The following is a 116,880-nucleotide window of genomic DNA, read 5'->3' as shown; positions in this document are numbered from 1 at the left end:
TACTGTGATAGGTTTTGGTGCTATTTTGTTTTAATAATTTTTCATAATGTAGGGTCACAGTCATGATATATTTCTCTAACGTCAGTACCGCCATTAGACTGCTTTTCATTTGCAGTGTTACATTTACACGATCATGAATTCGGATTCAAAGTGCGATTATGAAGTGTTTTCATGTTATACAGTGGGTAATATGGCATACTGTTATATTTAAAATACACTCTTAGACACATTGACCCTTAGATAATGTGTCTAATAGTGTATTTTAAATACGACAGTATGCCATATTACCCACTGTATAACATTAAAACACTTGATAATGGCACTTTGAAGCCGAATTCGTGATCGTGTAAAGGTAACACTACAAATAAAACACAATCTAATGGCGGTACTGACATTAAAGAAACTATTTTGTTTTATTTACTATTAAAGGTAAGTTATAGGGGAGTCTAAGAAAATGAGTCAGGAAACATCCACAGTTTTCGTGCAACTTCACCACTGCAGCGCCGCCAGTCGGATGGCATGTATAAATATAGTGAGAGACAACAGTGTATTGTGGATATGGAGTGGAAAAACATGTTCAAAATGCAAATGAGGTTGTCTTTCGGTGTTTATTGTGGTTCTGTAATTTTTTTAGCTTGAGACTGATTTAGCATACGTGAATAACTGTTATTGTTTAGTAAGGTAAAAAAAAATAGCACAACACGATTGACTGATGATACAGCAGATGAAAAACAAAAGTGAAGAGGAATTGCGTGTTGTGCTAAATACAATCGGTCATGTTCTAGCTGCGGTTTAAGATATGCACATAAATAAGAAGAAAGCGTCACAGGCGGACATGCTGGACGACTAAACGTTACAGCCGGGAAAGAGGCATTAGAAGATATACAGGATATCCCAAGGAAACACCGACGAACTTCAGTAGGGATAGGTTCCTTGTACAGAAATAAGTAAAAAGTGTCTCGTAAAGATGAGCTCTAAAACGTATACATTAAGAGTTACTTGTTGACCCTCAATACAATGAAACAGATTTCTTGTACTGTAATGTCTTTGCTTTCCATATTTGGGGGGGGGGGGGGGGTGAAAGAAATATTGAGCAAAACAAGAAAAAATTGTGCAGTAAATATTGCGTTTAAAATGTATACTTTAAGGGCTATGATCACTTATTCATTGACATTAGTGTGAAACACATCCCTTCTCCTTAACAAATGCTCGTAGTTCTTCAGCTACGCATTCAAACGGCCATGTTTATTAGACTTTCTTCCATGTTTTGGTTCACACTGCCTCTTCCCAACATATGAAAAGCAAAGGGTTTGCAGTATAAAAGATCTGCTTCACAGCATCGAAGATGAATAAGTGCTAACCTCTTAAAAGTATGAGCCTCAGAGCCCTTGCTTACTACACATTTTTTTCTTGTTTTGGTGTAAGAAACCTGTCCCCAAAGTTTGTCGGCGTTTTGTGGGGCATTCTGTATAATGGGTGGTCAGAAAGCGTCTGAAAAGCTTGTAAGGGTGTTGTAGGGTAGGTTGTGCTGAGAAATAATTATAAACAAAAAAATTCGAAACATTGCGCCGTTTCCGATTTAATCAGCATTTCAGCTGCCGAGAATTCTTCCGGGTTGTATGACCGTGGTCGATGGAACTCTTCAGTCCCAGACGTTTCGTCGAAAGCTGCGTTGGACAGTTGCCGACTGTCGGCAAGACTCAGCATAACCAGGAGCACCTCCGAAGATGTCCAACGCAGCTTTGGACGAAACGTCAGGGATTGAAGAGTTCCATTGACCACGGCCATACAAACTGGAAGAATTCTCGGCAGATAAAACACCCGGTCGTGAAAGCCTTCATTGTATATTTAGCATTTCATTTAACCGATCAGGTCGTTGCAGACGTATATTCAAGGGGCCCGTCAGATACAATTAGTCTTAGTTGTTCCCACAGTGTAAATGATGGCGCACGAGACTGTTCAGCCTATGACTCGGATTCGATCCTTACTAACGTCCCATCTCCAATTTTTGAATCGCTCTCTTGTTCGGTTTTAAGAAACGAATAACATGTTTGTCGGCACCGTCTCAGGCGGGCCGCTTGAATTTGCGCCCGCAGCGGCCCAATTGGCTAACTTCAACGCTAATTAACTCGGAAGCGGCGGAGCGTACGGAATGCCCTTGGTAATTATTTTCCAGCACAGCCTATCCTGCAATATCCTTAAAAGCTTTTCGGACTGCTTCTTGACTACCCTGCGTACAGAAACAGGATCGGTCCCGAAACTGAATCGCGTGAAACATAGTAGTAATTTGTCCTTACTCGTCTTAAGGTTCTCGAAAAAAAAAAAAAAATAATGTGTGACCTAACTGGACATGACTTTCGATTTATTGAAGAGAATGTGATTCACTTTTTCTTTGGATTTTGAAAGACACCGATTTTAAATTTACTCCAAATAATGTTGCCATTGGCACAACCAAATGTATCATCGTATTTCGGTTGGTAGGGGTTAGTGGTTGTTCTGGATGCTGTTATCGATAACGATGTGACGTAGCCTATTATACCCCTTTACTAATCGCTGGTTCTCTGGAACACTCTCATCTGCCCACGAATGACTTGGTATTCTGCATTGCGCTCTTTAGCTAATCAGATAATCTTCAGATAATCGCCTTTTGCGCACTTGTATGTGTAACGACACAATTCTTTTTTTTTTGTAACTTTGGGGAAAATATATGTGTTTGGGGGACGTTTTGGAGAAACGAAAAGCCTGAAGGAATTTCTGGGGAAGAAAATTTCGGTACCGAGGGAACTGGGGAAGTAGTTTTGTCTGTCTAGTCTTACTACTAATGCCATCTTCGATATTTTATTTCGAACAACACATACTTAGTTTTCTTGTTATTCATTAGATTTCATTCTCTCTTTCGATCAATCGATAGACCTTTCCTTTTGTGGAGACGTTGGGCTCGCCGCGGTGATACCTCTCCTTAAAGTCACTATGACGTATAAACGTCCTGTTTCGAGCATTTGGGATGTCTATCGAGTTTCGTGGTCATACCGAGTCCTGAAGAGACAAAATGGTTCAAATGGCTCTGAGCACTATGGGACTTAACATCTGACCTCATTAGTCCCCTAGACTTCGAACTACTTAAGCCTAACCAACCTAAGGACATCACACACATCCATGCCCGAGGCAGGATTCGAACCTGCGACCGTAGTGTTCGCACGGTTACAGACTGTAGCGCCTAGAACCGCTCGGCCACTCCGGCCGGCCCTGAGTAGACACCATATTGGATTTTCTTGTGTTAGTTGAAGCTTGTGTTTGATGAGTTTTGTATCAAATCGGATGTCCTATGAATGTAGGCTGTTCCCAATACAGATGAGCTCTCGAAAACGAGACGGTGTTGGCATGTAAGGCAATGAGCGGCGCACTGTCTTTTTTATATCTAAAAATTTCTGCTTACTCCAATATACTTAAAATATTTTTTTCTTTTTTATGAAGTATTTTTAAATTTTCTGAACGGGTTGTGATGCCCTGTACGGTTATGTCTGGCTGCGTTGTTACTTCAGATCGGGGATTATTTAAGGTGTTCTTGAAATCTTTTTCGCAATGACCGATCAGTTTTCCCTGTATATTTCTTACGTCAGTCATTGCATGTAATGAAGTATACACTCGCTTCATTTTATTTATTTACCACAGTTCTGCCAACAGTAACTTTGTCTTGGAAGTCTTCCATTTGGATCGTGTTTGCATGGGAAGGGAGTGTCCGTCTTAATGCAATACTCTTTGTCGTTTGTTTACCTGTTTATTCCCAAAACTATATCGCCACCGTGAGTGGATTCTTTAATTATAAAACATGCAGAAAATAGCATAGTTGTACAAACTCTGTAACACATTACTACATTTTTACTGTTAGTTTTTTGAAATATAGTTTTCTGTGGATACTTTCATAGTACCTTATTTACTGTGCGTTATAGTATGTTATTAAGCATTGTTGTCTCTGTTTGCGGCATATTTTCTATGATTTTTCTGTTCCCGTTTTTCTCAGTGTATAACGCTGACATATGTAAGTTCACCTTGTAGTTATTTGTTTACTAACAGTGACACACACAGTTGTAGATGACATGATGTACGCTGAGAGAAACGGCATCAGAAAAAGCACAGAAAATATGCCGCAAATAGCGACAACGATTCTTAAAAACATGCCATAACGTACAATAAATAAGGTAGTATGAAAGTATCCACAGAAAACTATATTTCAAAAAACGAACAGCAATAATGTAATAATGTGTTATACTGTCTGTATAACTAAGCTATTTTCTTCATGTTCTAGATTTAAAGAACCCTCTCTGATAAAATACCTCGGGCTGCGATGTTAACCAGTTCCGCACGTACATCTGACGTGCTGTATTGTAGCTAAATGATAAAGGGTCTTTCTTTCTGTGTATTCGCAGCACATTACACTTGTATAAATTGAGATTCAATTGCCATTCCCTGCACCATGCGTCAATTCGTTGCAGATCCTCCTGCATTTCAGTACAATTTTCCATTGTTATAACCTCTCGATATACTACAGCATCATCCGCAAAAAATACCTCAGTGAACTTCCGATGTTATCCACAAGGTCATTTATATATATTGTGAATAGCAACAGTCCTACGACACTCCCCTGCGGCACACCTGAAATACCTCTTAGTTCGGAAGACTTCTCTCCATTGAGAATGACATGCTGCGTTTTTTTATCTAGGAACTCTTCAATCCAATCACAAAATTGGTCTGGTAGTCGACATACTCTTACTTCGTTCATTAAACGACTGTGGGGAACTGTATCAAATGCCTTGCGGAAGGCAAGAAACACGGCATCTATCTGGGAACCCGTGTCTATGGGCCTCTGCATAGAATTTTCAGTGCTAACAGACAAGAACATAGCAAAAAATAACTGCAGGAACCGTTTGCCCCTCAGAGCCTTTTCACGGGGGCCAAAAATGGTGTAATGATAGGGGGAGAGGTCTGGACTGTATGGAGGGAGGCTGAGAACCTCCCGTTTAAATTTCTGCAGGAGTGCCACGACTGTGTTGGCCGTATGAGGCTTTTCATTACCATGGAGCAGAATGGCCCCACGGGTGAGATTGCCTGGTCGTTTTCATTTGATTGCTTGGCGAACGGCGGTCAAGGTTTGCGAGTAATGCTGGGAATTCACTGTTCTCCCGTGCTACAGGAAGTGAACCAGAAGGGGGCCATCTTGGTCAAAGAAGGTCGTCAGCATAACCTTTCAGCCGGCCGATGTGGCCGAGCGGTTCTAGGCGCTTCAGTCTGGAACCGCACGACCGCTACGGTCGCAGGTTCGAATCCTGCCTCGGGTATGGATGTGTGTGATGTCCTTAGGTTAGTTATGTTTAAGTAGTTCTAAGTTCTAGGCGACTGATGACCTCAGATGTTAAGTCCCATAGTGCTCAGAGCCATAACCTTTCAGATTCACCTCGGACGACGACGTCTAGCTGTACGTGCGGAATTGGTTAACATCGCAGCCCCGGGAATTTTGAAAGACAGCCATTCTCCGCCTAGTGTGACAGTGGGACATGTGTCTCAACAGCTAGGGTCTATACTTCTAACACACAGGTACTGGTTTCTGTTGTTATGCCTCCGGCTCGTTTCTTTATGAACGACCCTTATATAAAATACTTCGTCATGCCGGAGACGTCTTTTTCTTTGCCGAGACGACTATTGAACGTCGTTCCTTCAACCCCCGGTGCACTGTAGGTGGCAGTGACGTCATACTCTCCTACGGAAGCGTCTGGTACTGTGGTTATCGCTTAGGGGACGCCCGCAGCATCATACGTATATAGCGACTTCCATGTTTCTTCTATCGCCGCTCGCCTATCAGTCGGCTGTGCGTGGACTGCCGGATTCGAGGCTGACGTCACTTTGGTACTCCCGAACCCCTCGTGTACCAGACGAGACGCCCAGGCCCTGCTGGCGAGATAGCGGCAGAGTGCAGCCAGTTCTCGTTGGCAGTACATCGGCATTCATCAACCAGAAATGAAGCAGAGCACAATCAATTTTAGAGGAGAGCAATTTAAAAAATGTACGACGTTGCGCTTCATGCAGCAGTATTATCAAAGGAGCGAAAATGGTTCAAATGGCTCTGAGCACGATGGGACTTAACATCTATGGTCATCAGTCCCCTAGAACTTAGAACTACTTAAACCTAACTAACCTAAGGACAGCACACAACACCCAGCCATCACGAGGCAGAGAAAATCCCTGACCCCGCCGGGAATCGAACCCGGGGAACCCGGGCGTGGGAAGCGAGAACGCTACCTCAAAGGAGCGCTTTCCGTCCAACAGGGACAGGTGCGTCACGTAAATAGTGTGCCACAAGTTGGGAATTTGGGTTGGACAGGAAGGGTATTTGGATAGCCGAAGAGGGAAATCCGGGTTCGAGTCCCGGTACGGCACAAATTTTCACTTCTCGCCATTGAATTCTTTTCGATGCCCGAGTGCAGACGATGTCGGGATTTCCATTTCAAAAAATGGTTCAAATGGCTCTGAGTACTATGGGACTTAACATCTATGGTCATCAGTCGCCTAGAACTTAGAACTACTTAAACCTAACTAACCTAAGGACATCACACACATCCATGCCCGAGGCAGGATTCGAACCTGCGACCGCAGCGGTCGCGCGGTTCCAGACTGAAGCGCCTAGAACCGTTCGGCCACAGCGGCCGGCACGCAGTGACAGACGGAGAATAAAAGCTGGGGAGAGACAGTAGGATGTAGCGCGACATTTGCCTCAGTAGGCAATATACTTACCCTTTGTTCTCCTGGAGACCAGTCTTTAACGTCCCGTCGACAACGAGATCATTAAAGACAGAGGAGAAGTTCGGATTAGGAAGGATGGAGAAGGTCACCGGCCATGCCTTTTCATACGAATCACCCCGGAACTTGCCTGAAGTGATTCAGGGAAACTTAAATCAGGGTGGCCGGACGTTGGTATGAAACGTGGTCCTCCCGAATGCGAGTCCAGTGTGCTAACCACGGCAATACCTCGGTCGGGTTTTGTTCTCCTGTCCATGTACACTTAGACTACACAGACACAGACATAGATATATACACAGCAAAAAGAGACGAAGAACAATGGGCACAATTAAACGCACTGACAAACAGTATTTCAGAAACAACACTTGAAGAGTACATGTGGACACGACTTTACAGACATGCCTATGTGCAACGTAACAACAATCTCCAGAGGATGGATAGCGATACCCACAGTGACAGCGAAAATAGTGACAATGAGGATGAACAGGAGGAGGAAGCTGAGATGTGATAGTAAATAAGCAAAAGTGCTGGCGATCTAGCCAAGAAAACACCAAACACTGTACATGGATGGGCACCTACAGTAGTTAGTACATAGGATTAGTAATAAATAGGATAAGCAACATTATTTCTCTATTAATAACCATTTGAATGTGTGTGTGTGTGTGTGTGTGTGTGTGTGTGTGTGTGTGTGTGTGTGTCTGGCGGTCAACGGCTCGAAGAAACCATTCCGAGGTATTCACCGTCAGTCACATTCGGTGATGGTACTAACAAATCTCTCCTCTATCCTATCTTCTTTTTATATTCTTCTTAAAAAACAATAAAATTTTATTTATATTTCAACCTTAAATTATTGTTATTTTGAAAAGTATCATTCTTTCTAAATGTTGTAGATAAAACAAAAGAAAAGAAAATTGTAAAAAGATGAAAAACGAAAATTGTAAGATGTACGACCTGTTTTAAATATCGGGTAACACGTCTATAATTTGGCAATAAATAAATAAAATAATGTCCATGTACACGTAAACGGTATGTCTACTCGACTGTCTTCTTTCCTGAAAGTTTCATGCAAACTCAGTGGTCTTCGAATTCCTCCAATTGCTTAATTCTCAGTGGAGAAAATCGTTAGTGAAATACACTAGCAAATACATTTTGTCAATAGTCGTATTTTTTTCCGCATGAAATTCTTATTCGACTCGGTCAGTCGGGAGTGTTCGTAATCATCGAATTCCTTGTTCTCAGATTGGTTCCGCGTGTGCAATAGATGGCGTTAGTAAATTGTACGGCAAACGAGCAACTATCTTGAGTACCGTACAACCGGCATTCGCTTGAAATCAATCCACCGACCGAGTGGGGTAACACAGTAGTCAGCGCTCTGGACCAGCATTCGGGAGGACGACGGTTAAAATCCTCGTCCGGCATTCTTTATTTAGGTTTCCCCTAATTCCCCCATCCTTAATCCGAGACTGTTTTTCGTCTCTGACGAATCCGTTGTCGGCGGGAGTTTGAGTATAAACCATCCTCCTTTTTTCTTTTAGGTCTGCCGATGAAATATGGCGCGTACGTAAACATTAGGCTACGCTACATGTCTGTCTTGTACAAAGTATTTCCTTTCAACCTAACCTAGACCTCGGACCACGCTATTGACCAGTCTGTCGCCACAATCAAATCGACTGATTTCCGCCGAGCGCAAGTTGTAGCGAACTCATTTTAGCGACGCGTGTATGGGGTCGACATTCCTGTCGATATGAATCGTAATTCACGCTACCTTCAAAGTGAGATACGGTATCGAAATGCTAACATTTTACATGTCGACACTGTAAGGCGCCACTTCATCATCATCATCATCATCATCATTTAAGACTGATCATGCCTTTCAGTGTTCAGTCTGGAGCATAGTCCCCCTTATAAAATTCCTCCATGATCACCTATTCAGTGCTAACATTGGTGCCTCTTCTGATGTTAAGCCTATTACTTCAAAATCATTCTTAACCGAATCCAGGTACCTCCTCTGGGACTACCCCGACTCCTCCTACCCTCTACTGCTGAACCCATGAGTCTCTTGGGTAACCTTGCTTCTCCCATGCGTATAACATGACCCCACCATCTAAGCCTGTTCGCCCTGACCGCTAGATCTATAGAGTTCATTCCCAGTTTTTCTTTGATTTCCTCATTGTGGACACGCTCCTGCCATTGTTCCCATCTACTAGTACCTGCAATCATCCTAGCTACTTTCATATCCGTAACCTCAACCTTATTGATAAGGTAACCTGAATCCACCCAGCTTTCGCTCCCATACAACAAAGTTGGTCGAAAGATTGAACGGTGCACAGATAACTTAGTCTTGGTACTGACTTCCTTCTTGCAGAAGAGAGTAGATCGTAGCTGAGCGCTCACTGCATTAGCTTTGCTTACCTCGCTTCCAGTTCTTTCACTATGTTGCCATCCTGTGAGAATATGCATCCCAAGTACTTGAAACCGTCCACCTGTTCTAACTTTGTTCCTCCTATTTGGCACTCAATCCGTTTATATCTCTTTCCCACAGACATTACTTTCATTTTGGAGATGCTAATCTTCATACCATAGTCCTTACATTTCTGATCTAGCTCTGAAATATTACTTTGCAAACTTTCAATCGAATCTGCCATCACAACTACGTCATCCGCATATGCAAGACTGCTTATTTTGTGTTCACATATCTTAATCTCACCCAGCCAATCTATTGTTTTCAATATATGATCCATAAATAATATGAACAACAGTGGAGACAGGTTGCAGCCTTGTCTTACCCCTGAAACTACTCTGAACCATGAACTCAATTTACCGCCAACTCTAACTGCTGCCTGACTATCTATGTAAAGACCTTTAATTGCTTGCAAAAGTTTGCCTCCTGTTCCATAATCTCTTAGAACAGACGATAACTTCCTCCTAGGAACCCGGTCATATGCCTTTTCTAGATCTATAAAGCATAGATACAATTCCCTGTTCCATTCGTAACACTTCTCCATTATTTGCCGTAAGCTAAAGATTTGGTCCTGACAACCTCTAAGAGGCCTAAACCCACACTGATTTACATCCAATTTGTCCTCAACTAATACTCTCACTTTCCTTTCAACAATACCTGAGAAGATTTTACCCACAACGCTGATTAAAGAGATACCTCTGTAGTTGTTAGAATCTTTTCTGTTTCCATGTTTAAAGATTGGTGTGATTACTGCTTTCGTCCAGTCAGATGGAACCTGTCCCGACTCCCAGGCCATTTCAATTATCCTGTGTAGCCGTTTAAGACCTGTCATTCCACTGTATTTGATGAGTTCCGACTTAATTTCATCCACTCCATATTATCTGTTAATTTATACTTGATTATAGCTTGCTATGGTGTGGCCTCGGACGTTCGTAAGTAGCCAGTTTTGGAAGGCGAACTTACTCGCAAGATACATGCGCCTATAACGAAAGTTCTGACCCGTGCCCACGACGCATGCCCTGTCTATTCTCCAGTACTGTTCTATAACTAAGTCCCTTCCAAAATGTTCTAACAATAATGAAGACGTTGCAATATGTGAACACTTTTGTACTACATAATTAATTGATTTCAATTTAATTTCAAGTCACACCTCCCCACTTCCTCTGATAATATTCACTCGAGTATCAAGAGCTCCGATGATTTTACAATTGCCGATTCCTTACAGTACGTGGCCTTTTAATTATGTAAGATCTCCGCCGTTACGAAATCGACCCTGTGCTTCCAAATTATTGCTTTAACCACGATCGCTTTTCTCACATACATACGCGTCCTAGTCGTGTGATGGTTCACTCACTCCTTCTCACCGAAAGATGTCCAGGCGCCAACCTGTCCCTCCCAGAACTACGGGGCATCCCCGTAAGCGATGCTGCTACACGGCGACAAAGAAGGGCAGGCGTGGATTCCATCCATCAAGTACATACATTACATCTACGCCTGCATGGATACTCTGCAAATCTCATTTTAGTGCTGGCACAGGCTTTATCGAACCATCTTCATAATAATTCTCTATTATTCCAATATCGAATAACGCGCATGAAACCTGTATCTTTCCGTGCGAGCTCTGATTTCCCTTATTTTATTATTATGATTGTTTCTACCTCGATAGGTTGGCGTCAACAAAATATTTACACATTAAGAGGAGCACGATGATGATTGAAATTTCGTGAGAAGATTCCGCCGCAAGAAAAACACCTTTGTTTCAATGATGACCACCCCAGATCATCATGTCAGTGACACTCTTTCCCCTATTTCCCGATGATACAAAACGTGCTGCTCTTATTTGAACTTATATGTACTCCGTTGATCTTATCTGGTAAGGATCCCAGACCGCCCAGCACTATTCTAAAAGAGGACGGACAAGCGTAGTGTAAGCAGTCTCTTTAGTAGATCTGTTGCATCTTCTAAGTGTTCTGCCAATAAAACGCAGTCGTTGGTTAGCCTTCCCCATAACATTTTCTAGGTGTTCTTTACAATTTAAATTGTGCGTAACTAATTCCTAGGTATTTAGTTGAATTTACGGCCCTTAGATCTGACTGATTTATCGTGGTTCAAATAGTTCAAAAGGCTCTGAGCACTATGGGACTTAATATCTTAGGTCATCAGTCCCCTAGAATTTAGAACTACTTAAACCTAACTAACCTAAGGACACCACACAACACCTAGCCATCACGAGGCAGAGAAAATCCCTGACCCCGCCGGGAATCGAACCCGGGAACCCGGGCGTGGGAAGCGAGAGCGCGACACCACGACCACGAGATGCGGGCGATTTATCGTGTAACCGAAGTTTAAAGAATTCCTCTTAGCACTCATGTTGATCACCTCACCCTTTTCGTTATTTAGACTCAATTGCCAATTATATTAGAACAAATAAGCCCTCGGCCACAAATATTAAGTCAAAATTGACCAGGTTTCGACGCTACTATGAGCGTCGTCTTCAGAAGTAAACTAACTGTTCTAAAACATATTAAGTATATAATACATTAATAAAATTAAAGTTTGTACTGACAGGAAAAGATGCAGTACTTACAAGTCACATATTAAAAAAGATCTAAGCCGGAGAGGTGACGTCATGAATAGTTGTGAGATGGCGAGCCACTAAGGGCTGCTCGTACTGTGAACAAGGGTTGCAAGATGCAGTACTTACAAGTCACATATTAAAAAAGATCTAAGCCAGAGAGGTGACGTCATAATAGTTGTGAGATGGCGAGCCACTAAGGACTGCTCGTACTGTGAACAAGGGTTGCAAGATGCAGTACTTACAAGTCACATATTAAAAAAGATCTAAACCGGAAAGGCGACGTCATGAATAGTTGTGAGATGGCGAGCCGCTAAGGGCTGCTCGTACTGTGAACAAGGGTTGCAACATCTCACAACTATTCATGACGTCGCCTCTCCGGCTTAGTTCTTTTTCAATATGTGACTTGTAAGTACTGCATCTTTTCCAGTCAGTACTAACTTTAATTTTATTAATGTATTATATACCTAATATGTTTTAGAACAGTTAGTCTAATTCTGAAGACGACGCTCATAGTAGCGTCGAAACCTGGTCAATTTTGACTTAATATTTGTGACCGAGGGCTTATTTGTTCTAATATAATTCTGACACGGTGACTGAACCTTAGCAGCTAAGTTCAAAGTTTTTAATTGCCAATTTTTGAACTACACAGATACCTTTTCCAAATCATTTTGCAATCTGTTTTGATCTTCCGATGACTTTACTAGTCGGTAAACGACAGCATCATCTGCAAACAACCTAAGACGGCTGCTCAGATTGTCTCTTAAATCGTTTATATAAATAATGAACAGCAAAGCACCTGTAACCAGAAATCGCTTCCATTTTACTCGATGACTTTCCGTCAGCTACTGCGAACTGTCACCTCTCCGACAGGAAATCGGGAATCCAGTCACATAACTGACACGATATTCCATAAGCATCCAATTTCACTACAAGCTGCTTGTGTGATACAGTGTCAAAAGCCTTCTGGAAATCTAGAAATACAGAATAAATTTAAAATGCCTCGTCAACAGCACTCAGCACTTCGTGTGAGTAAAGAGCTAGTTGTGTTTCAGAAGAACGATTTTTTCTAAATCCTTGTTGACTGTGTGTCAATACATCGTTCTCTTCGAGGTAATTCATAATGTTAGAAAACAATACTTGTTCCAAAATCCTGCTGCATGTTAGTGATACGGACCTGAAATTTTGTGGATTACTCCTACTAGTTCTCTTGAATATTGGTGTGAGCTGTCCAACTTTCCAGTCTTTGGGTACGGATCTTTCGTCGAGCGAACTGTTGTATATGATTGTTAAGTACTGAGCTATTGCATCGGCATACTCTGAAAGGAACGTAATTCGTATACAGTCAGAACCAGAAGACTTCCTTTTATTAAGTGATTTGGTTGCTTCACTACTCCGAGGATATCTGCTTCTATGTTACTCATGTTGGCAGCTGTTCTTCATTCGATTTCTAGAATATTTACTTCGTCTTCTTTGGTGGAGAAATTTCGGAAGGATGTGTTTATTAACTCTGCTCTGGCAGGGCTATCGTCGACTGTGTCTTGTCACTAGCATGCTTTACACGACCAGAATCTCTTTGGATTTTCTGCCACGTTTCGAGACAAAATTTCGTTTTGGAAACTATTATAAAAATCTCGCATTGAAGTCCGCGCTAAATTTCGAGCTTCTGCAAAACATCGCCTATCTTGGAGATTTTGCTTTCGTTTAAATTTGTAATGTTTTTATCGTTGTTTCTGCTGCATTGTTGTGACATATTTTGTGTACCAGGGGGAAACAGCTCCATCGTATGTTAATTTATGTGGTATAAATCTCTCAATTGCTGTCAATATTATTTCTTTGAATTCAGGCCACATGTCGTCTGCACTTACAAATACATTGTTAATCGTATCTGCTTTCTTGAATAGCTATAGTGGTCGATATGTGCGCCCTAACAGGATGCCATTTTCCGTGCTTGATCTTAACAAATCGTACAAAACGGTCCTATTTTTAATAACTTTATTCACGGTACCTGACGTCGCAAAATAACCGTTCGGCCTGCAATATCCCCACCCCACCCCTCCACCGGTCACCTGTAGCGCTATTCATTTGTCAACAAACACCAGGAAGCCCGTTGCTAAGTTTTAACGGCATGTCTTAGAGCAGTGGGCGTCAGACTTCTTTTTGCGTAAGAGCCAATATTGACGTAGTAGGGTATCACCTCGGGCCGCATAGCAAGTGGGCTGGGGGTAAAGTGACAACTCAAATAGATATTCAAGAAAACAATGTATTGGAACTAGATGCTTTTTGTCCGAAACTTTGCATAGTGGCCAATTTTCCGTCTGCAAGAGGGTATTGTTGCCAGTGCCAGCCCAACTGGATCCCGTGTTGGTTCTGGGCACGTTCTCTAGGCATCTTCCCGCCCCAATATCTGACAGAATACCAAGCGGCTGCAGCAGCCATTTTCTATCGGACTTCTGTGTTGTTGTTGTTGTTGTTGTTGTTGTGGTCTTCAGTCCTGAGACTGATTTGATGCAGCTCTCCATGCTACCCTATCATGTGCGAACTTCTGCATCTCCCAGTACTTATTGCAACATCCTTGTGAATCTGCCTACTGTATGCATCTCTTGGTCTCCCTCTACGATTTTTACCCTCCACGCTGCCCTCCAATACAAACTGGTGACCCCTTGATGCCTCAGAACATATCCTACCAACCGATCCCTTCTTCTAGTCAAGTTGTGCCACAAACTCTTCCCCAGTTCTATTCAATACCTCCTCATTAGTTATGTGATCTACCCATCTAATCTTCAGCATTCTTCTGTAGCGCCACATTTCAAAAGCTTCTATTCTCTTCTTGTCCAAACTATTTATCGTCCATATTTCACTTCCATCCATGGCTACACTCCATACAAATACTTTCAGAAACGACTTCCTGACACTTAAATCTATACTCGATGTTAACAAATTTCTCTTCTTCAGAAACGCTTTCCTTGCCATTGCCAGTCTACATTTTATATCCTCTCTACTTCGGCCATCATCAGTTATTTTGCTCCCCAAATAGCAAAACTCCTTTACTACTTTAAGTGTATCATTTCCTAATCTAATTCCCTCAGCATCATCTTTTTTTTCGACTACATTCCATTATCCTCGTTTCGCTTCTGTTGATGTTCATATTATGTCCTCCTTTCAAGACACTGCCCATTTCGTTCAACTGCTCTTTCAAGTCCTTTGCTGTCTCTGACAGAATTACAATGTCATCGGCGAACCTCAAAGTTTTTATTTCTTCTCCATGGATGTTAATACCTACTCCGAATATTTCTCTTGTTTCCTTTACTGCTTGCTCAATATACAGATTTAATAACATCGGGGAGAGGCTACAACCCTGTCTCACTCCCTTCCCAACCACTGGTTCCCTTTCATGCCCCTCAACTCTTATAATTGCCATTTGGTTTCTGTACGAATTGTAAATAGCCTTTCGTTACCTGTATTTTACATCTGCCACCTTCAGAATTTGATAGAGAGTATTCCAGTCAACATTGTCAAAAGCTTTCTCTAGGTCTACAAATGCTAGACACGTAGGTTTGCCTTTCCTTAATCTATTCTCTAAGATAAGTTGTAGGGTCAGTATTGCCTCACGTGTTCCAACATTTCTACGGAATCCAAACTGATCTTCTCCGAGGTCGGCTTCTACCAGTTTTTCCATTCGTCTTACTGCTACTGGGCAGGCAGTAGCACTGCTCAGAGCGAAGAACCTGCAATGGCCCCTTTTCCCGCCCTGGCCACTATACAGATCTTCCCCCCATTGATTTCACTGTTAGAAGGTAACCTATAAAAATTAGTATGTTATATTAATTAATAACAGTAACTGCAATATGAGACACTATCACAACTGTTTACTAAATGTTGTGAATGACATTTTTCTTTTACTCATTTGATGTCGTATTACTTGCTACAAACACGGACAGCGTTTGAAGATGACCGTCTCTGTAACGCGCGTTCAAGAATCATGTTACTACAATTTGACATTTATACTACAGTAACTGATTTGTGCTAGCTGCCGCACGCTACTAGCATTGGAAGACAAACGATGAAATATTCCCCCTCTCACTTCTACACTGAAGCGCCAAAGAAACTGGTACAGGCATGCGTATTCAAATGATATGTAAACAGCCAGAATACGGCGCTGCGGGCGGCAAAGGCTGTGTAAGAGAACAAGTGTCTGGCGCAGTTGTTAGATCGGTTACTGCTGCTACAATGGCAGCTTATCAAGGTTGTAGTGAGTCTGAACATGGTGTTGTAGTCGGCGCATGAGTGATGGGGCACAGCATCTCCGAGGTAGCGATGAAGTGGGGGTTTTCCCGTAAGACCATTTCACGAGTGTACCGTGAATATCAGGAATCCGGTAAAACATCGAATCTCCGACATCGCTGTGACCGAAAAAAGATCCTGCAACGGCGACTGAAAAGAATCATTCAACGTAACATAAATGCAACCCTTCCGCAAATTGCTGTAAATTTCAATGCTGGGCCATCAGCAAGTGTCAGCGTGCGAACCATTCAACGAAACATCATCGATATGGGCATTCGGAGCCGAAGGCCCTATCGTTTACCATTGATGACTGCATGACACAAAGCTTTAAGCCTCGCCTGGGTCCCTCAACAGAGACATTGAATTTTTGATGACTACAGATATGTTGCCTGGTCGGATAAGTCTCCTTCCAGACTGTATCAAGCGTATGGACGTGTACGGGTATGGAGACAACCTCATGAACCCATGGACCCTGCATGTCATCAGGAAGTTCTTCAAGCTGGTGAAGGCTCTGTAATGGTGTGGGGCTTGTGCAGTTGGAGTGATATGGGACAACTGATACGTGTAGATACGACCCGGACAGGTGACACATACGCAAGCATCCTGTCTGATCACCTGCATCCATTCTTGTCCATTGTGCATTCCGATGGGCTTGGGCTATTCCATCAGAGAATTCGACACCCCGCACGTCCAGAATTGCTACAGAGTGGCTCCAGGAACACTGAGTTTAAACACTTGCACTACTCACTAAACTCCGCAGACATGAACATTACTGAGCGTATCAAAGGATGCCTTGCAACGTGCTGTTCAGAAGAGATCTCCATCCCTTTCGAATTTATGGACAACCCTGCAGGATTCTTTGTTAGGCAGGTGTACCACTTTCTTTTGCTCCTCAGTGTAGTAACACTGTAGTGGCCGCTCTAGCCCTGACGCAAGTGGCGAACTCCTCTAAGCTGAATGAGATTTTCACTCTGCAGTGGAGCGTGCGCTGATATGAAACTTCCTGACAGCTTAAAACTGTGTGTCCGACCGAGACTCGAACTCGGGACCTTTGCCTTTCGCGGGCAAGTGCTCTACCCACTGAGCTACCCAAGCACGACTCACGCCCCGCCCTCACAGCTTTACTTCTGCCAGTATCTTAGCTCACGGCCGAACTCACCATACCCTATTAAAATTAAGGACAGCTTAAAACATTACTGTCTCCGTAAGCATCTGTGTTTGTTAGTGAGCAAGTTAAATACTCTCTTAACAAGCATTTAACGTTACTTGACCTTTTTATGGTTCGGTTGTTAGTTACTAGAAGTATATTATTGTAAAATACGGTTGAGAACCGCAGGCCGCACGAACACTTGTTTATTTCCACAGATTGACGACCATTGTCGAACCTGGGGCCTCTTCCTCTCGCGGGCAAGTGCTCTGCCGACTTACAAGGGAGTGGCTAGTTTGCGGTGTGGCTCTCGTATCGACTTTGATGGCGGTTAGTTTGCAGGACTCGTGGGGTGTATTCAAGAGCTTCAGCACCGTTAGTCCTCAGCGAAACTGGGTGTTGCTTTATTTGTTTGCAGCGGTAACGATTAATCACTTCATTGCTAATAGAGGATCAGTGTAACATTTTTTTTTCTTTTTTTCGCGTTAGAACCTGAATCCAGGTACAGAAGTAGTGACAAATTCTTGTACCGTATGTATTCGGTATTTTCGAGACGCGTACCCCTTACAATGTATTCGTTCATTACTTTTTAGTTCCGGTACTGATCGTCATTACTTATAAAGTCTCTAACAAGGGGAGGCCGCCAATTGTGAAATTCAGATTCGATTCATACTGCGCATAATAAAAGCTCATGGCCAGAGGTGTAATGTGGCAAAGCACCAAGATGCACTTCTCAGCCGTTGTCGAGAAAATCGACAGTTAAAAGAAACAGTTGCGCTGAAATACTCTCAACGATTAATAATTTTCCACAGCGTCGTGGCGCAGCGGTAAGCGCTCGGGTTTGTAATCCGAAGGTCACCGGATCGTATCTCGCACCATGCAACTTTTTTTTTTAGTATTTGTTTTTTGTAACTCAGATGTATATATATATATATATATATATATATATATATATATATATATATATATATATATTCCTGGCAATCAGTTGCAACAATTATGCATATAATAAGTTGTTGAAAGTCGTTTGTCGTGGAAAAACTGGCGACTTCGAACATCATTATGTTTTCCGCAAACAAAGTTGTATTTCACAAATGTTATTAATTGTATTCATAATGTTAACCACGTATAGTTAACGGAAGACGTAGAAACGATATTCCGAAACGAATACGTATAACGTAAGTCAAACGTTCGAATTAGAAATGAGACCCCACGAACACAAATTCGCTGTGGCAGGTATGAAATATAAACTCCGTTACTCGCTCGTTACACTTGAAGGACAGATGTTGAATGGGCCGAAACGAGCCGCCGCATAACAGCGTAGTTGCCTGCTAACTTCGAAAGAAGGTAGATGCGGTGCCTAGCGCAACTTATAACATCGTCGAAAATCAGTGCGGACGGGAGAGTTTTGGTACACCCTGTTAAAAAAACGGAAAAATGGAGGCGGTACAATTGGAGAGCGATCCGCCTTCGCCAACATGCATAAGCAATTCATTAATAGTTATATATATATTTGAATTACAAAAAACTAACAATAAAAAAATTGCATGGCGCGAGATTCGATCCGGCGACCTTCGGATTACGAACCCGAGCGCTTACCGCTGCGCCACGACGCTGTAGAAAACTATTAATCGTAGAGAGTATTTCAGCGCAACGGTTTCTTTTAACTGTCGATTTTCTCGACAACGGCTGAGAAGTGCATCTTGGTGCTTTGCCACATTACACCTCTGGCCATGAGCTTTTATTATGCGCAGTATGAATCGAATCTGAATTTCACAATTGGCGGCCTCCCCTTGTTAGAGACTTTATAAGTAATGACGATCAGTACCGGAACTAAAAAGTAATGAACGAATACATTGTAAGGGGTACGCGTCTCGAAAATACCGAATACATACGGTACAAGAATTTGTCACTACTTCTGTACCTGGATTCAGGTTCTAACGCGAAAAAAAGAAAAAAAAATGTTACACTGATCCTCTATTAGCAATGAAGTGATTAATCGTTACCGCTGCAAACAAATAAAGCAACACCCAGTTTCGCTGAGGACTAACGGTGCTGAAGCTCTTGAATACACCCCACGAGTCCTGCAAACTAACCGCCATCAAAGTCGATACGAGAGCCACACCGCAAACTAGCCACTCCCTTCCATTGCAGTTTCTGCGGATTTAGAGCTCTGCTTGCGACACAGCAGCTTCTACGGGCTGAACGCACTTCGTGGCCACAGCTGACCTAAAAGACTTGTGGCGGAAACCGCGCTTGCCAGTCCGCGGGGAAAAGAAGGCATTAATTCCTGCTTTATGACAACTTCCTCTTCGCTTAGCGCCCGACGAGGAAACGTTCAGCAAGATATTGTGGGCACTACTCGCTTGTAACATCTACTTCCGCCATGTAAAATATTTCCTCCGCTTCTTTCTCCAAAAATAATTGTAGCATCTCGTCAGAAAGTAGGCCTGAATTCCGCGAACGATTTCCCCCATTCTTCTGGTCAGTGTGTCTCTCCAACTGTCATCGCTTCGTATCTCACAGCCACGGTCTCCCTCGTTGATTGATTGGTTGGTTTGTAGATTAAAGGGACTAGACTGCAAGGTTATCAAGCCCTAATATCACCTTCGTCCTGTCCTACTACTACACTCTCCTTCGTTCTGTCCTACTACTACTGTTTCCTATCGCTGTTACTGTCTCCCTCGTGCAACCTATTACTTCTACTGTCTCATTCATTGTTCTCCACTGCTGCTCTCTTCTCATTGTCACTATGACTCTTTTCCTCGTCGTCAGTGTCAGAGACTGTCTCTCATTATCGCTCGCTCTCGCCCACTTCCGGTGTCTTCTTCTCTTTATTCCTGTCCCTCTGATACTGCCTCCTTCACTCTTTTGGAAGCTCTGTTCTCCTACAGTCCAGTACACTCATTTTCAGAACAAACGGGACACCTTGAACGACTAGAGATAGGACGTTCGTATTCAGAGGACATATACATTAGTACACTACTGGCCATTAAAATTGCTACACCAAGAAGAAATGCAGATGATAAACGGGTATTCATTGGACAAATATACTCTGCTAGAACTGACATTTTCACGCAATTTGGGTGCATAGATCGTAAGAAATCAGTACCCAGAACAACCACCTCTGGCCGTAATAACGACCTTGATACGCCTGGGCATTGAGTCAAACAGAGCTTGGATGGCGTGTACGGGTACAGCTGCCCATGCAGCTTCAACACGATACCACAGTTCATCGAGAGTGTTGACTGGCGTATTGTGATGAGCCAGTTGCTCGGCCACCATTCACCAGACGTTTTCAATTGGTGAAAGATCTAGAGTATTTGCTGGACAGGGCAGCTGTCGAACATTTTCTGTATCCAGAAAGGCCCGTACAGGACCTGCAACATGCGGTGGTGCATTATCATGCTGAAATGTAGGGTTTCGCAGGGATCGAATGTAGGGTAGAGTCACGGGTCGTAACACATCTGAAATGTAACGTCCTCTGTTCAAATTGTCGTCAATGCGAACAAGAGGTGACCGAGACGTGTAACTAATGGCACCCCATACCATCACGCTGGGTGATACGCCAGTATGACGATGACGAATACACGCTTCCAATGTGCGTCGTCAAACACGGATGCGACCATCATGATGCTGTAAATCATCCGAAAAAATAATGTTTTGCCATTCGTGCACCCAGGTTCGTCGTTGAGTACACCATCGCAGGCGCTCCTGTCTGTGATGCAGCGTCAAGGGTAACCTCGGCCACTGTCTCCGAGATGATAGTCCATGCTGCTGCAAACGTCATCAAACTGCAGATGGTTGTTCTCTTGCAAACGTCCCCATCTGTTGACTCATGGATCGAGACGTGGCTGCACGATCCGTTACAGCCATGCGGATAAGATGCCTGTCATCTCGACTGCTAGTGATACGAGGCCGTTGGGATCCAGCACGGCGTTCCGTATTACCCTCCTGAACCCACCGATTCCATATTCTGCTAACAGTCATTGGATCTCGACAAACGCGAGCAGCAATGTCGCGATACGATAAACCGCAATCGCGATAGGCTACAATCCGACCTTTATCAAAGTCGGAAACGTGATGGTACGCTTTTCTCCTCCTTACTCGAGGCAGCACAACAACGTTTCACCAGTCAACGCCGGTGATGAGAAATCGGTTGGAAACTTTCCTCATGTCAGCACGTTGTAGGTGCCGCCACCGGCGCCTACCGTGTGTGAATGCTCTGAAAAGCTAATCATTTTCATATCACAGCATCTTCTTCCTGTCGGTTAAATTTCGCGTCTGTAGCACCTCATCTTCACGGTGCAGCAATTTTAATGGCCAGTAGTGTATTTATATTGTACTTTGACTGTTTCTTCTTATAGCATTGTAGATGGCTGAGAAGAGTGACAAACGAAAAAAAAAAAATGTAAAAAATGTTCCCTAAATTTGTTGTGTTTTCGCACTGTTAGCCAGAGTGTTACACCGATGTGAGCTCGGGGTGATGTTCCCGCCCCCTCGCTTCAGACACGATAGTTTAGGATTACGCGTGATAAAAGCCACACGTGGTGTGCCGGCTGTCGGCTTGGTGGAAGCCGAAGCCGGCGCCTGCGCAGTGGCGGGACGAGAGATCCTTACCACGCCGCAGCTGCCGACGGAGCCGCACTATCAAGCGGGAAGTTGTGCGAGAGCGACGGCCGACGCGCCGCGCTTCCACGACACAGCCGTAAGTGCTCGCAAATCGCGGCGTTTGCTTTGGGAGCAGCAAGCCTTAACAAACGTTCGCGTTGGAAATTGGCTTTTCTTTCACGCTTTTCCGATTGTGCGCTGTGCTGAAGATATGCGTCAATTTAGAACTCCATGTCGTCCCGTGATATTGTGTGTTCCTCAGGGTTCCATACTAGGGCCACTTTTTTGCCTTGTACAAACAAAATTACACCAAATGCAGCAGTCAATGGTAATTAAGTTACAATTAAAATGTGTGGCGGCAAAAGTATTTACTCACTTGCGCACGACATGCAGTTCTATTGCTCTTTGCGAATTAAGGGTTGTGCTGACAATATGTGACTGTTAGGTTAAAACTGTGTGCCGGACCGAGACTCGAACTCGGGACCTTTGCCTTTCGCGGGCAAGTTCGCAGGAGTGCTTCTGTGAAGTTTGGAAGGTGGGAGACGAGGTACTGAAGGAATTAAAACCTGTGAGGACGGGGAGTGAGTCGTGCTTGGGTAGCTCAGTTGTAATGCACTTGCCCGTGAAAGGCAAAGATCCCGAGTTCAAGTCTCGGTCCGGCACACAGTTTTACTCTGCGTGGACGTTTCATATCAGCGCCCACTGCGCTGTAGAGTGAAAATTTCATTCTAGTAATATGTGACTCTTTAAAACTGTGTGCCAGACTGAGACGTTTGGTGTTCCTCAGGGCTCCATACTAGCGTCACTTAATTTTCTTACACAAATTAGTCAGTTCGGTAGGGGCGGAGATCATTAAATACATTCTTGCTGTAGCTGTTTTTGTTGTTGTTGTTCGCAGTCCAAATATTGCTTTGACGCAGCTCTCCACACAACCTAAACTCTTCAGGTCTCTTTGTCTCTGCATCTCCGTGTAACCCGCATCAACATGAACCTGCTACAATTTTCACCTACCACACGTTGATCCAATGCCGAATCAACTATTCCTTCATGCGTCACGATGTGCCCCAACACCCTATGTGCTCTTTAAGATTCTTCTCGTCAGTTCAGTTCAGTTCGGCATTAGTTACTTGGTCTACCACATAACAAAAGCTTCTATCTCGCGCTGTCCGTTCTGTTTATCGATCACGATCACCTGCACATAATATTATGCTCCACACAAACACTTTCAGAAAATAGATCATAATGCTTAATTAGTGTCGCATTTCCCCTTTACATGAAAGATTTTCTTCGTGTTAGTAACATACGTTTTATCTGCTAATTACTTCTGCCATAGTCACATCTACACCAGCACCTACATGCATCAGAAGCCACTGTACGGTGAGTGGCTTAGGGTAGCCTGTATCACTACTAGTAATTTCTTTTCTTGTTCCATTTGCAGATAAATCGAAACAAAACGACATTCTATATGTCTTAATTTTATCCATTGTTTTTCAGTGTTTCGTCCGCGACTGTTTTACTTTCGTAAAATGAAGGACAAACCGTCTTCAGTCACAAGTTGCGTTTATTTACTGCACCATGCATTTCGAGCCCTGGAGGGTCATCTTCAGGTGCTTTAACCCCCTGTAGATGAGCCTCCAGGGCTCGAAATGCATGGTGCAGTAAATAAACGCAACTTGTGACTGAAGGCGGTTTGTTCTTCATTTTACGATTCTATGTCTCCGAATGAGCCCCAATTTCTCGTATTTTATCCTTGTGGTCCTTGCGCGAAATGTATGTTGGCGACAGCAGAATAGTCCTGCAATCAGCTTCAAAAGCTGGTCTCTAATTTTTCCTCGAGAAGAAGATCGTCTTCCCTCCAGGGATTCCGAGCTCACCAAGCATCTCTGTAATACTTGCATGTTGCTCTAATCTACCCGTAACAAAACTAGCAGTCCGCCTCTGAATTGCTTCGATGGCTTACTTTAACCCGTCCTGGTGCGGATCCCGAACACTCGAGCAGTACTTGAGAATAGGTCACACTAGGGTGCTACAAGCCGTCTCCTTTAGGGGTGAACCAGGACTCTCCAAAATTCTCCTAATAAACCGAAGTCGTCCAGTCGCCTGCCCTATGCTCGTTCAGTTTCATACCACTTTGCAACGTTAAAATACCTCTCATGCAGGACACTACTAATGGTGTATTCGAAGATTACGCGCTTGTTCATTTTACTCACCCGGATTAACTTACATTTTTCCACATTTAGAGGTGCACGTCATTGTAACAGAGATACTCGGGGAAGTGAAACGGTAACAAAGGAGCTGTCGCTTTCACCGTATTGTCAGCGGTTTTGTCGCCCTGAAGAGAACCGCTGCAAGGACGGTCAATATTACGGCGTTATACGGGGTGTGCAAAAAGTCTCTCCGCAGTGTAGAATGACTGTTAGCCGCGCGTGCCGTATTATGTTCGCCTGCCTGGGTTACTTCCCTTCAAGTAGACTCTCCCAACATTCCACTGTTTCGTTTATCTCAGCCAGCGTCAGTAGTATCGTTGGTGTGTGTCGTTACGTGTTGACGTGAGCGTTTAAGTTTAGTTCCTTTGTTCGTTTGTTTCGTATTTGTCACTGTTCAAATGCTAACCATTGAAGAACGTGTGTTTTTATTCGAACAAGTGTTCAAAGCTGGAGGTAAATACACTGCTTCAGTTCGTCAAACATTTAATTCAGTTTTCCCGGAGACAACACACCCACATCGCGATACTGTGCGGGATTTGACTAACAAATTTCGAAGTACAGATTCAGTGACAGATGCAAGGAGAAGTGGTCGTCCTAGCGTTTTGTCTGAGGCTGAACTACTCGATATTTCCGATAAAATGTCCATGAGTCCGAACAAGTCAGTAAGAAATCTCGCGCAGGAAATCCATGTTAGTGTCGGAACGGCCCACACAGCTGTAAGGAAAAAATTAGAACTTTTCCCATACAAAGCGACAGTCATGCAAGAACTGAAAAATACTGATCATGGCAAGAAACTGCATTATTGTCAATGGCTCAAAAATTTCTTTCAACAAAGTGGAAGGGATATTCTTAATGAAACGTTTTTCACTGATGAGGCGTGGTTTCATATATCCGGGTACATGAACTCGCAAAATTCTCGTATGTGGAGTACTGCAAATCCATTGTGTATTCATGAGGAACCACTTCATTCTGTGAAAATAGGAGTTTGGATTACAATTTATAGACGTCGGATTGTGGGTCCCGTATTTTTCAACGAAACAATAAACGCACAACGATACTGCAGTGATTTTCTGTACCCATTCATAGAAAAACTTGTGTTAAGTGAAATATTGAACGGTTATTTTCAACAAGAAGGTGCAACCGGGCATACAGCTCGCGTTTCAATGCCACTGCTTGCTGATGTTTTTGGTGATCGCATAATTTCGCAGGGACTCTGGCCTCCACGATCGCTTGACCTAACAGCACCTGACGTTTCGTTCTGGGGTGCAGCGAAAGCAACTGTCTATAAAAACCGTCCAAAATCCATCGATGAAGTGAAAATTACAATATCAACTTTCACTGCTTCTCTTACAGAAGCAATGTTACAGCTTGTGTTGGAAACATGATTAGACGAATTGAATTGTGTATTCAAAAACAGGGGGACGCTTTCAACATTTCATGGTAAAATTTGTAAGTAAAAATGAATATTCAATAAATTAATGACTTGTATTTCACTGAGTTTCATTTTGGTGTATTCACTGCGGCATACGGCCCGCGCGGCCAGCAATGATACGGCACTGCGGAGAGACTTTACGAACACACTGTAGGAGTTTCAGTGCTTCAAAATGACACGATTCTGTATCCAAGAAGATTCCATTCGAATTGGCAACGGTACTCGTTGGAAGATAGGCGATGTTAGCCTCACCAAATCCTTTTGGATAAACTTAAAAATGGTTCAAATGGCTCTTAGCACAATGGGACTTAATATCCGAGGTCATTAGCCACCTAGAACTTAGAATTACTTAAACCTAACTAAGCTAAGGACATCACACACATCCATGCCCGAGGCAGGATTCGAACCTGCGACCGTAGCGGTCGCGCGGTTCCACACTGAAGCGCCTAGAACTGGTCGGCCACACCGGCCGGCATGGATAAACTTAGATAACCCGTATTCTAGGAAGTTTGTGTGGTGGTTCTGCTGGCATCGTCGTATAAACTGTAGCGCATAGGATTTATGAGGATCGGATGAGAGATTAATGTGCGTGCAGACCTAAACAGACAGCCAGTCACCCCTCAAGCAGCCGCGCGGAGCGACCGCGCGGTTTGAGGCGCCATGTCAGGGATCGCGCGGCCTCTTCCGTCGGAGGTTCGAGTGTTCCCTCGGGTATGGGTGTTTGTGTTGTTCTTAGTTTAAGAAATGCATAAGTCTAGGGACCGATGAAAAAAAAATGGCTCTGAGCACTATGGGACTCAACTGCTGAGGTCATTAGTCCCCTAGAACTTAGAACTAGTTAAACATAACTAAGCTAAGGACATCACAAACATCCATGCCCGAGGCAGGATTCGAACCTGCGACCGTAGCGGTCTTGCGGTTCCAGACTGCAGCGCCTTTAACCGCACGGCCACTTCGGCCGGCTAGGGACCGATGACCTCAGCAGTTTCTTCCCTTACGAATTCACACACATTTGAACATTTCCCCCCTCTAGCCAATACGCGATTGGAATAGGAAAGAAAATCGCTAATCTGTTTCCGGAGCTTATACAGCCACCAGTCAAATCGTTATGAGCAGCTCCTTAGTAGTGTGGTGGTGATTTGGAATGCACTGGTTTGAGTGCGGAGAGCTGGTGTGCGATAGCTTCCCAGGTATGCTACAACACGTTCATATCAGGTAAGTTCGGTGGCTTCGCGACAGTGGTAGTTATTCTGTTGGAAGATGCCATAGCATCGTGAAGACATCAAGCATGACGGGATACAGCTAGTCCGTAATAATGTTCGTGTGCACAAAGGCTGTAAAGGTACCTGCGATTACTACTACAGGTCGCATGAAAGTCCAAGCGAATGTCCTCCGAGGCATAATATTGCCCCCACGGGCCTTATGTCCATGACGCGTTGTATGTTTTGAGCTCTTGTTCGTCTGGATGATTGCGTATCTACACACGTACACGACCGGCTGTAACACAAAATGTGGTTCATTCGACCATGCGACATGTTTCCGATGACCCACTGTTCAATATCTATGCTCCCGTGCCACTGAAAAAGCAATAGACGATGTTGCTGGGTCAACATGGAAACACATAGCACACGTCTGCTGCGGAATCCCGTATTTAACAAAGTGCGCTGAATGCTGCGTGCCAAAGCACTTCTACCCGCACTAGCATTGTTCTCTGTTCTGACACATCACCGTCTACCCTGGTTTACAGAGCGGGGCTCTGTGACGTGAAATACTTCACCCAGGAGAATCGTACAAATATACCGTCGTTTAACCCATCGCACTGATTCCTGTATGATGATGTTCGGTTTGTGGGGTGCTGAACTGCGCGTTCGTCACCTCCCGTACAAAGCCCCAATTTTTACAAAGTCGAATTTGCTTACACAATCCAATGTAGCCACTGTCACGAATGATGAGGACAACACAATCACCCAGTCCCCGGGCAGAGAAAATGCCCAACCCGGCCGCGAATCGAACCCGGGACCCCGGGACACAGAGACAGCAACGCTAGCAACTAGAACTCGAGCTGCGGACGATTCCTGCATGGATGACATACTAACATTCATTATGTGAATAGAGTAACGACTGAAAGAGCTGAAAACAATGAAATCGCGAGGTCCGGACGGAATGCCAATTTGGTTTTACAGTGATGCTGATGATGCTGTGGTGTACGGTTAAGGCGTCAAAGCTGACTGAGGGAGGATACAAGATGACTCAAACAAAATTTGTAGTTGGTGAATGACAGTTGGCTCTAATTGTAGAAAAATTAAAGTTAATGCGGATGAGTAGAAGAAAGAAACCTGTAATGCTAGAATACACCATTAGTATTGCGCTGTTTGACACAGTTACGTCGGTAAAATGTCTGGGCGTAACGCTGCAAAGCGATATAAAATGGAACGAGTGCATGAGGATTGTGGTACGGGAGGCGAATGGTCAACTTCTGTTTAGCCGGCCGCTGTGCCCGAGCTGTTCTAGGTACTTCAGTCCGGAACCGCGCGACCGCCACGGTCGTAGGTTCGAATCCTGCCTCGGGTATGGATGTGTTTGTTGTCCTTAGGTTGGTTAGGTTTAAGTAGTTCTAAGTTACAAGGGACTGATGACCTCAGCAGTTAAGTCCCATAGTGCTCAGAGCCATTTGAACCATTTTGAACTTCGGTTTATTGGCAGAATTTAGGATAAGTGTGGCTCAACTGTAAAGGAGACCGCATACAGGATGCTAGTGCGACCTATTCTTAAGTACTGCTCGAGTGTTTGGGATCCGCTCGAGGTCGAATTAAAGGACGTCGAAGAAATTCAATGGTGGGCTGCTAGATTTCTTACCGGCAGGTTCGAACAACCCGCCAGTATTACGGAGATGCTTCAGGAACACAAATACCTATGACTGGAGGGAAGGTGACATTCTTGAGAAAATTTAGGGAACCAGCCTCTGATGCTGACTGCAGAACGATTCTACTGCCGACATCGTACATTTCGCGTACGGTCCGCGAAGATAAGACAGCAGAAATTAGGGCTCCTACGGAAGCAAGATGTACGAGACAGGCGAAATACCCTCAGACTTCAAGAAGAACATAATAATTCCAATCCCAAAGAAAGCAGGTGTTGACAGATGTGAAAATTGCCGAACTATCAGTTTAATAAGTCACAGCTGCAAAATACTAACATGAATTATTACAGACGAATGGAAAAACTGGTAGAAGCCGACCTCGGGGAAGATTAGTTTGGATTCCGTAGAAATGTTGGAACACGTGAGGCAATACTGATCTTACGAATTATTTTGGAAGAAAGATTAAGGAAAGCCAAACCTACGTTTCTAGCATTTGTAGACTTAGAGAAAGCTTTTGAGAATGTTGACTGGAATACTCTCTTTCAAATTCTAAAGGTGGCAGGGGTAAAATACAGGGAGCGAAAGGCTATTTATAATTTGTACAGAAACCAGATGGCAATTATAAGAGACGAGGGGCATGAAAGGGAAGAGGGAAGCAGGGGTTGGGAAGGGAGTGAGACAGGTTTGTAGCCTCTCCCCGATGTTATTCAATCTGTATATTGAGCAAGCAGTAAAGGAAACAAAAGAAAAATTTGGAGTAGGTATTAAAATCCAGGAAGAAGAAATAAAAACTTTGAGGTTCGCCGATGACATTGTAATTCTGTCAGAGACAGCAAAGGACTTGGAAGAGCAGTTGAACGGAATGGACAGTGTCTTGAAAGGAGGGTATAAGATGAACATCAACAAAAGCAAAACGAGGATAATGGAATGTAGTCGAATTAAGTCGGGTAATCCTGTGGGGATTAGATTAGGAAATGAGACGCTTAAAGTAGTAAAGGCGTTTTGCTATTTGGGGAGCAAAATAACTGATGATGGTCGAAGTAGAGAGGATATAAAATGTAGACTGGCAATGGCAAAGAAAGCGTTTCTGAAGAAGAGATATTTGTTAACATCGAGTATAGATTTAAATGTCTGGAAGTCGTTCCTGAAAGTATTTGTATGGAGTGTACCCATGTATGGAAGTGAAACATGGACAATAAATAGTTTGGACAAGAAGAGAATAGAAGCTTTCGAAATGTGGTGCTACAGAAGAATGTTGAAGATTAGGTGGGTAGATCACGTAACTAATGAGGAGGTATTGAATAGGATTGGGGAGAAGAGAAGTTTGTGGCACAAGTTGACTAGAAGAAGGGATCGGTTGGTAGGACATGTCCTGAGGCATCAAGGGATCACAAATTTAGCATTGGAGGGCAGTGTGGAAGGCAAAAATCGTAGTGGGAGACCAAGAGATGAATACACTAAGCAGATTCAGAAGGATGTAGGTTGCAGTAGGTACTGGGAGACGAAGGAGCTTGAACAGGATAGATTAGCATGGAGAGCTGCATCAAACAAGTCTCAGGACTGAAGACCACAACAACAAACAACAACAACAACGGAAGCATGTCAACAGCCGTTTTCTATGAGTAGAACAGCACAGGAAATGGCTAGTACTGGTACAAGGTACTCTCCGCCAAGCACTATACAGTGGATTATGTAGATGTAGACGTGAACGTACAACACCTTGTCTACCAGCCGTTTCCCCGCCCTTCAGTCACTTTCCATAAACGCTCACAACGCCAACTGCCGAACAGTCGACCAGATACGACGTTTCAGAGGGACCGGGCCATAACAATCGCTTATGCCAATGCACTTCCCCATCTGCGGCCCGTACCGTCGCTATTATGATTCACCATTGATCTCTGCTCCGCCTGTATGTCTTCCTCACTAGAGGTCATTGAGCCTCGCTGTGGGGGAGTGGTCAGGAAGTTCTGGCTCATCAGTGAATATAGACGTAGACGGAGCATTTGCTGGGATTGGCCAATGACTAGCATGGAGTCGGCAGTGAGCTTCTGTTAGACAGTCGTCCGCAGCTCGTGGTCGTGCGGTAGCGTTCTCGCTTCCCGCGCCCGGGTTCCCGGGTTCGATTCCCGGCGGGGTCAGGGATTTTCTCTGCCTCGTGATGACTGGGTGTTGTGTGATGTCCTTAGGTTAGTTAGGTTTAAGTAGTTCTAAGTTCTAGGGGACTGATGACCATAGATGTTAAGTCCCATAGTGCTCAGAGCCACTTGAACCATTTAGACAGTCGGCCGAAGTGGTTTAGAAAAAGTAAATCTTGACAGCCAGACCTTTGGAGGCGAGTCCAGTGTCTCAACCTCGTTTCGTCGACCAGACGGGAAGCACAGAATTTGTTTCGAAAGCAGCAGCGGAAAAGGAACACCGGCGCCGGAGTTTCGACACGAGCGCTTCATTCACTAACGCAGTACGAGAACAGGAAACAGAAGCGATGTGCAAATGGCCTGCGGCTGCGAACGGAGTGCCCGGGTCGAGTTGCTCACGGCCCTGACTGGAGATGACGTAAGGCGGATCCCGCAATGAGCTTCCATGCTGCCTGTCTGGCAAACGAGTGCGCAGACGCCGACCGAGTTCAAAATGGTCAAAGTCTGCTTTGACGTGCCAGGTTATCTACGGCACAGGATGCGTTTGGCAGGATCACCTAAGTGTAGTGTATAACTGTCTTGCTTATCCATTACGTTCCATGCCAGTGCAGTACATGAGTAGACTCTACACGCTCTCAATGACCGCATCATCAGTTCGACAGCCAGTCGCCTGCGCAACGTTTTGTAACATGAGAAGTTCCCGACAGATTAAAATTATGTGCTGGACAGGAACTCTAACATCTGTTGCAGAGTAAAATAACTGCTCCGAGAACTTGCTTCACGCTATTGAGATAGCCGGCCGGTTTTTCTGTTGGCATTACACACGTTGGCAGATGACGTTCACAGGGCATTCGCCATAGCCACACCCTGGAATCGGATCGCCACATTGTATACCGTGATTTGTCACTCCACACAGCGATTTTCCACTGTTCAATCGTCCAATGTTTACGCTCCTTACACCAAGCGACGCGTCGTTCGGCATTTACCGGTGTGATGTGTGGTTTATGAGCAGCCACTCGACTATGAAATCCAAGTTTCCTCACCTCCCGCCTAACTGTCATAGTACTTGCAGTGGATCCTGATGCATTCTGGAATTCGTGTGATGGTCTGGATAGATGTCTGCCTCTTTCACGTTACGACCTTCTTCAACTGTCGGCGGTCTCTGTCGGTCAACAGACGAGATCAGCCAGTACGCGTTTGTGCTGTACGTGTCCCTTCACGTTTCAACTTCACTATCACATCGGCAACAGTGCAACTAGAGATATTTAGGATTGTGGAAATCTCGCGTACAGACGTATGACGCAAGTGGCATCCAATCACCTGACCACGTTCGAAGTCTGTGAGTTCTGCGTAGTGCCCCATTCTGCTCTCTCACGATGTCTAATGACTACTGAGGTCGCTGATACGGAGTACCTGCTAGCAGGTGGCAGCACAATGCACCTCCTATGAAAAACTTATGTTATTGGGGGTGTCCGGGTACTTCTGATCACATACTGTATCAAGAGTTTCTTACAAACATCGTATACTAAAATTCAATTTCTGAATCAGAAACCTGTTCCGACATCTTTCCTTGTACACAGAATATAGATGGCATTTCTCATACTTATCTCGTGTGGTTTCGCTGAAATGCTAATTATATTTTTAAAAAAGGTTCAAATGCCTCTAAGCACTATGGGACTTAACATCTGAGGTCATCAGTACCCTAGACGTAGAACTACTTAAACCTAACTAACCTACTGACATCACATACATCCATGCCCGTGCCAGAATTCAAACCTGCAACCGTAGCGGTCGCGGGGTCGCAGACTGAAGCGCCTAGAACCGCTCGGCCACACAGGCCAGCAATTATTTCAATATCAGTGCACATTTTATACCAGTTTCACGACCTCTACATGCCTCCTTCATGCTGTTGCAGTTTCGTAGCTAGCAGCGTATCTGCGAAGCGACAGTACACTTAAAACAAAGACCGCATATTCTGGGAAAGGAGATAGGTGCAGCACAAATTCTCTGTTTAAGGACGATGTAAATAACACGTCTTTGTTGAAGCAGGATAGACGCTAACAAAACAGGCCTGCGCGCCAACTGTGTACAGTTCTCGGGTCGCGATCTCCCGCTAGCAACTTGATTAGCTGCGTATCAGCTTTAATTCGCGGAATCCGGACGGGTCACACAGCTGCGCACACCAAACACACACACACACACACACACACACACACACACACTGTCCATGTGTCCTTACGAGGATGGTACAGGCAGTCAACAAAGGGCTTCCGAGTTTGTAACAGAGCTGGTCAGGACGCTAAACACAGCGGTTTGAGATAGGAAACTACTGCTCGGAAATGTATATTTAATTCCTTTTTGTAATAAATACGCTACACCAGCATGGCCGAGGTAGCTAACCGCATGCTTGTGCAGTATCGCTCGACCCACAAGGCGATTGCGCCTATTCGTCATCCCTTATTGCATCCAAACTTATTCTATAAGCAATACTTGGCCGGAAATAAATGTGACAGAAGTGTGAGCTACAGTTGACCAAAGGTTTAGGAAATATAACATTTGTGGCGCATGTCGGGAGAGGTAGAAGCCATTTACACTGATCAGCCAGAACATTATGACTATCGACTTACTATCGATATAAACCCGTCCAGGCCACTGCAGCGTCATCCGGTGGGGAATGACATACACGGTGCATGCAGTACCAGCGAGCGTGCTGTACCTCTGTAGAATGGGGAAGGCGCACTATCTATCTGAGTATCTCTGAGGGTAGATTGTGATGGCCTGGAGGTTCGGGACCAGCATTTCGGAAACTGCGCGCTTGTCGAGTGCTCGAGGAGTGTTGTGGTGAGCGTCTTCAAAAATGGTTCAAATGGCTCTGAGCACTATGGGACTTAACATCTGAGGTCATCAATCCCCTAGATCGTAGAACTACTTAAACCTAACTAACGTAAGGACATCACACACATCTATGCCAGAGCCAGGATTCGAACCTGCGACCGCAGCAGTCGGTGCCAATGTTAACACCACGACATCGGCAACTACGGCTGAAATTGGCAGGTGATGATCGGCACTGGACGTTGGCGCAGTGGCAGAGCGTTGCACGGTCTGACGAATTCCGATACCTTCTTCTTCAAGCCAATGGGAGGACGCGAATCGGTTGTCTTCCAGGGGAACAGCTCCTTGACAACAGTAGTATGGGACAGAGACAAGCTGATGGTGGCTCCATTATGGTCTGCGGAACGTTCACATGGACATCTAATGGTCCAGTGGAGCTCGTGTAATGCCCCGTGACGGTCAAGGAGTAGCGTACATTAATGCCAGACCAAGTACACCTCTTCATGACGATCATGTTTCCCGACGGCAGAGACATTTTTCAACAGGATAATGCGCCATGTCGCAAGGCCTGAAGTGTGATACAGTGGTTCGAGGAACACAGTGGCGAGATCCAATCGACGTGCTGGCCTCTCAAATCGCTAGATCTGAATCCGATCGAAAATATCTGGGATGTATTAGGACGTGGCTTCAGAGCTCACCGCCCAGCACCCAAGAACTCACGGGAATGACGTGTTTTGTGTGTGCACATGTGGAGCAACTCTCTCCAGCGACCTACCAAGGCCCCTTTGCCTCTATGCCACGACGCGTTGGCGCCGTTATCTGCGCCGAAGGTCGACATACCGGCTATCAGGCAAGTGGTCACCATGTTCTAGCTGCTCAGTGTTTGTTAGCAGAGTTTCAAGGCAGCGGTTGGAGCAGCATAAACAGTACCAAACGGTAACCGAGGAGTCAAAGGGACGGTCCCTAAGCGGAACCCTCTTTTTTAAATTTTTACTTTATTTGTTGGTGTTGTGGTCTTTAGTCCAGAGACTGGTTTGATGCAGCTCTCCATGCTACTCTATCCTGTGCAAGCTTCTTCATCTCCCAGTACCTACAGCAACCTACATCCTTCTGAATCTGCTTAGTGTATTCATCTATTGGTCTCCCTCTACGATTTTTACCCTCCACGCTGCCCTACAGTACTAAATTGGTGATCCCTTGATGCCTCAGAACATGTCCTACCAACCGATCCCTTCTTCTAGTCAAGTTGTGCCACAAATTTCTCTTCTCCCCAATTCTGTTCAATACCTTCTCATTAGTTATGTGATCTACCCATCTAATCTTCAGCATTCTTCTGTAGCACCACATTTCGAAAGCTTCTATTCTCTTCTTGTCCAAACTATTTATCGTCCATGTTTCACTTCCATACATGGCTACACTCCATTCAAATACTTTCAGAAACGACTTCCTGACGTTTAAATCTATACTCGATGTTAACAAATTTCTCTTCTTCGGAAACACTTTCCTTGCCATTGCCTTTTTATGTCCTCTCTACTGCGACCATCATCAGTTATTTTGCTCCCCAAATAGCAAAAGTCATCTAATACTTTAAGCGTCTTATTTCCTAATCTAATTCCATCAGCGTCAACTGATTTAAATCGACTACATTCCATTATCCTCGTTTTGCTTTTGTTGTCATTCATCTTATATCCTCCCTCCAAACACTGTCCATCGGCGAACCTCAGGGGTTTCATTTCTTGTCCTTGAATTTGAATTCCTACTCCGAATTTCTCTTTTGTTTCCTTTTCTGCTTGCTCTATATACAGACTGAATAACATTGGCGATAGGCTACAACCCATTCTCAGTCCCTTCCCAACCACAGTTTTCCTTTCATGCTCCCTGTATTTTACCCCTGCCACCTTCAGAATTTGAAAGAGAGTGTTCCAGTCAACATAGTCAAAAGCTTGCTCTAAGTCTACAAATGCTAGAAACGTTTCCTTAATTTATTTTGAAAGATAAGTCGTAGGGTCAGTATTGCCTCACGTGTTCCAACATTTCTGCGGAATCCAAACTGATCTTCCCCGAGGTCGGCTTCTACCAGTTTTTCGATTCGTCTGTAAAGAATTCGTGTTAGAATTTTGCAGCGTTGACTTATTAAACAGGTAGTTCGGTAATTTTCACACCTGTCTTCACCTGGTTCCTTTGGGATTGGAATTATTATATTCTTCTTGAAGTCTGAGAGTGTTTCGCCTGTCCCATACATCTTGCTCACCAGATGGTAGGGTTTGTCAGGGCTGGCTTACACTTAAATGAATCTAAATGAAGCTCGGTATATCGTATTTATTAATCCATGCATATTAAAAAGGGAATGTGTGTGTGTGTGTGTGTTTGTGTGTGTGTGTGTGTGAGAGAGAGAGAGAGAGAGAGAGAGAGAGAGAGAGAGAGAGAGAGATAGAGAGAGAGAGAGAGGGAGAAAGAGAGAGAGAGGGGGAGAGAGAGAAGTAAGTTTCGACACTTCCTCCTGAACCAGTGGACCAATTTTAACCAAACGTGGTTCAAATATACCTTACTATCTGGTGACCTTCAGTGTGGGGGTACGAAACACCCACGTTTCGAAAGGGCGGAGAGGGCTGAAATGTAAGCGCAGCCCGTTACACGTGAATTCCCATCACTTAGCGACTTGCAACAAACTTTACACATAATTTCAAATCTTTGCAAACGTGGACCACTGCCTGCGATTACTACTACAGGTCGTATGGCAGTCCTAGTGGATGTCTTCCGAGGCATAAAATCGCCCGCTCCGGCGTCTCGGCCAAGAAACCCTACACAGAAACCAACAGGCAGTTTGTCAACAAGTGGCCACGAAAGCCTCAACTAATTTGAACTTTGTCCGCCCCCCGGTAGCTGAGTGGTCAGCGCGACGGACTGTCAATCCTAAGGGCCCGGGTTCGATTCCCGGCTGGGTCGGAGATTTTCTCCGCTCAGGGACTGGGTGCTGTGTTGTCCTAAACATCATCATTTCATCCCCATCGGCGCGCAAGTCGCCGAAGTGGCGTCAAATCGGAAGACTTGCACCAGGCGAGCGGTCTACCCGACGGGAGGCCCTCGTCACACGACATTGTTATTATTTGAACTTTCAGCTTGTTTCCAAATACATGTCTACAGCCCTGGTCCACAATCATATTAATTACATAACTTTAACTTTTAGAGGTGGTGATGAAACTTCATGACTGCACATCGTACGTGCAACCTATGGCGGCGTGATGCGCCACTGCGGTTGGAGGAAGGTCTGGCAAACGCTGCGCATTCAGCACCTCAAGGCGACCAATGCGTTTATTTATAAACAGCCTGGCCGCATCCGATCGTCTTCCTCGTTTCCGTTAAGTCGCGGTTAGAGGCACTGCATTGGGTAGTTAACCACAGGTTCCTTTCCTTAAAATTATTATTTAATGCATCTAGGCGCCAACTATGACAGACAGGGACATTTTCTTTAACAGTTTACAAATACTGCTAAATTACACGCTATTTATTTACTACCGCTGTTGTTATTACTATTCTTTTTTGCAGTTATATCTGTAGGCAAATTTTCTGTGATTTGGAGTTCATTTAACACTTTCTCCTTAAGGCAAATAGGTTAGGTCTTTTTGCTGCGGAAAGAAAGAAAAATTTTTTCTGTTAGTTCATTCTGAGGACAGGTGTATAAAAAGCCGTTCTTCTTTCCCTCACTGTGTTTCGGAGGTTTTTGGTTGTTCGGTGAAGGGTTTCATTCCGTCTGATCCATTCTCCAAGATATTTTAAATCTTTGACAATTTCTGTTCTTTGTTCTCCAACTTTAAAATGTCTCGGTGATTGTTTTATGTTTTTTATTATCTTAGTCTTTTCGAAAAGCTGTCTGTCCGACTGTTGAACCCTTTTTTCTCAGGAACAGGAAAGCATATCACATTGAAGTTTATATCACATACTAAAGTCTACGGTCCCTTTGCTGTGTAAAACACTTACGCTTCTAGGTCAATACCGTCAATTTATGTCACATATTTTGATCCTCGAAAACTCACTTATCAAAACCTATGTGGCACTTCCCGTTGACTTAGAATCATGAAATTTGGGAAGAAGCAAGGTTTCATAGTGCAAGTAAGTTTAAAAACTTGAAAATCGTTAAACTGTGATTACATAAAAAATACCTTTTTGTCATTACAACATACACTGCATTCATCATCAATCAAAAGCATAATAGACGTAGATTACTGTATGCAAAGATGAAATGTAAGTAGTAGCCATTTTTTAGTAAGTAAATAAAAATATTTTATTAATTCTTCTCTATCTACATATTTAAACTGAAATCTCCTTTTCTATTTTTGTGCTAGTCTAGCCCGGAAATAGAAAAAGAAGCAAGAAGGAGATTTCAGTTTATATATGTAGATAGAGAAGAATTAATAAAATATTTTTATTTACTATAATATATATATATATATATATATATATATATATATATATATATATATATATATATAATCATCAAAATCTCCGCAAGAGTTCCTCAGACTAGCCCGGAAAATTGCACGCAACACTCAATGTGTGAATCCTACTCGTGTATGGTCAATTTTTTATGCGTGTTTTTGCAGTTCGAGGACCTATTCTTTGCCTTCTTCCCAGATCTCGGCTAGTAGGGCCGTATCATCTGCAAAAATTCGGTAACTGACTTTGATGGCTTTGTTTTTTGTTCCTAGTCGGATTCCACTATGTTTCTACGTGTTCCACTTTTTCTAGGGCTCTGTTAAAGCAACAGTGTAGAGAATCCGTCTCTTAAAACAAAAAAACAAACAAACACACACACACACACACACACACACACACACACACACACACACACGTTCTCTGCGAATAATATTCACAGCCCACTCGCTGTGTCTCTTTCTCTCTCTCTCTCTCTCTCTCTCATTATAAAAGTTATGACTCGTGGAATAACAACTCCCCAAAAATGGATCACTGCTCATTGAAAATAAACTCAATGAAGGCGACAGCCAACAAGCGTCAAATTTCCGGGAAGAGTACTGAATGCTTGCACATCCACAATGATAACATTTCTAACTGTGTAGGTGTAACGCATCTACATTCTGTGTACAATCTAAGACAAAAAAACACAAATCGCAAGGGAATTATCAAAATGGGGTTGAAATAGATAGATTTTGTTATAGACGACCACATCATCTGAGAACAGTATTAAAGAGGATCAGACGCTTTCTACTAGATAATTTATAAACACTGTAAGCAATAATTGTCCTGAAACTTCCTGACAGCTTAAAACTGTGTACCGGACCGAGACTCGAACTCGGGAACTTTGCCTTTCGCGGGCAAGTGCTCTACCAACTCAGCTACCCAAGCACGACTCACACCCCGTCCTCATAATTTCAATTCTGCCAGTACTTGGTCTCCTACTTTCCAAACTTCACAGAAGCTCTCCTGCGAAACTTGCAGAACTAGCACTCCTGGAAGAAAGGATATTTCGGAGACATGGCTTAGCCACAGCCTGGGGGATGTTTCCAGAATGAGATTTTCACTCTACAGCGGAGTGTGCGCCGATATGAAACTTCCTGGCAGATTAAAACTGTGTGCCGGACCGAGACTCGAACTCGGGACCTTTGCCTTTGGAGGCCAAGTGCACTTACCCGCAAAAGGCAAAGGTCCCGAGTTCGGGTCTCGGTCCGGCACATAGTTTTAATCTGCCAGGAAGTTTCAATAGTGTAGCTGTACAGTAGCGGATTTCTTTTCCTACGTATGCGCAATATGTTAGATTTATTTACGTTGAGAGTCAAATGCCAGAGTCTGCACCATACATCAATTCTCTGTAAGTCGTTCTGCAAATTCTTACTTTCTTCTGACGTTGCTACTTTCGTATAAACAAATGCATCATCTGCGAATAGCCTTAAAGAGCATCTAACGCTTTCTACTAGATCATTTATGTATATTGTAAACATCAACGGTCCTATCACACTTCTCTGTGGTACTATGGATATTAGATTTACATCTGTCGATTTAGTTCCGCTAAGAGCGACGTGTTGTGTTCTGTCTGCAAGAAAGTCTTGAATACAATCGCAGGTCTGCTCCGATACTATGGTATCAGGTTATAGCTCCTCTGCATACTGCCCTCTAAGGCTAGGAGATGATACACTACAAGTTTCATAGTACGAGGTGCATTCAAGTTCTAAGGCCTCCGATTTTTTTTCTCCGGACTGGAAAGAGATAGAAACATGCGCATTGTTTTAAAATGAGGCCGCGTTCATTGTCAATACGTCCCAGAGATAGCAGCACCATATGGCAGATGGAATTTTACCGCCAGCGGCGAGAATGAGAACTGTTTTAAATACTTAAAATGGCGACGTTTTCCTTACTTGAAGAGCGTGCAATCATTCGTTTTCTGAATTTGCGTGGTGTGAAACCAATTGAAATTCATCAACACTTGAAAGAGACATGTGGTGATGGAGTTATGGATGTGTTGAAAGTGCGTTCGTGGGTGCGACAGTTTAATGAAGGCAGAGCATCGTGTGACAACAAACCGAAACAACCTCGGGCTCGCACAAGCCGGTCTGACGACACGATCGAGAAAGTGGAGGGAATTGTTTTGGGGGATCGCCGAATGACTGTTGAACAGATCGCCTCCAGAGTTGGCATTTCTGTGGGTTCTGTGCACAAAATCCTGCATGACGACCTGAAAATGCGAAAAGTGTCATCCAGGTGGGTGCCACGAATGCTGACGGACGACCACATGGCTGCCCATGTGGCATGTTGCCAAGCAATGTTGACGCGCAATGACAGCATGAATGGGACTTTCTTTTCGTCGGTTGTGACAATGGATGAGACGTGGATGCCATTTTTCAATCCAGAAACAAAGCGCCAGTCAGCTCAATGGAAGCACACAGGTTCACCGCCACCAAAAAAATTTCGGGTATCCGCCAGTGCTGAAAAAATGATGGTGTACATGTTCTGGGACAGCGAGGGCGTAATCCTTACCCATTGCGTTCCAAAGGGCACTACGGTAACAGGTGCATCCTAGGAAAATGTTTTGAAGAACACATTCCTTCCTGCACTGCAAAAAAAAAAAAACGTCCGGGAAGGGCTGCGCGTGTGCTGTTTCACCAAGACAAAGCACCCGCACATCGAGCTAACGTTACGCAACAGTTTCTTCGTGATAACAACTTTGAAGTGATTCCTCATGCTCCCTACTCACCTGACCTGGCTCCTAGTGACTTTTGGCTTTTTCCAACAATGAAAGACCCTCTCCGTGGCCGCACATTCACCAGCCGTGCTGCTATTGCCTCAGCGATTTTCCAGTGGTCAAAACAGACTCCTAAAGAAGCTTTCGCCGCTGCCATGGAATCATGGCGTCAGCGTTGTGAAAAATGTGTACGTCTGCAGGGCGATTACGTCGAGAAGTAACGCCAGTTTCATCGATTTCGGGTGAGTAGTTAATTAGAATAAAAAAATAGGAGGCCTTAGAACTTGAATGCACCTCGTAACTACCGACGACCTTAACTGCACCTCTTGTGTCGAGAGAAGTCTGTATCAGATAATTTTGTATTTAAAACATTCTCGGTTTTCTTGCCGCGTCAACATCGTCATCGTCAGTTGCTCCTGACGATGAAAGCTATCGTCGAAAGCTCGAGATTTTATTCCGTATTGAGGTGGCAACAAAACCGAGACCGTTTTACATGTCAGTGCCGTCGCGAAAGACATTGTCCTCATAAGAAAATTCTGTCGAACGACAGGGTGCCTCAGTGCCTCCCAAACCCTGCCATCTCCTTCCACATCCAAACACGCAACCCGTGGTCTAGCAGGGTGGCAACATTGTGACATGGTCAATGTCCAGGCTACACTAGACAAATCCCCGCGTTGCAAAGCAGGACGTCCGCATCCGCCATTCTCGGAAATTAGTTCGAGGTCAAACCTTGATGCAATGGCAGCAGTTACGTGAAACAGGATACACAAAAAGAGGCAGGCGTAAGATAACGTAAACAGTGTACTTAGTTCAAGAACATTTATTATTCAATTAGTGTAGTGCAAGGGTTCCCAAACTTTTCCTCTGACGAAAATTATGATGAGGTTGGTACTTTGATGAAACACCTTGTTAATTTTGAAGGTCGATAAACTTATTTTTTTAAATGAGAACAACTAGACGAGGTACTGGCAGAAATAAAGCTGTGAGGACGGGGCGTGAGTCGCGCTTTGGTAGCTCAGTCGGTTCGCCGGCACGGTAGCTCAGCGTGTTCGGTCAGAGAGCCAGCTGCCCTCCGTAATTAAAAAAAACTGAGTTAATTGATCAACAACGAACTAAAACGGGTGTAAAAAACGTCGTTAGAGGGTAGAGCACTTGCCCGCGAGAGGCAAAGGTCCGAGTTCGAGTCTCGGTCCGGCACACAGTTTTGATCTGCCAGGAAGTTTCATATCAGCGCACACTCCGCTGTAGAGTGAAAATTTCATTCTAGCTTATTTCACTCATTGACTACATAAATTTTAATCACAATTAATAACACAGAAATTATAATAAAAATCATTCTTATTGTGAAGATGTCGAAAAAAACCGCCGTGGTATAAACAATTTTTCGTCGAGCACTTATTCCCTTCCCACAGAACACTAGTGTTCTGCGGAACACAGTTTGGGAAACTCCGGTCTGTAGTATCGTAGGTTTTCATGTAATCGTATTTTATCCAAAATGTTTTTTTATGAGAGGAAGACACAGTACCTGGGCCGTAGAGGTTAAATTATTACCGACGCGTCTCCAGCTTGCGTGGTCGAGTGGAGACCTTTTGAAATTGCTGCTGTGCTGGCGGTTTGGGAGGGCATCTGTGCTAGTAAACTACAAACCTGGGGCAGGATCCCGGTTACAGGTAGCTTGTGGAGGAGGAGGAGGAGGAGGAGGAGGAGGAGATAAGTGTTCTACGGCCCGTCGACGTCTAGGTCATTAGAGACGGAACACAATCTCGGATTAGGAAAGGGTGTGGCCGGCCGAAGTGGCCGCGCGGTTCCGGCGCTTCAGTCTGGAACCGCGAGACCGCTACGGTCGCGGGTTCGAATCCTGCCTCGGGCATGGATGTGTGTGATGTCCTTAGGTTAGTTAGGTTCAACTAGTTCTAAGTTCTAGGGGACTAATGACCTCAGCAGTTGAGTCCCATAGTGCTCAGAGCCATTTAGGAAAGGGTGGAGGAGGAAAGGGGCCTGGCCCTTTCTATGGAACCATCCCGGCATTTCCCTTAAGCGATTTAGGGAAATCACAGAAAGTCTGAATCTCTATGACCGGAAGCGGGTTTGAACAGTAGTCCTTCCGAGTGAGTGCAGTGGACTACTCACTGCGCCACTTCGCTCGGACCATGTAGCCTGTTTAAGGGCTTCAGAACGCAACAAAATTTTGATCTCAGTATTCCATACAGTTACTTTCCAAATCTGAAAATTTAAAACGCTGTCACAATTTACTCATTATGAGGTACAATGCTACGGTAAATGTTTAAGACAATAAGTCAAGTATTAAACTGTGTTGAGGCATCATATCTCACAGTGTGCAAATTACAAGACTTGAGAATAATAGCACTTAGCGACTGCCAGTACCATTACATGTACACTACTAGCCATTAAAATTGCTACACCAAGAAGAAATGCAGATGATAAACTGGTATTCATTGGACAAATCAATTATACTAGAACTGACATGTGATTACATTTTCACGCTATTTGGGTGCATAGATCCTGAGAAATCAGTACCCAGAACAACCACCTCTGGCCGTAATAAAGACCTTGTTACGACTGGGCATTGAGTCAAACAGATCTTGGATGGCGTGTACAGGTACAGCTGCCCAGGCAGTTTCAACACGATACCACAGTTCATCAAGAGTAGTGACTGGTGTATTGTGATGAGCCAGTTGTCCGGCCACCATTGACCAGACGTTTTCAGTTGGTGAGAGATCTGGAGAATGTGCTGGCCAGGGCAGCAGCCGAACATTTTGTGTATCCAGAAAGGCCCGTACAGGGCCTGCCAACATGCGGTCGTGCATTATCCTGCTGAAATGTAGGGTTTCGCAGGGATCGAATGAAGGGTAGAGCCACGGGTCGTAACACATCTGAAATGTAACGTCCACTGTTCAAAGCGCCGTCAATGTGGATGAGAGGTGACCGAGACGTGTAACCAATGGCACCCCATACCCTCACGCCGGGTGATACACCAGTATGGCGATGACGAATACACGCTTCCAATGTGCGCGTTCACCGCGATGTCGCCAAACACGGATGCGACCATGATGATGCTGTACACAGAACCTGGATTCATCCGAAAAATGACGTTTTGCCATTCTTGCACCCAGGTTCGTCGTTGAGTACACCATCGCAGGCGCTCCTGTCTGTGATGCAGCGTCAATGGTAACCGTAGCCACGGTCGCCGAGCTGATAGTCCATGCTGCTGCAAGCTTCGTCGAACTGTTCGTGCAGATGGTAATTGTTTTGCAAACGTCCCAATCTGTTGACTCAGGGATCGAGACGTGGCTGCACGATGCGTTACAGCCCTGCGGATAAGATGCCTGTCATCTCGACTGCTAGTGATACGAGGCCGTTGGGATCAAGTACGGCGTTCTGTATTACCCTCCTGAACCCACCGATTCCATATTCTGCTAACAGTCATTGGATCTCGACCAACGCGAGCAGCAATGTCGCGATACGATAAAGCGCAATCGCGATCACATCCGACCTTTATTAAAGTCGGAAACGTGACGGTACGCATTTCTCCTCCTTACACGATGCATCACGACGGCGTTTCACCAGGCAACGCCGGTCAACTGCCGTTTGTGTATGAGAAATCGGTTGGAAAGTTTCCTCAAGTCAGTACGGTGCAGGTGTCGCCACCGGCGCTAACCTTGTGTGAATGCTATGAAAAGCTAACCATTTGCATATCACAGCATCTTCTTCCTATCTGTTAAATTTCCCGTCTGTAGCACGTCATATTCGTGGTGTAGCAGTTTTAATGGCCAGTAGTGTAATTATCTTCCCTCTGTCAGTGTCGCTTTTCTCGATGGATTCCCCTATTTACAGCCCATATCTGCGCTCGGGTTGCCCCCGTCCGTGTATACTCCACTTACATACTTCTGTTACCGCGTCACGTCTCCGCAACGCCACTACCAGGCGAGTTCCAAAGTTGCGGTGGGGAGTGGTCAGAACGTTTTGGCTCACAGTAGATACGTCCTTTTCTTTTCCAGTCACGATAAACAAGGTTTAAGAACCTACGGATTATCAGACCAGCTGTGTGGCTGGATTGAAGAGTTTTTAGCAAACAGAACACAGCATGTTGTTATCAATGGAGAGACGTCTACAGACAAAGTAACCTCTGGCGTGCCACAGGGGAGTGTTATGGGACCGTTGCTTTTCATATAAATGACCTAGTAGATAGTGTCCGAAGTTCCATGCGGCTTTTCGGGGATGATGCTGTAGTATACAGAGAAGTTGCAGCATTAGAAAATTGTAGCGAAATGCAGGAAGATCTGCAGCGGATAGGCACTTGGTGCAGGGAGTGGCAACTGACCCTTAACATAGACAAATGTAACGTATTGCGATTACATAGAAAGAAGGATCCTTTATTGTATGATTATATGATAGCGGAACAAACACTGGTAGCAGTACTTCTGCAAAATATCTGGGAGTATGCATACGGAACGATTTGAAGCGGAATGATCATATGAAATTAATTGTTGGTAAGGCGGGTACGAGGTTGAGATTCGTTGGGAGATTCGTTAGAAAATGTAGTCCATCAACAAAGGAGGTGGCTTACGAAACACTGGTTCGACCTATACTTGAGTATTTCTCATCAGTGTGGGATCCGTACCAGATGAGGTTGACAGAGGAGATAGAGAAGATCCAAAGAAGTGCGGCGCGTTTCGTCACAGGGTTATTTGGTAACCGTGATAGCGTTACGGAGATGTTTAGCAAACTCAAGTGGCAGACTCTGCAAGAGAGGCGCTCTGCATCGCGGTGTAGCTTGCTGTCCAGGTTTCGAGAGGGTGCGTTTCTGGATGAGGTATCGAATATATTGCTTCCCCCTACTTATACCTCCCGAGGAGATCACGAGTGTAAAATTAGAGAGACTCGAGCGCGCACGGAGGCTTTCCGGCAGTCGTTCTTCCCGCGAACCATACGCGACTGGAACAGGAAAGGGATGTAATGACAGTGGCATGTAAAGTGCCCTCCGCCACACACCGTTGGGTGGCTTGCGGAGTATAAATGTAGGTGTAGATGTAGATGGTACAGGGGAAGGACGGCTGTCAGCGAGTCACCGTACATCCCTCTGACTATCCCGCTGTGGTGTTTGCAGGCGCACGAGGCCAGGCGGTGCCCTGCCTGACGCTTTGGCTACGGCACTTAGGCCCACGATGGCGCTCTGCTGCTGGCATCGGAATGGCGTCGTCACCTTCGCAGCTTTCTTTACGGTGAGTCACAAATGCGATTCCTACATGTACCATATTCTGTAACTGCACTCGAAGAATCCGTAACATGCTGTCCACTGTCCGAAACTAAACTGCATGTCCAATCTTGTGACTGCTCGACTGTCACCCCCAGAAGATAAGACGTTAATGTCGTCTTGTAGCGGGACTTTGAATTTCACCGCGCTACACTCGTTCCCTCAGATATGAATTATACCGTCGCAGCTGTATGAGCGCTCGACGGCAAAGAAAATATATAAGAAAATGAAGGTACAAAAATTGTAACTCATTTTGTTTTCTACCCGCTCTTGTCTCTTGAGAGCGGAAGCTTAACTTCACTTATTCGCTGGTCTTAGTATGATTCAGACGTAAAAACTTATTAGCTAGTCTTGGTCGGATTAAGAAGAAAAAACTTATTGATGTGCAGACGTATTGTGGAAGTTTATATGAAATTTGGATGATGGAAGCAGCAACGTAAAATACATTGCATTCAATATCAAGACGGTTTTAATTTGTGTAATTCCTGGACAATGAAATTTATTGCAAGATTTCGGAGCAGCTACGACTTTTCACGCAGAAATGAGCCTGGAGATTTTTGGAGAACAAGACCTGGACGTCGCACAAGAGAATACATGTTAACATGGTAAAGAATGAACTTTTATATACGCCATTTCCCCATGTCAATCAAATTTTGTTATTCATTGCTCTCTTTCAAATAATTCTTGTAGTGGAAATTGGTTTGACTTTTCCTCAGAAACGCCACAAGGACCACCCCAACAACAGCTTTTCCGAAACAAAAAGTCCGATAACTTTACTGTAATACGAAGTCCGATTTGCATTTTATTCTTTCCCTTTTTCACGGTCATTAACGATTTTAAAAGCCCCTTTTTATTCACCATTTCTTCTCACATTTTCAACCTTTTCTTTTCTTCTCTTTTTTCTTTTTTAGTAAGCACTACAGTCTAACACAGACTGTGGCATCGATAACTAACTCAGTTTGACGAGGAAACTCATCCAGAAATTTCTTTAGGTACGACAGATCCAGCTGAAGGAGGGTACTGTAGTGGGACGACCTTTTGAGGATGTTGATTGCTATGTTCTCCCCCTATTCTCAATTGTCCCAGTCACTTTGCATGGGCCGGCCTCTGTGGCTGAGCGGTTCTAGGCACTTCAGTCTGGAACGGCGCTGCTGCTGCTACGGTCGCAGGGTCAAAACCTGCCTCGGGCATGGATGTGTGTGATGTCCTTAGGTGAGTTAGGTTTAAGTAGTTTTAAGCCTAGGGGACTGATGACCTCAGATGTTAAGTTCCATAGCCCTTAGAGCCATTTGAACCACAATTTTGCATGGAATTAACATTGGATGATACGTGAAAGAGTGCCTATATGTTTGTGAAACCAGGAATGTGCGTATGTCATGATGAAGATATAGAACAAGTATCGGCGACTGGGTGGTAGAAATTGAAATGTAGCTACTCAGGGAGGTCCAGTGTGGGCTGTAATTATCGTATGGTAGTTGAAACGTCAATTAGGGCGATTCACAAACAACAACTTAAGTACACATGTTGTTCCAAAAATGTTATCGTGGAAGTAGGGGCCAGGAGGTGCTTGTGAAAAAACACACATTGATAAGGTTATCTTTTATTTTAAAAGGCTTTCTGAGTAATAAATTTTAAGTCTGGCATTTCTTTAAATAAATAATTTCAAAACAATTTCAAATAGCTTGACAATTTTCATTATGAAAAGGAGATTATCAGGTATGACATTAAAAACTTGCCAATAATGAGATTTTAATTGCAAGGTGTGACGTTAACAATAAGCAGGTTTTAAACTTATTATATCAAGAAGTGAACAATTTCCAAAAAACTTTAGGTAACTATCTTGTACTAAGCAAACATAGTTGTCTCTCGCCAGTTACGTAACTCATATTTGTTACAAGGTAAATGTAATTAACCAGCACACAAACCTTCACATTAAAGACAGTTCCCCAAAAAAGTTTCCCTTAGCTCGGTGAGGGAGTGACACGTCTAAAGGGGCCGAGATCACAATAGTCGGAATAGTTATTGGTGGTCTACAGGGCCACAGCAGATCAGCCCCAAAACTTGCATTACGAGCCGCCATCTCCCCGAGTTACCCAAAACCAGAAGATGTAGCAAAGGCTGTCCCTGCACAGACTCCGAACGACAGAAACCCGCGACACCGACCCTAAATCACCCAATCGAGGTGTGAATGGAAACGGCCCGACCAAGAACCAATTACCACATTCCCGCGGTCATACAAACGAAAACTGTGGTGGGACGACCCCGACAAAACCACTGGTGAAGAAACCCATACACTTCCCTGGAACTTGAAAACCTCATATATACACTCCTGGAAATTGAAATAAGAACACCGTGAATTCATTGTCCCAGGAAGGGGAAACTTTATTGACACATTCCTGGGGTCAGATACATCACATGATCACACTGACAGAACCACAGGCACATAGACACAGGCAACAGAGCATGCACAATGTCGGCACTAGTACAGTGTATATCCACCTTTCGCAGCAATGCAGGCTGCTATTCTCCCATGGAGACGATCGTAGAAATGCTAGATGTAGTCCTGTGGAACGGCTTGCCATGCCATTTCCACCTGGCGCCTCAGTTGGACCAGCGTTCGTGCTGGACGTGCAGACCGCGTGAGACGACGCTTCATCCAGTCCCAAACATGCTCAATGGGGGACAGATCCGGAGATCTTGCTGGCCAGGGTAGTTGACTTACACCTTCTAGAGCACGTTGGGTGGCACGGGATACATGCGGACGTGCATTGTCCTGTCGGAACAGCAAGTTCCCTTGCCGGTCTAGGAATGGTAGAACGATGGGTTCGATGACGGTTTGGATGTACCGTGCACTATTCAGTGTCCCCTCGACGATCACCAGTGGTGTACGGCCAGTGTAGGAGATCGCTCCCCACACCATGATGCCGGGTGTTGGCCCTGTGTGCCTCGGTCGTATGCAGTCCTGATTGTGGCGCTCACCTGCACGGCGCCAAACACGCTTACGACCATCATTGGCACCAAGGCAGAAGCGACCCTCATCGCTGAAGACGACACGTCTCCATTCGTCCCTCCATTCACGCCTGTCACGACACCACTGGAGGCGGGCTGCACGATGTTGGGGCGTGAGCGGAAGACGGCCTAACGGTGTGCGGGACCGTAGCCCAGCTTCATGGAGACGGTTGCGAATGGTCCTCGCCGATACCCCAGGAGCAACAGTGTCCCTAATTTGCTGGGAAGTGGCGGTGCGGTCCCCTACGGCACTGCGTAGGATCCTACGGTCTTGGCGTGCATCCGTGCGTCGCTGCGGTCCGGTCCCAGGTCGACGGGCACGTGCACCTTCCGCCGACCACTGGCAACAACATCGATGTACTGTGGAGACCTCACGCCCCACGTGTTGAGCAATTCGGCGGTACGTCCACCCGGCCTCCCGCATGCCCACTATAGGCCCTCGCTCAAAGTCCGTCAACTGCACATACGGTTCACGTCCACGCTGTCGCGGCATGCTACCAGTGTTAAAGACTGCGATGGAGCTCCGTATGCCACGGCAAACCGGCTGACACTGACGGCGGCGGTGCACAAATGCTGCGCAGCTAGCGCCATTCGACGGCCAACACCGCGGTTCCTGATGTGTCCGCTGTGCCGTGCGTGTGATCATTGCTTGTACAGCCCTCTCGCGGCGTCCGGAGCAAGGATGGTGGGTCTGACACACCGGTGTCAATGTGTTCTTTTTTCCATTTCCAGGAGTGTATAAACTCTGTTACATAAAAACAGTACTCAACTCCTCAGCTCCACCCCAGCGCCGGGAACACGTCGCACTTCCAAATGCTCGTCAGAGCCAAACGCTGCCAGTGGTTTCAAGGGCCGATAAGAAGACATACGGTCCCACGCGCTGATCTCCTGCACCACGGCTTCTAAGCTTCATAAGCCACGTACATGCGGGTAAGGCAGACTCAGCCCCTGACAGCCAAGAGGTCGGCCAAAGCACGTGGCGAGCAGTTGACGCCCCCCAACAGAGGGCCCCGCTCGCGCCACTGCCTCTCCCGGTCACCGCCCAGTACCTACTCCTCGATCATCACGCGGCCGTACACTTGCTCCACCTCCCGCCAGAGGGCGGTAGCGATCCAAACAGCGCGCCAAACCGAAAGCGCCACCGCAAACACTAGACGCGTAGGGAAGGCACTCCGCCTGGCGCGCTTTTCGAAGAGCCGGACACAACTACGGCACAGTAGTGAAACTTCGCAGATATTCTAATGCGCTAAAGCGGAACCGATTTACGCTGGAAAAAAAGTTTCCAGAATGCGATTTTCACTCTGCAGCGCAGTGTGCGCTGATATGAAACTTCCTGGCGTATTAAAACTGTGTGCCGGATCGAGACTCCAACTCGGGACCTTTGCCTTTCGCGGGCAAGTGCTCTACCAACTGCCAGGAAGTTTCACATCAGCGCAACACGCCGCTGCAGAGTGAAAATCTCATTCTGGAAACATCCCCCAAGCTGTGGCTAAGCCATGTCTCCGCAGTATCCTTTCTTTCAGGAGTGCTAGTTCTGCAGGGTTCGCAGGTGAGCTTCTGTTAAATTTGGAAGGTAGGAGACGAGGTACTAACAGAAGTAAAGCTCTGAGGACGGGGCGTGTGTCGTGCTTGGGTAGCTCAGTTGGTAGAGCACTTGCCCGCGAAAGGCAAAGGTCCCGAGTTCGAGTCCCGGTCCGGCACACAGTTTTAATCTACCAGGAAGTTTCAAAAAAAAGTTTGTTGCAATTCTGGTCACCAGGTGCAAATCTGGCGCTATGAAAGCAAGAAAAATGTGTAGAAATTTTACCATATGTAATAGATTAGGAACAGTCCGTGGGCAGCAGAGGTCAAGCAAGTGAGAAGGCATAATATCCATTTTGTTATTAAATTCTTCTTACACATTTTGCTCAATATGAACATCGGAGACGTCGCCGAGATGCTGTATAGCGGCAGATTTGCACCTGGTGACCAAAATTGGAACTAACTTTTTTCCAGCGCAAATCGGTTCGGCGTTAACCATTAGCGTATCTACCTAGGTTGGCTGCCACAGAACTACAGCCCTTACTGGACCTCCGTAAGTAGCTGCACTTTAATTGCAAGCTGTACATGAAATGTATTTGCAATTTCAAGAACAAACATCAACTGTGTAAGCGAATGACGACAACGAAAATTTTTTCAGGGCCGGGACTCGAACCCGGATATCACACTTTACGCGAGCGGTCGCCTTAACCGTTTTGGATATCCGTGCATCGATTAACGCTAGACCCAAACTTCCATATAGAGTCGTTTCTGCTTACTTGAAACATGGCGGATAAATACGATTTTGCAAAAAAATAATAAGTGTTGCTTTTATGATTTTGTTCACTTGTTATAGAAATATGATAAGAAAATTGTTTTGTAAAGTAAAATAATTATTCTGAAACGTTCTTATTGTATATTGTAACTAGGCAAGGCAATGAATTTGCTGACAGATGCCTTTATGGACTGACAGGGTCATTAATGCATTCATACTCCAAAAGAAACTCTGTAATAATTTGCCAGAACTTTTCAAACAAAACTGACAAATCGAACTGATCGCTACCGTGATGTAAAATGAAGAGATGGTTACCGATTGAAATCAACTCCAGTACCTTAAACTCATTACAAGGATCACATCATCACCTTTTACAAGTTGCATAGACGTCCAAAGTGTCCAGTGAGCTGTTTGAGGCAAGGTGGGGGGAGGGGGAGGGGATGAGATGACTAATTTTGTCCAGTGGGCTTAGAACCTGCCTGTTGCCATGCATCCATGGTTCACAGCATATTGTGCGCGAAAAGGGTGAGGTGGCTTTTACACGAGCGTTGCTTTTTAAATCCATGCTGATTCACCTCTGATAGAAATTGCTCTCTTTTTAGGGTAGGGACTATATTGAAGCTTGGAATATGATCAAGGATCCTGCATTAGACCGGCACTGGTCTGTTATTTAAAACATCCGTACATTTACTCTTGTGCGGTTACCTCCAGTCGCTTTGAGACTCGTAGCCTGTATCTAAAAGGGCCGCTTAGTAAGTAATGCAACACATTTTCTTCTTGGCCACTTTCGGATGAAAAAAATGGGGAATTTGCTGTGGGACGTCGTGGAATACTCCCGCTTCAGCCCCGCCCCCACTTTTTATTCTATTTTTTTGTCATCAGTCTTCTGCCTAGTTTTATACGGTCAGACACGAATTCCTCTCCTGTGCCAACCTGTTCATCTCAGAGTAGCACTTGCAACCCACGTTCTCAATTATTTGCTGGATGTATTCCAAACTCTGTCTTCCTCTACAGTTTTTCCACTCTACAGCTCCCCGTAGTACCACGGAAGTCATTCACTTATATCTTAACCGATGTCCTGTCATCCTGTTCCTTCTCTCTGTCACTGTTTTCCACATATTCCTTTATTCTCCAATTCTGCACAGAACCATCTCATTCCTTACCTTACCAGTACTCCTAATTTTCAACGTTCCTCTATAGAACCACACCTTAAATGCTTCGATTCTCTTCTACTCAGGTTTTCCCATAGTCCGTGTTTCACTACCATACAATGCTGTGCTCCAAACGTACATTTTCAGAAATTTCTTCCTCACATTAAGGCCTGTGTTTGATACAAGTAGACTTCTCTTGGCCAGGAATGCCCCCTGTGCTAGTCTGCTTTTGATGTCCTCCTTGGACTGTGTTTGTCATTGGCTATTTTGCTGCCTTCTGCTATTTTCTTTTAGTGTTCAACCCTAAGGTTGGTTTGCAGCAGAGCGCCATTCCTCTCTTCTGTCTGTCTTCCTCTTCATTTCCACGTTAGTGTTACATCTAACGTCATTCATGATCTGTTGCATGTATGATATCTTTGGTTGCCCCGCCGATTCCTTCCATCAATAGCTCCTTCTGCTATTGTTCTAATGATGTTGTTGCGTCGTAGAATGTGTCCTACAAGTTTCTCTCTTCTTGTTTGGATGTGCCTCCACAGAGGTCTGTTTTCCTGTACTCTTCTAAGCACCTCTTCATTTGTTACTTTGTCTCTCCAGCTGATCTACATCATCCTTCTATAGCACCACATCTCCAGCGCCTCTAGCCGTCTTCTCTCTTCTCTTCCAGTTTCACATCCTTATAGGGCCACACTCCAAACGAAACCTTTCATGATACGTTTCCTTACCAGCGTAGGTAGTAGAATTCCTTAACTTCATCTACTTCGTGACCATCATTCGTCCCTTATAGTTTCATAAAGTTCCGATATGTGGCGGCGCCATATCTAGGCTTCAAAATGTCGTCTGTAACGGTGGTGCTTCCAAGCTCAGAGCTGTCACTGAGTTTCTTTCGACGCAAAACCAGAGCATCACAGATATTCTTAGGCGCTTGCAGAATGTCCACTGAGATCTGGCATTGAACAAAAACACGGTCAGTCCTTGGCTAGGCATCTGTCATCACTGTAACGAAGTCGCGTGTCGGCCAACCATACATAGCTGAGGCTCTTGTAGTGTTGGAGCGTGCGGACACTCTCTCTGACTTTTGCAGTGTTGGATTGTGCGGGCAATCTTAATCGAGGTGTTCGACGGATCACAATGAAACACCTCGCTGCCCAATTGGACGTCTGTTGGTAGTCCCACCAATCTCGTCCTCCTGTTGGGGTACTCAGAGGTGTGTGACAACTTGGTTCCTCGCTGCTTCACAGAAGACCATGAAGATCTTTCATCTCCTTGACCCAATGAAGTGTGCATTCCATAAGAAGCACTACATGCATGATGGGGAGGTTACTGATGCAGCAAGACATTGACTGTGAAGTCGACCATTGGACTCGTACCATGTGAGCATATTTGCCCTGCCATTAAGGTCCCATAATATAATTGCACTGAACGGTGATTATGCCGAAAAATAGGGTTTTGTAGTCGAAAGAGTCGGACATGGTGTATTAAAATCTTGAGGAAAAAAATCCTGCGAACCGAAAACACTATGTTTGTAAAAATACAGTTTTCATTCTGCATGTGTGAAAGTTTTATAGTGTGTAGATACATCCTTCCCGCTTGTTTTCAAATTAGTTCGAACTGTTCCCGTGAGTGGCGCCGTCACACCATGTCTTCAAAATGGCCACTACACTTGACGTTCGTCAGAAGCAACGTGCTGTCATAGAATTCCTGTGCTGTGAAAACGAGACGGTGGGAAACATCCACATGAGGTTGTAAAAGGTGCACGGAGATGCTGCTGTCGATCGCAGTACAGTTAGTCGGTGGGCAAGCAGGCTACGTGATGAAAGCGGGCACGGCAATATTGAGGATTGTCCTCGCAGCGGCAGGCCTCGTACTGCACACACTCCAGACAATGTGCAGAGAGTTAACGAATTGGTGACTGCTGACAGACGCATCACAGTGAACGAATTGTCACGCTATGTTGGGATAGGGGAAGGAAGTGTTTGCAGAATACTGAAAGCGTTAAAAAAGGTTTGTGCCAGGTGGGTTCCCAGGATGTTGACAGTGGCTCACATCGAAGCAAGAAAAACGGTATGTAGCGAACTTTTGGAACAGTACGAGAATGGTGGAGATGAATTTCTTGGAAAAATTGTGACAGGTAATGAAACATGGCTCCATCATTTTTCACCAGAGACGAAGAGGCAATCAATGGAGTGGCATCATGCAAATTCACCAAAGAAAAAAAATTCAAAACCACATCTTCTGCTGGAAAAGTTATAGCTACGGTTTTTTCGATTCCGGAGGACTCTTTCATGTTGACATCATGCCAAGTGGAACCACCGTAAGTTCCGATGCGTATGTGACGACACTGAAGAAACTTCAAGCTCAACTGAGTCGTGTTCGACCACATCGGCAAAAGCAGGATGTTTTGCTGTTGCACGACAATGCACGGCCACATGTCAGTCAAAAAACCATGGAAGCGAACTCGAATTGACAACACTGAAACACCCGCATTACAATCCTGACCTGGCTCCATGTGACTATCATCTGAAAGACTCTCTTCGTGGATCAAGGTTAGAAGATGATGATTCCCATGTGCACGCTGCCAAACAGTTGGTCGGTCGGTTGGTTGGTTGGGGTTGAAGGGACCAAACAGCAAGGTCATCAGTCCCTTGTTTCAAATGTGGTCGATTCCGATAGCGTGACATCTCAGAAAAGTCAGAACGATAAAAGGGGAAAAGGCTAAAAAATGTAAAAAGGCAGTCATGTTGTCAATGGTAAAAACAAAATGAGGTAAGTCAGCAAGAGAACGAGCCCAACGCTATGCTAGAGGCAGGAAATATCCCACCTCTAAAGCAGCAGAGGCAAGACCACCTGCGACTTAAAAAAAGGTGCAACCGCTAAAATGTGGAACTGCATATGGGAAAAGGAGACTAACCAATCCTAAAAAATGATAGAGTAAAAGGGGAAGAAAAGAGGATCTCGGCCAGGGAGGGGAGTCGGGAATCTCTAAACACGGCTTTCAGTGGGAGATAACCCAACACTCACCGCCCTGCCCCAACACCAGAGAGATATTAAAAACCTTAAAACTGAGAGTAAAAACCACTTTCCCGGAGGAAACCGAGAACCAGGTCGACCATCCGGGAATCGTCAGCCAACATCAAAGGTAAAATGCTGGTGAGTCTGTACTGTTTAATAAAGGTAAGGGCCTGGGAAATTGCCATCAATTGCGCAGTAAACACCCCACATGTAGGTGACAGCAGATGATTTTCCGTTCCAACAGAGGACGTGAAGGCATATCCCACATGATCAGCAGATTTAGAGCCATCAGTGTAAAGAACAACAGCCTACCGAAACTCCTATAAAATTCGGCGGAAAAAGGAACGGAACACCATCGGTGGGATGGAATCTTTCGGACCTCGGCGGAGATCCATCCGAATTCGTGGCCGAGGAACTAACCAGGGGTGGGGGGGGGGGGGGGGGGAGAGAGAGGGAGCGAGGAGGACAGGGCAAAGACTGCCAAACAGTGGCTCCAACAGGTTGGTCCAGAATTTTACCGTGAGGGTATATAGGCGCTGGTTCCGAGATGGCGTAAGGCACTTGAGAGGGATGGAAATTATGTGGAGAAATGAAAAATATTGTTCCTAAAGGATGTATCTACACACTGTAAAACTTTCAAACATGTAGAATAAAAGATGAATTTTTAAAAAATAGTGTGCGTTTCTTTTGGAGTGACCCTCGTGTTTAGCCACACAGCTGAGAATGGGTGCGTCGCGTCCGCAGGTGGTGGGGGTGCTGGTGATCGCAGCGGGCCGCCTGTGGCTGTCTTGGGCGGCGGTGGCGCAGACCGCGGTCCAGCCTGGAGAGACCGGGCTGCAGTACCGAGCCAGCCCCATCGACTTCAAGATCTTCCGGCTGCTGAGCAGGCGCCTGGAGCGACTGTCCGCGTCCGAGAGGGAGGCCATCGCAGCTTCTCGGGATCTGTACGGTCCGTTACCTACTTTTCGTGTGGCTACATACACTGATCAACCAGAACATTATGACCACCGTTCTACTATCGCTGTAGTCTCCATCCAGGCGACAGCAGCTTCACCTGGCGAGGAATGGCAGTAAGTCAGACACACGCACGGCCCGTGAGGCATCAGTGCTGTCTGTGTGCAGAGAGTGGAAAGAGCGTGACCTATCTGAGTTTGACCGAGGGCAGATTGTGATGACCTGGAGGCTCGGTTCAGTCTGGAACCGCGCGACCGCTACAGTCGCAAGTTCGAATCCTGCCTCGGGCATGGATGTGTGTGATGTCCTTAGGTTAGTTAGGTTTAAGTAGTTCTAAGTTCTAGGGGATTTATGACCTCAGATGTTAAGTCCCATAGTGCTCAGAGCCATTTGAACCATTTTTGGAGGCTAGGCACGACCATTTTGGAAACCGCACGACTTATCGGGTATTCGAGGAGTGCCATGGTGAGTGTCTTCAACACGAGGCAACACCAAGTGGAACCACGTCCACACATCGTTGGATTGGACGGGCACCCTTCATTACAGATGTCGGATGTCGTAGGCTGGGAACACTGGTAAATCAGAACAGGCAGCGAAAACAGGCCGATCTACTATCGATGTAATCCCCATCCAGGCGATAGCAGCTTCACCTGGCGAGGAATGACAGCTAGTCAGACACACGCACAGTCCATGTGGTATCAGTAAATGTGCTGTCTGTGTGTAGAAAGTGGGAAGCGTGCGACGGCCTGGAGGCTAGGCATGACCATTTCAGAGACCGCACGACTTATCGGGTGTTCGAGGAGTGCTGTGGTGAGTGCCTTCAACACGAGGCAACACCAAGTGGAACCACGTCCACACATCGTTGGGTTGGGCGTGCACCCTTCATTACAGATGTCGGATGTCGTAGGTTGGGAAGACTGGTAAGACATGACAGGCAGCGAACAGTGGCGGTACTAACATCAGACTTCAATGCTGGGCAGAGCACAAATGTGTCTTAACTCACAGTGCGCCCAACACTCCTGTCGATGGGCCTCCACAGCTGCGATCTGTGCATGTTCCAATGTTAACACCACGACATCGCCAACTACGACTGAAATGGGCACATGACCATCGGCAATGAACGTTGGCGCAGTGGCAGAGCATTGCAATGTCTGATCAATCCCGATACCTTCTTCATCATGACGATAGGATGGCGCGTATCCGTCGTCTTCTGGGGGAACAGCTCGTTGACACTTGTACAACGGGATGGAGACAAGCTGGTGGCGGCTCCATTATGTTCTGGGGAACATTCATGTAGGCACCCATAGCTCCAGTGGAGCTCGTGCATAGATGACATCATGACGTACGAGGAGTATCGTACAGTACTTGCAGACCACGTACACTCCTTCATGACGATCATGTTTCCGGATGGCTGTGGCATTTTTCGTCAGCCGCGGTTCTAGGCGCTTCGGAACCACGCGGCTGCTACGGTCGCAGATCCGAATCCTGCCTCGGGCATAGATGTGTGTGATGTCCCTAGGTTAGTTAGGTGTACGTAGTTCTAAGTGTAGGGGACTGATGACTTCACATGTGAAGTCCCACTCTGCTTAGAGCCATTTGAACCATTTTTTGTGGCATTTTTCAACAAGATAATGCGCCTTGTCACAAGGCCGAGAGTGTGGTTCGAGGAATACTGTGGCGAGTTGCAATTTATTTGGAGGCCCTCCAACTTTGCAGATGTGAACCCGATTGAACACATCTGGGATGCGATTGGATGTGGCATCAGAGCTCATCGCCCCATCCCCGGAATTTGTGGGAATCAGGTAACTTCTGTGTGTGCAGATATGGTGCCAATTCTCTCCCGCAGTGGCTTGCACACTGGACTCGCATTCGGGAGGACGACGGTTCAATCCCGCGTCCGACCATCCTGATTTAGGTTTTCCGTGATTTCCCTAAATCACTCCAGGCAAATGCCGGAATGGTTCCCTTGAAAGGGCACGGTCTTCCTTAATCCGATGAGACCGATGACCTCGCTGTCTGGTCTCCTCCCCCAAACAATCCAATCCAATTCTCTCCAGCGACCAACCAAGGCCTCACTGCTTCCATGCCACGACACATCTCCGCTTTCACCCGTGCCAAAGGTTGACATACAGCCCATTACGTAGGTGCTCATAATGTTCTGGCCAATCAGTGTACGATGAAATTTTTCCCGTATGATTAACGTTGCTGGTATGAATGATGTAGCCTAAAGACTTTGCTGTAGGCTACGTCTTACCCTCAACCAGCAATTATTTATGGTTGCTTAATAAAAAGGAGGATACGATGTATGAAGACATACAGCCATTTCAACTAACGAGCTTTCCGTTTCTTTCTTTCAACAGAAGCTAAGATGATCGCGATTTCGTTCGTGGCGCTGGGAGTTGTCAAGACCAGCCTGTCCGTGGTGCTGCTAGTGGCCGCCTTGATGGTGAGTGGTGACAGCCACAGGACATTTGCATATGTGAAACCATTGGCAAAATACCACAGACACCTATACGTAGTACAATTAAGGGACACGTTCCATACACACTCAATATGACCGTTCTTGAGAAGGAAAATCTCTACAGAAATAAGCATGGACTAAATATAGAAGAATTTAAGTTAATGCAGATGAGTAAGAAAAATCAACATCTACATCCATACTCCGCAAACCACCTGACGTTGTGTGGCGGAGGGTACCCTGAGTACCTCTACCGGTTCCCTCTTCTATTCCAGTCTCGTATTGTTCGTGGAAAGAAGGATTGTCGATATGCTTCTGTGTGGGCTCTAATCTCTCTGATTTTATCTTCATGGTCTCTTCGTTAGATATGCGTAGGAGGGAGCAATATACTGCTTGAATCCTCGGTGAAGGTATGTTCTCGAAACTTTAATAAAAGCCCGTACCGAGCTACTGAGCGTCTCTCCTGCAGAGTCTTCCACTGGAGTTTATCATCTCCGTAACGCTTTCGCAATTACTAAATGATCCTGTAACGAAGCGCGCTGCTCTCTGTTGGATCTTCTCTATGTCTTCTGTCAACCCTATCTGGTACGGATCCCACACTGCTGAGCAGTATTCAAGCAATGGGCGAAGAAGCGTACTGTAACCTACTTCCTTTGTTTTCGGATTGCATTTGCTTAGGATTCTTCCAATGAATCTCAGTCTGCCATATGCTTTACCGACGATCAACTTTATATGATCATTCCATTTTAAATCACTCCTAATGCGTACTCCCAGATAATTTATGGAATTAACTGCTTCCAGTTGCTGACCTGCTATTTTGTAGCTAAATGATAAGGGCTCTATCTTTCTATGTATTCGCAGCACATTACACTTGTCTACATTGAGATTGAATTGCCATTCCTGCACCATGCGTCAATTCGCTGCAGATTCTCCTGCATTTCAGTACAATTTTCCATTGTTACAACCTCTCGATACACCACAGCATCATCTGCAAAAAGCCTCAGTGAACTTTCGATGCCATCCACCAGGTCATTTATGTATATTGTGAATAGCAACGGTCCTATGACACTCCCCTGCGGCACACCTGAAACTACTCTTAGTTCGGAAGACTTCTCTCCATTGAGAATGACATGCTGCGTTCTGTTATCTAGGAACTCCTCAATCCAATCACACAATTGGAATGATAGTCCATATGCTCTTACTTTGTTCATTAAACGACTGCAGGAAACTGTATCGAACGCCTTGCGGAAGTCAAGAAACACGGCATCTACCTGTAAACCCGTGTCTATGGCCCTCTGAGTCTCGTGGACGAATAGTGCGAGCTGGGTTTCACACGACCGTCTTTTTCGAAACCCATGCTGATTCCTACAGAATAGATTTCTAGTCTCCAGAAAAGTCATTATACTCGAACATAATACGTGTTCCAAAATTCTACAACTGATCGACGTTAGAGATATAGGTCTATAGTTCTGCACATCTGTTCGACGTCCCTTCTTGAAAGCGGGGATGACCTGTGCCGTTTTCCAATCCTTTCGAACGCTACGCTCTTCTAGAGACCTACGGTACACCGCTTCAAGAAGGGGGGCAAGTTCCTGTCGTGTTCGAATACAGCAGTAGTAGTATGCTGCTTGGCGTAGTCACGTCGTTTATGAAATTGAACGACCACGTAAAAATTGCAGTAGGGAAGGCGAATGGCCAACTTCGGTTAATTGGAAGAATTTTAGGAAAGCGTGGTTCATCTGTAAAGGAGACTAGGTATAAGACGCTGGTGCAACCTATTCTTGAGTTCTGTTTGGGATCCATACGTGGTCGGGTTAGAGGAAGACATTGAAGCAATTCCGACGCGTACTGCTAGATTTGTAACGGGACTGGAACCGATGCACTGATATCAAGAAAGGAAATTCACTGGACGTTTGCACGAAACAAATTTTTGGCCAGTACATGTGAAACGTCCCCTTTGAACAATTATACATGACTGTGCTTAACCTGACACACAATATTTTGTTAGCGCAACGCAATCTGACTTTCAAAACTCCCTAAAAAAGAATGGCCCTGACTAACATTAAACTATACCTTTCACAAATCACTTACCTCACAAAAATCTTCGCTGCTCAAGCTACTGCAATACAGCGAGCGCCACTACTGCCAGCTAAATAAAAGATTCAAACTATGGAAGGCACTAACTACTGATAGGGATAGTTAGCAAACGAAAGATATTAGTAGAGAACAAACAATGTATTTACCTTGATATCATCATATATAAATATAGCAGTTCATGACAAATTACAAATCTCCGCCATCTCTCTCCCCACATCCACCACTGCTGGCGGCTCACCTCCAACTGCGCAACGCTACGTGCTGTTCACACCCAGCTGCCGCTGCCCAACACTACAATGGCAGACAACAATGCAAACTAGCCACAGACTGCACACAGCACAGCCAGTGATTTTCATTTTCCTACAGAGAGCGCTACGTGGCGGCGGCGTTACCAATATAAGAACCTAAACAGCGTACTTACATAAAGAAAACATAAACAGCCTACTTACACATGATAGTTTTTCCCGAGGGGATGCAGCTTTAGTGTATGATTAAATGAAGATGGCGTCCTCTTGGATAAAATATTCCGGAGGTAAAATAGTCCACCATTAGGATCTCTGGGCGGGGACTACTCAAGAGGATGTCGTTATCAGGAGAAAGAAAACTGGCGTTCTACGGGTTGGAGTGTGGAATGTCAGATCCCTTAATCGGGCACGTAGGTTAGAAAATTTAAAAAGGGAAATGGATAGGTTAAAGTTCGATATAGTGTGAATTAGTGAAGTTCGGTGGAAGGAGGAACAAGACTTTTGGTCAGGTGAATACAGAGTTATAAATACAAAATCAAATAGGGGTAACGCAGGAGTCGGTTTAATAATGAATAAAAAAATAGAAGTGCGGGTAAGCTACTACAAACAGCATAGTGAACGCCTTAAATTGAGCAAGCAGTAAAGGAAACAAAAGAAAAGTTCGGAGTAGGTATTAAAATCCATGGAGAAGAAATAAAAACTTTGAGGTTCGCCGATGACATTGTGATTTTGTCAGAGATAGCAAAGGACTTGAAAGAGCAGTTGAACGGAATGGACAGTGTCTTGAAAGGAGGGTATAAGATGAACATCAACAAAAGCAAAACGAGGATAATGGAGTGTAGTCGAATTAAGTCGGGTGATGCTGAGGGAATTAGATTAGGAAATGAGACACTTAAAGTAGTAAAGGAGTTTTGCTATTTGGGGAGCAAAATAACTGATGATGGTCGAAGTAGAGAGGATATAAAATATAGACTGGCAATGGCAAGGAAAGCGTTTCTGATGAAGAGATATTTGTTAACATCGAGTATTGATTTAAGTGTCAGGAAGCCGTTTCTGAAAGTACTTGTATGGAGTGTTGCCATGTATGGAAGTGAAACATGGACGATAAATAGTTTAGACAAGAAGAGAAGCTTTCGAAATGAGGTGCTACAGAAGAATGCTGAAAATTAGATGTGTAGATCACATAACTAATGAGGAGGTATTGAATAGAACTGGGGAGAAGATGAGTTTGTGGCACAACTTGACTAGAAGGAATCGGTTGGTAGGACATATTCTGTTGCATCAAGGGGTCACCAATTTAGTACTGGAGGACAGCATGGAGGGTAAAAATCGTAGAGGGCGACCAAGAGATGAATACACTAAGCAGATTCAGAAGGATGTAGGCTGCAGTAGGTACTGGGAGATGAAGAATCTTGCACAGGATAGAGTAGCATGGAGAATTGCATCAAACCAGTCTCAGGACTGAAGCCAACAAAAATGATGACTACCTGAAATGTTATTAATTGGAATCAGCTGGGCTAATGCATGGTGCCCGCCATGTTACGATATGCTTCTGTAACACTCACATCATTCGTCCTCTGTCTGTACTGTTTTCCAAACTATAACCTTGTGGCTGTTTTGTGGGCACTCATTCATTTCAGTGTCCGTTAAGCATTATCAGAGCGCAGCAACTCTGATGGCCTTGTATTTGCCTCAAACAAGTCCTGTGATATGCAAGGTGGTTCCAATGGAGGTCATACGAACAAGTGGCACAGAGCTTGTATTGTTCTGTAGAAACGTCTCTGTCAGCTGGAAGGACGCCCCATTTCCGAATGTTGGCTTTGCAGCGGGGGACGTCTACCTTGAGATGATTGAGTTATCTCCGAACAGGGTAGGGCAGATCTTTTTCTGGGGCTAGAGCTTCCTTTGCATGCACAGGTATATCAGGCTGCAGTTTATTCCTCTATCTGGTTCAAATGGCTCTGAGAATATGGGACTTAACTTCTGAGGTCATCAGTCCTCTAGAACTTAGAACTACTTAAACCTAACTAACCTAAGGACATCACACACACCCATTCCTGAGGCAGGATTCGAACCTGCGACGTTAGCGGTCGCGCGGTTCCAGGCTGTAGCGCCTAGAACCGCTCAGCCACCCCGGCCGGCCCTCCATTGGTGATGCGATTAGACCGCGTGGTTCCTTCTGATGTTTGAGTCTAGCGGAGAGGCTCGTTTATAGTGACCTAATGAAGCTCCTTTTTACAGGGAGTGTACCTCATATTCTCAACGCCTGATGAACACTATGTACCAGGTCTTGTGTTATTCTGCACTTGTGGGACACGTCTCTCTCAGCTGGAAGGATACCCCATTTTTGCATCAGGGGACATTTACCCTAAGACGATTGAGTCATCTCCAAACTTTCAGAGCAGATAATTTCCTGAGTCTAGCTGTTCCCTTGCAGGCATAGGAATATCCAGCACCATCTGGTGATGTGGTTAGATCCCAAGATTACCTTCATCAGCTGAGTCTAGAGATGAAGCTATTTTATGGTGACTTTACTGAATTCAGGTTTATGGCGAGTGTATCTTATGTTATGAACGCCTAACGAATACTATGTACCAGATCTCTTGTCGTTTTGCCCTTGCAGGGCATGTCTCCATCAATTGGAAGGATGCCTCATTTTTATATGTTGGTCGTGCAACGGGGACGCCTCCTCTAAGGCGGCTGAGTGATTTCCAGACAGGGTAGGGCAGATCGTTTCCTGGGCTAGGTCTTCATTTGCAGGCATAGGAATACCCTCGGCAACTTACTCGATTCCATCTGGTGACAGGGTTAGATCCCAAGGTTCCATCTGCTGAGTCTAGCGATGAAGCTGTTTTATAGTGACGTCATGGAACTCAAGTTTAGGGGGAGAGTATTTGGTATTTCGAACTTCTGACGAACACCATTTACCTGATCTTGTTTAATCCCATACTCGCACAACAGATGGAAGGATGCCAGATACCTGTACATTGGTCTTGCTGTGGGAGGACTGAATGATCTCTAAACAGGGTAGGGCAGATCGTTTCCTGGGGCTACCTCAACCTTTGCAGGCATCGCGATATCTAGCAGCAACTTAGTTTTCTGTCTGGTGACGTGGTTAGACTCTCTGATTCCCTTCACTGGTTGACTCCTAGCGATGAAGCTATTTTATGGTAACCTTATGGAAGGATTAGGGAAGTACAGATTATATTTCGAACGTCTGACGAACACTACGTACGGTTTATTAGGACAACATGCTTTACTGTTCAATAAGGCGCTAGGAACATGTGATTTACTGACGCTGGGAAGTGTGATTGGTAAAAATAGAGGCAGACCAAGATTTATACGGGTTCCAACGTATTTGGAGTGCAGTAGTCATACGTCAATGACAAAGACTTTCTCGAGTCCGGCAAGCGTGGACAGTTGCATCTACGTCCACATACACTGTGAGGTGCATGGCAAAGGGTACATAGCATTGCACCACTTACTCTCCGTTCCAGTCGCGAATAGAGCACATGAAGAATTAATTGGTTATGTACTGCCGTGCCCACTGTAATTAATGTTTCCTTCACGGCCCTATGGGAACGTTATAAAGGGGCTGAATAAAATCTCTATTTCTTCACTTAATACCAGTTCTTAAAACTCGAAGTTTTCGCAGGTGTATCTTCAACCATCTTCCAATTCAGGTTTTTTTCAGCATTTCCATGATGATCTCCTGTGAGAGAAACGAAGTTGTGACCATTTTTAGAGCCCTTCTTTGTAATATCCCCTATTCAACCTATTTTGTATGAATCCCCAAAATGAGAGCAGTATTTTAAAATAGGTCGCACGAGTGTTTTGTAAGTAACTTCCATTGTAGAGTGACTGCATTTTCCTTGTGTCTTACCAAGGTACCAAAGTCTGCCATCTGCTCTACCCATGACTGAGCGTATGGATCGTTCCATTTATATACCTACAAACTGCTACACCTATTGAAACTTCCTGGCAGATTAAAACTGTGTGCCCGACCGAGACTCGAACTCGGGACCTTTGCCTTTCGCGAGCAAGTGCTCTACCATCTGAGCTACCGAAGCACGACTCACGCCCGGTAAAGCTGTGAGTACCGGGCGTGAGTCGTGCTTCGGTAGCTCAGATGGTAGAGCACTTGCCCGCTAAAGGCAAAGGTCCCGAGTTCGAGTCTCGGTCGGGCACACAGTTTTAATCTGCCAGGAAGTTTCATATCAGCGCACACTCCGCTGCAGAGTGAAAATCTCATTCTGCTACACCTATTGGTATTGCATTCACAAGATACTATGTTAATTTTACCTTTCTGAACATTTGAAGAAAATTATAAAAGTTTGCCTAAGTTTGAAATCTTATCAAAATCTCACTGAATATTTGTGCCGATTTTTTTCAGGCAGTACTTCATTACAGACAACTACATCATCTGCGAGGTTACTACTAATACTGTCTGTAACGTTATTAATACACAACATGAACAGCAAGGGTTCCAACAGACTTCCATGCGGAAACCTCAAGTAGCTTGTAGCAGTTCTGGGCACCCACGACACAAATATATGCATCTACATCTACATCTACATTGATACTCCGCAAGCCACCTAACGGTGTGTGGCGGAGGGCACTTTACGTGCCACTGTCATTACCTCCCTTTCCTGTTCCAGTCGCGTATGGTTCGCGGGAAGAACGACTGTCTGAAAGCCTCCGTGCGCGCTCTAATCTCTCTAATTTTACATTCGTGATCTCCTCGGGAAGTATAAGTAGGGGGAAGCAATATATTCGATACCTCATCCAGAAACGCACCCTCTCGAAACCTGGCGAGCAAGCTACACCGCGATGCAGAGCGCCTCTCTTGCAGAGTCTGCCACTTGAGTTTATTAAACATCTCCGTAACGCTATCAAGGTTACCAAATAACCCAGTCACGAAACGCGCCGCTCTTCTTTGGATCTTCTCTATCTCCTCCGTCAACCCGACCTGGTACGGATCCCACACTGATGAGCAATACTCAAGTATAGGTCGAACGAGTGTTTTGTAAGCCACCTCCTTTGTTGATGGACTACATTTTCTAAGCACTCTCCCAATGAATCTCAACCTGGTACCCGCCTTACCAACAATTAGTTTTATATGATCATTCCACTTCAAATCGTTCCGTACGCATACTCCCAGATATTTTACAGAAGTAACTGCTACCAGTGTTTGTTCCGCTATCATATAATCATACAATAAAGGATCCTTCTTTCTATGTATTCGCAATACATTACATTTGTCTATGTTAAGGGTCAGTTGCCACTCACTGCACCAAGTGCCTATCCGCTGCAGATCTTCCTGTATTTCGCTACAATTTTCTAATGCAGCAACTTCTCTGTATACTACAGCATCATCCGCAAAAAGCCGCATGGAACTTCCGACACTATCTACTAAGTCATTTATATATATTGTGAAAAGCAATGGTCCCATAACACTCCCCTGTGGCACGCCAGAGGTTACTTTAACGTCTGTAGACGTCTCTCCATTGATAACAACATGCTGTGTTCTGTTTGCTAAAAACTCTTCAATCCAGCCACACAGCTGGTCTGATATTCCGTAGGCTCTTACTTTGCTTATCAGGCGACAGTGCGGAACTGTATCGAACGCCTTCCGGAAGTCAAGAAAAATAGCATCCACCTGGGAGCCTGTATCTAATATTTTCTGGGTCTCATGAACAAATAAGGCGAGTTGGGTCTCACACGATCGCTGTTTCCGGAATCCATGTTGATTCCTACATAGTAGATTCTGGGTTTCCAGAAATGACATGATACGCGAGCAAAAAACATGTTCTAAAATTCTACAAGAGATCGACGTAAGAGATATAGGTCTATAGTTTTGCGCATCTGCTCGACGACCCTTCTTGAAGACTGGGACTATCTGTGCTCTTTTCCAATCATTTGGAACCCTCCGTTCCTCTAGAGACTTGCGGTACACGGCTGTTAGAAGGGGGGCAAGTTCTTTCGCGTACTCTGTGTAGAATCGAATTGGTATCCCGTCAGGTCCAGTGGACTTCCTCTATTGAGTGATTCCAGTTGCTTTTCTATTCCTTGGACACTTATTTCGATGTCAGCCATTTTTTCGTTTGTGCGAGGATTTAGAGAAGGAACTGCAGTGCGGTCTTCCTCTGTGAAACAGCTTTGGAAAAAGGTGTTTAGTATTTCAGCTTTACGCGTGTCATCCTCTGTTTCAATGCCATCATCATCCCGTAGTGTCTGGATATGCTGTTTCGAGCCACTTACTGATTTAACGTAAGACCAGAACTTCCTAGGATTTTCTGTCAAGTCGGTACATAGAATTTTACTTTCGAATTCAATGAACGCTTCACGCATAGCCCTCCTTACGCTAACTTTGACATCGTTTAGCTTCTGTTTGTCTGAGAGGTTTTGGCTGCGTTTAAACTTGGAGTGGAGCTCTCTTTGCTTTCGCAGTAGTTTCCTAACTTTGTTGTTGTACCACGGTGGGTTTTTCCCGTCCCTCACAGTTTTACTCGGCACGTAGCTGTCTAAAACGCATTTTACGATTGCCCTGAACTTTTTCCATAAACACTCAACATTGTCAGTGTCGGAACAGAAATTTTCGTTTTGATCTGTTAGGTAGTCTGAAATCTGCCTTCTATTACTCTTGCTAAACAGATAAACCTTCCTCCCTTTTTTTATATTCCTATTAACTTCCATATTCAGGGATGCTGCAACGGCCTTATGATCACTGATTCCCTGTTCTGTACATACAGATTCGAAAAGTTCGGGTCTGTTTGTTATCAGTAGGTCCAATATGTTATCTCCACGAGTCGGTTCTCTGTTTAATTGCTCGAGGTAATTTTCGGATAGTGCACTCAGTATTATGTCACTCGATGCTCTGTCCCTACCACCCGTCATAAACATCTGAGTGTCCCAGTCTATATCTGGTAAATTGAAATCTCCACCTAAGACTATAACATGCTGAGAAAATTTATGTGAAATGTATTCCAAATTTTCTCTCAGTTGTTCTGCCACTAATGCTGCTGAGTCGGGAGGTCGGTAAAAGGAGCCAATTATTAACCTAGTTCGGTTGTTTAGTGTAACCTCCACCCATAATAATTCACAGGAACTATCCACTTCTACTTCACTACAGGATAAACTACTACTAACAGCGATGAACACTCCACCACCGGTTGCATGCAATCTATCCTTTCTAAACACCGTCTGTACCTTTGTAAAAATTTCGGCAGAATTTATCTCTGGCTTAAGCCAGCTTTCTGTACCTATAACGATTTCAGCTTCGGTGCTTTCTATCAGCGCTTGAAGTTCCGGTACTTTACCAACGCAGCTTCGACAGTTGACAATTACAATACCGATTGCTGCTTGGTCCCCGCATGTCCTGACTTTGCCCCGCACCCGTTGAGGCTGTTGCCCTTTCTGTACTTGCCCAAGGCCATCTAACCTAAAAAACCGCCCAGCCCACGCCACACAACCCCTGCTACCCGTGTAGCCGCTTGCTGCGTGTAGTGGACTCCTGACCTATCCAGCGGAACCCGAAACCCCACCACCCTATGGCGCAAGTCGAGGAATCTGCAGCCCACACGGTCGCAGAACCGTCTCAGCCTCTGATTCAGACCCTCCACTCGGCTCTGTACCAAAGGTCCGCAGTCAGTCCTGTCGACGATGCTGCAGATGGTGAGCTCTGCTTTCATCCCGCTAGCGAGACTGGCAGTCTTCACCAAATCACATAGCCGCCGGAAGCCAGAGAGGATTTCCTCCGATCCATAGCGACACACATCATTGGTGCCGACATGAGCGACCACCTGCAGATGGGTGCACCCTGTACCCTTCATGGCATCCGGAAGGACCCTTTCCACATCTGGAATGACTCCCCCCGGTATGCACACGGAGTGCACATTGGTTTTCTTCCCCTCTCTTGCTGCCATTTCCCTAAGGGGCCCCATTACGCGCCATATGATGGCAAATGCAGGAGTGAAGTGATTTAATATGCGAGCGATTCTGTTTATGTGTGACCTGAGTCCGGTGACTGGTGGCAGAAATGTATACGATTCAGTTCCACAGTCACAGTTCGTGCTAAAGGAACACATGGCGTTAAGTAAGAGTACTTCCAGATAACTTGCCATTGGATGTTAAACACTGGTGGCTTGACAGACCTCAGATAGTATTTCGTGACAGATAAACTCATTAAACCGGCTTTTGGGCTGATGTCTACTACTACAACAAGATTATTTTAGGAGAGTGCTAGACTTATGTGCCCAACTGAACACAGGTTTTCTTTGTCTGTGTGGTACCTGTTCTTTTGGAAATGTCCAAAAGAAGAAGCATTATACATAGAAAAAAATGTATGTGCCTTGACGGCAACTGAGCATTCAGCGCAGATCCAACCTTTATCCAATCTCTCGCAGGAATCAGCATGAAGCTGCGAGCAGTTAGGATGATGGACGGGGGGGGGGGGGGGGGGGGGGGGCACTACAGAATTTGTGTGTGGCAAACTGGGAATTTTGTTTGAACAAGAAGCACGCTCGGGTAGCCAAAGTTGTTAAGGCGATCACTCGAGTAAAACGGGAAACCAGAATTCGACTCCCGGTCGGCCAAAGTTGTCACTTGTCTCCACAGAATTTATTTCAGTGCTCGATTGCAGCTGATGCCACAATTTCAATTTTCTCAGGAACACAGGATTATTCGTAAGTACTTCCTGTGTTTCAAAGGCTGAGTACAAAAAAACTACAAGACACATCGAAAATAGATAGCAATGGATAGTGAATCTCTCCAAGTTTTTAATGCACATTACAGGTGCCCAACATGGGCATTGTTTATCACGTGGCATGCATCAATATGTGCGTGCATTTCATTAAAGTTGCTGACATGAATTGTCTGGGAAGGCGTCACATCATTTCCACTTTGGAAATCTGTTCAATGGGTAACCTATCTACAGGCATAAACTAATTCAGTGTGACAATATGGAGTGAATGATTTGCTCTCTTGTTCTGATATGCATGCACCTGGTGTTAACTACACCAAGGAGTACATATCGAAACAAAAGTAGGAGAGAGTCTCGAACCACTGATGTTTGTGTATTTTCGGCATGTATTGTAATTTCGACACAGTCCAATTCTGTAACCATGGAGAACTATAGACCTATATCTCTAACGTCGATCAATTGTAGAATTTTGGAACACGTATTATGTTCGAGTATAATGACTTTTCTGGAGACTAGACATCTACTCTGTAGGAATCAGCATGGGTTTCGAAAAACACGATCGTGTGAAACCCAACACGCGCTATACGTCCACGAGACTCAGAGGGCCATAGACACGGGATCACAGGTAGATGCCGTGTTTCTTGACTTCCGCAAGGCGTTAGATACAGTTCCCCACAGTCGTTTAATGAACAAAGTAAGAGCATATGGACTATCAGAACAACTGTGTGATTGGATTGAGGAGTTCCTAGATAACAGAACGCAGCATGTCATTCTCAATGGAGAGAAGTCTTCCGAAGTAACAGTGATTTCAGGTGTGCCGCAGGGGAGTGTCATAGGACCGTTGCTATTCACAATATACATAAATGACCTTGTGGATGACATCGAAAGTTCACTGAGGCTTTTTGCGGATGATGCTGTGGTATATCGAGAGGTTGTAACAATGGAAAATTGTACAGAAATGCGGGAGGATCTGCAGCGAATTGACGCATCGTGCAGGGAATGGCAATTTAATCTCAATGTAGACAAGTGTAATGTGCTGCGAATACATAGAAAGATAGATCCCTTATCATTTAGCTACAAAATAGCAGGTCAGCAACTGGAAGCAGTTAATTCCATAAATCATCTGGGAGTACGCATTAGGAGTGATTTAAAATGGAATGATCATACAAAATTAATCGTCAGTAAAGCATATGGCAGACTGAGATTCATTGGAAGAATCCTAAGCAAATGCAATCCGAAAACAAAGGAAGTAGGTTACAGTACGCTTGTTCGCCCACTGCTTGAATACTGCTCAGCAGTGTGGGATCCGTACCAGATAGGGTTGATAGAAGAGATAGAGAAGATCCAACGGAGAGCAGCGCGTTTCGTTACAGGGTCATTTAGTAATCGCGAAAGCGTTACGGAGATGATAGATAAACTCCAGTGGAAGACTCTGCAGGAGAGACGCTCAGTAGCTCGGTACGGGCTTTTGTTGAAGTTTCGAGAACCTACCTTCACCGAAGGGTCAAGCAGTGTATTGCTCCCTCCTACGTATATATCGCGAAGAGACCATGGGGATAAAATCAGAGAGATTAGAGCCCACACAAAGGCATACTGACAATCCTTCTTTCCACGAACAATACGAGACTGGAAAAGAAGGGAGAACCGATAGAGGTACTCAAGGTACCCTCCGCCACACACCGTCAGGTGGCTTGCGAAGTTTGGATGTAGATGTAGATGTAGATGTAGATGTAGAGTCCAATTCTGTAACCATGGAGGTATTTATGAGTAACCGTATACGCGGCATGTGTTGTACAGCTTTGAGACTGAGTGCGATGGTTTCAGTGAGCTACGTGGTGTTGCCAGGAGCTGGAGCGAGTGCTGCAGGTGTTCCTGTTTGGGGGTGCGCTGGTGGTGGGCGTGGCAGCGATGCAGGCGGTGGCTGTGGAGGTGGTGCTCCTCCAAGACCGGCCGGCCATAGAGTTCGCCATGCCTGCCACACTCACCATGTGCGGCGCTGCCATCGCGCTGCCTGTATCCGCCATCTTGTATCTCGGTGAGTGCTACATACACTGTGTCTATACGGGGTTCCCAAAACCAGAATCGACAAACCAATGTATCTATACTGTCCCAAGTTGTTCCTGTAATTCCAGCTTCCAAATATAGACTTCCGTAATGAATTTCCGATGCCATGTAAACGCACAAAAGATTTCCAAACATTCTTGGATTGTGAGGTTATGTCCTGTTTTTAAAAATTTTCAGATAATATGCATGGAGTGACTTTTTATGCAGTCAAGGAGCAGTAGAAATACTGGACGGAGCATGAAGTTGTCTACCTCGAATATTTAACTGAAAAGAAACAGCCTTGGTGCTTACTAAGTGAAGAAATGGATGGAGTAGCAAAATTGTTTCAGGACTTAATGTGTGAAAACAACAGCGACCAATGGTCTCCAAAATTCGATCTCCTTCTGCTGGAAGTTGTGTTGCCTGCTAAAAGTAGTGATACCTCGTTCCACACTGGCTGAGACTACTATGACGTAACTTGTCAAAACTACTTTGGTCGTTATTACACCACTGGCCATTAAAACACCATGCAAAAAAAATTCCAACTAGCACGAAATGTACCACACACTTGGATATGAGTATGAACAGCGTTTTAGTGCAATCATGCAAAGTGAATCAGTGTAATTCCAACTGCATTTTGTACGTTATATAAAATTATGCACCGGGTTTCTCTTCAGATGGCATTTAATTGTTATTTGTTTCTGATCATGTTACGCTTCATGTAAGAAGAAGAAAATTTGTCTATCTGAATGTGTCAGAATTCGATGACACTGCAGTTAATACTTCCACTACACAGCTGTTCGTCTTGATCAGGATTCCACGACTGCCATATGCATACAGAATCAATGAGCTTTGGAAGGCCATACTCAACGCCATACAGGGTTTCAACGGCCCTGTGCGACTAGCGCATGAGAGGATAGTCATATTGTTCGCTCAACCGTGCAGTGTCGTACAGCCACAACAGATGCCTCGACTCAGTAAATGAGTTCGTTTGCAGCAAGACAAGTGTCCACGGGTACTGTGCGACGTCGTTGGAGCACCAGCAGCAGAATGAAAACGCTGGACACAGAAATGTCTTTTCAGATGAGTCGCAGTTTTGTGGTACAGCATCACAATGTATGAATCCAGGAGTGAAATAGAACGACTGTTTCCACACTGCATCTGTCACTTTCATACCTGGGCAGTACTTGGTGTTTTGGTATAGGGTGCGAATGAGTAAACACCATGAAGGTGGCATTCATAAAAATTCCAACTGGCATGAAATGTAACACAAGCTTGGATATGAGTACGAACAGCGTTTTAGTGCAATCATGCAAAGTGAATCGGTGTAATTTCAACTGCATTTTGTAAGTAATATAAAATTATGCAGCAGGTTCCTCTTCAGATGGCATTTAATTGTTATTTGTTTCTGATCACGTTACCATTCGTCTAAGAAGAAGAAAATTTGTCTATCAGAATGCGTCAGAATTCTATGACACTGCATTACTAGTTCCACTACACAGGCACTTGTCTTGATCAGGATATCAAGACTGCCATGAGCATACAGAATCAATGAGATTTGGAGGGACATACTCAACGCCATGCAGGGTTTCAACCACCCTGCCCGACTAGCGCACGAGAGGACAGTCATATTGTTCACTAGACCGAGCAGGGTCGTACAGCCACAATAGATACCTCGACTCAGTAAATAGTTTGCAGCAAGACAAGTGTCCATGGGTACCGTGCGACGATGTTGGAGCACCAGCAGCAGAACGGAAACCCTGGACACAGGAATGTCTTTTCAGATGAGTCGCAGTTCTGTGGTATAGCATCATAATGTACGAATCCATGAGTGAAGTAGAACGATCGTTTCCAGACTGCATCTTTCACTGCCATACCAGGCCAGAGTTTTGGTATAGGGTGCGAATGAGTAAACATGCATCCTATCTGATTCCACAGCATGTGATCTGGACAGCACCCATTACATTTTTGACTGTTGACGCTAGTGTCTGTGCAATATCTTCAAAGTCTTTGTCACATTACGTTTTAACAGGGTGAAACGAACCCAGCAAGAGGCCACAATGGTTTGTGCAACTGACTCTCATTCGACAGGACGACGGTTCAGAGCTGCGTCCGCCCTTGTAGATTTGGGTGCTGCGTGATTTGGCTAAATCACTCCTGGTTAATGCCAGGATGGTTCCCCATCTTGGAATAATCCGAGCTTGTGCTCCATCTCTAATTACCTCCTTCTTTTCTATGTACTGTCCTAATGTAAGCAGTTATTAGACTGTTGCCCTGCCCAGTACATTCTTCAGGTGTCTCATTTAATGACAATATCTGACAATGGGTTGCTGAGAGACTGGCATGCCGCCTCCCACTAGCTACAATGGTTGAAGGGCTCTGATATGGCGCTGAAGCAGCATGGAGTTATGTACCTGTGCCTGTCATCCAATCTCAGCTAGACTCACTGACTAGTCAGGTTAGAAGCACTGTTGCTGTGAGAGATGGCACCTCTAAATATCACGTTCTGTATATCCCAAAATTCACATACAGATCTATGATAAAGAATACAGACCGAAGCAATGAATTAAAATTTGTACCAAGGCTGAGAGGGAGATGTGCTAGTTCAATCAAGGGAGTTGTGTTAGTCATTGTTCCGACCTGTGTTCAGTATCACAGATAAAGTGGAGGCGTGATATGTCTCTGGAACATATAATTTGCCTGATTTACACACAAATTGGACCATGGGCTCCCTCTACTGTACTGTGTAACTTCTATGAAATTTTTTCGCAATTGCGTAATCTTTATGACATTAACATCATTAGATATGCAGATATTACTTATTTGTGACACTGAAAATTTGTGCCATACCAAGAATCGAACTCAAATTTGCTGCATGTAGCGAGCTGTTGCTTTAACCACATTGGCTGTCCGAGCACGATTTTAGGAAGTGGTTAAAGCGACAATTCGCGACTCGGGACAAGTAAGAAATACGGATTCGAGTCCCGACACAAATTTTCAAGTATCACCAACAGGTAATATCTTCATACGTAATTTAGCTAGTTAGAAATATTCCGCAGTTGCGAATAAATTTCATAAAATTTACTACAGCTGCAAAATCGTCACCAGTGTATGTTTCCTCAAGAATTGTTGAAAATAAATACTGCATAAGTTTACCTACAATAAAATTTCGTTATTTCCAATTCTTACTGTAGTAATTTCGATGGACAGTGGTGTAGTAGCGTCTTGCATTCAACAGTATACACCACTAAACCGAGAAATCTTTCAAGAATCGAACTCCCACGTATGAAATAGATAACTTTGTAACGTGTTAACGTGTTAAACACCGACGTTAAACGTGCAAGTGAGGAAAAAAAAAATGGTTCAAATGGCTCTGAGCACTATGGGACTTAACATCTGAGGTCATCAGTCCCCTAGTACTTAGAACTACTTAAACCTAACTAACCTAAGGACATCACACACAGCTATGCCCGAGGCAGGATTCGAACCTGCGACCGTAGCAGTCGCGCAGTTCCACACTGAAGCGCATAGAACCGCTCGGCCACCCCGGCTGGCAGCGAAAAAAACTTTTGAAATTATGTTTCGAGGTTTTTGGAAGTCGCTATGTGCCCTTATTATAAAATACTGCATGAGTATATTCTGGGTAAAAGCGTGTCGGGGAAATCGTTGAAAGAAACAGCATTTACTCGCTCGCAGGGCATAATCTGCAGAACTGTGTTCAAAATCGTGGCGAAAAGTGAAATACCCGTAGTGGAGATAGCAGGCATCGATTTTATAACTTGCTTAATTATGGCGTTTGTGGCTAGTAACACGTTGTGTCTACACATGAGCATTACTGCCATGCCAATGTCCACGCGCGCATTCACGAATCGTCCCAATACTGCAGCGCTGCGCTCTGGCAGTTCAAGGTGCGAGTCTGGCTGCTAAGGCCAAAAACCTCCGACTTATTTAAGGAGCACCCAGCGTGCACCGATATCCCGTATTTCTTTCGTCGACACGCGACATTACTTTCAGAAGCTCTTTGCGGATCAGCAGGAGTGCTGAAAACAGACCCGCTCCAGCGCGGTCTATTTTCGCGCAGCCAAACCACGGAGCGGAGGCCGAATGGCTGTCTAAACAAAATCGAATCATGGAAGGTAGTTCGCAAATCGCGGAAATCTTAGCGAAGCTCGAAATATTACGTTCACAGATAGTCGTTTCCAAGCTAGTCAAACAGCGCAATATTTCAAGCGCTACCTCGGCAAACTTATTGGAAGTCCAGAAAGAATCTTTACCCTCTGCAGCTGGAACTTCCTTGCGTATTACTAACATGTGACGCGAGTGCGACTCGAACCTGGGGCCTCTTCCTCTCGCGGGCAAGTGCTCTGCCGACTTACAAGGGGAGGGCGCCAATTGTGAAATTCAGATTCGATTCATACTGTGCATAATAAAAGCTCATGCCCAGAGGTGTAATGTGGCAAAGCACCAAGATGCACTTCTCAGCCGTTGTTGAGAAAATCGACAGTTAAAAGAAACCGTTGCGGTGAAATACTCTCGACGATGAATAATTTTCTACAGCGTCGTGGCGCAGCGGTAATTCGAAGGTCGCCGGATCGAATCTCGCGCCATGCAATTTTTTTTATTATTAGTTTTTTGTAATTCAAATATATATATATATATATATATATATATATATATATATATAAAGTATTAATGAATTGCTTATGCATGTTGGTGAAGGCGGATCGCTCTCCAATTGTACCGCCTCCATTTTTCCGTTTTTTTTTTAACAGGGTGTACCAAAGCTCTCCCGTCCGCACTGATTTTCGACGATGTTATAAGTTGCGCTAGGGACCGCATCTACCTTCTTTCGAAGTTAGCAGGCAACTACGCTGTTATGCGGCGGCTCGTTTCGGCCCATTCAACATCTGTCATTCAAGTGTAACGAGCGAGTAACGGAGTTTATATTTCATACCTGCCACAGCAAGTTTGTGTTCGTGGGGTCTCTATTCTAATTCGAACGTTTGACTTACGCTATACGTATTCGTTTCGGAATATCGTTTCTACGTCTTCCGTTAACTGTACGTGGTTAACATTATGAAGACAATTAATAACATTTGTGAAATACAACTTTGTTTGCGGAAAACATAATGATGTTCGAAGTCGCCAGTTTTTCCACGACAAACGTCTTTCAACAACTTATTATATGCATAATTGTTGCAACTGATTGCCGGGAATTATATATATATATATATGTGTGTTTGAATTATAAAAAGCAAATACTAAAAAAAAAAGGTTGCATAGCGCGAGATTCGATCCGGCGACTTTCGGATTACGAACCCGAGCGCTTACCGCTGCGCGACGACCCTGTAGAGAATTATTAATCGTAGAGAGTATTTCACCGCAACGGTTTCTTTTAATTGTCGATTTTCTCGACAACGGCTGAGAAGTGCATCTTGGTGCTTTGCCACATTACACCTCTTGCCATGAGCTTTTATTATGCGCAGTATGAATCGAATCTGAATTTCACAATTGGCGGCCTCCCCTTGTTAGCTATCCAAGCGCCACTGACGACCTGCTCTCCAGTTTTGTTTCCGCCTGTACTTCATGTCCTACTTTCTAAACTTCATGGAAGTTCTTAATGGTATAGCCACAGCTTGGTGGATTGCTTCCAGAAGGGATCTTTCTTTTCTTTCCCTCCCTCTCGCCTCCTACCCAGCCCTTCTAACATTCTGTCATGTTTACTCTGACCAGCGAGAACATTATGACCACCTACACACTATCTATATAAACCAGTGAAGACGATAGTTTCGTCACCTGGCAAGGAATAACTGCCAGTCAGGCGCATGCACGGTGCATGTAGTACCAGAGAGCGTGTTGTCCGTATGCATAATGGGTAAGGCGCGCGATCTATCTGAGTCTGACAGAGGGCAGATTGTGATGGCCCAGAGCCTCGGCAAGGTCGTTTCGGAAACTGCACGACATGTCGGGTGTTCCGAGAATGCTGTGCTGAGTGTCTTCAACACGTGCCGAAACCGAGGTGAATCCAAGTCCAGACGTCGTGGGGTTGGGTGGCCGCCCCTCATTAGAAATGTCGAACGTCGTAGGTTGGTCAGACTGGCAAAACAGAACAGGCAGCGAACTCTGCCGGAACTGACGTCAGACTTTGGTTCAAATAGTTCAAGTGGCTCTGAGCACTATGGGACTTAACTGCTGAGGTCATCAGTCCCCTAGAACTACTTAAACCTAACTAACTTAAGGGCATCACACACATCCATGTCCAAGGCAGGATTAGAACCTGCGAGCGTAGCAGCAGCGCGGTTCCGGAATGAAGCGCCTAGAACAGCTCGGCCGCAAAGAAATGCTTCCACCCTTGCCCTTTTGGAAATCAGATGAATAGCTAGGTTACCTCATTACGAGACTGCACTGTTTTCCACGTTCCCCGACACGCTTCAAATACCCTCCACTGCTAGTGCTGCCATCTACCTCTGCGAGTGGTTTTACACATTACAGTGACGGCTCCGTGTATTAGGCTTTCAGTTTTCTGTGGCCTGTTAAGTCGGGTCTAAAGTTCGGCAATAGCGGCAAATTAATCGTTAGACGTTGGCGGATTGTAGGCAAACTGCGTGTCCCCCATTTTTTGTTCTCTGCCACTCAGTCTCCCATTTGTTTCTAAAAGTTTTTTTCATTATTACAGATACACTACTGGTCATTAAAATTGCTAAGCTGCGAAGATGACGTGCTACAGACGCAAAATTTAACCAACAGGAAGAAGATGCTGTGATATACAAATGATTAGCTTTTCAGTGCATTCACACTAGGTTGGCGCCGGTGGCGACACCTAATACGTGATGACATGAAAAAAGTTTCCAACCGATTTCTCATGCACAAACTTCAGTTGACCGGCGTTACCAGGTGAAACGTTGTTGTGATGCCTCGTGTAAGGAGGAGAAATGCGTACCATCGCGTTTCCGACTTTGATAAAGTTCGGATTGTAGCCTATCGCGAATGCGGTTTATCGTATCGCAACATTGCTGCTCGCGTTGGTCGAGATCCAATGACTGTTAGCAGAATATGGAATCGGTGGGTTCAGGAGGGTAATACGGAATGCCGTCCTGGATCCCAACGGCCTCGCATCACTAGCAGTCGAGATGACAGGCATCTTATCCGCATGGCTGTAACGGATCATGCAGCGACATCTCGATTCCTGAGTCAACAGATGGGGACGTTTGAAAGACAACAACCATCTGCACGAACAGTTCGATGACGTTTGCAGTACCATGGACTATCAGCTCGGAGACCACGGCTGCGGTTATCCTTGACGCTGCATCACAGACAGGAGCGCCTGCGATGGTGTGCTCGACGACGAACCTGGGTGCACGAATGGCAAAAAGTCATTTTTTCGGCTGAATCCAGGTTCTGTTTACAGCATGACGATGGTCGCACCAGTGTTTGGCGACATCGCGGTGAACGCACATTGGAAGCGTGTATTCGTCATCGCCATACTGGCGTATCACCCGGCGTGATGGTATGGGGCGCCATTGGTTACACGTCTCGGTCATCTCTTGTTCGCATTGACGGCACTTTGAACAGTGGACGTTACGTTTCAGATGTGTTACGACTCGTGGCCCTAGCCTTCATTCGATCCCTGCGAAACCCTACATTTCAGCAGGATAATGCACGACCGCATGTTAAAGGTCCTGTACGGGCCTTTCTGGATACAGAAGATGTTCGACTTCTGCCCTGGCCAGCACATTCTCTAGATCTCTCTCCCAATGAAAACGTCTGGTCAATGGTGGCCGAGCAACTGGCTCGTCACAATACGCCAGTCAACACTCTTGATGAACTGTGGTATCGTGTTGAAGCTGCATGGGCCACTGTACCTGTACACGCCATCCAAGCTCTGTTTGACTCAATGCCCAGGCGTATCAAGGACGTTATTACGGCCAGAGGTGGTTGTTCCGGGTACTGATTTCTCAGGATCTATGCACCCAAATAGCGTGAAAATGTAATCCCATGTCAGTTCTAGTATAATGTATTTGTCCAATGAATACCCGTTTATCATCTGCAATTCTTCTTGGTGTAGCAATTTTAATGGCCAGTAGTGTATTATGCTGTAGCGTAGTGTTGACTTTGGTGGGGCCAGTGTATTTTCTGCAGGGCGTTCTTCACACAGTAGTGACGGTTTCCTTTGTGCAGGTGTGGACGTGTTGTCGCTGGTGTGCGTCCGCAAGTTCTACTGCGAGCTGAGGACGCAGCGGCTTCGGCCCTGCGCGCTGCCGCCGGCTGCACCCATCTGAAGAGGTCTGCCACACGGCGGATCCCGCTCAGAGGAAGTTCCAGTCGCCACATCCGGCCACACTGCCGAACGCGGTTTGCAGCCAAAGAAAAGAGGGCTCCAACCTGCCGGTAGCCCTGCGGGGTCCAACGGCTGCCACGCGCCAGTTTCGTCAGCAGTGAATGGCGCTAGAGACTGCTCTTTTCGTGTTCTTTGTCATTTTCCTTCCTAGTCAATAAATAACGTAGACTCAATTTTCTACGGACGTAACTAAATAAATGTTCGAGATGTCTTATGCTCGTGTTTCACTGTGTCGCGAGAGATGTCACTCAACTGTTTCACAAAACACGCGTTTAATTTGGACAATATCTGTACAGAATTCGAATCAAATAACCGCAGCAGTATGAAAATACCCCCTAATGAAAACAAGTTCTATAGGTTAGACGCTTCCCCTCAAAAATTTTTTTAGTTCGTACCTCTATGTTGGTTGGTGATTATTCTCCGACAAATGTCTCAAGAAATACGTGTGGCGTAACTCCACAAACATGTCCCATTGAAAGTAAAGTTTCCCGATTCTTGTACAACACTCCTTTTTCTGAGAATGCTCCTACTAAGAAGTTATTCTCTTATGTCCCATTGAAAGCAAAGTTTCCCGAGTCTTGTACAACACTCCTATTTTTTTGAGAATGCTCGCACGAAGAAATCCTCATCACCAGTTTCCTGCTATGTTACCAACTTCTTTGTGTCTCCTGTTATGGCGGTCCAATTCTTCCTTCTTAAAACTACTGCGTGCGCTGCCTTCCACCGCATGGTCCTGTATCTCAAATATCTTCCTTCCTCGCCTCCTCTGCGCTGCACATACGCTTCTAAACCTGTCTTTATAAGACCCCCTATTAGTTTTCCTTCTTTTTCTCATACTAAACAACTCTGGTCTCCTACGCTTCTCAGTGCCCCTCCATATTCTACCCTTTACATACAGCTTATTTTTTTGCATTATCCGCCTCGCCAAAAAGACGGCAGTCTTGCTCTATCTTTCTTCCTCACGTTCCAATTTCCAGTAGCACACAAGAGGAAAACCCAATAAAGTACGTCATCAATGTTTCCCTCAAATCTTTGTTCATACTGCAGCTGAAAACTCTCCTCTGCTTACAAAGTACCTCTTTTGCCGTTGGTATCATCGTCATCATGATCTTGAATAGTTTTCAGTCCCAACCTGGGTCTGTTTGGAACATAAGCCTCCAGATTTAGTCCTGTTTTCCCATTCTCTTCTTTGTTCACCCTGCTCCTGTCTTGCCTTTTATTTTTAACATACTCCTCCACACCTTTCAGCCCTCTATTCCTTGGTCTTCCTCTTGGTAGTTTCCTTTACACATGCATTTCATGTGCCTTCTTGGGAATCCTATTGTTTCCTATTCTCTTTAAATGCTCATACCATCTTAGCCGTCATGTTGCTATCCTGCTCTGCAAAAGTCACTATTCCCCTTATCTTTCATTCCTCGTCCTCTTCCTCCTTGTCACTCCTGTCCTATTTCTGAGGAACTTCATTTTACCTACCTCTAATCTGCTTACATCTCCTTTCTTCATTACCCCACGTTTCAGATGCATAGGTCAGCAACGGAATGTAGTAAATGCTATATATTACTTCTTTGCTTTTTGTGGGACGCCTTTATTCCAAACTGCGCTCCTAACATGTCGGAGGGATGCTACTGTCTCTCTGCCACTTCCACTGATTTCTTTCTCATTTCTTCCACTCTCTTCTATCACGCTTCTCAAGAACATAACACATTCTATCTTCAATTGTTCACTTCCAATCCTTATACTGCTACTTGGTCTATCTTTCTTTCTAGCTGCAACCAGGATCTCACACTTGTTTACTTTGAATTTCATTCTATACCATCTCACATTTTCTTCCCAGACACCCTGCTTTTTCTGCTCTCCTCCTCCGTGTTACCGCAAATCATTAAATCATCGGCGAACACCACTGCCTTCATCTTGTCTCCTTCAGCCTTGGTATCCTGGCTCAAATTTCTGAGCTTCAAGTCCTACCCGGTTTCTATTCTGCTTCCTAGTTATTTGAAGTGTTGCACGCGTTCAGCATTATCTTTTCCATTTTATTTCCACCCAATGCCGTTACTTTTGTTTTCCTTGCATTAATTTTCTTTCCATAGCTCTCTCATTTACATTCAATGACATCTACCATCTCCTGTACTTCACGGTGCTGATGTCCAGCGTTTAGGATGGTCAGAAACGCACGCATATGTTAAGTGCGACGTAACAGTTCTTGTGTGCCTAATGTCATCGGGAAAAGAAACCGTATCACCAATACTATATGGCACGGAACTATTGAATAAATACGAAGAAGATACGTACTATATAGGCTACAGAGCATGGCATATTTTTCCAATTGTCGCAACATACTAACTGCAAGTGACATGTACTGAAGGTAAACACTTCTGGAGAACCAAGCAGCGTCAGAATGCTCTTCAGTTTCATCTCCAAATTCCACGTTTAGGCTTGTACGCTGTAGGCTTCCTGGGGGGGCTTCTGCAATCCACGGATGGTTGCACACTCCTCAAAGCCATGTCGCGTTCACTCATAAAGTAATGATTCGCCGCTCTTTTCTTCTGAAGGAGTGCAGCTGTTGAGTAAAATTTCTTCCACTCACACTTAATAGGCCGGAGTCACTGGATAGGCGCTGTCTGTTTATTGTATTAGTTCCATAGCTAATTTTATATCATCATTTACTCCGCGGCATTGAATCGCATCAGACCGTCTCACTTATATTAGAATTTGTACAGACAATATATGTCCACAAGAAGACTGATTTTCTTAGAAATAGACTTAATCAAAACGGGTAACAGATAAACCCATATATTTATTTATTTATTGTTTATAGCTATTCTAAGTGCATTTGTATAATAAAGACTGTTGTTTCGCAAAATTAAAAATAAAATAAAGATTACGATATATGTTTTCAACATTTTCTTATTGTTTATTCTCCGGTGAAACCAGACAGACACCTGCGGTTTATTTTGCTATGTCATGAATATGCTTTCTCGAATCCGTAAGTAGTTGCCGCTATAGACCAGAAATTTATTCATTATGCACTTCGCAACTATAAACGAACTAAGTCGCAGCACAACACAACATGAACTGCTGTAGGGCTTACAAACAAACAAACACCGCCCGAATAAGCCTTGAAGGCCCAAAAGTACCGACCGGCCGCCGTGTCATCCTCAGACCTTAGGCGTCACCGGAGGGGCAACTGATCAGCACACCGCTCTCCCGGCAGTTTTCAGTTTTCGTGACCGGAGCAGCTAGCCCCTCAGTTTGCCTCACAAGGGCTGAGTGCAACCCGCTTGCCAACAGCGCTCGGCAGACTGGACGGTCACCCATCTACGCACTAGCCCATCGCGACAGCGCTTAACTTCGGTGATCTGACGGGAACCGGTGTTACCAAGGCAGTAAGGCCATTTGCATCTACAGGGCCTACAATAAATTTTAATAATAATAATTACCACTACTACTACTACTGTTGGTATTAGTAGTAGTAGTAGTAGTAGAAGACAATATACTAGTAGTAGCGGTAGTAGTACGAGGCACATTCAATAAGTAATGTAACACTGTTTTCGGTCAGCAGATTGGTTTTATTCGGGATTTCCATACATTAAATTATTCCCCACTCTTTGGGCTACAAACACCATTTTTCACTATAATCTTCATTCTTACGCCACTTTACTAGGAGGGCCAGTATGCCCGCATGGTACCACTTTAGTGGTGGTCATCAGAGTCAACTTCTTGCTGTATCAATAACCTCCTCTTTATCTACGTACTGCTTCCACACAGATAGCCCTTAATTGCTGTTTATGGTCTTCTGTTAGGCGGCGAGGAGCCAAGTGGCCACACATCTTTGAGTACCCCAGCTGGTGGACCAGTGCGTCAGCACTACCAGCAGAGACGTCCAGTTGGGCAGCGAGGTGTTTGATTGTGATCCGTCTATCACTTCTAATGAGAGTGTCCGCACGTTCCAGCATTGCAGGAGTCACAGCTGTGTGCGGCCAGCTGGCACGCCTGAGATCGGACAGGTTTGCGCGACGATGACACGACGCCACGCCCAACGACTCACCGTGCTTTTGTTCACTGTCAGGTCTCCGTAGAGATTCTGAATGTGCTCCGAACACACAGCGACGCTCTGATTTTACGCCAAAAGAAACTCTCTGCTTGGAACGCACCTCCCTTCTAGACGCCATTTAGGCGGCTACAGCCGGCCGTTGTGGCCGAGCGGTTCTAGGCGCTTCAGTCCGTAACCGCGCTGCTGCTGCGGTCGCAGGTTCGAATCCTGCCTCGGGCATGGATGTGTGTGATGTCCTTAGGTTAGTTAGGTTTAAGTAGTTCTAAGTCTAAGGGACTGATGACCTCCGATATTCAGTCCCATAGTGCTCATAGTCATTTGAACCATTTTGAGACGTACAAATAGTGTCGCCATTTATCAGAACTTCTTGAAGCTGAAGCGGAAATATTCCACATTGTCCCACTACAAATTCTGTATTTTTTCCACCGAATTTGGCCGAGAAAAATGTGTTGGATTACCGATTGTACGCCCCTCGTAATAATAATAATAATAATAATAATAATAATAATAATAATAATAATAATAATAATAACTACTTCTAGTTGGAAGGCTTTTCAATATATTCCATCTCTCCTTCATCGCAAATGTTGAGACTCCCCAGAATCCTAGGTCCCATTCCATTACATGAATGTTAACCAGCAAACCAATAATAGTGTCATTTGTTGATTTCAAGAAAGCATTTGATTGTATAGACAAAGAAACAATAGATAAGGTCATTAGAGAATTTGGTGTTAAATCAAAATTAGCAAATATAATTCGTGAAAGAGTGACAGGTACAATATGTAAAGTCAAATTTATGGGAGAAGTATCTCAGCCGTTTGAAATACAAACTGGTGCTAGACAAGGTGATGGTTTATCACCTTCACTGTTTAAGTGTGTTCTAGAAAAAATTGTAAGAATGTGGAATTCGGAGCGAAAAAATCACAAAATTGAACCAATAACTCTGGAGAGGAAAACAAGTGGAATTAAGGTAAACTGCTTGCCTTATGCGGATGATTTTGCAATACTTTCAGAACACCTCACAGAAGCAGTTATTCAGATAAACCTTTTGGGAAAAACTGCAAACAGAACTGGTCTCAAAATTTCAGCTGAAAAAACAAAATTCATGACAAATATAAAAAATTGCGCCAAAATTCATAGAAAAACAAATAGGTAAAATAGAGCGAGTAAATAAATTTAAATATCTTGGAGAGACTCTACAACAGAATGGATTAGAAAAATCTGCAATAGACGTAAGAATTAACAAAATGTAAAGAGCATATGGTTTGACCAAAAATATTTACAACAAGAAATGTATATCTAGATAAACAAAACTAAAACACTACACCTCAGTGGTACGACCAGAATGTTTATATGGATCTGAATGCCTAGCGATGAACTATAAAATGGACAGACTAGATGTACTGGAAAGAAGGATTATTACAAAAACAATGGGTGCAATAAAATTGCAGATGGTTTGAAAATAAGAAGTAATGAGCAGATCTACAAAAATATAGAGAAAATATCTGAACCAATGGGCAAACGAAGATTAACCTTTTTCGGACACCCCTGCCGAATGGATGGAAATAGACTAACAAAACAAATACTCCTGTATTTCTGGAAGAAGAAATTGATAATAGCATGGATTACAGAATTAAGGAAAGATCTAGAAAGAAACAACATAAAAGAATCAGAAATAGCAGAAAGAAACCGTTTTAAAAATAAAATACTGAATTTGGAAGGCTTTCAAAGCAGAAGAAATAAAATAATCGGGAACAACATGAACAGAAGAAATGAAGAGACTTCATGGAGAGAAAATTAGGGAACTGGAAAAATAGGAAGCAACAAAAAAGGAAGAAGAGGAACTGAAGTTGTTAACATGATCCTAGTTGGTCAATACGATTGGGGAAAAAAAACTACTCGTTGTAGGAGTAGCGGCAGTAGACAAAGCAATGAAGTCTTGCCGATTTTGTCAGTTCAGATGTTTGGAGTCGGCAATCACACGATTTACAAACAGTACGCTTAAGTATTATGCGCACTTTATAATCTGGTTGATTTTTACATCGGGCTGCGGGTTGTGGGCGAACTAAGTGTCGTTAGTAAGACGAGTGTTGTAGAGGAAACATGTCATGTAGCAGCGTCTGCCCTTCTCGTGGATAGAGTTATTTAATGAACAGGAGCTGAACGTAGCAATCGCAATGCACTGAGAATTAATTCCTCATTCCATAAAAAATGGTTGTTAGAACTAAGCAGTATGAATTGTCTCACTCGCTCTTTAGTTCGTAGTTTAATCAAACACTTACTAAAACTATGTGTCACTTGTATCTCCTTTTAAAAGTGAAACTGTTCAAAGAGAACCATTTTTCATTCTATAGTTTAGCCAGGGGGTAATGTTGATGATGGCGGGGGTTGTGAGGGGCTGGGGGTGTTAGCTCGCTAATATCTGATTGCACTCACAGAAAAATCGTCTCAGAAAGTTTGGGAACCACTGGCTTAATGAAAAAAAAAAAAGACATATGCTCGTTTAGGAAAAGACGTCTGTCATCTGCTCAGATAATGGTTTTTGGGACAGCATGGTCAAGGTCACAATCGAAATACAAGTGTCAACGAATCATATTAATCGAGGAGAATGCTCAACTTGAACTTGACGTAAGACAAGGTGACGTACGATGTGCTCGTGCCTGTAACTTGTTAGGGCGAACTAACTCATCCATTAAAAGTCAGGCTGGCTGTAGTTTTTTCTTCAGCGAAATTAACGATAACAGACGCGATATTCTGGGACAATAAAATAACGGATTGAATCTTTTTCTCTGCTCCTGTGCGGTGTATCTCACCAGAATGAAAACCGATTGAGTAAACAGTGAAATTTCATACTTACGGGGCTCGAAAAGGCGCAGTGCTCAAAATGTTTGTCGGGCGAAGGCGCTTTAGAAACTCACCTGCAACATAAAAACAAAGTCCTGTCACAGTCGAACTGGGACAATAGTGTCAGCATGATTATAGACACTACAGATATTACGAAGAACAAATTAAATTTCACTGTTTATTATATCAAAATTAATCGTCTTTGCCAAATTTACACTCAGTCCAAATACTTGTTTATTCCGTCTGGAAACAGTTCACACTACAGATGAACACGTTACGAATTTCTGCACACAACTTTTCATTCCGATTTTTCTGCTTTCTGTTGTTTACCTGCCGGTTCTCAGCTCATAGGCATGACGGTGACAAACAGCTTTGTAGCTCTCTCACAAAGAACTTAATCCTGACATTTCATTCAAAATTTTACGGGCGTGTGATCTGCTGGGCGGTGGTACACGCTGGCGTCTGAATAAAATCCATAACAAAATATTGCACGAACCAGTATATTACAATCCAGTATCCAAAAACAATGAAAGTCTCACATTCGTAGAAAGTATAAAATAGAAAATGTTACTGATTTGTGAGTACAAAAAAGCCGCTAGAGTTTTCCCTATATGCTATCTTTGGCGTAATATTTGACACACACATACACGCTCGCACGCACGCAGTTACACAATAGCTAAAAATCAGCAACTTACAAAAGCATCATTGATAGTTTATGAGATTGTGATGTGGGCGCATAATTAAATGTATTTCTATGAGCAGATTTTGTTCAGCAAATTGACGGTCACAAGATGTATTGTAGCTACATATTACATAATCGCTTCCTTAAAGCCAATAAATAAATAAAATATTGCGTCACCTGGCTACCGAAGGTAGCATTCATTTGTTAGTTCATACTTCTACTTCAGCTTCCTTTCCCAAAATTTCTTCGGTTCTGCACACTCTCTCTTGTAGTTCCACGATATTTATGAGGCGTAATACTCATATCGCTTTTCCCTGAAACGCGTCAAAAGACGCTTCTACGGACTCGTAACAGATGTTGGCATTTTATCAACGATTCGGGCTAAAATAGTCCAGACGGCATTTGAAGAGATAATATTCACAGAAGCGCGGAGGGCGACCACTTGATACGGCAGAACGTTTGGAAACAGTCCCAAACAACACTGACGTCATCCCATTAATCTCCCACTAAGATCGAAGAATTTCGCAGTATCCTTAACTTTTCCTGCATGTTTAAAAAACCTGTTGGTTAACAGCAGTGCAGCATTTTTTTTGTCATTTCCGAAAGATATCTCATATAATAAGTCACTGCTGCAAAATACTAACACGAACTCCTACAGACGAATTGAATAACTGGTAGAAGCCGACCTCGGGGAAGGTCAGTTTGGATTCCGTAGAAGTGTTGGAACACGTGAAGTAATACTGACGCTACGAAAAGATAGATTAAAGAAAGCCAAATCTACGGTTCTAGCGTTGGTAGACTCAGAGAAAGCTTTTTGCAATGTCGATTGGAATACTCTCTTTCGAATTCTGAAAGTGACAGGGGTCAAATACAGGGAGTGAAAGACTATTTACAATTTGTACAGAGACCAGATGGCAATTATAAGAGCCGAGGAGCACAAAAAGGAAGCAGTGGTTGAGAAGGGAATGAGACAGTGGCGTAGCTCATCTACGATGTTACTCAATCTGTATATTGTGCAAGCAGTAAAGGAAACAAAAGCAAAATTTGGGGTAGGAATTAAAATCCATTGAGAAGAAATAAAAGCTTTTAGGTTTGCCAACGACAGCAAAGGACCTGGAAGAGCAGTTGAACGGAATGGACAGTGTCTTGAAAGGATGATATAAGATGAACATCAACAAAACCAAAACGAGGACAATGGAACGTAGTCGAATTAAATCAGGTGAGGGTGAGAGAATTGTATTAGGAAATGAGACACTTAAAGTAGTAGAAAATGCTTGGAATTTCGCATCAATTTTATATTATGTTTATGGAATTGTATTTAAAAATTATTAAAATTCTGCTATTTGATGTATTAAAAAAAACTTCATGATAGAAGCTTACTATATGCAAAGAGATTAAACAGAGAAAATCTTGTAGAAATCTCTAACAGTTTCTGAGAAAAGGCGTCATACATAATTTAATGAAATAAAAAATTTTTAAATTCCATATAAAAGTTAAATATACATAACGCAGGGAATTTCGTAGTAAATGTTTTAATTTCATGAAAGTATGGTACAAAATTTCATTGCCGTATCTTCGAAATTGTCGATTTGATGGTGCATCTTTTGAGGAGTGGGTGTTTTTCAGGAACAGTACACTGATTCTTTTTTGTCAGTGACAAATATCAAATAAAATGGGTCAAATGGCTCTGAGCACTATGGGACTTAACTTCTGAGGTCATCAGTCCCCTAGAACTTAGAACTACTTGAACCTAACTAACCTAAGGACATCACACACATCCATGCCCGAGGCAGAATTCGAACCTGCGGCCGTAGCGCCTAGAACTGCTCGGCCACTCCTGCCGGCAAATATCAAGTAAGATACTAGATAAAAAATCTGAGATGGAATGGTGCTGCGTAAGTATTAATGTCGCACTGATGTTTCGATGAATAGAGGCGGGTAACGAACTCTGAAACAGTTACTAGAAAGGAAAGAAATTTGTTTCTATGATGATTCGTCAAGAGAAATGACAAAACAAATTGAATTGTCACATAGGACCACAAGTTTAACGGAAACCAACACTAGAAAAATTAGATGAATCTTACGTTAAGGCCCTTTTTCCTTTTCTTATTGTAACATGGCGCTTTGCGTTTCAAAAATGGTTGATGTCATGAGTGAAGGTAGCTCTCATAATGACAAAACTAACAGAATTAGGCAGCCAGTGTGGCCGAGCGGTTCTAGGCGCTTCAGTCTGGAACCATGCGACCGCCACGGTCGCAGGTTCGAATCCTGCATCGGCCATGGATGTGTGCAATGTCCTTAGGTTAGTTAGGTTTAAGTAGTTCTAAGTTCCAGGGGACTGATGACCTCAGATGTTAAGTCCCATAGTGCTCAGAGCCATTCGAACCATTAACAGAATTATCAGGGAAAAACGAATGCTCGTCCGATAAATATTAATTGCATAGAGCAGTTTTCTTTCTGAGACACACGAAACAACTTTATCTCTATTTTCACTCGAATTCGATGTTCAAACTATTTTAATCGATGCCTGCATTCTACTTCTGGCATATTTACTGATGCTTCTAAAACACCCCACGTCTACACATGCATGAGAGATAAGTGTGTTCACATCTTGATTCCGCAGTTCCGACAGCATGCCTTGGGCGTACCATATGTGCAACCCATCACAGCACTGTGGTAGGAACAGTGCTGCGACGTTGGACAGATTTGAATGTCAGATTGACAAACAAGACAAGTGTTTAATTAATTCGTTCTCGACTAACTTGTTTATACATTCAGTATTGGTGTCAGCGCACATGATATTTTATTGATTTACTACCTGATAAACCTGGCATTGCCCGAGTTATCTTTTTGCGTTTTCTATTACAAATAAAAATAAGAAGCAAGTCTGTTTTTAGTGAAGTACCGAAAACATTTCATTTCCGTGTATTCGCGAAAATACGTTTGAAATTGTGAAACACCAGTATAAAGAAATATGCATAATGTACAAATGTAACCGTACAATATTCAACTTAAGAAACATGATTTTCTGTACATTGGGTGCAGCTGCTTCGTCTGTCTACAACGGGATTTTATGAACGTCTGCATGGAAATGTTTCATTGTAGCTCTATAGATAGTTATCGTTTTCTCCTAGAATCGTCTGCGCTTGCTAGTTGAAAGCTGTCAAAAGCGCTGTTAGGTATCGGGAATTTCCTTAAAGTCAACTGTAGGAGTGCCTTAGTAGTAAAAAATAAATAAGTTAAAACGTCATGCAAAATGTGGATTTTTTTCGTATATCTTATTGTTTATGACTAGAGTCGTGCAATGACACATTTGTGTAGGCACATTCAGTGGCATATTTGGATACTGTCTGCGAAATGTATTGCGAATAGTGGCAACGAATCAATAAATTTAGAAGTTATATACAATGCGGCAATTTTTCACGCGTCTCATTATAGGTTGGTGGTTCTTACCCCACAACGATTGTTCCCTGACTGTAAAGGGAAACGTGTACCTAGTTTGATTGAAATCGATCCAGTGGTTTAGGAGGAGGTGTGGGCGTGGAAAACACACACACACACACACACACACACACACACACACACGCATACACAGTACATCCATTTTTAAAATGGGTATGAATTCCTTACAATGCACCCTGTTACCTCTAACTTAAACACAGGCTTCTGCTATAAATAGTCAATATTAATTTCTATACATCGCCAACTGATGAGAGCAGAGATGACATCGAAGAGCCATCTTTTGAGAGAAGTAACGATACAGCAGCTAAACAATGAGGCTCCTCACAGAACACTGGCGTTTAGAATTCCACACAGGAAGTGCCTTGTTTATCCTTCTACATCTACCCCTACATCTACATTTATACTCCGCAAGCCACCCAACGGTGTGTGGCGGAGGGCACTTTACGTGCCACTGTCATTACCTCCCTTTCCTGTTCCAGTCGCGTATGGTTCGCGGGAAGAACGACTGACTGAAAGCCTCCGTGCGCGCTCTAATCTCTCTAATTTTACATTCGTGATCTCCTCGGGAGGTATAAGTAGGGGGAAGCAATATATTCGATACCTCATCCAGAAACGCACCCTCTCGAAACCTGGACAGCAAGCTACACCGCGATCCAGAGCGCCTCTCTTCCAGAGTCTGCCACTTGAGTTTGCTAAACATCTCCGTAACGCTATCACGGTTACCAAATAACCCTGTGACGAAACGCGCCGCTCTTCTTTGGATCTTCTCTATCTCCTCCGTCAACCCGATCTGGTACGGATCCCACACTGATGAGCAATACTCAAGTATAGGTCGAACGAGTGTTTTGTAAGCCACCTCCTTTGTTGATGGACTACATTTTCTAAGGACTCTCCCAATGAATCTCAACCTGGTACCCGCCTTACCAACAATTAATTTTATATGATCGTTCCACTTCAAATCGTTCCGCACGCATACTCCCAGATATTTTACAGAAGTAACTGCTACCAGTGTTTGTTCCGCTATCATATAATCATACAATAAAGGATCCTTCTTTCTATGTATTCGCAATACATTACATTTGTCTATGTTAAGGGTCAGTTGCCACTCCCTGCACCAAGTGCCTATCCGCTGCAGATCTTCCTGCATTTCGCTACAATTTTCTAATGCTGCAACTTCTCTGTATACTACAGCATCATCCGCGAAAAGCCGCATGGGACTTCCGACACTATCTACTAGGTCATTTATATATATTGTGAAAAGCAATGGTCCCATAACACTCCCCTGTGGCACGCCAGAGCTTACTTTAACGTCTGTAGACGTCTCTCCATTGATAACAACATGCTGTGTTCTGTTTGCTAAAAACTCTTCAATCCAGCCACACAGCTGGTCTGATATTCCGTAGGCTCTTACTTTGTTCATCAGGCGACAGTGCGGAACTGTATCGAACGCCTTCCGGAAGTCAAGAAAAATAGCATCTACCCGGAAGGCTGTATCATTTTGTGGTTTCTCTTTCTCTATTTTGTACAAAGCAGTAAATCAAAAAAGAAGACTGTACATTCAACCTACAGCTGGAAGTGATTTGTCACTTTGATGCTGAGTAGCAATCGTAATAATGGAGTAGTCAAACTGCGAATTTTGTTACAGGTTACAAGATGGTGGTTATTTTATTCGAGCAGTTGTGCTTTTAAGTCAACCCAAGGAGAATACAGGGTGGGTTGAGGAGGGAATTTACATGCTTTCAGGGGTGTTAGTATTAGCGATTCTGAACAGAAAGCTACATATTGACATAAAACCCACTCCGAATGGCTTCCGAGATAGAACACATTTAATATGACCTTTGTACGTTTTTCTTTAATAACTCGAAAAGCGCACCTTTCAGCGAAAACGTTGTAAGTAGGCTGTTTAGGTTTTTATGTTGGTAACGTCACGTAGCGCTCTGTATGAAAATCACTGGCTGTGCTGTGTGCAGTCTGTGGCTGGTTGGACTCATTGTTGGATGTGAACAGAGCGTAGTGCTGTGCAGTTGGAGGTGAGCCGCCAGGAGTGGTGGATGTGGGGAGAGAGATTGCAGAATTTTGAGAGCGGACGGTATAGGCGCTCGCTGTATTGCAGTAGTTCGATTTTTGTGAGGTAAGTGATTCATGAAAGGTATAGGTTATGGTTAGTCGCGGCCATTCTTTTGTAGGTATTATTGAAAGTCAGATTGCGTTGCGCTAAAAATATTGTGTGTCAGTTTAGTGTTGATCAAAATAAGTAAAGAGAGAAATGTCTGAGTACGTTCAGTTCTGCTCAGCTGCTTGAAAATCAAATAACGAAAGAGGTTTATCAGCACAATAATTCATAAATTTTTCTAAGGGGAGGTTTCAACGTGTTGCAGTAAAAAATTGAACTACATTAAATTTCCTACAAAAAAGGCCCTATGCATTTGCTCTCTAGGACTAGTAGTTACGTGTAAAGAGCATCTGCCGTAGCTTAGGTAGTTTTTGTAGGCCAGTTCGAGGTAATTTCCCGACCTGACAAACCCTAAGTGTCCTATTTCAAATTGTTCGTCTCTTACACTGCTGCGGTGCTTTACAAACAACGACCATATTTGAATAATACGGAAAATAAATAACGATATCATTAAATATGTTGTCTATCGAAAACCATTCAGAACTGGACATACGTCCATTTGAAGAGTCTTTTTTTTTTCAGAATTACCAATACTCCAGCCCTCAGAGCATGTACCTTTCCTCCTGATTCACCCTGTGTAACAATAACGTATTAAGTCGTTACATAACGGAACACAGCTATATGATCGGAATACGGAGCATATTTCAATCTATATTTTATTCTGACAGGTCCCACTTGTAATCCTGAGACTGCAGTGACGTTAATGGCATTGGTTTTTCCGTCTTGAGCTTATTACAGTGTAATTTAATTACAAAATGGCTCTGAGCACTATGGGACTTGAATTCTGAGGTCATCAGTCCCCTAGAACTTAGAACTACTTAAACCTAACTAACCTAAGGACATCACACAGATCCATGCCCGAGGCAGGATTCCAACCTGCGACTGTAGCGGTCACGCGGTTCCAGACTGTAGCGCCTAGAACCGCTCAGCCACCCCGGCCGGCTAATTTAATTAAATCTCTACCAAATACACAAGTCACTTTCACTAATTTACACTAACTCCTCCGCCTCCCCCCGCCCCCCCCCCCCTCTCTCTCTCTCTCTCTCTCTCTCTCTCTCTCTCTCTCTCTCTCTCTCTCACACACACACACACACACACACACACACACACACACACATGAATAAAAAATATTTAAAAACGTAGTTTCACAGGTTTTAAACTCTCGCAACCTGTACGAAAACAAACGAACAGACATAAAAACTTTAATACTGTGCTGAGTGAGAAACACACGTAACTTCAGTTCGATTTACAAAGGTGAACCGTAAAAAACCAAAATTCAGCACAAGAAATACTGCAGATTGACAAAAACTGCAAAGTGTATATGTGAACTGAAGTCTTTCGACATCAACCGCTTCTAGCAGGGAGGGTAAGAAGCACTGGTTTGGAGAATATGTAGAAAAACCCCTTAGTGATTGCACACCGCGCCGGCCACTGTGGCCGAGCGGTTCTAGGCGCTTCAGTCCGGAACCGCGCTGTTGCTACGGTCGCAGGTTCGAATCCTGTGTGTGATGTCCTTTGGTAAGTTATGTTTAATTAGTTCTAAGTCTAGTGGACTGATGACCTCAGATGTTAAGGCCCATAGTGCTTACAGCCATTTGAACTTGCACTCCAACTTTATGAACAAAACGCTGTTCGTAATCTTAACAACCAAAAACGTGCAGAAATATATATCTGATTTGCAGAACAACCACGGAAGATGCTTTCTAAATAAAAGCAAAGGCGTGTGGTGTAAAATTCTCCTTAATTACATTGCAGTAAGCTCAAGACGGAAAAATAAAGAATAACTGATTTTAACAGCTGCTGCGGAAGATGGCCGTGCAAACAAAGCTATTAGGAAAAATTTAGTGAAATAGCGTTTACGACACATTACTGAGGAATCCTACTGCCACCAACGTTCATCTCATGTAAGAATCTCGAAGGTAAAAGAAATTAGGAAGCTTTTAAACAGTCGTCTTGCCCTGTCCCCTTGGCGAGATGAACGGGAAAGAGAATGATTAGCAGTAGTCAAAATACCCTGCGCCGTACATCGTGTGATGACTAGCCTAGTATGTGTGTGAAGCCGCTGGTTTACTCTGCAACAGTATCTCGCCAGCAGTGCTACGCGGATATGGGAAAATCGGAAATTTGTGGTAAGGTCTTCTGGGACCAAACTGCTGAGGTCATCGGTCCCGAAGCTTACGCACTACTTAATCTAACTTGAACTTACGCTAAGGGCAACACACACACACCAACGCTCGAGGGAGGACTCGAACCTCCGACGGGAGGAGGAGCTCCGCAAACCGTGACAAGGCGCCCCAGACCGCGCGGCGCAGAGACGGGAATATAAACTGTGTTGAAAGGCTTTCTCCAAATAGCGTCGTACATAAACACAAAGCTACAGGCGGAATGCTCCTTTCACAACAGTCCCACATTCTTTCTGTTTAGAATTCTGGTTGTCAAAATACACACTGACCCACAACTGTTGTGGTTGTGGATGTTTTAGTGTTTGGGGCAGGCATTCACTACATAGAGAATAGTTCACAGCGACAAAGACCATTTGTGCAGTAATGTCATTAATTTATGCAGTGTTATCCGATGTAAAAATGGTCAGGGAAATGTGAACATATGAAATGCGAATCCCACAGCTGCGATTCACTGCGGAATCTATCTACAGTTTTTAATCGCACAGGTTTCTGAGACGAGAGACAGTTGATATAAAAGTTTCCTGAGTACGGTACCGCCTCATAGTGAAGAAACTGTACTGGAGAAACCAAAGGTTCCGCCACGGTTACAGTGGTCTTCTTCTGGGACTGCTGATGCGTTTTAGCTGTGTAGAGGCATTCATATTTTGTTATTATTGCCCACTAAGCGCAGAATTCCTTCACAGTTTTAAAAAGATCGTTGTTATAATTGGTCTCTTAGGGCAGCAGGAGTTAGAACTTTATTGTAATTGTCAGCACTCGCGGTCTAGTGGCTACAGTTGCTGACTCTGGATCACGGGATCCCGTGTTCGATTCCCAGCCGCGCCAAAAATTTGCTCCGCCCGGGGACTGGCTGTTTGTGTTGTCCTCATCACTTCATCATCATTCGGGAAAGTGGTCAGACTGGACAGTGAAAAATGGTTCAAATGGCTCTGAGCACTATGGAACTCAACTTCAGAGGTCATCAGTCCCCTAGAACTTAGAACTACTTAAACCTAACTAACCTAAATTTCAATACCAGCTGCTTGTGTGGTACAGTGTCAAAGTCTTCCGGAAATCCAGGAATACGGAATCGATTTGAAATCGCTTGTCAATAGCACCTAATTTCATCATCATCACACACATCCATGCCCGAGGAGGATTCGAACCTGCGACCGTAGCGGTCTAGCGGTTCCAGACTGTGGCGCCTAGAACCGCACGGCCACTCCGGGCGGCGACAGTGAAAAGATTGGGAATTTGCACGGACGCTGATAACCCCGCAGTTGAGCGCCCCACAAACCAAATGTCATAATCATTTATTGAAATGTGGTGTATGTTCTATTGGACGTGTCAGAGAGAACAGACACGACGCAAATATGTATGAGCATTGACAGTAATGGTAACTTGATTGCGGATGCACACTATGTCCATACTCTTGCGGGATACAGGTAAGCCGGCCGAGTGGCCGAGCGGTTCTAGGCGCTACAGTCTGGCACCGCGAGACCGCTACGGTCGCTGGTTCGAATCCTGCCTCGAGCATGGATGTGTGTGCTGTCCTTAGGTTAGTTAGGTTTAAGTAGTTCTGAGTTCTAGGGGACTGGTGACCTCGGAAGTTAAGTCCCATAGTACTCAGAGCCATTTGAACCATTTGATGCAGGTAAAGCTGAGAATTTGGATTGGAACTGAAGCCTGTGTAGATAGCCAAAGCGCTTAATACAACAGCTCACGTAAAGTGGGAAATCCGGGTTAGAGTCCCGGTCGGGCACAAATTTTTACTTGGCGCCACTGAACTAAAACGCAATGTGCGGCTGTGATCTGTATTTCTCTAAAAACCGTGTTTATTGGACTAGGTTATTATGCAGGAGGGAGTGAAGATCTGCTATTATCTATTGTTTCTTCCACAGTGTACCATGTCTAGTGGTCATCGACGGATGAGTTGTGGGCTCCTGTTTTCCTCCTACTGGACGCAGAACACCTTGGCAAATTTGTGGCGGTACGCTTTGCCGTTACCACTTGTAAGTGGAATGGAAAGAACTGGACTCAGTTTCCTGGAGCCTGGGAGACAACGTACTTGATCCCATTTGCATACTTAAAACAACGAGTGTAATAACAAATAGGGAATTGAAATGGAACGATCACACACAACACAACGAAAAGACGAAAGATAAACACATAACAACAACTGGTAACTATCCATTGTAGACACACACACACACACACACACACACACACACACACACACACACACACACACACATTCCCTACAACACCATGCTGATGAATCTTCGATGTCTCAGAATATGTCCTATTAACCAGTCCCTTGTTTTAGTCAAGGTATGCCACAAATTTTTTTTCTCCGCTTTTCTGTTCAGTAGCTCTACCCATCTAATTTTCACCTTTCTTCTGCAGCAGCGCATTTCAAAAGCTCCTATTCTCTTCTTGTCTACATCGTTTACCGTCCATGTCTCATTTTTATCCGATACATGGATATACCCCAGGCAAATACCATCATAAAAGAGATCCTAACACTTGCATTTATATTCGATGCTAACAAATTTCACTTCTTCAGAAGCGCTTTCCTTGGCGTTTCCTGCCTACGTTTTATACCCTGTCCACTTGGGCCATAGTTACTTTACCCCACAAATAGTGAAATTCATCTACTATTTTAATGTCTCATTTCCTGATCTAATTCCCTCAGCGTCGCCTGATTTAATGTGACTACATATCATTACTCTTGTTTGGCTTTCGTTAATGGTCATCCTCCTTCCAAGACAATGTCTTTCCATCCAACTGGTCTTTCAGGCCCTGTGCTGTCTCTGACAGACCTCAAAGTTTTTATTTCTTGTTCGTTATCTTAAATTCCTTCCCCAAATATTTCTTGGATTTCCTTTACTGCTTGCTGACTGTACAGATTGAATAACGTCGGGGACAGGATACAACCCTTTCTCACTCACTTCTCATCCCTTCATGCCTCTCGACTCTTATACCTGTCGTCTGCTTTCTACAGAAGTTGTAAGTAGCCTTCCGCTATTTTCCAAATTTAAAACAGTGTACTGCAGTCAACACTGTCTTTCTATAAGCTCACAAATACTATAAACATAGGTTAGGCTTTTGTTAATCTATCAATTATGTTAAGTCGTATTAATGCCTCGTTGTTTACACATTTTTCCACAGCATAAGCTGATCTTGACCGAGGTCGACTCCTACGAGGTTTTCCATTATACTGCAAATAATTCGTGTATTGTTAAACGGATAGTATTATGCCTCCCTGCTCCTCGTCAGATATGGAATGTCTAGGAAACATGATTTTCGGATCGCTAGATCATTCAAACAAATCATTTAATGAGGACGTTCTGTGCAGAATTGGAGAGGAAAGGAATATGTGGAAAACACTGATAAGGAGAAGGGACAGGATGGTAGGACATCTGCTAAGGCACGAGGGAGTGACTTCCTCGGTACTAGAGGGAGCTGTAGAGGGCAAAAACTGTAGAGGAAGACGGAGATTGGAATATAGCCAGCAAATAATAGAGGACGTAGGTTGCAAGTGCTACTCTGAAATGAAGAGGTTAGCACAGGAGAATTCGTGGAGGGCCACATCCAAGAAGTCAGAGGACTGATGACCCCGAAAGAAGAAGAAAAAATCGCTGCTATACAAGTGCCTAATCTTAAAGCTGCTATTCAACTGCGCTGCGACCAGTGGAGCGCGGCGCTACAATCGCACCAAAAAGTATTGGCACAGTTATACACTCCTGGAAATTGAAATAAGAACACCGTGAATTCATTGTCCCAGGAAGGGGAAACTTCATTGACACATTCCTGGGGTCAGATACATCACATGATCACACTGACAGAACCACAGGCACATAGACACAGGCAACAGAGCATGCACAATGTCGGCACTAGTACAGTGTATATCCACCTTTCGCAGCAATGCAGGCTGCTATTCTCCCATGGAGACGATCGTAGAGATGCTGGATGTAGTCCTGTGGAACGGCTTGCCATGCCATTTCCACCTGGCGCCTCAGTTGGACCAGCGTTCGTGCTGGACGTGCAGACCGCGTGAGACGACGCTTCATCCAGTCCCAAACATGCTCAATGCGGGACAGATCCGGAGATCTTGCTGGCCAGGGTAGTTGACTTACACCTTCTAGAGCACGTTGGGTGGCACGGGATACATGCGGACGTGCATTGTCCTGTTGGAACAGCAAGTTCCCTTGCCGGTCTAGGAATGGTAGAACGATGGGTTCGATGACGGTTTGGATGTACCGTGCACTATTCAGTGTCCCCTCGACGATCACCAGTGGTGTACGGCCAGTGTAGGAGATCGCTCCCCACACCATGATGCCGGGTGTTGGCCCTGTGTGCCTCGGTCGTATGCAGTCCTGATTGTGGCGCTCACCTGCACGGCGCCAAACACGCATACGACCATCATTGGCACCAAGGCAGAAGCGACTCTCATCGCTGAAGACGACACGTCTCCATTCGTCCCTCCATTCACGCCTGTCGCGACACCACTGGAGGCGGGCTGCACGATGTTGGGGCGTGAGCGGAAGACGGCCTAACGGTGTGCGGGACCGTAGCCCAGCTTCATGGAGACGGTTGCGAATGGTCCTCGCCGATACCCCAGGAGCAACAGTGTCCCTAATTTGCTGGGAAGTGGCGGTGCGGTCCCCTACGGCACTGCGTAGGATCCTACGGTCTTGGCGTGCATCTGTGCGTCGCTGCGGTCCGGTCCCAGGTCGACGGGCACGTGCACCTTCCGCCGACCACTGGCGACAACATCGATGTACTGTGGAGACCTCACGCCCCACGTGTTGAGCAATTCGGCGGTACGTCCACCCGGCCTCCCGCATGCCCACTATACGCCCTCGCTCAAAGTCCGTCAACTGCACATACGGTTCACGTCCACGCTGTCGCGGCATGCTACCAGTGTTAAAGACTGCGATGGAGCTCCGTATGCCACGGCAAACTGGCTGACACTGACGGCGGCGGTGCACAAATGCTGCGCAGCTAGCGCCATTCGACGGCCAACACCGCGGTTCCTGGTGTGTCCGCTGTGCCGTGCGTGTGATCATTGCTTGTACAGCCCTCTCGCAGTGTCCGGAGCAAGGATGGTGGGTCTGACACACCGGTGTCAATGTGTTCTTTTTTCCATTTCCAGGAGTGTATTTTAGTGGCTGCAGGTTAAACGAAATATATAACAGAAGCCAGACACGTGCCACCTTACATTACATAGGTTACAAGTATGTCCAAATTACGTGTCCGTAAAGTAACATACAGTGTTACGAAAATAAACATCGCTCTTCTGCATCCAAAAAAGTATTGGCACACGCGTATGAATCGGACAGTGTGTTCGTTTTCTTCATTGATGTTCACCTTCTAATAGCTAGTGTGCATCCCTTTAGCATCTACAACAGCACGTAAACGCCTAGGAATGCTTTGTATTAAATTCCTGGTGATATCGGGGGTAATTTTCGACCATTCCTGCAGGAGCGCTTTCTCCAGGTCGTTTTTACCGGACGGACGCCTTTTTCTGACTTGTGTGTCAAGATGAGCCCACAGGTTCTCAATGGGGCATTGTACAGTAACCACTCCCAGGTTTTCATGGCAGTATGTTTTGGGTAGTTGTATGGCAGGAAATGAAACACCCCAGTAAGGCCCAATGTGTGTGCACTAGCGTGTAAATTACCTCGCAACACGTCGATGTATCTCATATGATACATTGTACAGTGGATTACAGCTAAAGATCCAACGCCGGACTCCGCAATACAGCCCCAGACCATGATACCGCCCTCACCGTGTTTGATGGTGGGATGCATGTGTTTGATGTCGAGGTGCGTATTCGGCTCGGGCCAAACTTACTTTCTTGCCTCAAATCCGAACACAATGAACTTCGATTCGTCGCTAAATATCACAGTGTTCCAAAACTCCATCAGCTTGCTGATGCAGTCCTTGGCGAACTGCAGGCGTTTCTGCCGGTTAATTTCCGATATGTATGGCTTTTGCCTGGGACAACGTCCGTGCATGTCAGCCTCATTCAACACATTTCGTATAGTTTGAACACTAACCGTCTTGTCGGACATTGTCTGAACAACCTCAGCAATAGCTGCTGCACTTGTTGTAGGTTCCTTCCGAACAAGTGCGATGATACGGTGACGCTCTCGGGTTGTAAGCACTTCTGGACGTCCAGGACGACACTTATTTACTGTTGTTCCAGTCTCTTAATATTTATGAATGATGGCTCGTACCGTGGCGTAGCTAACAGACACCTCTGCTCCGATTTGTCGATAGCTTCTCCCTTGTGAATGGAGTAATACCACTCTCTCACGCAACGCCGCTGAACGTTGCTTCTTCTTCGGCCCCATGCTGAACACTATCGCGCAATACAGCAACACACTAGCGGCTGGGCCGTCAACAACACGCAGTGCCTATTGCGTCAGCAGATGGCGTTCCGGTACCTGAAAACCCAGCAATACACGGAGAAGCCACGCTCTGTGCCAATACTTTTTGTGTGCAGAGGAGATACATGTTTGACCTTGTTGTTGTTGTTGTGGTCTTCAGTCCTGAGACTGGTTTGATGCAGCTCTCCATGCTACTCTATCCTGTGCAAGCTTCTTCATCTCCCAGTACCTACTGCAACCTACATCCTTCTGAATCTGTTTAGTGTATTCATCTCTTGGCCTCCCTCTACGACTTTTACCCTCCACGCTGCCCTCCAATACTAAATTGGTGATCCCTTGATGCCTGAGAACATGTCCTACCAATCGATCCCTTCTTCTAGTCAAGTTGTGCCACAAACTTTTCCCCAATCCTATTCAATACCTACTCATTAGTTATGTGATCTACCCATCTAATCTTCAGCATTCTTCTGTAGCACCATATTTCGAAAGCTTCTATTCTCTTCTTGTCCAAACTAGTTATCGACCATGTTCACTTCCATACATGGCTACGCTCCATACAAATACTTTCAGAAACGACTTCCTGACACTTAAATCTATACTCGATGTTAACAAATTTCTCTTTCCTTGCCATTGCCAGTCTAGATTTGATATCCTCTCCACTTCGACCATCATCAGTTATTTTGCTCCCCAAACAGCAAAACTCCTTTACTACTTTAAGTGTCTCATTTCCTAATCTAATTCCCTCAGCATCACCCGACTTAATTCGACTACATTCCATTATCCTCGTTTTGCTTTTGTTGATGTTCATCTTATACCGCCCTTTCAAGACACTCTCCATTCCGTTCAATTGCTCTTCCAATTCCTTTGCTGTCTCTGACAGAATTACAATGTCACCGGCGAACCTCGAAGTTTTTATTTCTTCTCCATGGATTTTAATACCCACTCCAAATTTTTCTTTTGTTTCCTTTACTGCTTGCTCAATATACAGATTGAATAACATCGGGGAGAGGCTACAACCCTGTCTCACTCCCTTCCCAACCACTGCTTCCCTTTCATGCCCCTCGACTCTTATAACTGCCATCTGGTTTCTGTACAAATTGTAAATAGCCTTTCGCTCCCTGTATTTTACCCCTGCCACCTTCAGAATTTGAAAGAGAGTATTCCAGTCAACATTGTCAAAAGCTTTATCTAAGTCTACAAATGCTAGAAATGTAGGTTTGCCTTTCCTTAATCTAGCTTCTAAGATAAGTCGTAGAGTAAGTATTGCCTCACGTGTTCCAATATTTCTACGGAATCCAAACTGATCTTCCCCGAGGTCGGCTTCTACCAGTTTTTCCATTCGCCTGCCGTGACTTATTAAATTTATAGTTCGGTAATTTTCGCATCTGTCAGCACCTGCTTTCTTTGGGACTGGAATTATTATATTCTTCTTGAAGTCTGAGGGTATTTCGCCTGTCTCATACATCTTGCTCACCAGATGGTAGAGTTTTGCCAGGACTGGCTCTCCCACGGCTGTCAGTAGTTCTAATGGAATGTTATATACTCCCGGGGCCTTGTTTCGACTCAGGTCTTTCAGTGCTCTGTCAAACTCTTCACGCAGTATCGTATCTCCCATTTCATCTTCCTCTGCATCCTCTTCCATTTCCATAATATTGTCTTCAAGTACATCGCCCTTGTATGGACCCTCTATATACTCCTTCCACCAGCCGGCCGAGCGGTTCTAGGCGATACAGTCTGGAACCGCGCGCCCGCTACGGCCGCAGGTTCGAATCCTGCCTCGGGCATGGATATGTGTGATGTCTTTAGGTTACTTAGGTTGGAGTAGTTCTAAGTTCTAGTGGACTGATGACTTCAGCAGTTAAGTCCCATAGTGCTCAGATCCATTTTTTTTTTTACTCTTTCCACCTTTCTGCTTTCCCTTCTTTGCTTAGAACTGGGTTTCCATCAAAGCTCTTGATATTCATGCAAGTGGTTCTTCTTTCTCCAAAGGTCTCTTTAATATTCCTGTAGGTAGTATTTATCTTACCCCTAGTTAGATAAGCCTCTACATCCTTACATTTGTGCTCTAGCCATCCCTGCTTAGCCATTTTGCACTTCCTGTCAATCTCATTTTTGAGACGTTTGTATTCATTTTTGCCTGCTTCATTTACTGCATTTTTATATTTTCTCCTTTCATCGATTAAATTCAATATTTCTTCTGTTACCCAAGGATTTCTACTAGCCCTCGTCTTTTTACCTACTGGATCCTCTGGTGCCTTCACTACTTCATCTCTCAAAGCTACCCATTCTTCTTCTACTGTATTTCTTTCCTCCATTCCTGTCAGTTGTTCCCTAATGCTCTCCCTGAAACTATGTACAACTTCTGGTTTAGTCAGATTATCCAGGTCCCATCTCCTTAAATTCCCACCTTTTTGCAGTTTCTTCAGTTTTAATCTACAGTTCATAATCAATAGACTGTGGTCAGAGTCCACATCTGCCCCTGGAAATGTCTTACAATTTAAAACCTGGTTCCTAAATCTCTGGCTTACCATTATATAATCTATCTGAAATACCTGTCAGTATATCCAGGCTTCTTCCATGTATACAACCTTCTTTTATGATTCTTGAACCAAGTGTTAGCTATGATTAAGTTGTGCTCTGTGCACTGCATTTCTTTGTTAATGATAGGCACTGTGGGCAGAATTGTAGTGTCTGGTATGTGAGGCAGCTCGGACATGTGCTGTGTACCGGAAGGTGCGGCGTTTGTAACCAGCAACGATAAATGCGCACGTGTGCCAATACTTTTTGGTGCGATTGTATGTCTTCCCGTAGTCGTCGCCTCTCTATCGTTCCAGACTGGGGTGCCGGCGCCTGACTTTACGCCGTAACAGGTAGTTCGGTAATATCCACACCTCTTAGCAACTGTTCGCTCTGGAACTGGAATGACTACATTCTTTTTCGAATCTTATCTCACGCAAATTTTTTTTTACTTCTCTAGTGAGAATTTGTGGTCACAACTACCCTACTCGCAAAGTTTCCGACTTTGATAAAGGTCGGATTGTAGCCTATCGCGATTGCGGTTTATCGTATCGCGACATTGCTGCTCGCGTTGGTACAGATCCAATGACTGTTAGCAGAATATGGAATAGGTGGGTTCAGGAGGGTAATACGAAACGCTGATTGGATCCCATCGGCCTCGTATCACTAGCAGTCGAGATGACAGGCATCTTATCCGCATGGCTGTAACGGATCGTGCAGCCACGTCTCGATCACTGAGTCAACAGATGGGGACGTTTGCAAGACAACAACCATCTGCACGAAGAGTTCGACGACGTTTGCAGCAGCATGGACTATCAGCTCGGCGACCGTGGCTGCGGTTACCCTTGACGCTGCATCACGGACAGGAGTGCCTGTGATGGTGTACTCAACGACGAACCTTGGTGCACGAATGGCAAAACTTCATTTTTTCGGATGAATCCAGGTTCCGTTTACAGTATCCTGGTGATCGCATCCGTGTTTGGCGACATAGCGGTGAACGCACATTGGAAGCGTGTATTCGTCATCGCCATACTGGCGTATCACCCGGCGTGATGGTATCAGGTGCCACACGTCTCGGTCACCTCTTGTTCGCATTGACGACACTTTGAACAGTGGACGTTACATTTCAGATGTGTTACGACCCGTGGCTCTACCCTTCATTCGATCCCTGCGAAACCCTACATCTCAGCAGGATAATGCACGAGCGCATGTTGCAGGTCCAGTACGAGCCTTTGTGGATACAGAAATTTTCGGCTGCTGCCCTGGCCAGCATATTCTCCGGATCTCGCACCAAATGAAAACGTCAATGGTGGCCCAGCAACGCGCTCGTCACAATACGCCAGTCCCTACTCTTGAAGAACTATGACATCATGTTGAATCTGCATGGGTAACTGTACGCATACACGCCATCCAAGCTCTGTTTGACTCAATGCCCAGGCGTATCAAGACCGTTATTACGGCCAGAGGTGGTTGTTCTGGGTACTGATTTCTCAGGATCTATGCACCCAGATTGCGTGAAAATGTAATCACATGTCAGTTCTAGTAAAATATATTTGTCCAATGAATACCCGCTTATCATCTGCATTTCTTCTTGGTGTAGCAATTTTAATGGCGAGTAGTGTAGCCAATGTGGAGAAAAGTGGGCTTGATATTTGTCTTATGGCCCATCTACAAAACGTACCTACTCCTGCGCCTGTACGCAAAATGTCTTGACAGTGAAATTTGTTGTGGAATATGAATTGTCCGTAATACGTGTTTAGAGTTATCAGAAATAGTATCGTTGTAAAATATTGCCATTACGCCGCTATCGTGCCATTTTCTTGTAAGTAGATTACACGTTTGCGCCGTTTTGCTGGTGACAACTAGATAAATACTAATTCCAAAAAGTTGCCATAAAGTTTCGACTTCATTGTAACTGGATAAAAAAAATGGTTCAAATGGCTCTGAGCACAATGGGAGTTAACTTCTGAGGTCATCAGTCCCATAGAACTTAGAACTACTTAAACGTAACTACCCTAAGGACATCACACGCATCTATGCCCCAGGCAGGATTCGCGGTTCCAGACTGAAGCGCCTAGAACCGCTCGGAAACACCGTCCCGCCAATGGATCAAATACATACTGTATACAAAACAAAAACGGTGTTGTTTAAACATCCTTCGAGTGGTCGTATACCGTTCACAGCAGGTTTTAAATGCGGCTTGTTGTCTGGTGCTGCCTTGGGAAACCAACATCCTGCTGATATACGTAAATAGAAAAAGCGTCGGGTTTCCGTCCTGCTCTGCTGTGGCCGCTACGCGTCTGCAGTCAGCTTCACAGCCATGCGCTACGTCCTTTCGCACTTGTTTTCCTAAATCACTGGTAGTGAGTAAACAACTCTGCTGCCCCACGAGTAGGGAACGAGACACAAAAAGTAGAATATGAGTTTTGATGCCGTGAGGGATTAGCCGAGCGGTCTAGGGCGCTGCAGTCATGGACTGTGCGGCTGGTCCAGGGGGAGGTTCGAGTCCTCCCTCGGGCATGGGTGTGTGTGTTTGTCCTTAGCGTGTGGGCTTAGGGACTGATGACCTTACGAGTTAAGTCCCAAAAGATTTCACACACATTTGAACATTTTTTTTGGAATTTTGCTACTTGTGCAAAATAAGTGACGATGGCCGAAGTAGAGAAGATGTAGAGCGCAGACTGGCTACAGCAAGAAAAGCAACTCTGAGAAAGAGGAATTTCTTGACGCCGGATACAAATGTAAATGTTAAAATATTTTCTTTTCTAAAGGTACTTGTCTAAAGTGTATCCTTTTACGGAAATGAAAAAAAAGTACAAATGTAAGAGAAATCTTATGGGACTTAACTGCTAAGGTCATCAGTCCCTAAGCTTACACACTGCTTAACCGAAATTATCCTAAGGGCAAACACACACACACACCCATGCCCGAGGGAGTATTCAAACCTCCACCGGGATCAGCCGCACAGTCCATGAATGACGCGCCCGAGACTGCTCGGCTAATCCCGCACGACACGGTAATGAAAAGTGGACGATGAACAAATCATCAACAGGAGAGTGCTGAAGATTTGAGCCGTCCGTGGTGGCCGAGCGGTTCTAGGCGCTACAGTCTGGAACCGCGCGACCGCTACGATCGCAGGTTCGAATCCTGCCTCGGGCATGGATGTTTGTGATGTCCTTAGGTTAGTTAGGTTTAAGTAGTTCTAAGTTCTATGGGACTGATGACCTCAGAAGTTAAGTCCCATTGTGCTCAGAGCCATTTGAACCATTTTTTTTTTGAAGATCAGATGGGTAGATAGCTTAACTAATGAGTTGGTACAGAATCTAAAAGGCGAAAAAGTAATTTGTGAACAACTTGAATAAAAGAAGGTATCGTTTGACGGTCACATGCTGAGGCATTGAGGAGTCTTTAGTTGGTAATGAAGTGGAGTGTATAGGGAAGGAGGGTGGGGGGGGGAGATGGGGGGAGGGAATCGTAGAGGGAGACCAAGATATGAACACAGTAAGCAGATTCAGAAGAAAGTAGGTTGCAGTAGGTACTGGAAGATAAAGAACCTTGCACAGGATAGAGTAGCATGGAGAGCTGCATCAAAACCAGCCTTTGGACTGAAGACAATAACAAGAACCACCACCCCAGGAAAGGAACGTCATTGTCTGATCTCAAGTTTTGGAAAAAGCTATATATTTTCGTAATAATGGCCATGAAGTGGTGTTACATATTACAGGTGATTTTCTTTTCACGAGTTCCTCTGGTATGTTATCCTGCTAGCAGGGCAATGAGGAAGTGAGTGATAATGGAAGTTATTTGAAAAGCAGCTGAACGCAATTTAGGCTGAGTCTCAGTCATGGCTCTAAACTGTTGATTTAAAATAACACTCTCGGATAACAGTTATGGTTCTACAGGTAACTGTGAAACATTCATTCCGGGAGACACTACTACTCGTCCGCATCTCGTGGTCTAGTGGATCACGGGGTCCCGGGTTCGATTCCAGGCAGGGTTGGAGATTTTCTCTGCCTGGGGACTGGGTGTTTGTGTTGTCCTCCACATCCACATCTACACGGATACTCTTCAAATCACATTTAAGTGCCTGGCAGAGGGTTTATCGAATCTCCTTCACAATTATCTATTATTCTAATCCCGTAAAGCGCGCGAAAAGAATGAACACCTATATCTTTCTGTACGAGCTCTGATTTCCCTTATTTTATCGTGGTGATCGTTCCGCCCTATGTAGGTGTCAACAAAATATTTTCGCACTCGGAGGAGAAAGTTGGTGATTGGAATTTCGTGAGAAGATTCCGTCGCAACGAAAAACGCCTTTCTTTTAATGATTTCCAGCCCAAATCCTGCATCATTTCTGTGACACTCTCACTCATATTTCGCGATAATAGATACGTACTGCCTTTCTTTGAACTTTTTCGATGTACTCCGTCAGTCCTACCTGGAAAGGATCCCAGCAGTATTCTAAAAGAGGACGGACAAGCGTAGTGTAGGCAGTCTCCTCAGTAGGTCTGTTACATTTTCTAAGTGTCCTGCCAATGAAACGGCCTTCCCGACAACATTTTCTATATGTTCCTTCCAATTTAAGTTGTTCGTAATTGTAATACCTAGGTATTTAGTTGAATTTACGGCTTTTGGATTAGACTGATTTATCGTGTAACCGAAGTTTAACGAATTCCTTTTAGCACTCATGTGGATGACCTCACACTTTCCGTTATTTAGGGTCAACTGCTACTTTTCGCACCATTCAGATATTTTTTCTAAATCGTTTTGCAGTTTGTTTTGTTTTCTGATGACTTTATTAGTCGAAAAACGAAAGCGTCATCTGCAAACAACCGAAGACGGCTGCTCAGATTGTCTCCCAAATCGTTTATATAGATAAGGAACAGCAAAGGGCCTATAACACTACCTTGGGGAACGCCTGAAATCACTTCTATTTTACTTGATGACTTTCCGTCAATTACTACGAACTGTGTGACCTCTCTGACAGGAAATCACAAATCCAATCACATAACTGAGACGATATTCCATAAGCACGAAATTTTAATACCAGCTGCTAGTGTGGTACAGTGTCAAAAGTCTTCCGGAAATCCAGGAATACGGAATCGATCTGAAATCCCTTGCCAATAGCACCTAATTTCATCATCATTCGTGACAGTGGCTGGATTGGATTGGGTAAAACAAAATTAGACTGTGTAAAAATTGGGACTTTGTACGGGCGCTGATGACGGCGTAGTTGAGTGGCCCACAAACCAAACACCACCACCACACTGCTACTCATGGAGCAGTGATTTCCAATCTTTCTGAGATCATCACCCCTGCGTGCAGCCAGATTTTAGCTAGTACTCCCTCCCCCTCCCCCCCCCCCCTCACCCACGTAAGCGCATAGCTAAACTCCGATATGAGAAAGAACTTCGTTTGATCACTCATTTTTAAAATGACGAAAGAGAAATGATATTTAGTGTTTGTAGGAATTTTATTAAGCAACGAACTGATGACTCAATGAGAGATATTGCTGCTATTTACTTCTAACAACCCTTTCTTTCGTAGAATAACTAGCTGTATCCCGACACACTTTGCTGTAGTTCAGTCTGCTTAAATGCAAAGACAAAGAAAACACAAAGCACAAATTTCTAATGTATAAGAGAATTGGATATACGCCATAATCTTCTTCTCACCTTTGTCCATCTGCTCCTCCTGCCACCTCTCTCAGTTCATAAATTCCTCCCCTTTTTCTCTGTATAATACACTGGAAAGTGTATACAGTACTCTATATGTGTCTACAGTGTTATTACATTAACGTGTAAAAATTTCAAGTAAATCGGAAATATATATTTTGAGATATTTTGTAAAAACGTTCTCCCTATATATATATATATATATATATATATATATATATATATATATATATATATATATATATATAAGCTCATATTAGAATTCAACGTTGTTAAAAGGAAAGAGTCAAGAACTTGAACAAACCAACATTTACATTTTTATAACGTTTCCCCTTTTATGATGTATATGATCCGTATATAACAGACGGCGTTCCAGTCGATGTATAAAAACACTTCTGTATTCGAATGCAACGTTGTGTCACAATTTCGAAGCGATTCATGAAGAGCTTTCGGAGATATGAAATTTTGAAGAAACGAACATCATGTTTGTACTTATATACAAAATGTAGATGTTCCTAATCGTAGATCCCGAAAGTCTTTGACCGATTGCTTTGAAATTTTGACACAACGTTCCATTGGTACCGTGCGTATTTTTATTTACCTATCTTTAAATACACAGGGTGTTACAAAATTGTACGGCCAAATTTTCAGGAAACATTCCTCACACACAAATAAAGAAAAGATGTTATGTGGACATGTGTCCGGAAACGCTTAATTTCCATGTTAGAGCTCATTTTAGTTTCGTCAGTATGTTCTTCCACCTACGCTCAATGGAGCACGTTATCATGATTTCATACGGGATACTCTACCCGTGCTGCTAGAACATGTGCCTTTACAAGTACGACGCAACTTGTGGTTCATGCACGATGGAGCTCCTGCACATTTCAGTCGAAGTGTTCGTACTCTTCTCAACAACAGATTCGGTGACCGATGGATTGGTAGAGGCGAACCAATTCCATGGCCTCCACGCTCTCCTGACCCCAACCCTCTTGACTTTCATTTATGGGGGCATTTGAAAGCTCTTGTCTACGCAAGCCCGGTCACAAATGTAGAGATTCTGCATGCTCGTATTGTGGACGGCTGTGATACAATACGCCATTCTCCACGGCTGCATCAGCGCATCAGGGATTCCATGCAACGAAGGGTGGATGCGTGTATCCTCGCTAACGGAGGACATTTTGAACATTTCCTGTAACAAAGTGTTTGAAGTCCCGCTGGTACGCTCTGTTGCTGTGTGTTTCCATTCGATGATTAATGTGATTTGAAGAGAAGTAATAAAATGAGTTCTAACATAGAAAGTAAGCGTTTCCGGACACATGTCCACATAACATATTTTCTTTCTTTGTGTGTGAGGAATGTTTCCTGAAAGTTTGGCCGTACCTTTTGGTAACACCCTGTATATAATACATTAATTTACATAAATTTAATAATAAGGAAACGTTGTTACGAAACAAGTTTCAAAGAGTTACGTATATAATGTGTATCATCCCTTAAAAAAAGAGGCATCCAAAACACACCCGCATTAGAGCGTAACATTGTGTCCAAATTTCAAAGAAATCGGTGAACTTTCGGAGATACATGATTCTGAACAAATGAACATTTACATTTTTATTGATGTATATGAAACAATAGAGCCCCTTTGTTTTTATCCCTTGGAAAATCATATATTACCCCTGAGAGGGTAATTACCCTCGAGCTGGAAACGACTGACGTAGTGAATATTCGGTTTCTGTTAGCAGTCACTTTTTAACTACCGGTTTGCTGCCCTGAGCTCACTGAGTTCAAACTTTCTTTTCTTATACATTTAAATTCAAAGAGCATGTATTCAAAAATGTTTCAAATGGCTCTGAGCACTATGGGACTTAACATCTGAGGCCATCAGGCCCCTAGAACTTAGAACTACTTAAACCCAACTTACCTAAGGACATCACACACATCCATACCCGAGGCAGGATTCGAACCTGCGACTGTAGCGGTCGCGCGGTTCCAGACTGAAGTGCCTAGAACCACTCGGCCACTGCGGCCGGCTACCATATATTAATACACTGTTTTAAAGCAGCACATTCAAGGCAGAGGGATGAAACATAAACAATGTTCGATGCGTGATTTGCATGATGCTCTTCTATTGCTACTTTTGTGTACTATTAGTAATTTCATATGTGAATTGTTTAGCTTTAGACATAACGACTTTGTCATGTTAATGTAGCACACACGGAGGTCTACACGACCTAATTCTGTCCGTATTGTGTATCCCTCTATCCTCCATCAATGCCGTCATTTTTATTCAGTGACTTTAGAACGACTCATGAAAGCTGTACAGAACGCTTATAAGTAAATTGTTTCTCTGTAGCTACCATGGTTCCACATACATTTTATTTTACGTAATGTATTAGATTAATTGGGTACACGTATCATGTCTTCTATCATCGTAGGAAGCAATCATCATAGCAGGCAACGAATACAAGAAGAAATTGTTGAAAAGTAAACACCCAGTCGTTTTATGGAGATAGTTTAACTTTGGAATCACTTAGACATTCAGTTTTCAACAACCCATCGTTTCATGCGATACAGCTGAAAGCAAATTCGCAGTTTTCTTAGGCCTTATTCCGCATTTCGAAACTTTCATGAACTCTTACTGCCTGAAACTAACTATAGTCCTAAATAATATGCAGAAATGGGCCAAAATTTAATAAATTTTGTATCACAACTAAACATGCTCGTCCAGTGGTTTCATTTCCATAATATTCATAAAATCAATGGTACAAACTCAAATTTACCGTTTCAGTAGCATTAAATATAATTATTTTCACTGTCAATGGTCTCCTCAATACGGCCACTATAAGAAATACGGTACCTCATGTCACAATCTCCAACCATCATATAGCACAATCCCCACCTCAACTGTTGCTTTGAACTCTGTAGCTGCTTCAATGCAGTACATTCGTAGAAGTACCTCAGTGTGCCACTGGAAGCCTCTGCCTTGCAATAAAACGGATAGTTTCATGCGAATGGCACTATTGTTGAAATTGTGGTTTCAAACAGAAATCACTGGGCACTGGGTCTCAGAGGGTTAACCCGAGCTGTGGGGTCGGGGGGGGGGGGGGGGTGCTCTCGACCCGTATTTTAGTTTCAGTGGGGTCTACAGCCACCAAATATGAGAACGACACCACAGCCTAACATACGAGGTGCATTCAAGTTCTAAGGCCTCCAATTTTTTTTCTAATTAACTACTCACCTGAAATCGATGAAACTGGCGTTACTTCTCGACGTAATCGCCCTGCAGACGTACACATTTTTCACAACGCTGACGCCATGATTCCATGGCAGCAGCGAAGGCTTCTTTAGGAGTCTGTTTTGACCACTGGAAAATCGCTGAGGCAATAGCAGCACGGCTGGTGAATGTGCGGCCACGGAGAGTGCCTTTCATTGTTGGAAAAAGCCAAAAGTCACTAGGACCCAGGTCAGGTGAGTAGGGAGCATGAGGAATCACTTCAAAGTTGTTATCACGAAGAAACTGTTGTGTAACGTTAGCTCGATGTGCGGGTGCGTTGTCTTGGTGAAACAGCACATGTGCACTTCCCGGACGTTTTTGTTGCAGTGCAGGAAGGAATTTTTTCTTCAAAACATTTTCGTAGGATGCACCTGTTACCGTAGTGCCCTTTGGAATGCAATGGGTAAGGATTACGCCCTCGCTGTCCCAGAACATGGACACCATCATTTTTTCAGCACTGGCGGTTACCCGAAATTTTTTTGGTGGCGGTGAATCTGTGTGCTTCCATTGAGCTGACTGGCGCTTTGTTTCTGGATTGAAAAATGGCATCCACGTCTCATCCATTGTCACAACTGACGAAAAGAAAGTCCCATTCATGCTGTCGTTGCACGTCAACATTTCTTGGCAACATGCCACACGGGCAGCCATGTGGTCGTCCGTCAGCATTCGTGGCACCCACTTGGATGACACTTTTCGCATTTTCAGGTCGTCATGCAGGATTGTGTCCACAGAACCCACAGAAATGCCAACTCTGGAGGCGATCTGTTCAACAGTCATTCGGCGATCCCCCAAAACAATTCTCTCCACTTTCTCGATCGTGTCGTCAGACCGGCTTGTGCGAGCCCAAGGTTGTTTTGGTTTGTTGTCACACGATGTTCTGCCTTCATTAAACTGTCGCACCCACGAACGCACTTTCCACATATCCATAGCTCCATCACCACATGTCTCCTTCAACTGTTGATGAATTTCAATTGGTTTCACACCACGCAAATTCAGAAAACGAATGATTGCACGCTGTTCAAGTAAGGAAAACGTCGCCATTTTAAGTATTTAAAACAGTTCTCATTCTCGCCGCTGGCGGTAAAATTCCATCTGCCATACGGTGCTGCCATCTCTGGGACGTATTGACAATGAACGTGGCCTCATTTTAAAACAATGCGCATGTTTCTATCTCTTTCCAGTCCAGAGAAAAAAAATCGGAGGCCTTAGAACTTGAATGCACCTCGTAAGGCACAACACTGCGAGTTCTTTTCTTACCCACAACAATAGCAGTGCACTGAGCGGACAGCAAGCGGCACTTCTAAATACATCAAGTGAGGGCGAATACTATGGCTTATATTGATTTGTGACTTAATTTATATAATAGCGAGTGTGTGTAGTGCCATAAAAACTGACAATCACTAAAAAATGACGACAAATTAGTCATTCTTCAGTTTCCTAAGCACCCCGACAGGTATGAAACAGATCATTACAGGACAGTTTATTTACGGTTCTCTTATAATGTATAGATATTTACTAAAGAATATCGTTTTTCTTTAACAACAAAAAACTGCTAGTAAACACCAGAAAGCCTGATGTTTCGCATACAGACATTCTATATCTTCCCAACAACGTCGAGGTTTATTAGATGCAGTTTCAGCCAAATCAATGAATGTGTAAAGTAGAAAACATGTATGGAATATAATATCTGCGTTATTATGCGTTCCAAATAAACCATCACATTTGAAGCTGAAGGGAAAACCATACAGACGTGATGATAAAACGTCACAAGGAATAAAACTGCTTCCGGACACAGAAGAAACCATTTCCACAACTATTGTTATATCTGAGGCACAAATGGCAAGATTCCCTTTTGAAGCAAAAATAATTACGTTTAAAAAACTATTTGCATATCAGAAAATTGAGTAAGGTGAAATAAATGGGCGAATCGTTAGATTCTATAAAATTTCTTTGCGTGGCAAAGAAAGTGTCTATCATCACAAGAACAAACAACAACTGAAATACATACAGGGTGATCAAAAAGTCAATATAAATTTGAAAACTTAATAAAACACGGAATAATGTAGATAGAGAGGTAAAAATTGACACACATGATTGGAATGACATGGGGTTTTATTCGAACAGAAAAAAAAGAAACAAAGTTCACAAAATGTCCGACAGATGGCGCGTGAAAGATCTCTTGCGCGCGTCGTTTGGTGATGATCGTGTGCTCGGCCACTTTCGTCATGCTAGTCTCCCAGGTCCCCAGACCTCAGTCCGTGCCATTATTGGCTTTAGGGTTACCTGAAGTCGCAAGTATATCGTGATCGACCGACATCTCTACGGATGCTGAAAGACAACATCCGACGCCAATGCCTCACCATAACTCTGGACATGCTTTACAGTGCATTTTTTGAACGTTTGTATTTTTTTTTTTTTTTTTGGTTCTAATAAAACCCCATGTAATTCCAAGCATGTGTGTCAATTTGTACCTCCCTATATACATTATTCCGTGATTTATTCAGCTTTCAAATTTATAGTGACTTTTTGGTCACCCGGTACATCTCATGCCTGAAATGTGTGTTTATTTTCTCTTGCTTTCAGCAAAATAAACTTAAATGATACACATATTCGCAAATATTTCTTCATGAGTAAGTTGTAGTTCACATCACTGAATCAGAGAGATTCGAAATTTTCTACATTTATCTTGCAGTCATTCATTTCTTCTGATATTACAAAAACATTTGAAGGCAAAAAGTAACATTTGTATTTCGCAAAATCACATAAAAAAGCGATAAAAACAAACATTATGTTTACGGTGCTTGTGATTGTGCTTTCTCACCGTTTGGAGCGCTGCTGCCTCTCCCTCTCCAGTTGTCAAATCGCAACAATTCCCGTAGCACAAAGTGTCGTGACTGTATGTATTAGACTATGGCGACACCTCGTGGCCTATTGATCAGAGATACACTTGAGCGGAAGGATAAGCTCTTTGTATATTCTTTGTTAGCCACGAAGAGAGATAATGCAATATTTGAGTTGACAGGAACTGAAATAAGGAATACTGTTTCTTTATTGTGTGCGAGATTCACAGAGACGCCAACAACCTAATTAACTAAATAGTTAAAACGGTGCAGAGTCACAGTTACATGTACTGGCTTCTAGGGGTAACAAAATTTTATTTTCATTATGTCATCTAATTAGTGACCGAATTCAAAGAATAAAAACGCTGTCGTAATCTACCCATTAAGAGTTATACTTTTACTGTAAGGGTGACGGAAAATAACGCCAAGACCAAAAAATAATTAATGCAGCGTTACAAAATTTTGGAAATACGCTCGTCTAGGTAACATATTTAAGTGATTTACAGGTCGTGCGGTAGCGTTCTCGCTTCCCACGCCCGGGTTCGATTCCCGGCGGGGTCAGGGATTTTCTCTGCCTCGTGATGACTGGGTGTTGTGTGATGTCCTTAGGTTAGTTAGGTTTAAGTAGTTGTAAGTTCTAGGGGACTGATGACCATAGATGTTAAGTCCCATAGTGCTCAGAGCCAGCCAGCCAGTGATTTACA

The 116,880-nt window shown here is 44.3% G+C and overlaps 1 protein-coding gene across 1 annotated transcript; it reads left to right on the top strand.

Moving 5' to 3' along the window:
- The first annotated feature begins 29,611 nt into the window (after positions 1-29,611).
- On the top strand, positions 29,612-80,313 carry LOC124717060. Its single transcript, XM_047243743.1, has 6 exons — positions 29,612-29,635; positions 45,657-45,771; positions 56,010-56,214; positions 58,580-58,665; positions 71,566-71,755; positions 79,942-80,313. The coding sequence occupies exons 1-6, from the start codon at positions 29,622-29,624 to the stop codon at positions 80,040-80,042; spliced, it is 711 nt and encodes a 236-aa protein (XP_047099699.1). The 5' UTR covers positions 29,612-29,621; the 3' UTR covers positions 80,043-80,313.
- The last annotated feature ends 36,567 nt before the right edge of the window (positions 80,314-116,880 follow it).

The sequence above is a fragment of the Schistocerca piceifrons genome, chromosome 9 (assembly GCF_021461385.2).
Source record: "Schistocerca piceifrons isolate TAMUIC-IGC-003096 chromosome 9, iqSchPice1.1, whole genome shotgun sequence".
Taxonomy (NCBI): Eukaryota; Metazoa; Arthropoda; class Insecta; order Orthoptera; family Acrididae; genus Schistocerca; species Schistocerca piceifrons.
The sequence above is the reverse complement of the archived record's forward strand: the minus strand, read 5'-3'. Positions and strand labels throughout refer to the sequence as shown.

Bases quoted from the DNA above. Each gene is read 5' to 3' on its own strand.
- LOC124717060 (XM_047243743.1), top strand. The intron at 58,666-71,565 runs GTGAGTGGTGAC...TGGTGTTGCCAG, and splicing joins TGCTAGTGGCCGCCTTGATG to GAGCTGGAGCGAGTGCTGCA. The intron at 71,756-79,941 runs GTGAGTGCTACA...TCCTTTGTGCAG, and splicing joins ATCCGCCATCTTGTATCTCG to GTGTGGACGTGTTGTCGCTG.